This window comes from Aythya fuligula, chromosome 8 (genome assembly GCF_009819795.1).
Source record: "Aythya fuligula isolate bAytFul2 chromosome 8, bAytFul2.pri, whole genome shotgun sequence".
NCBI lineage: Eukaryota > Metazoa > Chordata > Aves > Anseriformes > Anatidae > Aythya > Aythya fuligula.
In genome coordinates this window covers 12,580,940-12,725,118 of record NC_045566.1, presented here as the reverse complement: position 1 = coordinate 12,725,118, position 144,179 = coordinate 12,580,940, and the positions used below count along the sequence as shown (strand labels likewise).

General features: G+C 37.7%; 1 protein-coding gene across 3 annotated transcripts; it reads left to right on the top strand.

Annotated features, from left to right (window-relative positions):
* Positions 1 to 42,917: 42,917 nt before the first annotated feature.
* On the top strand, positions 42,918 to 118,093 carry ADGRL4 (adhesion G protein-coupled receptor L4). 3 transcript variants are annotated; one of them, XM_032192597.1, is made up of 16 exons: positions 42,918 to 43,597; positions 45,157 to 45,306; positions 80,892 to 81,044; positions 87,422 to 87,577; positions 88,103 to 88,173; positions 90,025 to 90,198; positions 90,288 to 90,471; positions 92,788 to 92,904; positions 94,062 to 94,255; positions 95,568 to 95,738; positions 97,288 to 97,491; positions 99,023 to 99,243; positions 99,343 to 99,409; positions 115,056 to 115,147; positions 116,776 to 116,944; positions 117,477 to 118,093. In XM_032192597.1, exons 1-16 carry the CDS (start codon positions 43,576 to 43,578, stop codon positions 117,537 to 117,539), a joined length of 2,208 nt encoding a protein of 735 aa, XP_032048488.1. In that variant the 5' UTR covers positions 42,918 to 43,575; the 3' UTR covers positions 117,540 to 118,093. The 3 variants fall into 3 exon arrangements, with proteins under 3 accessions (XP_032048488.1, XP_032048489.1, XP_032048490.1); XM_032192598.1 differs by lacking the exon at positions 87,422 to 87,577; XM_032192599.1 differs by lacking the exon at positions 97,288 to 97,491.
* The last annotated feature ends 26,086 nt before the right edge of the window (positions 118,094 to 144,179 follow it).

Below are 144,179 nucleotides of genomic sequence, written 5' to 3'. Positions count from 1 at the left end.
ATTAGGTAATATTTTTACCAATGCCTTATTTGATTATACTTCAGATGTAAGAATGTACTTCCAACAGTAGAAGAATGAAGAGCTGGATCACGAAGTCAGCATGCAGAGGTAAAATATGTTTCAGCTGACAAAAGAGTTGGTTTGCAGCGTTCCTATCCAAGTGATATAATGATGGCAATAATGACCTGTCACAACACATATCTTCAGAGTAATTTCCATCTATACTCACCCAGATGTCAGGAACCTAGCACAGAAAAGGAAGGTATGAACACAACAGTAGATGGCAGAATCACTTACACATCATAAGCTTTCTGACCCTCAGACTTCGTGCTGAACACTGTCCTCTTGTAGGCATTCTTTGAATTATTTTTTCATAAATAATGTTAGTTAGATGCCTACTGAATACTCAATTGTGTTTTCATAGCTACTGGACGGCAGTAAAGAATATTTTTTCTCCCAGGCAAGGCTGATAAAGAATGCAAAAAGGCAGCACATCTCAATTTTCTGTCACTGCTGGCTTCTTGAGCATGAGCTGACACATACCATGGACTTTGAAGATGCAATGATTGACTCAGTGCAGAGGGGAAGGAAAAGATGTTAGAATTCTATAATCTATCACTGTCCTTAGCAGTGACTAATATAGGACATTAAAATTCACCATGAGTGAGAAGTCATGGTTAAATGTGTTAAAGTTACTTTTATAAAATATGTTCTGTGGGGTTTTGTTTATACATTCTAGAATAGGGCATAAAACAATGTTTCAATCCAGTGTCACTGTACAGTGTGAAGTATAATTGAGGCAATGTGACAAAGAAGGCAAAAAGAAGGTCCAAGGAAAAATGTCTCACTAAGTTGACTAACAGGACAGCAAAAGACACAGAAAATAAAAGTAGAAACACTGCTTATGATAGATATTTTGTATATATTCAAATATGCTGCCATTTTTGTATTCTCAGTAAGTCCAACACACACAATATTTGCAAAAACATCTGTTTCTCCTATCCTTCAGCTCAGTATTCTTCATAGATATTTTCTTGTCCTCCATACAATCAGTACTTTTAATTATTTCCATTATCATGTACTCAGCTAAGAGTTTAGTTTCAGTAGATTAGATTGAATCCAGTTTGCTTTCATTATTTTCTATTTGTTCCACTTGGTGCAAATTGTTCTCTTTTGTTGTTATTATTTTCCATTAAGCTCTTTGAATTCTATGAATACTTTCTTGAAATACGCAATAATGCACATATTTAAACTAAGTCTCTTTTCACTACTTTTTCTATGTCCTTAGTTTTTATTAAAAAAAAAAAAAAAAGTCCAAATGACAACATGGTTTAATCCTTCTATTCTATAAATTAATATCCAGTAGCTATTTTCCTTAAACATCTGGGTTGCAAGAGGGAGTGAGGGTGGGGACAGTTGCCTACATTCCTCGTGCAACTATTGCACCATAATTTTTTTTTCTTCTCCTTTCCTAAAATACGACTTTTTAAAATTGGAGACTATGCCTTCTGTTTGACCCTCCTCATACAAAATTTGCATGTGCATTACTTACCTCTTGCTTACAATGTGTCCTGATCCTGAAGCAATTCATGTAGTTCCCTTAGCAGGGAAATATAGTCATGAGGTCGTGTGCCTTTTGGTGCATTAACCCTGTTAATGGTTAAGGATGGTTAAGGTAATGGTTAATGTTAATGGTTAAGGCAATACAAGTTCCTCAAGCAAAGCTCCCCTTTGAGCCCACGACATGACATGTCCAACAATGTAGAAACAGACAGGGATCTTCCATTTTTCCCCAGGCTTGTGAGATTCATAAACTGTGGCTATCATCTGTTGTGTGACTTTCTGACCAAAATGGCTATGTCATAGAATTGTAGAATCACGGAATGGGTTGGGTTGGAAGGGACCTTAAAGACCATCTAGTTAAAACCCCTCTGCCATGGACAGGGATGCCACCCACCAAACCAGGTTGCTCAAAGCCCCATCCAACCTGGCCTTGAGCACCTCCAGGGATAGGGCATCCACAGCTTCTTTGGGCAGCCTGTGCCAGGACCTCACCACCTTCTGAGTGAAGAATTTCTTCTTAACATTTAATCCATATCTCCCCTCTTATAGTTTAAAACCATTCCCCCCTATTCTATCACTGTCTACCCGTGTAAAATAAATGTCTATACAGTCTCTTCCATCTGCTGTTGAAATAATGGGCTTTTATGCACCTGCTGCCTACTTGCAAAACTCTTCATCTCAAAAAACCCTGATTTCCAGATCTTGATAAACTAGTGACCTTCCTGAACAAGTGTAATACAAGGCTCTTGGCATCCCACCTGCCTTGTAAAATGTAGCTCCAACTCAAGACCTCCTCAAGGAGGAGTCTTTTCTGGACAGCCTACATTTACATAAAAGTTGGTCCCTGAATCAGACATCTATGAAGAAATAACTAACTGTTGCAGCTCCCTTTCCAATCTTACAAAAGATCAAAATTCCTTGCTGACCTACCAGGATTTTTTCTTAGCATTAATGATTTTTTTTCAGTCTGTTTATCACAAGCTTTGCATCTACTATTTAAAACAGAATTTAAAATACACAGGTTATTTGCTTCTAAATGCATTCTACAAAGATGGATCCAGAGAGACTCTGGTGATAAACACTGGGTTATTGCTTATTCTCGTTCACCAAGCACTGAAAGTTTCTGCAAGGTAGTGTCCCTTGCCATAGCTGTTGTGACCTTCTGGAATGTTATATAACAATGATTTAAAATCTGCAGCAAGAAATAAGAAGAAAAGATGCATTGTATGTTTATTTAGTCAAAAGCTCCTCAGAAATGATTGGTTTAAGTGATTAAAGAAGTTGAAAGAGTACAGTAGAAATGCATATATAACTTTATCTTCCTTCAGAGCAGAAACAGCATTGACTGATTGGGGTTAACACAAGTCATATCAGGCAGATAAATAATGAATGCCACCATTAAAAATTATCTTGTGCGTCACAGTCAACAAAGTATGAATGGAAATTAAATGCAATAAAAATGGAGGAAAACAGATTCAAGAGCAGAGTGGCATTTCTGTGCAGATATGGCCAATGTTTTGATGTGAGGTCATTCAAACAACAAGTATCGGGTGTGCCAGTAAAGATTCAGATTAGTCCTGTCCCTATCACACTGCAAATTGAGTTCTTTGGAAGAAGGGAACAAAAATGACAAAACATCCCTGCAAATACCAGTAAATCCTGATTATGCTGCTGGCTCAAGGCACATTCAATCACGCAGCAGCATTTTGGTAATGCATAATTAGAGTAGACGACACATGATTTTATACCAGTTTGAAATATCTTAGCCTTGTATTGATATTCTGTAATTAACATTTGGAAGAATCTCTAAAATTTGGAGAGAAAAAAAAAATCTTTTATTCTTTTCAAAATACAATACTGTGCTTGTTCAAAAATACAGCTGACTTTTTTTTTTTTTATCTTATGCTTCCTCTTTGAAGGTCTGCTGTTACTATTTCATTGTCTTTTTAATCATCAGTATCTATGAGTTTAAGAGCTGAGTTTGTAAAAACTGTTCTTTAAGTGTATAATATCTAACTTCAAAATTCCTCCTAATTGCAATAGAACTATAACATAATCACAAAATAGTAGAAACTGCCAAATTTGCATTAATCAGATCAGGTCACTGCTATGCAGTTGTAAGCAAAACTGTCATGTAAGTTTGCATCATTCTCCCAGGAATTTATACTTTGTTGGCAGCAGGTTGCACACCACAAAAACCAAACAGTACGTTTGCTCTAGTGAGGCGTGCTATCACACTGCAATATAGTGTGCTGCTAGAGTGAAGTAGATGGGTCAGTGTTGTTTGAAGGACCAGACATAAACATTAACCTGCAAATTTTCTAAGTGAGTCAAAACAGCTTGTGATGGGCTAATTTACAAATGTGAGTTTCTGAACAAAGTGTTCAATTTATATTCCATAAACTGTGCGACTTGGCAAGAAGAGAAATAGATTAGAAAGGGCAGGAGGGAATGTTTAAGTTTCCATGTTTCTTTAAAGGGGAGGAAAGGGCAATCTAACTTTGAGAGTGTGCTAAGAGGGTTAATTCAGGAGAAGTTCTGCAATTTATTCTCGTTCTCTGTAATGTTGGACCTTAGGGCTTAATGTAATGGAATGTGATTTAGAGTTCTGAATGTGCTAATTTTGTAATTCAGGTGTCCTGTGGAGAGGCTGTGTTCATGCCAGCTATCTGAGGAATTAAATGCAGCTGATTTGTGTTGGGGAAAATGTGTGGTTTGCTTCAGGCCAAAACTGTTGTAAAATTTAAACCAATGTATTTTTCTCTCTCTTTAATTTAAAGTATGGGATACAGGTGGGCCTGAGGGGAATTGCTAAGGGTTCCTATATACTTCCTGGTGTTATGTATAGAAAATTCTCACATTGTTAAAATGTAGCATGTGATAACTAGGATAAACAAGTTTTATTTATAAAATTGTTGTATTTTCCCTTGGTTTTGCCCTGCTTTGGGGGTAGTGTCTTCATCAAGCACTAATTGCAGTAGGATTTTGATTCTTGTGCATTCTGCAAGCATGAGATGATGTTGATCCACTGTCTAATGTCTTCAGAAGAAACACTAATGTTAAGTAGTCATTTGATTTTCTTCAACAAGAGAAATTTGGGGTGGAGAAATGGTATCCATAATATTTGTGAGTAAAACTGAAGATTTATTAATATTGCTATGAAATTGTCAGCTAAGAGCACCTGCCTGCTCTAAGGGGTGAAGTGTTTGAGAGTTAGCTCAGCAAAGAGTGGAGTTTGCCAGGTGAATAACACAGCATTCAATTATTTATTTATTTCAGCCCATATCCTCAGGATATTATGAAATGTGGTTCTGAGAAATAAAGGACCATGTCTTCAGCTTATGTAAATCAGAGTTGCTCCATTTGCTTCAGTGAAACTGTGTTGATTTATGCCAGCTAAAGAGCTGGACCACTGTTCCTTAGGCTATAAAAATGCTTGTTGCTTTACAAATGACTCTGCATCTAAATGACATTATCACACCATAACACCTGACCTGAGAGGTGAAATTGGTTACTTTTATTGAAATCAAAACAATTATATTTCTATCTTCACTGGTTTCCTTCATCTGCCTTGGGAAAACATTTTAAGAAAGAAAGAAGATGAAGTTTTCTTTTTATGCATTCTTGCAAGAGTACTGCCTTTTTGAAATACAGTGAAGACCTCTTAAATAGAAATGCTCATGAACAGCAAATGAAAGGTGCCTGGTTTGTTTTTCTTTTAACTCCATCTTAGTCCCTTTACTTTATGGAGATAAGTATGGGTAATTTATTTCAGGTCTGTTAATATGAAAAACAAAATGCTGGGAGGACAGAAAACTCAAAAGATGTTAATAGCACAGTGCAGTGATTAAAAGCATTCACCAAAAAATATCTTTAAATTATGACAATTCAGACATTGAACATGAATCCTATGTCTATCATACACAACATTTTATCACCCATGGGTAGCATTATTCTGTCTTTGTTGATTTTGCTGGAGGTGAAAATCCAAAGGAAGCACTACACAGAAGTGATGTACGTGCTTCAAAGCAACATTAAAATGAATTTGTGTTATACACAGAATAGATACAAGATCACTTCATTTTATTCTGTTTAAATATGGCTTAAATTATTTTCTTCATGAAACCATTTTGAGAATGCCAGTATGCATGTGGTGTGAGAATGTGGGTATATTCTAATGCTCATCTAACAGATAAAATTTCTAAAAGGTCAGTGCCTGACAGTGACACAAATAGCTCATTTCAGAGTAGATAAAATTAAAGACAAAAGCTGCCCTTAATGGAAACCAAAATTGTTTAAAATTGTAAAATGATCTCTCTGACTCAACTATATTTCAAAGATGTTGACGTATTTACTCTTTGCCTTTATTATTATTACAAGTTAGAGAAGCTCATGATAATTCATCCACTTTTTCTATTGCTTGTGACTGGGGAACTTACCGTTAGTTTCAAGTAAGCTGGACTAGTCTCCTTGTTGCCTCGTTCTAGATAAATTATTCAGTTAATAGATAAAACAGGTAACTGTTGCAAGCCTTGATCATTCTCATCAGCACTTCTTACACAACCTGGAACTGTAGACTTTTCTATTTAGCTGAAGTTTTTTTCTTACAGAATTTCATATTCAACCCAAATGTTTGGAAAAAAAATTTTCATGTACAAAGAAAAGAATAATTCCAACAAAGCTGTATAGTTTTACTTTGACTTTAAAAATAAAATGTCAGTGTCCTGGAGGGGAAAATTTCTTTATTAATAAATAAATAAATAAATAAAAAATCAGAGTTATAAATGCCATTTCAATAGAAATAAAATGTTTTGTTCATCCTCTGACAATTTATTTGTCTTTTTTTTTCATCACAAATACATGTCATTGGACAATAAAATTAGGATTTCTGTTTTTTTGTTGTTTTTTATCAGTAATGAAAATCAGTTCTCTCCAGAGCTTTGTTACTGGCATAACCAAATTTTCTTCATACATCACATTTTAATGAACACCTTTCTTGTTTTTAAATTGTCATTGAAATACTACTGGATAAGAGCTATCTATACAATTACCAGAAAATTAATCTGAATTATCCATTAAAATAATGGAGCTAAATCACCTATTGTGGACACTTGTATTCAGAATTTTATTGACATTAATTTGATTTGATTTCCTTCACTTCACAATAAGATAACACTTTGTTATGCTACTTCTACTGTAATTCTATCAGGCCTTCTAAATGGGCCTAGAAATATGCTATTGGAATTGGTACTGGTTATTCAATGAACATCATTTCGGTATTTGGTTATCATTAAATTAAAGATACAGGAATGCATTCAGGATAATAAGCTATTGAATGTGAATCCTAATGTAAAATGTGAAATTGAGGTCCTGACCACTTTGCATAAAAGTAAGCATGTCTGGACTGTGTTTTCTAACTGCAATTTCTGTTTCCACTGGAAATAATCTTCCCACCGTTCACATTTAGTAGTGTGTTTCTGATTTTCACACCAGGCACAGCTTTATTTCAGTTTGGAATTTTCCATCTTCGTTTGTTTGAATAAATAAGATAATGACGTTAGGACATACTGGTGTTCTCAAAACAAGATAGCTACAGAAGTACAAACTCTTATCTTCTTCCAAGAAGGACAGAGAGTATTGTGACAAAACAATCTGATAACAGAAAAGATAGCTTATTTCTGCATGTGAGATCATCAGAATATAACTGTGTTAGATGTTTCATATGCAAATCAGATAATAGTTTTAATCCAAGACTTTTTGTAAGGGCTAACACATTTTGCCTTGAGTCAGAAATGTACTGTTGCTACCATTGGTTAACAAGGATTATTGATATTTGGCTTCAAGTTCAATTTTATTCAGTGACTGTAACAGAGATCAACCTTGTATCATCCCTTGCTTTTTCTATGGGGAAACTAATTCCAAATGATGCAGCTGGATTGAAGAACTAAGAATTTAAATTTATCTCCTCCGTTGGGTGAAGGAAGATGCATATTTATAACACAAACACCAAACTCTCTACAAGCTGGCCTCCCATGTTTTATTGCTTGCTATATGCTTTTTTTTATATGTTTGCTACTTCGTGCTCTCAGCAGCAACAGTTCCAAAGGTTGTCTTTTTCTTTTTTTTTTTTTAAGCTGTCATATTACTAGAGTTAATACTGCGGTCATGGAATTGATAAATGAATATTCCCTGCTTTTAAAATGAATTTAATAATTATTTAATTATTTTGATTTGTGCCATAAATGAGTGAGAGAAAAAAAAAAAAAAAGGCATATTTTCCATTATTTCTCTCTTTTATTCCTGGTTGTCCAAACTGTGTTCAGGCTTTTCAAGTGTAGTTCATGTACTGTTTCTTTGCTTTCTATGTATGTTAGATATTAATACTGATCTCCTTTGTAAATCTGTTTTGGAGTTATGAATAAATAATTACAACGATTAATATTAGGTGCAGTAATATTAACATAGCCTCATTTGGCCTGAAATATCAAGGTTAATTTTTTCAAGACTTGTATAACATCCCCTATCTGAGGACTTCCTCGTCTTGTGAGCTGCATGAATTTCCTTAGAGTTATTCTGATACCATATTTGCTTCTCTTTCATGTGTTTCTTCATGTATCCCCTAGTCCCTTATCAGACATACAGGGAGTATCACTTTCTTACTTTTATGGCACCTCTCCTACAAACACCACTTCTTGTTTTTGACCCTTCCTGGAAATATGCCCAGTGAGGGGAAAAAAATGTCTTCCCTTTGTTCTGAAGTTACTTGTTCCATCTAGACTTATATTTTCTTCCCCACAATGACTCCTGTGTTCAAAGTAGGATTAGCCATAAAGGTGTATAACTGAAATCAAAGCTCCCTACCACAACTAGAAGGGGTGCCTTGAGTATCTCCTGGGCCATGACAGTTCCGTACAGGTCTCCTACCCATGGATGGTGGTAGGTGTAGCTAGCAGAGAACATAATTCCTGTAAATTCATCTACCTGGAAACAGAAAGAAGAAAGCTGCCACCCTGGTGTGTGCTAGAAGTTGTTAAGGGGGTTATGTTTACCACCAACTCCCTTAGCGATCTCCCTTTTCTTTTGTCCTAAATTCAGCAAATGCAATGTTCCGTACTGTCCTGACACGCCATAATTAGCTGGGCCAGTAATCAATACTAGTAATGATTTTAGGGACAAAGTTGTTACTATTGATTAGAATACTTTCTGCCACCTTTCCTCTCCTGGCAGCATCATGGGGAGAATGTATTTATTTATTTATTTAGATGCCTTTTGACATTGCACTTCTACAAAACATTAAGGCATTTCCAACAATTAACCCCAATCATTCTGTTTGTCTGCATACAGGGTCGGTTTTGGTCAGATCTACAAAACATTTTAGAAATCTATAAAATTGATAGGACATTAAAGTGACATGTTTCCAACTTGTCTTTTTATTACTATGCTGTGTAAACCGTGGCCATGCCCACTGTGTTCAGCAAATCTGCCTTGATGATGATGTTTTTTCAAAAAGCATTTTGGATTTAGAATAATAACCACAATCTGCTACAAGACAAATGTTGATGAAAGGAGGATGCCAGCAACAGAAAATGTAACAAAGCTGGAATTTTTAACAGCAAAGCTGTGTTCAGCAGTGTTATTCACACGTCAAAATGCAATATTTTCAGATAGCTCTGCCTTCTGATATGCAATATGGGCCTGATCCAAAGCCCATTTAAGTCAGTGGACTGATTCCCAATGACTTTAATGGGCTTTGGATTTCACCCTAATTGCACTGATGTTCCCTTTACTAAAGCTCGTAGTTACAGTGAAGCTCAATAATGCTCTGTTTGTTTTTTCCTCTGTTCCAGGTGTTAATATTTTCTCTCTCTCCATCTCAGTGAAGCCGCAGTTATTAGGGAGGAGAGGAAAAAGACCAAATCTTTGACCAACTACGGTAAACTGCTGCACGTAGATCTCTAATGCTCAGTGCTGAGTCACAGTGAGCAAGATGATGATCATCATGTAAAGGCAGCTAATAAAAATAAAAGCGCAGTGGCATTTCAAGCCTGATTTGGCAATAAATGTCTCCATGCATGAATGGCCCACTCTAGTGAGAGAATAAAAAATACCTATGAAATAGGAAAGTATGGAATATCAAATGGGGGCAGAGTTCAGTGGGAGGAGAGGTCTTAAGAGAATCAGTGAAGGAATTTCTCTTTTGCTGTAAAAACTAAAAGAAAACAGTGCTCAGTTCACAAGGGCATTGGCAGTTTCTAGGACTGTTCTTTAAAAAGTATCAACAACAACAAACCTGCCCAGGTATGTCTTTGAGGAGGCCTTCCAACTGAGAAAAGAGCACTTCACCTCTCTGGCAGGCAGCTCCCATGGGGATATGACTATCTATCCATTTTCTATAAGCAAAAGTTAGATAGAATATCTTGTGCTTTTTATCACAATTCAAAGGAGGATTTCTGGCAAAATACCAACTTTTACATCACTAAATTCTCACCTCATCTGTTGAACAAAAATCAGCTTCCCACTAATCTGTGGCTGCCTTGGCATTTTTAGAAAGATGGGATACTCCTGTGACAGCTACTTGCTAACTAAGTGTATTGACAGAAGCTGTCTATAAATTAATTAGCTGCTTAAGCAAATTAAACAGATGGAAAATGGGGATTCGGCTATGAGAGAGGAATGGATGGACAGTTGGACACACACACATGATAACATATCCTTTTTCTCTGCAGTATTTCTCTGAATTTGTCTCCTTTTTTAAACAGAGAAAAGAGAGGATCCCAGTTTTTGTTCATTTGACAAACAGCATGGTCCCGGGCTTCAGCTGAAGTCAACAGAGCCCAGTGAAAGTCACTGGTCCTGTACTGTAGCATTAATTGTAGATTCTGAACCTAACTGATTACAATGTAAATTTCATAGTAAATGTAAAAATGCAGAAAAAGTATAAGACTAGGAAAGCTGAAAAATGAAAAACTTTTCCTTTATTTTTTTCTTTTGAGTAAGAAAAAATTACTTTTCTTTTATCCTCAGCAAAATATTCTGCTCTCCCTTCCAGGTTATTTAATCCATGCTTTATTTTAATTAGTTTCAAATGAAAAATGAACTTCAAAATAAAAATCCAGAGAGGTTTATTTAGAAAATGTCACAGTGAAAGCTTTTGGCATTTCCAAAATGAAACATTTCAGTTTCAAAAGATGTCAAAATTAAATGTGTCATTATTTGGCTAAAACTATTTGAATAATTCAGCCTGAATTTCCTAACAGGTTCTCTCCTCCTACTCAGGGAGGTTTTTGTTTTGTTTTGTTTTGTTTGTTGTTGTTTTTTTTTAGCAAATTTATTATACTTCTTTTCAACTCCAGATTTGATTCCATGTGTGTGACGTTTAGTATGGAAAATATTATTTTACTTAACAAGGTAAAACACACTATCAAGAGTTAGTAAGCTAACTCTTTCTGAAGAGTTTTCTGAAAAAGACAATAGGTGAGATAGGCTAAATGAATGTTTTGATTATCAAAGTATGAACAGAAACTTTTTTTTTAGTGCAATTTGCTGAAAAATCCCTAGGAGTTAAAATGTTTCATGAAGATTCACATCTTCAGAATATTCACAGGGAAAATGTTAGCAGTGAAATCCCAGTAGTTGAGGATCTCTCTGTGTGACTGTATGAACCACTAGTATTGTTTCATTATGAGTGTTGTTGTGGAAGAAGATGCAAAATCTAATGTTAAGTCCTCACTATTATCTTGTGAGTTCCACTTACCTGTTTTAGCTGTATGCAAATATCTGTATTTTAACTGACAGGGTGTTGGTTTTTTTTGGTTCAGTTTACAAATTGTGTAAGAGGCCAGGTTGCATGGGACTTTGAACAACCTGGTCTAGAGGAAGATGCCTCTCACCATGACAACAAGGCTGGAACTAGATGGTCTTTAAGGTCCTTTCCAGTCCAAACCATTCTATGTTTTTATATGATATTACATTGATTATTTCACAGAAACTATTTTCAGGTAACAGGTTAACACAATTGTTCTTGTAAACCAAACAAAATGCTTCATTATCAGTAGCATTGTGCAAGACTATGAAAAATGGTATCTGAAAATCTGGTTAGTTTTTTAGCACTGTAGAATAGCTGGGTGAACTATACACATCTCAGTGAAATGTTCTTCAGGCTGTAAAAATCCCACGTACAACTAGCCTTACCCTCTTAAGTTCATATTATTTCCTACCTAAAGGATGTATGCCACACCATTTATAGCCCTAATCCTTCAAATGTTAAGACAAGCATGCAACACATTCATTTTAGCTGTCTGTTTGTTATACAATACAGGATAGGAATTTAACTGTGAGCCTAAATAAAGGATTCAAGAAAAACCTACAGTACAGTTTTTGTTGCAAATGTAATAATTTTCAAATGTTTCCATTAAATAAAATTAAATTAAATTAAAATAAAAATAAAATAAAATAAATGCTTTTAATATATATATATATTTTTAATTACTGAAATATTTATTTACAGTCCTATGTCTAAATATTCACCGCTTCCATTGTCTATCACTTTGCCTATGCTATATCAGTCTCTTCTCTAAGAGTCACTAGCCTTCCCTTCCATGATCTGCAGCTCTTCATTGTCACTTGGACACAAATAACATGCACTGGTGGTGTCTCTTACATGGTTTGTTAAGGCTCCTGGATGGATAAGTATATCTCATTTGCTTTATGCTTGGCCTGGCAGCTTTTTTTAAATGCTATTATACCAGTGGAATCTGTAACGAAAAATCAAAGGCTTTGAAGACTAGAGATAACATATCTTAAAATTTCTATGTGATTTTAAAAGCACAAAAATGTTTAGTTTAGTTAACATTAATAAGTTATATTCCCAGTAACAGTGAAATGAATAAAGGTCTCTTGCTGAATCATATCCTTTTAGTATGTTTCTTCGCTTGATCTTGGTCATAGATATATTATTTTCTTCTGAAGTCTAAGTATAATTTATTAGTCAGGTTGAATGGTCAGAAAGAAAGTTGTTCATTGACCTGAAGAAATGTATGGTGTCTCCATGATGATGAAGAACATAAAAGAGCCTCCTTCTTGGGAAATATTACAGTTGATAGAGAGTGTTTGAAGGAGAACCTGTCAAAGAGACTGACAGCAACATGAACAAAAGGAGGAAGGGAAATAGAAGATGAGAGTCTGAATTTGTTCTCTTTGAGATTTCACGTTTAGGAATTTTAACAAAGAAAGGGTCATTATCTGGGCAGCATAACTTCCTGAACCCAGCTTTTATCTCCTCTTGTCCTTTTATGTAATTGAAAAAAAGGGTCTTTCACACAGAAGAACGCTAGAAGAACTACAGGAAATGCGATGGACACGGGAAAATCCTTCCAGTGTATAGCTTTTCAGTGCTTCTTCTCAGGGGGCAGGATGTGGCAACCTCTTCCTTGCACCCTGGGTTCACTGCTGTTTGGAGGCCGGCTGTCTCCCTCTGAAGTCAGGAACTGTTTGTTGTTCTCTTTAAATGTTCCTCTCTCATTTTTTGCTAGTTGCTACGCTTCTCAAGAACTGTGCTAAGTCTTTCCAGAAGCTCTTTGATCCTAGTCTATTCCTTTACTAATCCAGCTCTACTTAATCAAAGAGAAATTCCACTCTTCATTCATAATCCAATTATAGTATTATACATTAAGCCAAATATTTGCTATACTGTATAGAGTACACACACACACACACACGTATATATATCACCATGAATGGGGTTATTAGATTGTACATCCCACTAATGCAAGCTCTGAAAGGCAAATAAGCTTGGGAGTTACTTAATATTCTGCTGGCATTTTATTCATTTTTTCTCTTCCTGGCCTCATTCTTAACCCTCCCCACCTTTCTTAACCTAGCCTAACTCTTCTCACCTCTTGCCTGGCTTGAGCCTAGAGAATCTCTTCCAGCTTAGTACAAAGGAAACTCGACTCACATCACAGTGATGAAACCCAGTGGGCAGGAACTGTCCTGCAGTGGGGAATTTGCCCTTTAAAATAAAGAAAAAAAAAAAAAAGTGAAAGAGTTATGAAATTAACAACAGGTCTGCAAAAACAACTTCAGAACAGGAATGAAAGAACTACATAATTGACTCAGATTTTATCTAATTTTAGAACCAACTTTTACAGTCCTTGTGATCAGCTGTGGGCCAGTTCTCTTAATTCTGTCACCCTGATATGCATCTGTATAAGACACGTTATTTTCTTGTGACAGTTAGGATTGCTCCATTTTTATAGAACAAAGTAAGCAATCATAAAAATGCATGATGCATAACAACAAACTTTAATGCAAAAATAATATTATAAATGTGATGAGCTGCTCAGCTCCACACAGAAAATAAAAATTAAAAAAAAAAAAAACAGGCAAAACAAAAGTAGCAAAACCAGAGGATATAGGAATTATTTTTTACCAGAACAAGAGCAGGATGAAGGGTCTCCTGTAAGTACAGCTCCAGTAGGTTGCTTGGTTTAGCAAAACAGCTGTTCATACTCAGAATGGTCTATATAGACAGTAAGTTACAAGGTAAAAGAGACAATGAAGGGATGTATGCATAAATGCATCCGTGTATTTTTGTAGTTTGCTGGGCTTGAAGACTGTAAAGCCCAAGAAAACAAGACACAAAAGAAGAGCTGTTTCCTTTGCAAGTTTCCTTTGCAAATATTTAATAACTGTGTAGTAAATATTTACTAAAGAAAATAACAAGGAGAATTCTCATCCGCAGTTTGCTGTGTCAAATTTAGAGACTACTCAACCATTGAAGTATGAAACAAGGGGATTTCAGCCTTGATTTAAATGCAAATCTCAACCCAATCTTAATTCAGGAAACATTAGCAACACACCTTTAAAAAATAAACCATGCAGTGTATTTACAGGGCTTAGCTTTCCTACCGTTCTTCCTCCTGGAATGTGCCAGTCACCAGGAAGGAGAGCTTTCTATTTGATAAGGTGCTGGATAAGAGATGCTACTGGCCAAACCCCAGTATTACCATTTATTTCTAATAAATTCTTCTGTTTCCTCTGGTAGATATATTTTAACTGCTATGTATGTTTGAAAGCATAATTCATGCTGGCAAGTATATAGCAGTTGTATCTATTCTAGAACTTTAGAATTGCCAATATTTATGCAAAAAGTAATTCAGTTTTTGGTGTGAAATGCAAGCTGTATTTTCTTCAACACATAACAGTTTAAAAATGCTCAGGACAGTCAGATGCTTAACTCTTTCTTTTGTCTGAGTTTTTTTGCTACAGATTGCTTTAGGGCAGTATTTCATTGGTTAGTTGAATGTTTAAATTCAGCTCCACAGTGTTGAGGGATCCAGGCATTTTAAGTTCTACTTCAGGTAAACAAGACATGTGAGCATTCCTCTGACTTTCAGCACTGCACTTACAGATCTTTTTTTCTCGTCTTAGCTGATCAATGAAGTGCAAGTTCTTCTGATTGATTGCAAGTTTCTGTTTATACAATGGTGCATTATACCATTTCTTAGGGTCTTGACTATTGCTATAGGTCAGTCCAGGTGTAAAGCTAACCAGCACAAATTGAAGACTTTAAATGTAGATTTTTCAGTTTAATGCCCAATCAATTTCATATGACAGTCTAATGGACTCTGCTACAGTTTTTAGGGGATAGAGGAACAGTTCAAGAACTGCTCATGAAAAAAAAAAATAATCATAATAATGTTATGAGAGAAAGGAAGAGACTTAATCAGCCAGCCAAATATTCCAGACCTGATCTGATGTAAGTGAATGCTTGAAGGTCTCCCATGAAAATACCTTTGGGTCTTAATTCTGTCTTATATGGAGCTAAATATAGTACCAAAGGGGGATGGTCCCAGGCAAGACAGGTGTAAGCACTTAACATCATGCTCAGTTTAATTCCTGGGATTCAGCTCCTTTGAGTGCAAAAGTAATGTGAAACGCTGATGTGAGGTAATTCAGTTTCCCAGGCTACTGGGTTGAGGTTTGAATCTCAGTTAAGTTATTATAAGAGATACCACTACTGATATTTATCTCTCCATTATATATATATATATATATATATTTTTATATATATATATGCACATGTATAAGGGAAGAAGAATTAAAGGGGTTTGTCATTATTTCAGTAGTACTGAGAAAAGCCATTAGTTGAGTTAAATAGAAACTTAAGGTGAACTTCTGTGTTCCTGCACTGGAATGTAGATTTCAGCTTCTTTTGTAGTCAGATTCATTATCTGAGCATATTTATTCATTTTTAATCAGAGTGTTTCATTTTAAAATATCTTTATACTTTCCCTCCATGCCAACACTTTATACTTTATTTAAAAGTGAATGATAGAAGTGAATATCTGATTATGGAAACCCACTGCAAAACACTGCCTGCCTACTCATTGTAAAAACAATTCAAATATTCAAACATGATTTTTAATAAAAGTTTGAGATCAAAGGACAAAGTGGCTATGTTCTTTGCAAAACAGCAAAGAATCCTTGTTTTTATGTATTTGAATAGGGCAAGTGGCACTAGGAAATTATGTTACAGTAATACAACAAGGAATATAAGCAATAAAATACAGCTTGTTTGAACTTGCTGCTACAGTGAATGGTAGGTTTTGGTTTAAGAGCTCTGTCCTTGTCACTGTACTGTGATTAAAGACAAAAATTGCTTGGCACCTGCTCATAACTTATGACCTTTTCTTTTCAAATAAAGATCCTGTTTCTGAGATCCCAACCTTAGTTCCTGCAAGGAACCATCATACATCTGTCTTAGTTAACTCATATACAAGCTGCTGTGTACAGGAGGCTGCCTATCTAGCAAGGTTTCCAGGTACTAATGAGATAACAGCTGCTGGGTTCTTACTGGCTCCTCAATACATTCAAGGTTTGAATTTTGATCTGTAGAATTCCAGAGAGTTTTGAGTATTACTAACTATAGCTGTTAGGCTCCCTTCTCCATCACAGCCACCACCCTGATCAGTGGCAGTTCACCATCTGAATCCACAAAAGTCTAGGGAGAGAAGTCTGTGAGTGGGACAAAGCTTAAGAAAACTAACTAGAAGATGAAAACACCCCTGGGTCGGAAATAGCCTGAATGGTTGATCTTGACTTCTAGGGAAAGAACAGAAGATAGGATGGATTGTGTTTGCAGAGATATCAGCTTATTATGGGCTAGATTCATAATATGGAAGGAAATCATGTTCATTTTCTTGTAGGGAGAGCTCTGATGGGCAACTAAAGTAAAAGGCTACTTAATTATTTCTTATTGTCACTCTTGCCAACACTGAAGACTTTTTATGCTTTGGAGAGAGAACAGATCCAAATAATTACAGTAAATTACTGCTCTTTGGGGTTTGAGGAGGAACGGGTGAAAGGAATGTCAGGGTTTCATGTCATTTCAATAGCTGGAAATATTAATGCATTACACGTATAAAAAATTCACCCACATATGCAAGATAAAAATGTGCTACTAAAACAATGGGCTATAAAAATAAATAAATAAATACATAGAAATCAGTAAACTTACATTTGATAAAAATGAACTAAAGCCAGAAAAAATCTCACTTGATTCAAAGCCAAACACTTCTTTTCTTTGGATTTGGTTCCTAAATGAAGACAAAAATAAAACAGATGCTAGAAATGTCAATTAAACACATTTTTCAATCTGTTTTTGATAATCTCTAGCTCTTTATAAACAGGCAGTCTTCTGCTGTTCAAATCACTACTACTTATTTTTATATTTTTAGGCAAAGAATTATGTTGTTTCTATAGAGCATGACTTGGTGTATATATGGTTAGCATATTCCTATAAGCCTGTTTTGCATGCCATTTTCCAGCATTTAATAATTTGTTCAAAAGAACATCACAGTTATATTTTGCAAACATTACTATGATGGCTCATGCAAATTACTGCTACCTCTGCTGATCACCTACTTGCTTCTGTTTTATACATACAAATTATGGAGGCTGGCTCCATAATATCTGCTATGCAGACTTATTGTAAGATGAGAACCTGAGGAAATAATACCTAGGAGATTTCAAAAATGTCATTTACTTTTCAGTGTTTGTTCTGTGTATTTCTTGTCTTCTTGGGCTAAGCAATTTTGCCTGGGAAGTCTGGTTTGTGTTCACTTCTCTGTTACACCTTTCTTCTGAGAAAGTTTTCCCACAGTTTTCTCAAGAATTTATACATCAAAACCTAAGAAAATATATACAATTTGCTCTTTTGTTTTGAAAAATGGCTATTCAGGAACTGTATTTGATCTTTTCACTTGGCTCTTCCTTTAGTTAAAAGAAAAATTTTTTCTTTAGTAAAATGGCTTGAAATGTTTGACACTTGACATGTTTATGGTTTGACATATAGCCGTGTAAATATATAGCTGATTTCAGCACTTACCTGCCATGCAACAGGGACTGTTCATGGTCTGGGGTGCTAACTGGAGAGGAGGAGAGACTGCACCTCCCTCTTTCCACCTCTTCTGTTGAGGAAACTGGATTGTGGAGCCCCATAGTGATACACTCCAATATCTCATAGCTCTGGGGAAAATTGGCCTAGACCCTCCAGCTATTATTTGCAACTTAACTATTCACAGCTGGAATAGCTATGGGTTTATTATTTGTAAAACATCCATGAATTTCACTGCAGACCTTTCTAGCAATATTGAAGCATCTATGAATCAAACTGTTCCCCAGCTGTTCATTCACTACCTGCCATCTCCTCTAGCATCGCATCCCTATTAATGCTGATAGTTACACCGTGCTCCTGGTGTGCTCCTGCCACACCACTCCTCTCTTACAGACCTTAATTCCCAACAAGGAGATGAGTATTATTTCTTCAATAAAAACTTGGGATTCCTGCCAATGTTTCACTGGCAAGCATCCATGTTTAAATGTCAACCATATTTTTTTTTGTCTTCGCAAAGCAGTCAGAAACACTCAAGGTGATTTCCTACCTTTAATAAAATAAATAATGATAATAAAAAAGGGGATATTTGCATTAGGAAGGGCAAAAATGATTTAGAGGCTGTGGAAAATATAATGAATATCCAAATGTATTGTTCTGGAGCTTATCTTCAAAAGAAAAGAGCAAATCAACTCAGAAGTCCTTAATAAAAGACCTTATCAGACTTATTGCTTTTCTAGATTGGTGAAAACTGTTCAAACACTTGCTTCCTAGTTGGTTCTTTGTTGGATGAGGGCAATGGAAAAAGAGACCAAAGACTAATCTGTGTCCTCACATGTGGAGAGAATTCCTTGGCTTTTTTTTTTCTTTTTTCTTTTTTTTTTTTTCTCAAGTATACATAGTGTTATTTCCAACTAGCAATACATGATATCCAAAGATCATGATGCTCAGGTAGGAATTCAGAGTCTCAGGAGCTTTTCTAGATTTCACCTAAAGCTAAATCTTGTTGTAAAATGTCCATGATTATTGTATGCTTCATCCTGAAAGGCACAGGCAAGTTCTCGGTCTTATTTTAGAAAGCTTAATAAAAAATAATTGGTCTGTGCTGTTGATCAGGGAAATATATGGCCTTCCTCTATGTGACAGAGAAGTTCCAGTGCCTCTGTCCATTGGAGCAGAAACTTGCAATTTGATGAGTACTGCTGTGCCTGAAATGTAATGGGGTCGTATTGACTTTAATGGAAGTTTTGCATTCAGCCACAATGGAGTCGTCATTTTCTTTATTCTCAAGAGATCTGCAGATTTCTTTAAGAAAAGAATTCAGACCCTTTATTTTAATTCATGATTTTAAGCTACCTTAAACTTCTGAGGTAGCAGTGAAAGTGTAAAAGCAATTAGTGAATTGAAAGAAGGTGGAATTGCTTTTTCCTATATGTATATATTTTAATCCTGTTTTCTGTCAAAGTAATTTTCTCATGGGAGGTAGCAGCATCCTCTTGCTATTCATCTATATATCTGGGTGGGCAGAAAAAGCTGAGATGACACATACATCTTGTCTGATACATCTTTCAAAGAGAGCCATCAAACAATAGTGACATGCACCCTCTGGCAGCTGTAGTTGCCTAGAATTCTAAAGTGGAATTAGACTGGTACGTACACATATATTTTACAGAAGCTTAGCTGGGAATGATATTTTAGTTCTGTCTTATGGAGAAACCATGCCACTGATATAAGGAGTTAAAATTTTAAGATGAGTGATTTTTTTCTTTTTTGTATGGGACTACATCTGTATCCATACTATCATTACCACTACTACTACGGTTTTTACTAATACTTACTCTGGAGGTATAAGTTCACACAAATACTATGCCAACCAGTGAGCTTCAAGTTGTCATTAAGGGTACTCAATACATGTGGTCTTCACAGATCACCCTAAAATGTATTGGCTTTTTACTTCTTAAGATATGCCCCCAATTATTTTTATTATAAATATTTGATAACTTCAGGAAGCATTGTTACTTTAGGAAAAACAATATCCTCTGTGTTGCTTTTCTGGAACTCAATTCTCTCCACTTAGATCATCAAATGGATAAGTGGACCTTTAGTTAGTTTGAAGTAGTCATTTATTTCCTCTTCTATTCTTCGTGTTCTGATCTTCCACAACTAATGTTGGCATAGTATTGGTTTAGCTTAAGTTCTCCAAGAAAATTTTATATCATTTTTTGTATCAGAGGCAATACCTGTGAATTCTACTCACTTCACTTTTACTTCAGATTTTTAGTAAGTTAAATTTTATAGGCGTATAAAAAAAAAAAAATGGAATTAATTTGCTTTTTCCCCTCTGTAGCATTTCTGCTACACTGATATAATTGAAGATATGCTCTAAACAAGAGAAAATCTATGTATATATTTATACTTTTTCAGTCTCATTGTTTTTTGAAGGTACTTGACTTAAAAAAAAAAAAAAAAAAAAAAAAAAAAAAAAAAAAAAAGGAACAGAATAGCTAATTACATGGTAGCCACAATTTCTGCCATTAGCAAAGAATATTCATGCAGGTTTCATCCATGGCTGCCTGGCATCTCAGCTCTGATTCTGCACCCCATCCACAACCTGCTGTTGGAAAAGCTCTGATTGCTGCAGCCATCCATACATGCCCCAAAAACCCTTTCTGCGCTCAACTAACAAGTATTAATGGCTATGCTAAGCTGAGTGTCTGCAGTTCTTAAGATAGTATCTTGGAAAAGTTTTTCATTTTTCTCAATGAATTAGTGAGCATTTCTGTTCACTCCCTTTTGAAGCTGAAAATTAAGAGGAATATCATACTGCAGGTATTATTAGACAAAAACAATGGATATTAAGCCATTATTTGTTCATTAGCAAGTTTTCCCCAGGTAGGCTTTATCATTTCAAGACATTTTTTTTTTGTGTTGTTCTTCTTTTTTGTCTAATCACCTCTAAAATTATGAACACTCCAAGAATAAAGCATCCTGAATAGCAAAGCAGCTTGAAATATTCATAACTAAGAATGCAACTGGTAATGCTCATAAACAAAGTTGTTTGGAGACCCCTTTATTAATTTTTAATTTATTTTCAGTCAATTCCTTATTACTTCCAAATTCCTGTAGGGGATTCTGTTAATTAGTCATGTGTAAAATATTCATTAAAAACAGTTTCCTATTTTCTTCTTTTATTGCAAATTTACATTTCTAATCTTATAACCAAAATAAACGCCACTGGGTAGAGAGACCACATTAATTTTGATCAACCCCTTGAAATAGAAACCCAGAGAACAAAAGATATGGTAATAAAATTATAGTTACATTGTGATACCAACTAGCTAGAAATAGGTATGCATATTTCAAACCATTGTCTACTTCAGATATAAATATCAGAAATTTTTGTTTGTTTTATGAATTATTTTCAAGGGAAGAAGAAAAAAGAAAGAAAGAAAATTACAGTCTTCCATTGACACTTTCCATGCACATTTACCCTTCTGAATTTCATAGGTCTAGGTACAGAAAAAAATATACTACTTTCAAAAGTTGGCCCAAAATTGGAGGCAAAAAAAAATCTTTCCAAACAAATTGCAGTTAAGTTTTTCTCCATTCTCACTTTTATCTAATGATTAGAGGAAATGTGCTCTTGTGATTTAGTAGGATGACTGGGTCTCAGCCGTCTAATTCAATTTTACTTCTGATATATAGTCACTTCCTGGCAACTCACTTAATCCCTCTGGACCTCAGTTCTCTCTGTGCAAACCCTGACTCATATTTCTGGCCTTGTGAATTCATTGGACTTACACTCAACTTTAAATACGTGATGAGGCCAATGGAAAGGAGTGATCACTATTAGTAGAAGGAGTTGAATATGTGCACAAGTGCTTTTGGGGTCAAAATCTTTGGATTATCTGTCCTCAAAGGTAGGAGAAGGAGATGTTTCTGTCTTTCAGCTGTATCATAAAATGTGGAACATTACCATATTTTGGAACTTATTAACCATGACATAATGTATTCTCTTGTAACATCATGTTTATAATGCTACTCCATTTTTTACAGTGTATTATACTATAGGTCCCTTCTGTGTAGGTATGGATAAGCTAATGTTTCTTCCTCTTCTCAGCTGTCATGGTATTTGTGAGCAAAAGCATAGAGGAAATGTTCAGACAGATGTGTCAATAAAACTTCCATGAGCAAATCAGAAGCCAAGCCTGTAGCCTGGCAAAGATCTCCATAAAATCAGGGGCTATTCTTTTCTCTCAATGGGGTACATCTCCTACTGAAGTCAGGCATATGGTTAATTTTCTAAAATAAAGCCAACTTGGTTTCTTTCTCTTTTGTTGTCAGGATGGCAGATACTCCAAAATAAAATGTTGTTATTCCTTTTCATTCTCCTGGAGAAAAGACACTAAAGAGAACAGGGAGAAATACTCTGGAAATGGTGCCTACTGTTGAGCAGCAACCTCTGAGAATATAAGTCATGGCAAAATATTGGCCAAAGCCACACTGTTTACCCTTTAATCTCTTTTTACATTAAATACAGAGAGGTTGTTGTGGTTTCCTGCCATGCAGAGGAGACTGGAAGAAAAGTAAAACCATATCCTCTTAGAGGGATAGGAATATAAAATTCTGTATATACAAAGAAAAAAATCAAGGCAACATAAAACAAAAATTAGTATTCTAGTTCCAGCAAATCTGCACTGGAGCTGGAATGATTGAGATCTGTATGACCATATCAAGGCACATCAGCACGATTTTGCTCCTGACAGCATTTCTGGTTTTGAAGGGTTCTTCCCCCACCAAACTGATCCAATTGTAAGGCAGCAGGGCCAGTTATGAATATTCATATAATAATCGGTGACTCCTGTGAGCTGCTATCTGCTCCTCTGGGGGTACCCGGCACACCAGAACAGTGACCAGTATGGAAAAGGATGAGACCAACAGGCCAGAAAACTGTTCTTTACCTAGGGAGAAGCACCTGGAATCCACAGAAGCAGAGACAACAGCAGGGAATTGCAAAAGGCAATGTTGAACCTTCCCCCTATACAAGTGTAAATTAATAAATTGATTCTCCAATAAATTATACATTTTGGTCATTGTGAAATCCTAGCCTGGGCATTGCAATGGAGGATAAATTATATAGCTATGTGGAATGGTGTTGTTGGCAGGCACAGTAGAGCTTTTGTAGAGCGGCTGTGGAGAAGGAAGGCTTGATTCCATCTAGACTAGGGAAATCTACATTTTATGTTAAATTTGTGTTTCATGAAATGCTTCTCCTCTTGTGATGTCATTTACAAAAATTCCACTTGGACAAAATTCGTAGTCTGTGGTATTCTAAATATAATTGAGGCAATTCAGAACTGCTTTGAAGCTTCTCCCTTGATCAGGAATGCTGCTGATCTGATTCTCCCACTCCATATCACAAGCAGTCTGTCACACTCTGGAAAGTGTTTAGAAACTGCAGCTGCTCCTGCTTGGTAACATTTTGTACTGAGCTCACACAGGTATGAATTGCTATGCTATAAACATAAGATATGTCCCCATGTATTCTTCCCAGGAGAAAACTGACTTTTCAATGGCCTTTTTATGTGTAATCTTCCCCTGCTTTATCCACTGCTTTTCCCTCCATCACTATCTTTGCAATTATTTTCTAAATAACACTTTAAAATGGATTTGTAAATTGTTACTCACCACCCTTTTCTTCCATTCCTTGACATAAGAGCTTATAACGGCTGCTCAGTTCAGATCCAGAGTTCTCCTCAGAAGCATTTAATGTATATAACATCAACTCTAAGGAAATAATTACTTATTGCTCTTCCAATTCCAATGGCAGATTTGATCAAGGCCAAATTAATCACTGCCTTAAAATCATTAGAGATTATGTGTTACAGTGCTGGCTGAGCTGAACCATGACTCAACCTGATAATACTCTATCTGAAAACTAATCACCATCCAGCATATCATCATCTGGAGCCAGGAATTCATCTCCATTATCTCAGTGGCTTTCCTGATTGCAACTAGATCAAAACATCTTGCTGAAGTCCAGATTAATTTTACTTCATCCTTTTTTTCCCCAATTTAGTATGTGGAAAAAGTCAATTGGTAATGTTAGCCTGAACTCAGCAAAATCAAGCCAGCTCCAGTGAGATGTTTTCCACTCCATCAGTTCTCATAAATTAATTCTTCTGTGATCCTTTCGAGTTCTTCACCTTGAACAAATACCAGGTTAAAAGTTTATGTGTCCAGGTCACTCGTCCTTTCCTCATTGTTTGAACTGGAGCACTACATTTTTTTCAATATTTGGGCAGTGGATCTTTGTCCGTAAAATCTGCTAGATGCTCCTGCTAATATCTCTGATAGATCCTTTTCACAAGGATCACATCCCTTCTGATCCTGAAGTCTTTTGCTAACTTTCTTTAAGTATACATGTACATTATCTTTACTGAAGACAAGTTTTACATTTTCACTTTGTCGTTTGGGATTTTGTTCCCAGTACATCTCTGCCGATGATTCTTTCCTGATTCTTTCAACATGAGGGGATGAATTTACACAGGAATTTTGCCATGTCTAGTTTCTTGGTGATTATTTCCCCTTTCTGTTATTCAGAAATCTTACTTAGTCTTTTGGTTTGCTTCTCCCCTAGATATTTTTGAAGATTCTCTTATCTTTATTTATTTATTTATTTATTTTACTTCTTTACTACTACAACACACAGGAGCTCATTATATTTTAAAAAATCTCATTTTCTTCCCTCAGTTCTTTACTGCTAGCATATATTTCAGGTGTTAGGGATATTTTTAATCACACTCTCTCTTTCTTTAAATGTCTTCTGCAAATCTCTTCTGTACTTAATACACTTCTGTTCTGAAGAAGAATTTTATTGTTTTAGTTTAAATTCTTCAAATACAAAACCCACAATATTAAAATGTTAAAATTAAAAGTGTTTGTGACTTCACATTAGAGCAAAAGATTTAACAGGGGCCTTCCACCGTTTTCAAGGAAATAACTTAAAAACGGCCCATGAAATATATTATTCCTAAAACAAACTTACAAAGTATATCCATTCTGAGGCATTGTGTATGTATTGGTACAGGAACTGAGATAATTTCCAATTAAGTTTATATTTTGACTCTTTTGTATCATTGATCTAGTAGGCCTGTACAGGGACAATCCAGTAGGGATGAGTGTAGGAATGGCTACTTTCATTGTCTGATTGTGGGGTTTTTTTGGTGAATATTTTCCTTTTTTAATGCTTTCTACATAATTCCTTTTACCTACCTCCTTATTCATTACTGATTTATAGAAATACTAGGAGGATAATTGTGCTAGGAATTGCATGCAAAATGCATAGGGTTTTTGCTGTGTGTTTTTGTTTTTGTTTGTTTTGGTTTTGTTTTGTTGTTGTTTTCCAAGGGATACTCTGAATATGCTCTAGGCTATAATTGTTTTGGAAGATTTCACTGAATTAGAGTACTTAGATTCAAAATGACACAGTATCATGCCTTCTAGGACTCCCAAGATGTATATTTACATCCTGCATTGACAAAGGCTTCCTATGTAATTGTAGCCACTCCCCTTACCTCTCTGTTCTTCAGGTTTCCAGCTAACTCTGCCATGACAGAAATATTCCCCATCTTCCTTCTTTCTGGGGAGATTATAACATGCTATGTATTTCACTTGATTTTTCCCCAAAATGGCCACCTTGACGTCAGTGGGATAATTTCAGTGCATGAAAACTTTATCAAAGGCTTTTTTTTTTTTTCCTAACAATAGAACTCATCAGCTGTTTAAGATAAATATGAAGCTTTAAACAAAATAATTTTAATGCTATTTGAGTTGTGTTGTCTTCAAGAAGATGTCAAGCATGTTTTAACCAGTATGTCATAATCACAAAGCTGGAATTAAATGAAATTACGCTCTGAAAAGAAAACAATTTGATAATTTTCTTCTACTCTGTACCAAGGACATAAAATTTGAACTTTTCCCCTGTAAGCTTGATCCCTTTCATTTAGCCCCTAAGATCACTTCCCAGTTGTTTTCTTTCAAAAGTATATTTCCCTGTTATGAGAAGACAAGCTATTTTTATCTGAAGTGCTTAATATACCACACTGCTAAAACTTTCACAAAAGAGTCAATCTTCAGTCTTAAAGGTTATTTCACTTTGTTGTATTATATACCACAATTTCTGCTGCATTTGATTCATCTGAGCTGTGGAGCAGGTAATATTATATATAGTTTATACTGCACCAATATGTAATGTTTCACACATTAGCATTTAAAAATTGCCTTCACATCCCCTATATTGTTTTTTGTGGATCCCAACATACAGTACCATCAAGTGGCTTTGCCTTACCCTCTTGATGAAAAGATGACATAGGAATCCCAGTGGGAGCAAAGACAACCACAGATTTAAAAAAAAAAAAAAAAAAAAAAAAAAAGGCATCTAGTTGACCACTTTTCTTAAGCCTCATTGTAAGCTTTTTTTTCTTCTTTTTAAGATGGCATGCACAGTATAACTGCCTGAGGGCATGCTTATTATAGACTGTATTTTGAAGCTGATTAAAAATAAATTCTCCATGCCTGTCTGAAACTTATTCCGCAGAGAATCTTGTTTTATATCAGACGAGTAAAAGGATCTGTTGCTTAGTTAACTAGGTTCACCTTTTACCTCAGCACACATTTAAAAACTCATATCAGATTTCCATTACACTTCATTTATTATCCAGTCTTTCTGCTTTCATCAGAGAAAGCATTATAATGACTGTGACTTTGAAAAGTTTTATAACTAGTGTATGTGTGTGTGTATATATACATACATTTATACATTATTATATTTTATTTATACTCCATATAAAAATTAGGCTATCAAGTCTGACAGAAAGATCTCTGTACCATAATAAACAGACTTGTCTTCACAATCACTTTGCAGCACACAGGACTTGGCAAACTGTCAGACAGCAGAATGAAGAGGTAAAGCGCAGAATCTGCAAATTCTGGCCCTGCACGTGGGAATAGGTTTTGGGCTTTCCAAGAACTTGCAGAGAAAATGAAACTTGGCAGGATCCGTGCGGAAATTCATTTCATCTGTTTTCATTTTACACTGTCTGTCATCTAGTTTTTGATCACTAAATGAAAAAGAAAAATGAAATTCTGCCATATGCATTCTATAAATTTCAATTTAGCTATCAGGTGTCACACCTGCCACAACTTTGCTTTTTGCTGTGTTTCAGACAACAGACGTAATCATTTGTTTGTGTTGCTGATGTTGGTTTGGGAAAGTTTATTTATGGTAGCATTTGCAGTAATCTGCTAGTTTCCAACCATCACTGTATAAACCTATCACTTGAAATATAGGCAGTTATGTCAGCTTGTATAGGAAACATATTGTATAATGTTAATTAAATTGCAATATTTATACCCTCTGCTCCTCTGCTGAAATGCTCTGAGCCCTGAAACTGACTGCTCTGACATTTTGAACAAAGTCACACAATGCAAGCTTCAGGATGAGTTTCCCTAAGCAGGGAGGCACAGTTCATATGTCACATTTCTGTCTTGTTCATCCCCTCCAGGAGCACACTGCCCTGCCAGAAAGGGTGCAGCCAGCTCTGCTGCTGCTGCCTTCCCATGGGATTCACACCCACCCACCTTCCCGGCCATAGAGCGTTCCTCTAGGTGAGGTCAGGGATGGGCTGCATGGCTACTTGGTAATTTCATCTTGCTATGTTTGCTTTGGCCATTAAACTCTGGCTAGGATCAGACATTTCCTATGAAGGTTTCCCAAGAAGGCTTTGAGTTTTAGTCCCCCAGGCAACACCAGCACCTTCCCCACACCCACAAAACCTCAGTGTAACAGCATGGTAACAAGTCACTTTTTAGATATTCTCTCCAAACTTAACTGTTCATACCCTCAGAAGAAAGACTCAGTACAGGGCAGATTTACACTGTTATTATCTAGAAAGATTAACAGCAACAAACTAGCTCTCTGAGTTGCAAATAGACTTATCCTGGTACTTCTTCACAAATCTTTTTTTTTTATTATTTATTTATTTATTTATTTATTTATTAGAGGAAAAAAGAAAAAAGAAAAAAAAAAAGAAAAAAGAAAAGAAAAAGAAAAAAAAAACAAACAACATAAAAATAAACTTGAAAAATGAATGGGGAAATTAATTTCCTCAGAATCAGAAAGAAAATAAAACAAAAAAAGCTACAGGTAGATCAATTTTTGTTGGAAAACACAGATTTGGTGGCAAGAATTTTTCAATGGTTCCCTTGCAATTTTTCTGAATTGCTTGTAACAAGAATGGATGGATGGATGGAAATTAGAGTAAAATCTGAAACAGAAGTCAAAATGCTTTGCTCTGATGCAATATCTGGACATTTCAGTATGTGAAATATAAAGGATTTTTCTATTTGAATATTTTTTATTATTATTATTTTTATTTTGAAGATGATACATTCTGTTTTCAGTCCATTCATGCTTTCTCATTTTGACTCAAGTTTTTGGAACTTTTTCAGGCTTTTTGGAATTGCTGGAAAACCAGAAAAGCTTCATGTGGTTATACACAAAGTACAAACATAAGCCTATTGATTTACCTTTTCTTATTTCCTCTTTTCATATTCTCTTCTTTAATAAATAAATATCCAAGCTATAATGTGAGACCAGGTATGCAACAAAAAAATGCAAGGATAATCTATTTAATATTATTCCATTAATAAAACACAAATCATATTGCAGTTATATTAATGAATATGCATGATACCATGTATCATGCTACATACACAAGTTTTGTTATATTGGATTATGGGATAGTGAACTTTTTTTTTTCCTTTTTTCCCCTTTTTTTCTTTTTTATCCTTTTAGTGGAGGTAGAGGGAAGATTCACATTCTAGTTCTGCTTTAATTTATACCATAGTTTTTAATGTCACTTTGTTACAGGATTTTATACTTGCTCTTGGATAGTTAAGGATTTTACAGTCTTTCCATTAATTATAGTAATTTAGAAAAGTTCCAATTCATGCTCTGATAAATGTTGGTCCAGGATTTGAGGAAAATATAATCTATTTGGAGTAAAGCAGGGAAAGGATTCATAGGGTGAAAGTGAACATCTGTAGAGTGACTTACTGGATACGGTTTTTGAAAATAATCCACTTGGGTTATAACGAGAAAACAGCTGTGGGGGAATCTGTCATGTTGCATACTGATAAGCATTGTACAGATGGGCCAGTGTTCTCCCTGCACACATATACCCGTACACTCTGTCAGATCATCCAAAAGTGAGTGTATAACTCAGGACATGATTCATAAGTTTGCTAGCTTCCCAAAGCTGGGAAAAAATATCATTATATTAGTGCTCAAACTTATTTGGCAATGAAATTAAAACAACAATTACCTTAATGTATTTTTTCTGTCTTTCTCTTTGATTTTCTTGTATTGCACAAGCTTATAGTTTAATTGAAATATATGTTTTACTGATATATATATATATATATTTTTTTTTTTTTTTTTTTTTTGTGGAATAATATCAAACCTCTGTACTTCAATGACACTAAGCTGCTGCCAGTCCCACCTCTTTTAGTTGCATGCTTTTGTTGCCCCAGCAGTTGGGCTCATGGCTTCAATGCCAGCGTGCCATTGCCAGGCATGTACCAGTGCAGCTTATGGATCTCTGTCTTACTTGTGTGCCTTTCATAGGAAATCCACTTAAGTGTAAAAATATACAGTGTGTTATACTTGCATCACTCAGGAAGCCAAAGCCTATTAATAAAACTGTTGAGAGTCATGTATATCAGAGCAACTATCTCTTGCTTTTTTAGCATCTGACAGATTTAATCAATTAAACTCCCATGCTCTATTCATAGCTCAGGTTTTTTATGGTACAGAGATTTGCATTCCAATTACCACTCACATAGACAGTTTTCATGTTAACCTGATCAGTAGTATTTCCCCCTTCTTGGTGTCTGTCTTATTCCATTGAGACAGCAACAATGTGTCAGGAAGAGCATCTCTGTTACCTTCTGATTGAACAAAACTCTCTTAGGCTTCCTTTGAAATCTTGAGGGCTTGTCACTTGAGATGTTATTTTTTTAAGCATGAACAAATCTTGTCAGCCTAAGCTGAGAAATCAGCTGTATTTTATCAGCACTTTGGGATCAAACTTTACATTCAGTATTCCACACTGGGTGCTGTTTGTGAGACAAAACTGGAGGTTACAGTTTGCTTTAGGAGGACCATCTCTGGTGGAAAGGGATCAGTTTCTTACTGTCTACAGAATACATGCTTACAAAGAAATAGCTCAGATATTTCCATTTGTGTAATATATTAAGTGCTTAATATCTTGCAACACTTGCTTATTTATGTAGGCACATTATGTTGAATTAACTCCAGCTTCTTTGACTTAAAGTGCCTTGCATCTACACACAACTTTTTAAAGAGAATTAATTGGCATCATAGGTCTTTTGTAATTAATCCTCCTTAAGGCTGAGGTAATGCTGCTTTGCAGCAGGTCTATCGCTTACCCAATTACACGCTGGTTGCTGCTCTCCCTAGTCTTCCATCTGGACATCTGCAGAGCTCTGGGAATCAAAGAGATGGATGCTCAGTCCCATCTGGAGGACTGTCACAAATGCAAACATCTACAAGATGCCGCTGAAGAAAATAAAACTGAGATGGTAATTCCCTCTCCTACTCATGGTGCCATGTCAAAAGAAAAATGCTCTGTGATAGTGACTGAAGGTAGGGCAGTACAGATCCTCAGTCAATGCTCCCAACACCTCCCCATCTTCATGGGAAACGGAGTATTTTGGCAAGCTGTTCCACCAACACATGCATGCAGTGTGTTGGAAAGTTTTTCACAAATCGCTCTGACCTGACAGGCACCCAATAAAACATGTCAGGCTCCCATGGGACCATAAAGAATAAAAATACATCCTTCCTATGTACATGCTGATGTCTGTGCGGGAGGAGACTTTTAACAGCAATTAAAATTATGTGACCTAGCAGGCAGGCAGAAGCTCATTGTGCACAGGTTTTCCTGAGCCTGTGCCACAGAGAATGTAAAAGCAAGGAACAGGATCTGGATCTGTGTCCTGATAGTGATCTACACATCAGCACAGTGGGGCAGGGAGAGCACTAGGATAGAAACACTGCATGGTATCCACTGCCACTCTGCCATCCTGGTGGGTGCTATAGGAGTGTCCCTCTTCTCACTCAGAAGACATCTCCTGCTCTTCCCAACATGTCTGAGATGGGGCACATCACACAGTTACAGCAAAGCTCTTGTTTCCCTGCAGACCATGTTCAACGTGGCAGGCTGTCCTCCAGTATCACAATCCTCCAGTACCTCTGCTGCTCTGATTGAACAAAATCTTTCAACCTTAGATAAAGAAAGAAAAATCAGAGTGTGTAAATGTGGACGTTGATAGGTTAATGTTTAATTTAGTAACAATTCTTAACAAATTTTAATATTTTTTAAACATAGATTGCATTGTGGGTGCAAAGAGAGACCTGTAGTTGTAGATGTTGTGAAGGAGAGCTTATGGTAAAGTCAATGATTTGTCCTAGAATGCTCATTTTAAGACAGGGTTTATCCTTAGACTTGTCCTTCTAATCAGGTTTTCTTCCATTCCTGAGGGAGTCATTTCTCACCTGGTTGCAGGCTGAATTTTCTTAATGCCTTTAGGGAACATTCAAACTATCCAGTACATTCTCTGCTTGCTGCTTCTGCCTTTAAAGATTTTCATTTTTCAGTACTGTAGGCAAAAAGGATATTTCACTGCTTTAGGTTCTGGGGAGAAAAAGGGTCTTCATATGGATGTTCTGTCACTTCAAACGTGTGCCAAATGGCTTAGCAGGATTGTCACCTTCTCCAGCATTAAATTCTTCAGCACTGTCTTTCCTCCCAGGATTGTCTCCTACCAGGCACTCTCACTGCTCGCCAAGTTAACAAGCAATGATGCACTTTTTGAAAACATTTGCAGAGAAATGCCTCCAAGGGGAAAAAAAAAATAATAATAAAAAAATCCTTCATCCTCCAGATTTCCTTCTCCTGAAACCATAATGCTACTCCTCCAAAGCTACAAAGCCAAATCCATCTGACTGTGTGAGTGCCAATACAAGACATTATCCTGTTTATATTAAAGACTGCTGTAAGTGAGCAGTGTGTCTTCCAGGCTGTTCTCATGGCAGTTTAGAAATGAAGCTGGCAAAACACAGCTGAGTTATGGGAGAAGAATCGTGGCAGTTTAACACAGCAAGTCTCAGGCCTCCTGCCAGTTGTAGGAAGCATCTCATAAAGCACTGCGAGGAAAATCACAGAGCCAGCATGCAAAAGTTTGCACTGGTTTCCAGGCCAAAGTTGCTAACGCTAACTATGAAGTCAAATGGAATCTGCAAACTGAAATGGTTAACCATGGGAATTTCTGTACATCAGCATAAGAAAGCAGTGTGGAAGCACTTACTTCCATTTACATAGTCTAACATTCTTTTCCTCACTTTAAAACCCCATGTAGACAAGCCTAATATGGTTATAAAATATCAAGATACCTTAAAGTTGTAAAAGACTGTATTTTAAATCCAGAGTAGTTTTAAAATCAGTTTCTTTTGGCCTTTTATGTATTACATCAGACAGCAAGAAATATTAAGTGTTTCAAATTAATCTAGTCATCTTGAGCAAGCACACAAATATATATTTTACAGAAGTTCTTAAAACATCTTTTTTTCCCATACATAGAACCCATGTGAGAACCCTGAGAAAAGAATAAGTTGTAAGCATGCATAACAACCACGCATCAGTTTAAAAACAATCGCTAAGCATGAAGGGGAGAGTTAAGGGAATATATGTGGAAACAGTAACTCTAAAAATCTGTGTTATTCTAGGTTTAAGTCCCAACATTATCATTATTTTAATGGTGTTTTATATGCTTTTGAGTAATAGTTTGTCCACATCCTGGCTTTTATTGAAGGAACTGCTTTAGCAGCATTTTTCCTGGCAATAATCTCTACTACAGTTGTGGTCACTTAATTAAACAATTTGGAAGTTTACTTTAAGTGACATTTAAAATTGAAATTTCAAGTGCATTATTCTACAATGTTCTCTCTTGGTATTGTTCAGTAAAATGTTGTATTCAAGGAAATCCATGAAATTACAATTCAAAGACTGTGATAAGAATGGATTAGTTTTGTAGCATTTTTAGCTCTCATTACAATTTTTGTTGCAAGACTAAGTCTACAGATTGAGTGTAAAGTATATCAGGCTTTAAGTTCAGCGATAAGTCATTGTTAGGACAGAGAATTTTGTGATAACACAGGCAGAAGATTAATCCACTCTGATGACAGCCTTACAAGTCTATGAGGAACAGAACACAGAGCAAGATTTATCCACCACATTGACAAGGACAGTAAGGGGAATGGGAAATAGAACAAAAATGAGTCTATTTGCATGACAACTTAAGACTATAATCATATGGTTCCACTCAAATCCTACAGTAATAGACCATAAAGAAAAAGCATAAACAAGGCACATCATTTAAAACTATATTGTACTCATCAACCTTTCCTGTGTCTGCAGAAAACATAATCAGGGAAGAAAAATTAATTTCAGTCTGCTCAATTACACTGTAAATGCAGAGGGGATACAACAGAATTGTTCAAACAAAGTTATTCATGTGGCTTTCATAAGTTTGAATAAATTCATTCTGCTCTGTATTCACAAAGATGACACTATCAGACTAGATTCCTCAGCTTGCATAAAGCAGTGCAGTTCCCTTGACTTCAGTGAGCTCAAAATCTTCTCAAATCTCCAAGGAAACTCTCATCTTGATACTGAGGCTTTGAAAATACTGAAATAAAAGATAAATTCAGATACCTAGGGGAGAATTTTAAAGGATGGAGATTGCAAAACAATGGTGAAATATAGAAGAGCAAATTTACATGTGCATCTTCTACAACCTGTAGTTCCCCAAAACACACTGGAATGCACACATCTATTTGTGTGCCCAGATATTTCCAGGATCATGGCTGTAATGCTGTCAGGAAGGGATTTGTGATCTGAAATCCAGCATATCATCATTTGAATTAAAACAACTGTGATGAGGGTTTAGGTTGTAACATATATAGTATATTGTGCATATACTATAAATCTATAGCTGTTTTTTCATTAAGTAACTTAAACAACGTATACTAAGGACATAGGCACTGACTAAATATGATGTCATTATTGGAGAGCTCTTAACTGCTTTGTCTAAAGGTTGAATGCAGAATTACATTAATTTAATCATGAACCCTTGCACTTTCTCATCTAAACAATGGAAACCATTTTAATTTCCTTTTGCTTTTAAATACAAGCATTTCTGTGAAGGAAGTTGCATATGAATACCTGCACGTCTGCTTTCCTGAAACCTTATGAAAAAGTTGTGTCATATGGTATAATCAGCACTGACTATGCCACATGCATACAGCAGTGGGTTTTGGAAATAATATTTATTTAAAATAGTTTATCCAAAGACATTCAAATTACTAAGTGAAGACTCCAGTGTACAAGCTCAAGCAGTATATATATAGCTTCATTGTATTTCAGTTCTTTTAAAGAACAAGCCCTATAGCCATGCATAAGCAAAATTTCTGTTAGCTTTAGCTTGCAGGGAGGAATTCATTCAGTAACTGCCCTGGTATACATGGGCATTTACATACTGAACTATATATGACTGAAGCAAATCATATTTCTTGCTGCTTTTTGAGCATTGCAGACTGTATTCCATTCTGTTTTCATCATTATACTAATGTGAAGAACAGACCTTAAAACAATTTAGGCTAATCACCCGACAGGCTAAATGGTCCTCTGTGAGTGTGGGTGGGTGGATGAGGACTTTGGCACCATCTATAAGCAGAGCTTAATGTGGAGCACAGATATGAATTTGCAAGTCTTCTTGTCCTTATATGTGTACTTAACACAATATCAATTCTACTTAAAACAATAAGGAGTAAAGGATGAGGAGAATCAAACTTCTTACCAGCTACATCTGTTTAAACCTCTTCTTGGTTTACAGAAGTCAAATCAATTTAATCCCTCTGCTATAACAATGTTTCCCATGCACTGTGTCAGTGTTGCATATTCCCTTCCTTATTCACCAGCTTTGCTTCTGTTTTCCCTTTCTGGTATCTATATGGGTTTCAAAGATAACCTTGATCTAGGTTACTTCTGCTGTACAATGCATAACAGAACCAGTAACAGCAGCACCCATTTTTAACTGCTATTGTAAAATATCTCATTCATTTATGACCTTGATTTATGACACATCTGATGATGTTTTAGAACACACAGGGTCACATTTTAAAAGCTGCCGTGCTTCACATGAGCAGTGCAATATCTACTATTTGGGTAAGATCAGCAGGGCCCCCACAAAGCCCAGTTACCTCCCTGGGGCTTTGTCTGGCTGTGTAACTGCAGGAGACAGCAGAGATGCATCAACTGGCAGTCTGTACCAGGTAGTATCCATACAACCAAACCGGGCCGAGACCCCATAATCTTTTACCAGATGGGACTGAACCAGAATGCCAGGATGCATGGAATAGTCAAGTTATAAGTGAAAACAGTTGGAAATATGGGACTGGTCAGGAGCCAGTACAGACAGCAACAAAGGGCTGGTCAGGACTACAGGTCTTTACTTGGCACTGGGTGGATGCTGATACAGATGATGAATGGGATGTGTCAGAAATGCCATTCTCTGCTTACATGTCCTTGTGTTAGATTGCTTCTGCACGAGAAGGGTTCTTCCAAAACATACACTTAGTTTCTGAGACTCTACTCCCTATCTAGTGAAATCCCTTCTGTCCCTGAAATGTGAGATTTGCCTATAAACAAACACATTGAATTTTGTTTGGAGGGATTATTTGTATATGGATGTAAGGTGAATTTCTTGCATGCATTTGCACTAGTAAATCTTTAGCACTTAACCATTTGCACAAAGTGAACAAGGAGTAGTCACAAATGCTGTCAAAATGGAATTTGCTTTTAACTTCAAATGAATATTCATGATAATTTCCTCTGCTATTTGCTCACCACTCATATTTAATGGGAAAATGGGATGAATAACAAGGTGCTGAAATTTGCTGACAATACACAATTATTTAAGTTAATATAAACCAAGGTGCAAAAATAGGAATTTCAGGAGGAACTAATAAAACCTGAGTGACTGAGTAACAAGGTACCAGATTAAGCTCAGTGCAGACAAGTACAAGACAATGAACATTGGAAGAAATCATTTGACCTACTTGTATGTATTGATGGGGCATGATTAGCTCTAACCTCTCTGAGAGAGATCCTGGTGTTAGGATAGATGAACTGTCCAGCAGCAGCAAGGAAGGGATAAAAGGCTGCAATCTTCTCCTGGGGAAGGGTGAGTCCACATCAGAAGGATCCTTTTGGTCCTACTTCAGCAGGCCTAATTTCACACAGATAGTAGAGACCTCTAGACCTCTATGCAGGGATGTAACTGAGAAGAAAAATCACTGGATTTATTATTTATAATTACTCTCTCTTATTGAGGACTGAATTACACACAGTTAATCTAAAAGGCAGCTTTGAAAAGACACAGTACAAATAAAAACACCCAGAGAAAAGGCAAACACATGAAAAGTGGCCTGAAGGATACAATTAAGCAAACAGTTAACTTTCGAAGTCAAAAGAGAATCAGTGACATACAAAATAATACGCAAATCTGTGATGGGCATAATCTGAGTAATCTTCAACACATGCCACAGTCCAGTAGCTAGGATTAGAGAACAAACAGAAAGGTTTAGCAATTAATAATTATGTTAAATTCAGATGCTAAGCTTTTCATTGAAGCAACTGAAACAAATTGTTGCAGTGGTGGTCTCTAGACGAGGGTCAAACCAGTATATTGGCAGGCTTTAATTTTCAACTGCTTCAACAGGACTTGCCAGAGCTCCAACCATCAGTGTGGTACACTGCAGGAACATGAGTCTGTAGCCTGAAGAATTATATGAGAAAATGGCCATCATCACTGTCCCCATTGCAGCAACAAAGCGTAAACTTTTCTGCAAACTGCTACCAACTCACTGCTACATAGTAAGGGTCAAGAGACCCTTTCTAGAGCCAGTCCACATGAACATCACAGCTTGCCAGGTGACTTGGAGTGCTAGAAAAGCAATCACAAAAGTAATTACAGGGATACTTAAGGACCTGTCCCTTTCTTTCCTTCTGCTTTTCTCTCCACCAGACCATTGTCCACATTATCTTTGAGTGCAGTGACTTGTGCTCTACGGGGTGGTGCCAACTTTCCTTCTAACCTTGAAGCTTCCCAGTGAGCTACAACATTCCTGAAACCTGGAATGAAAGGGATGATATCACAGATTAAAAATATTACAAAATAAGTGGTGTCTTGGCCAATGCATCACAGAGAACTTTCTGCCTACAGAAAAAGTCAGCGATGGTAATTGTTTTTAACACATTTTTTTTTTGACTTATAGCACTCTTGGCAGTTCATAGGATGTACTCTAAGTCCTAAATGGTCATCCAATATTTTCCTCCTCTGAGTATTATTTTGTTTCCCAAATACAGTCCTCGTGCATTTTTCTTTCTGCAACGGTTCTCAGATAGGAAGTGCACAAATTCCTAAGGAGTGACTGAGAGGAAGGAAGAGGCTGGGGGGAGGTGGGTGAGGCGGGAATGGGGGCAAGGGGAAGAGGGCTCTGGCCACACAGAAAGGACACACAGAACACAAAAGCAGCAGACAGGTAGGGCTACCAGGAGATGTTAACTGAGACATTTGTAACTGTGAGGAGCTGAGAAGATGAAAAAGAGCATCTTTCATCGCAGAATTTTGCATACCTCATCTGACCACAGCCTTCTGAATCCCTGTGGCAATAACAAGCTGGCCACACCTCCTCCTCTGCTCCTTGTGGGCTTGCATCTCTGCAAGGTACAGGCCCAGGGCAGATGGAAGTTCCTGGGAAGTACTGGACCAAATCCCAATATCCTTGCTTAGGATCTATAGACACAGAAGTTAAGAGACACAGAAGTTAATTCAAGAAGGACTGAAATTTATAATAAAGTTTATAATTTAAACTTGTTTGGCAGTCTGTTGCCTGGCAAGTAGAAAGACTTGGTGTATTTATAGGATATTGGCCTGTGTGGAATATTGATCCAAATGTTGAAAGGGTATACACCTGGACAGGTTGACAATGACTGTCATTACTTCATGTCTAAGACTGCATGTTAGAATAACAAGAAGAGTCAAAACTCTTATCCCATGTAATGAGACAAAGAAGAGACACTTGTCCTCTAGGAGCTACTCTGGTTGTCTGGTGGTTAATATATTAGCACTTCTAATATAAAATGAGTGTGGATTGAAAGCAACTGGTAATCAGGCATTTCACTTGTGTAATTATTCATGGGTATCTCTCTATTGCTCCTGAAGAGATGTGACTATCATTAGATCTACCATAGAATGACCAGTCCCAGGAGAACATAAATAGACAAGAGAAACAAATTACTTTATCCCTTATAGCTGTGAAGATATTTTTACCCAATCTGTACATGTATATCTCTTCTGTATTATAGCAGATGTGGAAATGGAGCCCAGTTTCAGGGTAGTTGATATGGCTTTTAGAAACATTGCATTCAGTTTAAAATCCCTTATTTCATGACTTCACCCAAGGTAAAACAAAGAGCAGCAAGAAACTGGCTCTGAACACTGAAATATTTAATTTCTTTCAGACGGACATAGCTACGCAGCTTTAGAAGGATGTGTGCACGCATATGTTTGTGTGTTTATAGCTTCAGAGTTGCCTAGAGTTACATCTTCCCAAGAGATATATTCAGACCTGCATGCTCAGGTGGAATATGATGTTTGCACACAAAATAATAAGGATTCGTGAGGCACTCAGACAGGAAGGTGAGGTGAAGCTGTTATAAAGCAGATGCTAACACTGCTCTTTTGGCAGAGTCCTACCTGAGGTAGGATGCTCTGTAATAGGCTAGTCTGTGTCCTAAAGATGTTTTCCCTGGATTATTTTTTATTTGAATATAATTTTAACCAACCACAGAAATACGTTATTTGGAACTGACATCAAGTGCATTTTCAACTGTATCCAGTTTTTATTGACTAGAAACAAACTATAAGTGCTCTAGTGACTAGGATAAATGAAGCATATCTGAAGTAGCTTTAAAACCATTTAATTCTTGAAGTGATAGGATTTGGTTTGGAAACAATAAATTAATTCGATATATTTATAAAAAATAAAAATAAAGAAAGAAAAAAAGAAAAATAAAAATAATAAATAAATAATAATAATAAAAAAAAAAAAACAGCAAGAAAAAACAGCAAGTATCAGAGATAAAGATTTATCTAAGACATTTGGGCATCCTCAATCTGTTTTACATCTCATTTTCTTTTTGGCAGAAAACTAGGATATTCAAGTAAACAGTCATTTGCCAAAAATAATGTAAAGGCCAAAAGGAAAGATCAGGGTCATCTTTTTATTATTGGGATTAAGTATTCATCAGCCCAGTTCAGTAACAGATACATATATGTGCTTATGTGATAGAGATAAATACGTGAGTGCGTGCATGCAAGTGCTTGTGGCTGTTCTGCACGTACTGAGTGGATTATATTGAAGTATACTGCTGATGGGTTAGATACCAGAGGCTGAGAGTGCTGAATATATGTGGAGCTGAACAGCAAGGAGGCTGAAGATGTATGAACCTTACCTGGAGCTTTCAGGATCTCTCAGTGTGATACACACTCTCACCAACCCCTCTCAAAATAATTCATAGTGGTCTGAAAGTGGGGTCAGCAACCTATGGCAGATACATTTGTAAGATGCCCATCAGATGGCAGCTTTTGGCTCTTGCTAGGTATCCAGTGGCATACATACTTAACATGTAATTTGAGAAAGAAATATACTTCCTACACACTTGTTTATCCCCATTGTAATATAAAACTGTAAATGTGGTGAGACTCTTAGGTATATGCTCAGCTAAGCAGTCCAAATTTGATTGCTCCAAAGGCATAAATCTGTCTTTAATGCAGTAGATTGTGATTACGTTCATTTGAAGGAAATAATACAATACTAGTTTTGTTCAGTTTTTGTTCTTTTGTTGATGCTATAGGCAGCTTCAGTAATGAAAGGAGTTGCTCTATCTTTATCTTTTGTGACTAGGTTCTTGGAAGTGTTAACTTCCCTTCCTCATTAGCTGTGGGTGTTAGTTCCATAGCATTGTCTGCATAATCAGCATCCCAATTACCTTTAAAATCATTGAGAATACATTTCTACAGGATACAAAGCTAGCAAAATATCCAGTAATTTCTATGAGTGGGCTGATGTCTTCCTACCAGTTCACCAGTAAAAACCCAAATTGAGAAATCTACAGACAGACATAAGATATTGCAATCACAATGATCAGTAATCAAAAATGTGTGATTTGAAGTCAAGCATGTTAACGTGTGCATATTCACTTATTTATGCCCTCCTAACTCAGCCTTACAAAGACAAATTAGCCCATTTATAAAACGAATTGCACATTTAAGTATAGGATCAGGTCTCTGTTTCCACTGTGTAATAATGGAAAGGCGTTTTTTGGAGTGTTTCCACAAACCATTTATTTTTAATGCTTCTTTATTTTAAAGCAAACCGGGATGGATTCTTCTGTACTGATATTCAACATTCCTGTATACATTTTATTTAGTTTTGACATATTCTTCAGTTTTCCAGGAATATGCATGTTTGTGCATGTTTCTTCTCTCTGCCTGTAAAGACAGACACCCATCAATACTTCACTTCTGTCACATCTCAATATTTTTTTCTGAGCATATTTTGAAAAGTTTGACAGCACAAATTTGAAAGTGTCTGCTTTCTCATGTGTTCACCTGCTTGTTTAACTCCTTATCCCTATATGCCAGTAGATAGTATCAGTAAATCCTCCTGGTTTAATCTCCAAAATGTCTCAGAAATCTTCCCTTTCCTCTTCTTCTCCTCATAAAATCTTTGTCAAGTCCATCCTTCTCCACATCCATGCCTATTGCGACCTTGCTGTCTTCAGACTCTAACTGACACTCACATTAGCCAGTTTTTAAAGTAGTCTCATGCAAAAGTAATCCATTGCTCTCAGTGTTGAGATCTCATTAAGATATTCCTAAATCCCCCTTCTTTACTGTCTCCCTATTGCCTTCCAAATCTGATCAAAGCTCCTTTTATCACCCAAAGTTCCTCTTGACCTAACCTTCTTTGTTGTGTCCTTCTTGTGCTGTTCTTCCTCATCTTTCTTCTTTACTTGCTTCCTCCTCACCCATTGCCAGTTATAATGTAAACTGTTTGACAATTAGACCTGTGCACCTTCTTTCACTTTGTCCACTGTACCTGACAGTAGAGTTATTCAGCAATGCTGTTGCAGGTGGAAAGGGTCCTGACAAAAGGTTTGTACCTTGGACTATGAAAAAAGCAAGTTAGCATATACTTTTCTTGTAAAAATTAAAGATGTTTGCCTTCTTATACAGAGGTTTTGGTTTTGTCTGTCATCTACAATTTCTCCTATATGCCTAAGCCTTGAATCATAATATGAATTAAAATTCTTACTATAAATTTACTAACGCTATGATTCAAGAAACTGCTTTCCAACCTGTCTCTCTGAATACCCCTTGCAGAAAGGAGAAACTGAAACATTTGTCTCCGACTTTCCAAAAATGTGTTTTCAATGCTTAAGGTCTGAATTTTAGGTTGTAACGTATTGCTGTCTGTCTTACTCTTAAACATCTTGATTAGCTTGATTTGAGGGAATAAAAAGACACAGGACAAATAGATGTAATTGCAGTATTATAGGCTTTCCACACCAGACCTTTATGAGTCAACTGCAATTTGGCACCAGGATCTGCAAGTTAGTGCAGACAAGCCAAGCTCTCGATACAGCATGAAGGACAGGACAAGCAGATCAAAGCTTCTGTTGATTCATCTGACTTTCTGTTCCTCTGTGTCTTTGCACATTAGATTATGGGAAAGCTTAACAAGCTTCTTCCTTTCTTCCCCTTTAAGTCCTCCCCCCTACACACAAAGTCAAACAAGAGAAAAACAGCCTTCCTACACCCTGGACCCTTTGTTCATTATTCTGTGGTTCATCGAAAATTAACATCCGGTTACTGGAGCTTCCTCTCTCTTTGCCAAGGTGCTACATAAGTACTTTGTGCCAGCTAGACACCTACGTGCTGTTTCTACATGCCTCACTCCTCCCTGGCCTGAGCAGATGTTAACCCATTCAACTCTAGCCAGCAAAAATAATGACGCAGGAAAATAATAGTGAGCAAACAATTCATAACAGAGCTAGAAAAAAATGTTGCCAGATCCACATCCATGAATATTTTTTATAAGCAAGCTGATGCCTCCCCATCTGCTGCCTACCAAAATCTCAACTTGAAAAATTCATAGTCAGACGTGAGATATTTTAACCACAATTATGTTCTACAGCTTCATCCATTTTGTTTACTTAGAGAGATTCTCCAGTCTTCCAGGAGCATGTCTGTTCGTTCGTTTCCCTTTGCTTTGAATCTATGAAGACTGACATACATCAATTCTAAAGCTTTACAGCGTTTCAGTGCATAAGTTGTCATCCCCAGGAAGCTGGGAAATGATGGCATGCACATCATCCAAAACTACATTAGTATCGTTGTATCAAGTATCATTGATTAGGATGCTATAATTGCTTTCATGTTTAACAAAAAGACATGCCAAATGCTTTACCAAATTTGCTATATTTTTATACAACACCCCACTCCAGTTCCATGAATCTGCAGAAACTTTTTCTTCCTCCGCTCCTGAGATTCCCGGCCATACAATTGCTTTCCTGCCTCTTTCCTCCCTGCCAATATCTCTTTGTTTTCCTCACAAAGCAGAGTTCAGTGGATTTCCTGTACCTCCTTACAGGCCATTACCCTTAAAGCAACATTTCTTGGCTGCAGAAAGGATCTATCTCAAAACTGAAGAAAGCTCTAGGAAAATCACAGTCAGGCAGGATTGCCTAAAAAAAAAGGGTCTTGGGGCTTACCAGGAAAAGGTGGAAGGAAGCATGTAGCCCCTTACCTCTGAGTTTGTAAACCCTAGCTAGTTACTAATCTCTTCCACATCTTCCTCACCCTCCCTGATTTGTTTCACCATCCTTCTATTGCTCCTTCACTCGTTCTGACAGGAGGCTACCGTTCATCCCTTCCATTCTCTTCCTCCCTCTATCCTAAGAACTCTCCCAAAAACTTCCTCTAATCCATGCTCCTCTAACTTATTCACTCCTGCATCTTTTCTGACACCTCCTGTGAGACCCAGACTGCTGCTTCTTTTACTTTCTCATTTACTCCTTTCTCATTTATTCCCTACTGGTCAGAACACCAGGTTCTCAGCCCCTCCCAGCCCTCCATGTCCTGCTTGTGAGTCTCAGTATCTTTTGGGAACGCGAAGCTCAGGATAAAGGGCAGTGTCAGGGCAGCACTTGCACAAAGACATCATTTTCCTAATAGGCATGTGTGCATATTTTGCACATGGTGGTACATTTTAAGGCAGAGAGTTTTTTTCTGTGACACGGGGGCTCTGCACCAGGCGCCACGCAGCAACGGCAACACCAATGAAACTGCTTCCATTCCTAGGTAGGTGAAATCTCCTTCCCAAGGGACTGAGTGGCAAGTGGGAAGGGAGTGGGGTCTTGCAGGACAATCTATGGGGACAGCTGTGCTGGGGCTGGAGAGAAATGAGTGTGTTGGAGGTAATGGAAGGCTGCTTGTACAAGGACTCAAGGTCCACAGAGCTGTGACTTGTGCTGGTTGCTACAGGCTTCCGTAATCCCACTGTTATGGTTGTCCGAAAACCAAATCCCACAAATGCCAGTCTTTGTCTCATTGTTGGTTTTATTCTGTAAAAACAGAAATATTGTGGGTTTCAGTGTTTTTTGTTTGGCTGGTTTGTTGGTTTTGGTTTTATCTTAAATCCCTCTCTCACTCTCTGCTTGGGAGATTTTTAGATTTCACTTGTTATGAACACTAAAATGGCAACAGAATCCTACAGTTTTCTGTTTTAATCTTTGAGAGATTGTCTCCTCTTTCAAAAACAGAGAAGATGAAACTTAGTGATACATAAATTGATTTGGATTATATATAGTTGTTAAAAAAATGTGTGTGACTTTTAATCTTTTGAATTTTTCATGAAATTTTAATTTGTTCAAGAAAACAACACCTCAATGAGATTTCCTGAAGCAATGAAACCTATAACTGTAACACTAGGCTAGCAAATATCCAAAATAATATTTGGGTAGGGAAAAGCAGAACTGCAGGGGAAGACAGCAACTAAAATGGGCTTCATGTTCTGCAACTTTCATTATGTCTAGCTAACCATTTATAAAGAGCAAATTCAGAAACTTACTTTCCCTTCTGAGTTAACTGCCTCATTTCTAACCCATTATGGGGTGTGTATAATTATTCAGTGAGCTGTTAGTTTTCTCACAGGGAGAGGTTCCTTTCTTTTCTTTGTGTTGGAAACTATATGCATTCATACAATGAGAAAGTAGTTATATCATGTGGGAATTGTTCAGCGGATAGAAAAAAGAAGGCAGTACCTTTATAACATAGAAATGGTATTTTAAGAGACTACTTTTAAATAATTTGGAGACATTTTTAAACCCTAATGCCACAATGTTGTAAACACTGTGACATGTCAATTTAATCTCTCAGACCATGCATGTGTGTAAGCAACATATGTATGGAAATGCTTATAAAAGTTAAATGATCTTGGGAACCCTCTGTGATATTTTCACTTGATATGTGTAGGGCAGTTTGTATTACACTCCATATATAATTCAGAGTACAAATAAATGTCCGTGCTTTAGTGGAAAGTAATAAAAATATTTGAAAGCCTTTCAAACATTTTCCTCAGATCACTGAGTAACTTCTACATTGTTTACCAATTTAATACTAGCTGAACATATACGCAAGTTCTTATTCTCCCATGTCTGCTGTTGCTAGCCCGAGTAGTTTCACTAGAGACCACTGCTGTTGATGGCCATATCCCCATCCTGCAATACAGCTGACTCTGTGATGACATTACGTTTATAGAAATATCCCAATTTCATGGAAACCTTTTGCACAGATTTGATTTTAGAGGTCAGTATGAAGCTTTCAAATAAAGAAACAAATATGGTTTTCCTTTGTTCCAGTTCTGGTTTCCAGTCTGCTGGACTATGGCTACACTACTGCAAGCTGCAACATGACATGCCACAAAGATGCACGTTGTGAAGTTCAGGGTGGGACACAAGGTTGCTTTTGCGCCCAAGGATATACAGGAAATGGCATAACCTTCTGTTACGGTAAATAGATTTTGCCTATATGTATTTCTGTGATGTGCTTGCTTGAAAAGAATACTCAAGAGCCCATTAACTGAAGGATTAAACTTCATGGTACAACACCTTATGATAGCATGCTGTCAATGCCAAAAATTAAGGTTTTTGCAGTTTCTGAGAAATTCTACAGAAATTCTACAGCCTCAAGCTACTATTTTAACATGGCATAACATGCATCTCAGTTGTATACGACCTGTTTTCCAGCTTCAGTCTTGGTGCATTATGGTTCCATAGAGATGCTGATGTATCTTCTCTGATTTAGTTTCAGCAATTGCCCTTGTGACTTCAGACTTCTAAGGCTTGGGGTTGACACAACTGCTATTTTATAACCTGCACATCTCATCCATATACACACAGTAGTAGCTCACTCTTCCCAGCTGCTAATCATGATTAAAAAACTACTGTTCCTGAGCTATGATAGAAGACTGAGGAGGTGTGTGCACCATGGGGAAATGCCCACATGTGAAGCTAATATTCATTTTTCCACTTCGGCTGCTAGCAAGGGAAAAATGCCAGAAATCCTCCAGAGGGGTCTGCTTCTGGATGTGTTTGTCTTCCATCCAAATAAAATTATATTTTCCCCTTCTTCATTTTTGAGTTGTCCTCTATTATGTGTAGCTCTAATTCTTATTTCCACTGCTAAATGAATATTGTCAGTTTTTAGTGTCCTGAGAAATAGTTATGAATATTAACCAGCCATTTAGTTAGTTTTTGTGTTTCATGCATCTTGGGAGATTAAGCAGTAATGGGCACTTCAGTTTAGTATGAGCAGAGACAAGCTCCCCACCTTTAGTTTTTTGTTTGTTTGTTTGTTTGTTGTATGGATCATTCACTATGGTATATTTGGAAGCCTGTTTATTGGAAAATTTAGAATGCAAAGACATCCTCATAAGAAAGCTGACTAGCTTTTTATAAACTTGGAATATTTAGACAGAAGTTTTGCAGTCTAAAATAAAAAACAATAAGGAATCACAAAATTGTAGAATAATTTAGTTTGAAAGAGACCTCTAGAAGTCATCTGGTCCACTTCTCATTCAAAACAGAACCAACTTGGGGTTTCTTGGGGCTTCAGCCAAGTTTTGAGCATCTCCAAGGATGAAGATTGCACACATCTCTGGACTGGCTGTTCTACTGGCTGACTACCATAACTTTGAAAACATTTAACCGATCCTAGCTGGAGTCTTTCTTGTTGTAACTTCTGCTCTCAAATGCATTCATCCCTTACTAAATTTCCAAGAATAGCTTAGCTTCATCTTCTCTATGAACTCCGTGACCGCCCCCCATTAGGTACCTGTAGATGGCAATAAGATTTCTCCTTTTCCTGTTCTTAAGTCTGAACAAACCCTGTTTTCCTAGCTGCTTCTTTGCATCACATGCCATGTAGTCAATAAACATATTTCTTTAATACAATGCTAAACTTGCCATAAATATAGGTCAGTCTTGTATACACCACATTGTCAGTAATTTTCTAGAAAGTTGTGATTATGCGTCATCAACTTAAGTTACAAAAAACGTAACTGTTGTCCCTCATTGATATTATTAAACTCATAAATTATGTATGTCAAGTATGGCATTCTTAAATCTACACATGTAAGGATGTATTTATCTTGCCTTCCATGTTATTTGTCCTCATCCAGTATCTTTTTTTTACGTTCATTTTCTCTTTTATTTTCTTGGGGAAATATACATTAAAAATCAGAAGGACACTTATTGGTCATTTAAACAAAATTCAGTATGGTGAAATAGAAGTGTCAGTCACTCACAAAACTTGTAAATCGTCTAATTGTTTATTAAAAAAAGTACTAAATGTTTGGAAACTTAATCTTTTTATCAAATTTTCCAATATCTGTCCAAGCAAACCAGTTACTAGATTTGTATGTGCTGCTTTGCAGTTAAGAGTCAATGGTTTGAAGCAAGCCTCAGGTCAGGAGACCAACATTTTCTGTGGTAAAATAGCTCAACAACCACGAAAGTCACTTACCCTCAAGCTAAGTAGCAAAGCTTGTATCAGAAAAGTATGGCTGTTGTCCCTGAAAGAGAGCCTACATTTCTCTAGGGCAGCATATTATAGAGTGCGTTATTAATATTGTGCAGTAGTCCTATAATAGCATAAACAAGTAACCTGAATTTTAATTGGATAGGCTCTAAAAAGGATTAGAAATATAGGCTAAACCCTATCATAAACAGTTTAAAGCTATGAAAATGTAAAGCAAAGCCTCAGTCATTTAATGATGTATTAGATCTTGCTGTTCTGTATAGGGAATGCTGCAGGTGTATCTGCTCTTCTACAGATAGCTACCCATTTTTCTTCAGTTAATAATCTTAGGCTTTTACAATGATAGTCGAGTCACCTTCAAAGGAGATCATCAATTATGTGCTAATACAGGCATTTTCTAAAGAGTATATATGTTGTGTTATATTTGCGTGTTTGCCCTTTTTGTTATTTAGATGAGTTGTGAGAGTCATAATTACTGTCATCAACATTAATAATTCTGCATAGTGCAGAACCATCTTCAGTGCATTTACCTGGTAGGCAGTTAAACTGCAGCACTGGTTGTTCTGTGGTTTTCTTCTGAAACCAGTAACTCAAATTCCTTCTACTTGTAAAAACGTTGAACAAGAAAAACATACTAGTTTTCAGTTTAGTTCTATTAAGCTTATATAGCTGGAAAAGTGTCCCTTTTTATTTACAGAGACATTCTCAATGTATTTAGAGGATTCACTATTTTTTCTCTACTTTCACTTGCTTGTAACACCTCTTAAATACTTGTAAAAGTTATTTGTTTGCTAGCTCTGTCTTTTCAATGTGATACACTTAGACATTTTCCCTTGTGTTTACTGTGCTGCAAAAGGCAATAATGCCCTGTTACATTTATTTTCTAGCACCATTATTGATGAATCATGAATCACTGATGTCAGCATACCTTAGGAATGGGGTTTGTTAGTTTTTACTTTGCTCCCTTTGCCAGCTGGATAAGTGACTGTAGAGAGCTCAAGATTATTGGATTTGCTGTGTATAGATAAAGACATATAGATATGAATTTAATTTCCTGGTGTCAAAGTCATGGCTTTTAAAATAATTATCCTCTTACAATCTTTCCCATAAGATTTCAACCACTTTAAATTAGGTCATGTTTTGGACTTTGGCATACTTTGGCCAATCTAACAAAAAGCTAATTCTCTTCATAATCTCATTGTCCTCACTAAGAATATGTGCAGGAATGCACATAGTCAGGAGAATAACTGATTGTAGGATCTGGCCTCTTTTATATATTGGAATTATAACTTGCATCGCCATAAATTCCTTCTGTAGAATATCTTCTAGAAAAAGATAAATGAGTCACCTTGTCAAGCCTTACACCTCTGAGGTATGAAATAATATCCCATTCTTCTTTTGTATTTATATTTCTTGTTTTATATAATATAAAATGAGAGAGAATGGCCTCTGAAAACTGTTTTATTTTTAGGACTCTTTTTGGGCAGATGTGTACTCTGAATGTAATGTATGAGGCTTTAGCTTTACATTATCATATATGTAAATGAAGTTTCATAGCTAAAGCTCTTGGGGGGAAAAAAAAAAATATATATGTGTATATATAAAAATAAGACTGATTTATAGATAAATTAACTTCTTTTTGTCAAAAAAAAAAAAAAGGCCGTGGGTTTTGTACAGACAAATAGCATATATTTTCCACTTTTGTAATCTATTTCTTTATGTGAAAAATCAGCCATATAAACTATGTGCTGCTTATAATCCCAGTTTTCTTCTCAAAAAAAAAAAAAAAAAAATCAGATCCTTTAGAGAAGATTGGGGTGGAAGTAGTGGAAGTAAGACTTCAAAGAAGCTAATATTTTATTTTTAAAACAGAGGGAAAAATGAGTTGGCATCATTGATGCTTTCCCAAGCAGCTCTGCTGTTTCAATACTGGCTGCTTCTTGATTGCTGACTGCCAATTTGCTGCTTTGCTGGCACACTGTAGGAAATTAAAGTAAACAGTGTGATCACAGTGTTTACTTTAACTTTGTAAAATACAGAAGGAAAATGAAGCAGTGTTGTTTGTTCCAGGAGGGTAGGCAGGCAAGCAGGAAAAACCTTAACAAAATATCCCTTCCAGATATCCCTGCACATATTCCCTTATAAAAGTCACTTGCAAATTATACTGCAAAAATTAATCAGTCTTGCTTGTAAAATAGTTACAGCTCTTCCTGCAATAGTGAGCAGGGACTTAGGCTATCAGGGCGACTTTGCACTGTAACAGGACGCTGACGTTCTTTCTGAAGTCCAGTACAGTAGGATTTATCATTTTCCAGAGGCAAAAAATACATCAGTGAAAAGTGGTATTTTATATCAAAATATGGAATCCCTCTGAGAACACAGAGCAATTTATGTAAACTCAGCTGAATCAAAATGAAAGCCTACTCAAAATCTGAACATAAATATATTTTCTTATTTTACTGATGGTCATACTACCAACTCTCTGGCTTTTGCCAGCTCTTAGAAGGAGCTTTCCTGTGAGATTCCAACTTCTTGCTATAAGGTGATGTTGATGTGTCCCACAGTCAACTTCTATTGTATTCACTGAATTTGTTTTGATAAACCAGTGTCACCATTGTCATTCTATAGTACTCAATATAGCACAAAATATCAAGTAGTCTATAGTTTTATGGAAACTATATAGAGTTTGGAAATTTTACCTTTCAAATTAATTAGACCCTGTAAAAAACACTGTGTACAATCATTTCATTATATTCAGAAGTGTCTTTCGGTAGCAGATGATCTGATACAAATGGTGGTTCACCAGAGGAGAGTTTTCTGTTGTTACCAGCAGGCATACATCACTGGATGTCACTTCTTTGTTTACCAAATAGTCTGAAATCACTGATACGGAAGATCCAACCCACATACCTCCTAAATTCATTTCAGTGCTATCAGTTACCACAAGCTATAAAAAGGCAAATTGCAGCTGCTCTAGCATAACACAGCAGGAGAGAAATATGCCTTAGCCAAACACAAATGATGGCGCTCAACACAGTGGGTGACAGCTTGGAAAACTTGGGATATGCTACACAGCAAAGCAAAGCAGACCCCTGATTTTTTATACATTCCTCATAGCTTCTGGGCTTGTCTCACTTTTCATTACCCTTTCTCCTTTTTGCCCCTCTGTCTTCTAGACTGCTGTTCTACAGCCAAATTCTGCCATATCTTTTCCAGTTTCAGGGTGGTGCATGGTAAAACCAGAATTTGGGCTGTATGAAAGGGCAGAGGTCATCTTCATATTCAGAATTCATACTCTGTGTTTAGGTGTCTGACTTTTTTGGTGGTCCCAAGAACTGTTACAAGGCCCCATCGTGTTTGTTGTATATGTAGTTATTATATTTTTAATTAAGTCCATACATTCAGTGTTTCTCTTTGGGAAACAATAAATTTACTTCTTATCTACATCTGCATTGGTCATAACACAGGCGAACGTTTTTCACCTTTTCCTGAAACACAGGGACTGACTGCTGAGCTGTACATTGTTACCCAGCTGAGGTATCTTGCTCAACATTCATTATTAACCCTGTAGGCAGATTATGAAATAGGAAAACCTGGGCAAATTAGCCTGGAGGATTTTTTTATTCTCTATCCTGTGCATAATGGTCTACTTGCCTGGGAACAGCTGGACTTGCTAGGTTAATGTTTGGACTTGATGATCTTGGAGGTCTTTTCCAACCTAAGTGATTCTGTGACTCTAAGTTAGCATAGCAGGTTCTTGGCCATTTGGGGACCTACAGTTTTGGTGGCACTTCTTGTTTTGTGGATACTTTCTTTGTGTATGACTTTTGGCTGCTCATACATAAGTTACACTTTTGTGTAATTTTTGGTAAGGGTTTGATAGCTGTGGTGTGTGTAGGTTGCTGGGGACTAACCAGCAGTTGCATGATTGCCTTCCAGTTGCAAAGGACTGACATATGTTTATCTTCCTTAAAATAGACATACTCTTTGCTAAAAGTGTTAATCAAAACAGTATTTGTACAGTTGACTTTACTTTTTATAACTAACTGAAATTGCTTTTTGTAACAAGCTACTATTGAAAGTATATTTTACATGAAGCTTTTAAGAGTAGATCAGGAGTTTGAAAGGGAAGAGGGCATTACAGCAGTGCCTGGCTATGCATAAGAACATCAGTCAGATGGAAAGCGATGCAGGATATTTGAAGTACCAAAATGTTCATGCTGAATAAGACACAGTGGAGGCTATCCTACTCCAATTGTCTTACCTCCTAAAATGGCTGAGTCCATAAAAAGTCCATAAACATTTTATGCATTCAAAGTGCCAAATTCAGTTAGCTCACTTGTATGAAAAAATATCTTACAGTTTCTCACTTGAATGAGATAGAGAGAAATCTTCAGAGGGATAGCCCTGCTTCCTACTGGCAGAAAATACTGTATTCCTGGGCCAGAGATAGAGCTCACTATAATCATTTGTAAAATTGACCCTGACTTTAATAAGGCTTGGATCAAGCCCATATTAGACTTGTAACATTCACAGATCAAAACAAAACAAAACAAAATGTTCCATGTTTTCTGTTTACTTTTTTTTTTTTTTTTTTTTTTTTTTTTTTTTTTGAAATGCTACTTTGAGCATGGCTAAAACATAGTAACGGATTACTAAACTAAACTTCCTCTTGTTATATCTTTAATCGTATCCAGTCTCTTTTTTAAATTAGTCCTGTTTGCAACTAAAAGGTTTTTTTTTGAATGTGTGTAGATGATGTGGTAGTAGAAAAATAGTTCTCTCTCAAAATGTACCCAAACTTTTAAGCTGATCAGCTGCACATGGATAGTTTCTTATTTGTTTAATTCAAAATGTGCTTTAACCCTTGCCAAATAATGTTGACTTCCTTTCTTGAGAAAATAGTCTTTTCATCCTGATTTATAGTCCAAGGAATCAATCAATATGGTCCACGTTTAAAGGATGTAGGAAAAATTCATTTAAAGAACTTAAAACTTATAATCTCAAAGTCTGCTCACTTTGTGCCTACCAGAGACATAACTGACTTTCTATATCTCTTGCATCTACAATGCTACAATCCAAAAACATCCAGCAATAACAATACATTCTTCTTACTCACTGGTCCAAAGTAAAGGGATGGAAGATATTTCCAGAACTTCTGGATATACTTACATGTATATGACATGTACACAAATGTATACACACTGATCTATGTATATGTGAATAAAAAGCATATAGTAGAGCTCACTACACCTATCGGATTCTGCATCTGCCTTTGGGGCTATGAATTTAGTGTAAGTCACCTAACAAAGTATCATAAAGAATTACACACCTAAGAGAGAATGATGTCATCTTTATGTAGCTACACTGATATCCATATAATATCCCACCAGTCTGGCATACTCTTTTGTCTCTGTTGAATAAATCATAGTTTAATAATGGAAAAGTGTTCTCCATAGGATTGTTGTTGCTTTTCCCCCCCACCCCCTCCCCACCCCTTCCAACATAAACTGGCCAGGAGTGGTGAAGTTGTCTGTAACCTCATTTGAAATGTGTAATTTATCTAGGATGATATGCTGGTGCACAATTTTTCTGTGTATGACTGTGAAAAATTGCCGGCTGAGCTGTTGGCAGACAGAATATCACACCCTGCTCAACCCTGTACGTATCAAAGAGTTTAAGAAGGTAATTGACACTTTGGGCCTCTATTTGCCAAAGAAAGAGATAATGACGTTCTCCAAGAAGATTAGAATCTAACCAAACATTGTGTTCTAAATATAGAGCACAAAGCCAGGTGATGTTTGTGAAAATGCTGCTTGGCTGCAGGAGGAGGAGGGTGCTGAAGGACTACAATTTTGCACTGTATATATTTTAGGTACACAGATTTAATTTAGAGATTATGGCTTGAAAATGAAATTTACAGTATGTGTGTTTTGGGGTGATAAGAAATTGATTTTGTGACCTTGGTACACACTAATTGAAATATCTGGCACTGTGTTTTGCTGAGGTTAAAGGAAACCATATATGCCTGGAACTGTATTCTTCTTTCACCTTGAACTGTGCAGTTAATCACAACCATAATCACTGGCAGGAAGGAAGCTGCTGTTTAGCTGTTCTACAAGGAAGCTGAACAATCTCTGTTCTTTGTCTAATGGATAGGTTGTTGTGTGATTACTTCAGGCTAGGTTTAAGAGATTCAGATAACTTCAAAACGGAGACTTCTGGTGACATTAACCATTCAGTGAGCACCCGGGGCCACAGCTTCACCCAGTGCGGGGTAGAGGATGGCACGAGCAGGCAGGTCTTCACAGCTCTGTGGAGCTGCCAACCACCACTCTTATGGCTGTTTGCTGGGGCTAAGACAGCTCTGTCCTGTGCTCTCTGCCAGTGTGCACCAGGTGGTCCAGGGAAAAGCTTCCCCAAGCTGTATCAGAGAACAGTACATGAACTGTTCTGGCCTTGGACTGGTATTCCTGGGCATCCTAATGCCAGTTCTAGCATTAATAGGTCTTCTTTATTCAGCTGGGTTTCTGTCTTAGTTTAGATTTATACAACTGTGACAGTCTAGAGTTTTCTATAAAGTAGTGTGGCAGGGTGCCCCATTATTTTGCTTATTATTTAATGTTACACATTTGTTAGGTTGGCACAGGATCATGTTTTTCGAAAAGGAAAATGAAAGCTTCTGAAAAGCCTTGACAATAAATGGTTATTTGTTCAAAAACAGCCAAGTCCAATCTTTGTTTATGTTAGTTGGCTTCATGTAATGGTGTTGCAATAAAGAAAAATAGCTCTTCAGGATATGCATTGGCTTTTATGTTTTATTTGTAATGAAAGCTATGCACATAGGCAGCAATCTACATAAGTTACATTGAGGGAGAACATAAGCATAGATGGTGACTTGCGTGTTTATATATTTAGTATTTATTTGTGGCAGAGCATCTGGATCTCAGTTTTAAAGAATGTGAAATCAGGCTGAGGTACTGCAGTTTTCATTCCCAGAAAGTTACCAAAAGAAGACTAAGAGAAAAGGTGAATTTATCACCCACCCGGAGACTGCTGCTGCTCCTTCTCTCCTGCCCTATCACTGCAGAGGATCTGCAGGTCCATTCCCCTGACCTTATATTCTCCTATTCGATCCCAGCTTAGGAGAAAGTCCATGGTCTCCAAGGCTTATTATACTGTAATCCTCACTGCCCTCTTAACATAATGACAATTTTTGTGTATACCTAAAGTTCAAATGGGCTGAGGGTAGCACAGTTCCGTTTCACTGATTGCATCAGGATGTCATGGGAGCCAGGAGCTAGTGCCACAGTGATATCTACACTGCATGAAGATCTTCATCACTGTCTCTGTAACTTCAGAGGTCCTAAAAAAATGCCAGAGAAATTTTCCACTACAGTTCAGCTACCAGGTATATTGGTGTGAACTGAAAATTCAGTTAAGCTCTGTGGACCTAAATAGGAGCTCTGAGCTGCTCAAGCCTTGTATTAGTTCTTTGTGGTTATGGAACAAGAGTAGGTGGAAAGTCATATTACAGTGGAGGCTTTGCCTCACTTTTTGTCTTGAATAAATCATTTTGGTGGATAGCATTGATCCTGAGGAACCTCTGCCTTTTTAAAATCAGCTTGGAAAAAGTTCAGAAGGGAGATCAGTGGAAGCTGGAGGTACTCAGGCAAACAGTTCAGCCCTTTGTACCTATCCAAAATGTTTCATTATTCAGAGATATGATGAAGCATGCATCAATTCATAAATATGACCCACTGTGCAAAGTAAAAATGTCGATATTTCTGTCCCATTGTGCAAGGGATACCTGGTGCATACAGAAAGAATTTCATCTCTTTAACAACCACAGAGAAAATAGGAAAGGCAAATAACCTTCAAAAGAGTATTGACTTGAAAGCAGGGGTAGGTAGAAGTTTCTAAAACTTAACACAGCTTTTGAGCTGGGGTAATCAAAATAGAAATGACATTGGGTAACAGATTTAAATGGCGCAGAGCTGCAGTTTGGCTGCTTTTTTAGAGTAGTGATGCAAGTTGTGGTACATTGATTCCACCATACTCAGCTCTGTGGCTAAAATCTAGGAGCTTCTACATGAAACTGTTGTTAGAAGATAAGGTCACTTTAGGCATGCATCACACAGTACCACAGCTGTCACAGGAGAAGCTAGATATCATGGCCTAGGTGTGCTGGGACAGAGTAGTGGGCTACCCACTGTTGAGCTCAGTTTATATCATTTTGCACATGAGGTCTGAGAATTAGATGAATGTCAAAGGGGAGGCTGAGATAATATTTACACAGCTGTGGGCTGCAAATAAAAGAACTGTTAACTGAACTTTTTGTACATCATCTTGAATAAACAGGTAGTATGTTAATACCACCAAATGCTGGGGAGGGATGTGCTAAAAGGTCTCTGGGCTGTGTTCTCTGTTCTCAGAGAAAGTTATTGCAGCTTTTATCAGCTGTAAAGTGCTCTTGAATTATTGCTTAAGATTTGGCCTTAGAATTATCTAAATTCTAAAAACTTTTAAACTAACAATGGCACATTACCCCCAGGCAATGCCATGCAGACAGCAGCATTCACATTGGAGCTCAATATTCAAACTAGTGATGGGGCTGTGCTGTAATACGGATATCTGGTTTTGCATACCGCAGCAGAAACCCAAGTGCTGGACTACTGCTGCTTCTGCTGGCATCGTAGTAAAAATAGTCTCTTGAAATACCTGCTGCCTCTGTTCTCATTGCAACAAGCAATGTCAAGAGCACAGATGAGTATAATGATATGCTTTATTATAGTTTTCTGTAGAAAGGGTGATGTTGATGACTTTCCTCTGATAGAGAGGGGACTTGCAATTGACTTTTGCAAGCCACAAAAGTTGTAGGACACAAAGCCACAGTTAGGGGTGGATTTTCCAAGAAATATTTGTTGAGCACTTTTGAGCTGTCAGGCTCTATCCTAGGTGCCTAAAGGAGGACTGAGTTGTTTCAATCTTGTTATAATCTCAGTTGTGGGTGATGAACAATTGAAAATCTGTCTGTGAAATGCCTTTTTTTTTTTTTTTTACTATCATCTGTTGGCAGTTTGGGCTTTTGATTAGCTTTATTTTTAACTGTAAAGACCCTTTACTTAGGTGGGGAACTCTGAATGAGCTGGCGCTGCTGGTGGTAGTAGCTCCTTGCCATTGGAGATTCAGTAATTAAAGAAGTAGATAATATCCTCCTCACTGAGGAGATTTAGAAAATCATAAGGACTTTGCGTTATTACAGTGTTTAACATCAGCAAATGGAGGAAAAAAAAAATAAAAACATGATGGCAATTTTCATTAACTGCAATGCATGTGGAGGGCTCTTTTTCTTTCTTTGAACAGCCAAACACTAAACAATTCCTAAATCCCTCCTTGTTACTTATGTTTTCTTTTTGGTGGTTAAAAACTCCATAAAGCAGAAATTGAAGACTTGTTATTAAAATACTTGCTGACAGCTCCATTCAAAACATTCTTTCAAATAGTGCTATCACATCATGAGTCATCCACTATTCTGATATAGTTGCTTTAACAAGTACCTTCCTTCGTGGTTAAGGCCCATCTCTTTTCATTGGAAAATTCTTCCTTTAGACACGTATTGAATTACAGCTGTAAATATGTCTTTCTCTGGTATTGCACCGTTTGGGCTACAGAACACATGTAACCCACCCCCCACTGAAGGAAGGAAGGAAGGAAGGAAAGAAGGAAGGAAGGGAGGGAGGGAGGGAGGGAAAGAGATGGCCATTGGTCATGGCACAAGAAAACAAGAAAGAAACACTAACCTTTTTACCTTCTTACCAGGAGGATCTGGGTACAAATGCCTTGTGCCATTAGCATAAGTCAGAGTTCCTGGCTCAGTGCAATGACCTTGCATCCCTCTGCAAATAACACGTTTCTGCCGCTGAGCTGGCGTGCAGCCCCAGTACTTGTAGGCACTTCTGTGCACGGGCTCTCCTAGGGCCAGGTCTTCACCTGGCGTACAGCAGCACAGCTCTGCTGATGACAGCAGAGTTAAGCAGCTCCCACCACCTGAAGACTGAACCCAGGAACATCCCAGGGATTAAGTGGTCCCTGGTGAAACAGGGTGAGTTTCACTCTCTGAGCTTGAAGTTGGAATTATTTACAGTCACTTTAACGGGACAACAGCTGCTCTTTACCTAGAGATGTGCCAACAGCACTGAAAGAATTTGGATCTAAATTGCAGATGGATGGATTTCAATTTGATTCAAGTAGCTGGACTGCACGATGCTGTACTGTAAGCTCTCAAAGTCAGAGCTTGAGAGAAAAATCATTAAGTTGGAAGCTGATACTCTGAAAGACTTTTATAAAGCAATATATTTTCATAGCAGACACAGATCAATTTAAAAGTAGTAATCAAGGGCCATGTGCTACGTGTTCATGGACAGAAAATGTGGAGAATTCAGCCAGAGCCAGACACTTAAAATTCAGAGCATTCAGACTAGCATTGAGGATATTGCCTCTACGGAAAATAGTATGGTACAGAATTTAAGTATTGTGAATTTGTTAGATAATCACAATGCTGTACAGAGATAAAGAAGCTGCCAGATCACTGCCAGAAACAACCTCAACACAAGTTTTCTAGGCAAATTTGGGTTTATCTTCTGTACAAATTTTGGTGGAAGGAAAAGTCTCTACAAATATCCCACAAATAACATGTGCTGAAGTCGTGAGACAAAAGGGAAAAATATAATTCAATAGAATTTAGTATAATTCAGTATCTTTGATAGGCATTCTTTAAATTCAATGTAACTATACCTGTTATCATCAAATAAGATTCAGGCACGGGGATTATTCCCTTGCCAATCATAAGAATTTTATGAGATGTAACAATCCCTTCAAAAATAGCGCATCCACACAGTACTGTTTTATGTCATGCAAATGATAGCATTGTATAAACTCAAAATTTATATTTACTTGGATACTGCTACAACTAAAATCCTCCTGGATATTTTTAACCTTGCTCCCTTAGTAGTCTCTTTGGAAATACTTTTATGAAAGCATAGTGGCCACTGGCAGTGATAGATGATCCAAAAGGCTGAATCATTTCATCTTTCGCAGCAGTCATTGAGAGACTCTGCACAGTACCATGCTAAGTGCCTGAAATCAGATCTTCAAGCATTCAGGATTCATACTTGGATCCAGCCTTGGTTTTCAGTGCCTAGCTGAAGTCATCCTATGTCATAACTTGGAACAACTTGAAGACATCCATGTGTGAATCACTAACACTCTCACAGGTTGCTGGTTCTCCAGTTTTCCATATCAGTCCTTACCAGCCAGGGGGGAAGGTAGAGAGTAATAAAATCTTTAATGGGAGGCTTTATTTTAGCTGATATGATGAGGTTTTCTGCAGGAGTGACATTGAAATGTGGTCCTCCTCAGTACCCTTTAACTTTGTTGTCTTCCACTGAATCAGACAAGCAAATAAACAAACCAACCAAAAATAAATAAATAAATAAATAAATAATAAAAAGTTGAAAGTTTTCTTTAAATAACCTCATTTGGAAAGTTACACTGTGTACACTTTGAATTCACATTTACTAATGAATCTACATGGTAGCATAATTTTTCTTTGGATTGAATAATGAGAAAATGTGACCTTGAGCTTGCATTTCACTAGCCATCACAGTCAATACATTAAGATGTAAAATGGTAGGAAGCTATGTCTCAACATTTTCAGGTCCTTTGGAAAATTTTGTGTGCTAATAATTATATGTTTGCTGTTTTTATTGTTACTTCTCTGGTCCAGCCTTTGATAGACCAGATGCAAATTAATTTTGTCTGGTTTGTCTGTGGGCTCCTGCTAATATCAGTTGCAACAGAAAGCCCTTCATCACATATTTGTATAAGTAAATCTGGTCACTGACTCTTCCCATTTCCATCCTCTCTGCCTTCCCTCTATATAATATCTCTGTACTGATTATTATTAACAACATCTAGTAATTTAGCATCATCTGTGAATTTAATTCTCAGGCTGTTCATCTCTTTTTCCAGAGCATTAATAAATATGTAAAATAAAACTGGGCTTAACACCAATTCCTGTGGCAACCCAACTGGATACCTCTTCACAGCTCACTGCAGGGCTGTTTGTCATGACTCATTATCCTTTGTTTACATTCCTTCAGCCAGTTTTCAATCCACATGACAGCACTCTTATCCAAGACATTATAAATTATTTTTCTAATAAGATTTTGTGAGTCACTGTATCAAATGCTACAGCCCAGATATATTGCAGCCACCCTGTTCCTTCCATATACTAACCCAGAAAATGGTGGAGAAGCAATTACATTTGTCTGGCATGATCTTTCTTTGAAAATACAAACAATTTATTGGTCATGGTTCCCCTGTTGTTCTAGATGATTCTTATGCTCATAATATTTATTCCATTATTTTAAAGGAGAGTGATAACAATTGTACCAGGAGATAGTGGCAGGTTCACTCTGCCTCCCTTTCTCCTTTTCTTTAAAATCTTTCAGGAACTGCTGAGATTCACAGCTAGGAGTTTAAGGCAAAAGGGGAAATATATCCCAAATGCAATGGGGAGTCACACATGAGGAGTATTGCCAGACAGGTGTCTGAGAGCAGATTACAGCTGCTCCCATCTCTGTAGATGAGACATTAGTGAGGAAGGACAGAAAGACTGCAAGGAGGGAGGAGAGGATTGCCATAAATATCTGAAGAGAAGAAAGAAGCAGGGGAAGTCAGAGGGACTCTCAGAACTGGGAGTTGAGTTGATGGGGGAATCCTGGAGCTATCAGCTCTAGCGGAGGATCCCTAATCTGTCATAAATTCAGTAATTTTGTCTGTTCCTCTTCATCTGAGAGCTATGCCTTGCTCTGTTCCCTAGTAATCCTTGTGATTCTGTTTGCTTGATTGCATGCTACTTGGGCTTTTGGAAAATAATTAAAAAAATAACCCAGTTCTTCCATATGAATTCAGATAAAAGCATTTTATTTGTGCACTGTGTATTTTGTATTGCAGCCTATCTCTTCTCATTACATCTAGGCCATGTGGAATATTAGGGACAGGAACTTTGCTTTTGTAACCCCCGTGTTTGGGGTCTGAAATACATGGGCAGACTGCACTGGCTTTACCAAGAGCTGTTCTTGCCTGCAGTGTGGGATCACACCGAGGATCAAATCCTTTGTGGAAGGATTACATTTTCTGCCAAATATGTGACATGGTTCAGTTTCAAGCACATACAGAATAAATCTATGACAAGACAGACATTTAACAGTGGCTTAGTATCTAGGACTTTCATGGGAGACAGCTCTCAGTATCTGATCTAGTAAGATCTAGTAAGGTCAATGTGGGATCCACCCACATTTAAAAAAAAAAAAAAAAAAAGTGGGGATGGTGTCTAATGAAGTTTTAGGACAAATTTATATATACTGCACTAGTATGGATTAGTACAGCTAAATTATATGGGGAGATAACACCTGGGAAGCCACTTTTAAGGAAACTGGTTTTCTTTTCTACCAGATCTTGTCACTCCTCTGCAAATCTTCCCTATCTTCTTTGTGTCTCACCCACGCTTATCCTTGGACTTTAAAATGCATTCATCAGAGATAACAGGCTTCATTTTATATATAGATAAGGATTATCCCATGAAAACAATGCTACTGAAAACATGTGATGGCTGACTTGTAAGGAGTGTGTGGACACTGTACATATTTTGAAATTTTTGGTCCAGCTCCTGGAAACAAACAACATGAACTCACTCAGGAGATTCCTGTTTCTTGCTGTGCTGAATGCCATATGCTCCGATAGCTCCAGAAAGCCAAACTTCCTGTGCTGGGGACAATCAGAGAGACAAATGCTGTCACTTCCACCCTGGAAACTAACTGCCAATGAAGTTAGTTCATTAGGAGTGAATGAAGTTAGTTCTCAGACTGCTCACTTAGGAAAGTATGGGTAATAATGTAATTGGATTTCTCCTTATACAACTTTGTAAAAACAGAAGAAATGCGGGGAAAATTAAAAAAAATAATAATAATAAATAATAAAAAAAAAATAATAAAAAAAAAGAACATGATAAGTAAGTTTTAAAACAGATAAGACAGCCTAAAGACTTTGTAACCACCTTCCTCCTCTGTAATTAAAGAATGTTTAAAATAGAATAACTTGGGCTACATCATCATGACTATATGATCCCAGGATCCAACCCATACTTCAGGATTGAACCAACTGGAATAACGCTCTCATGAATAAAATAATGCAGGATAAAGTGTTGTTTATGATTTCTTTTCTCAGCAGATTAGCTACGTACCTCTTGTAATACAGGCTGGCTCTGTGGAATATCAAGCACGGCAAGAGACCTGTTAGAAGAAGAATTATATTATCCAGCCAAAGCAATATCAGAAATGTCTCAGAGTCTACACTATTTTAATGTTGATTTAAAATCATATATTCATATTACCTTTTTATGTCTAGTATAGCACTGTGATGGAGCCTTTCTTTTGCCAAAGTTGCATTATCCCATTTCTCTGAGTTAGGTAAACTGTAATGTGTCTGCTTTACAGATGGGTAAACTTAGCATAAAGAGTGGGAAGCCATCGTTTTCGGTCAAGAACATCTAAACGTAAGCATTTTCATCTATATTGGCCATCCATAGTGGTACTGACTCTGGAAATGAGCCTCTTTCCATTCATTTCTATGACAGATTATTTTACTTTAAACAATTCTTGGATAAAATACATTAGGCTTCCCTAGGGCAGGAACCTGAAATCAAGACTCCCACATGAAGATCCTTCCTGCCCAGCTGGAGAAATGTGCTCGTGGGCTCAGGATGATTGAATTGCCTTTTTCCAAGTGGCATAACTTCATCAGGAGAGATGGGTTGCATTTCTGCTTAGGTACTGCCTGTAGATAGGCAACTGGGGTGCTTTTCATGACAAGGGGAGAGCAGAATTATTTAGAACTACCTCAAACTCCAACATGCTAAAACTGCTTATGAAGAAGACATTGCCACTGCCTCCTTCTCTTTCTCTTTCTCCTTTTCTTCTTCCTGTCTTTGAATAAAAGTAGCTGCAGCTGTGCTGAGTGCAGAGCAGATCTCTCAGTGTGTTAGGTATATTATGTTTATAGGACCCTGTGCCAGTTTATAGCTGGCAGAGCCACAGGCTCTGACACAGGCTTTTACAAAAATCCTTTTGTCAAGTTGGGACTAAGGAAGAGTCTGTAGAGCAAGGCATTAAATGAGTATCCCTGTCAGCAGCCAGTCCTTTCTAGCCTGCATTTTGATCAATGTTGTATAAATCATAGTATAGTCTAAATTACAGGTATATAAATTATAACTTGTAGCATGGAATATTGGACCTGCTGTTGTTTTTAGCCTGCATACTGTGGCATAGCCAACATACTGTTTCTATCATTTTAATAACCTTTACGGAGCAGGTGGCTGTTGCAGTTAATGCTGCTATCATTTTTCTTTCTTCATGTGATTTGCTGTGATGACAGTTCCATCATTTCATTTTGAGTATTTAAAGCTATTAGGAAGCATTTTTAGACAATCATCTTGTATAGGCATTTTCAAGCATGCCTAAAGCATATAGGGAGTCACTCCCTTTTACACTGCATATTTCTAAATAAGCATATAATATGTTTCATGTTAATCTGTGGAAAAATTATGGAAAAGATCACCAGCTGGGATAAACTGCCTAATTTATAGTTATGTCCTTATATTCCAGATGGGGATCAAGTCCAACATCTTACAATTGCAAAGATTTCAAAGATGTGAAACATTTCGAAGAACATTGCTATATATATTTTGCATTTCAAAGATAAAATACAGAAACCAGTATGTCATCAAACCATTTAATTTTCTTCCAAGTTTGAGAGTAAATTGACAGGAGATCAGCAATTGGCAGGAGAACAGATGAAACATATTGAAAGAGCCAATTTGCTAGTATCAAGGGAGGCAGATGTGTCAGTTTTACATCTGCTGAAGCAGAGTCCTTGTTGCTGTTTTTTCCCCTCCTCTTTTTAAAACATATTTCATTACCTAAAGGTTTAATTATTAGATAATTGAATAATCCTTTAGAAGCGACCAAGGAGCACTCTGTTCATTGAAGAGCCCCTTACATCACTGTGCTCTGATTTTGGCAGTCACAGTTTGTTTGTGGAAGTTTCTGCTTTTTCACCAAAACTTGTCACACCAGACACACACCAGATTTCAATTGCAGCTGAATAGTTTCCTGGGACCCAATACTCCAAATGCCAATTTACTACCTCTTTCTTGAACTAGCTATTAAAAGAGAAGGAAAGTGGAAACAGAGCTGAGTTTTCCATTGATAGCCTACTTTGGGATGTAGGCAGAATTAACAGTGGAAGACTTAAGGAAGGAGGAGAAAAAAAATAAAAATAAAAAACACAGACTAGGGTAACTGCTTCTATGGTTTTCAACTCAGCCAGCAAGCTGGACCCATATGTAGTTACCTTCTTCCTGTGAAGCAGGTAGGCAGAAATGAGCTCATCATGCCAATGGGTGTTAGTCAGAACTGTAAGTCTGAGGTATTATAGCAGCTGTAGTTTGAGGGAACATACACAGATAATGAAATGAGTAATTCTGTGCCCTCGACTTTCATGGTTAGTAGTTGCCAGTGTCTATTCTCCTTTTCATTAGTTCAATGTGTTAGATTCTTATGAGAAGGATTTAAAAATACATCAACAAAATGAGGTAGCAGAGCTCTGTAATTCTTGATATTTTATTAACTTCCAAGAGTCTGATATGTGATGCATCCAGGATGTGTAAGTAAATTAGAAAACCAAAGAACTTTATGTGAGAAGTTGTAGTACCTCTGGATTTTCAGAGTCTTTGTTGACAAATGTTGTCTCTGTGAATCAATTCTCTCATATGCATGTACCCTGAAAACTAAGGAACTGGAAACAAACAAACAAAAATAACACTTTTTTTTTTTTTTCTTTTTTGGTAAGGAAAACAGACTTTCTCTGTTGCTAGGAGTTCAATAGATGTTTTCTCTTTTGCTTTTTTTCTTCTTGTATGAGGTTTGAGTATTAATATAGTTAATGTGACTTCAGGAGTTAAAGCCTTAAGAAAAAAACAGAAGCATTGTAGAAGTGTTCACTTCATATACTGAAGGCTTATTTGAAGCACTGAGCACTGTAGCCTTGAGGTACTCATTTATGCTTACAAATAACAACTATGCTCAAAATGTACTATTACAGCCTTTGAATGGCCACAATTTTTACCTTAAGTTCCACATTAGACAGTTTTTTCCAAAGCAGAAAAATAAATATATACTTAGGGAAGGTCTTGGTGGTCTTAGGAGAAGTGCACTACTCACTCACTGCAAGGAGGGCTGTTGACTGTGGGCTGGGGTACCACCGGGTGATCACCAGTTCTTAGCAATGGGAACAGCAGCACAGGTTTTAGAAATGAGTGCATGCAATGTGTCATTTTTCCAGGGTATTAAATGCTTGAGAGGTGGGCCCATGTGAGCTTTGTGAAGTTCAACAAGGCCAAGCACAAGGTCCTGTATCTGGGCCAGGGCAATCCCAAGCAGAAATACACACTGTGTGAAGACTGGATTCAAAGCTTCCCTGAGGAGAAGGACCTGGAGTGTTGGTTGATGAGAAGTTTGACATGAGCCAGCAATGTGTGCTTGCAGCCCTGAAAGTCAACCATGTCCTCAGCTGCATCTAAAGAAGTATGGCCAGCAGATTGTGGGAGGTGATTCTCCATGTCTGCTCTGCTCTCATGGGACTCCACCTGGAGTACTGCATTCTTTGGGGCCCCCAGCACAACAAGGACATGGACATGTTAGAATGAGTCCAGGGGAGGGCTGCAAAGATAATCAAAGGTCTGAAGCATCTCACATGTGAAGACAGGCTGAAGGAGTTGGGGTTGTTCATTTTCCAGAGCTACTGGACTTGTCACCCATCAAAATGCCTTGTGGTTTTTCAAAGGTGTATAGAATGTGTACAATTACAAAGCTCAACAATCAAAGAAGCCTGTACTTGGCAGCACAATGTATACTTGCCTATTTTGCCCTTTATCATCGGGGCAACCTCTTGCTGACCAGCCACCAAAGATGAGACATCCTGCTAGGCTGATGACCTCTAATTGTTCCCCATTACCATCTCAACATTGTCTCTCAGAAGAAATCAGTGTACTAGAGCACGGCTGAGATAAAAGGCGTGGACAGTATTCATCATGCAGTTCACTGGAGTCCACAGCCTCTCCCTGTGCTTAGTATAGATGGGAAGTGTTCAGTAGCAGCTGGCAAATGTTGAATTATTAAATTGTGTCTACAACACTTTATATAATTATTGCCCAAATGATAGAACAGTGAGATAAGCTTGATGTCGACAAGCAGACTTATCCACCTTCAGAGTTTGGTTAACAGACTTGCTGTTTTGGAATTCAAGAAAAGTCTACTCTGTCAGGAAGGATTTAAATAGAAAGGTAAATGGGTTTGCATATTGCTCTGCATGACAGGGTTTTTGTTAGCCTTCAAGGTCTGTATGATCTAACCAAGCATGTGGAAGTAAGATACATATTTCTGAGTGCTGTAATAGTTGTAGTTATTGTAGGGAATTGTTAAATATAAGCAGTTATGCTAAAATGTTATTTTAATCCACAGAATATTTAGTAGATTAAAATAATAATACTGTGTGTAGAGGCAGGAAACCTGGAATGGCTGTAATCATTTTGGGGTGGCTTCTCAATTGGTTGTCCAATCAGGGAATTCACTGTCTGATCTTCTTATCCTTGAGGAAGCAAATGTAGACAAGAGAGATGGCTTCACAATTATGTCTTGACAAGAAATAACTGCATCAGAAAGTCTGTTTGCTTTCCCCAATCTCTTTCTGAGAAAATGCAATTAGTACATTGCTTGCTTCTTTCCACAAGATGTTTGTAGGCAGTGTTATTGTGAAGGAACACAAGCTGCCACTGCAGCCGTTTTTAAACATGCAGTTGAAACAGACAGCTCTGCTATGGTGACAGAAAACATCAAAGCAACAAAACACAGTATTTTATCTGATGGGGGTAACAATATCTCAGCTAATAAAATGGCTGTCATCCCTGTCCATTGTATAGATAAGGAAGCTGAGGATGTTTGGTTGCTCTTTGTTGGCACGCCAAGTCACAATTATCTTATGACAGCGCTTTTATGGGATATGATTGATGAAGCATTTTGAGGGGGAAAGAGCTTCAATAAGCGAATTTCACTAGATTTCATTATGACATTGCTTGCACAATGGTTGGCAAAAACAAAAATGTTTTAAGCAAAACTAAGAAAACATGGCCTTGTTTAATCTGCCAGGGATGTCCTTGCCACGTTCACTTATTTGTATTGTATATTGGATGTAAACAGCTCTAATTCTGAATTTCTTGTGTTGACCTTTTCTGGCATTAAGATCAAAGTACTTTCTGCAATAAGGATAAGTCTTTAAAGGCTTCAGTGGCCTGTCAGAGGAGGGTATGTTTAAACAGAAAATAACACAACAGTGCACTCTTTGGCTAAAACAGGCACCAAATGAAGTTCTAAAGTTCATTGCTCCTCAAGAAAACCATCATTATCTTGCAGTTTAGCCTAAAAGTGGGCCAGCTTTAAAAATGTTTTCTTCTTCTCTGGACCTTAACTCACAGGGTGATTTTGCCACTTGCCTCTAACAGATGTAACACAGATGTCCAGTTGAGAGGAAAGGGTTGCCCTCTCCTTATTTTAATCCCTGGGTGGATATGAAGACAGCTAAAGCATTCCTCTGAGCAATAGCCTGTAAAATAGTTTTTCCAAACCATGATATTATCCTTTCCTTGATGCTGTATGCTGCTGTCTTATACCCAACATGCCTTTTTTCCCTGGCTCCAGCTGTCCCCTATCCCAGATCTTTCAGCGGGTCTCCAGAGGAGGTCCTGGAGGTTGACTTTACAGTGCCTGATTTGGAGCCAAGGCAGCTGGAGTAAGAATTTAACTCTAATCCAGTATTTTGATATTTCACAGCTTGACCATATGAAAATAAATCATTTAAACACTACTTTTCTCTGTGTATAGTATGCATTTACATTTGGAATGTAAACCTACCCCACTTTACAGAATAAATTATAGTAAGCATTAAACATTTCTCTAATATGAAGTTCACAACAAATCTGAGCACAGAAAAATCTTTCCCATCAAACTGTTGTGGAATCTCCAGTATCCTGACTGAACTGGGACTTTTGGAGCAAAACTAAGGATATCCTATAGAACTTTCTGTGCTGGTACATACAGAGACAGGAGCAGAGGACAAAAGGACATGACATTTTTAATGAACAAAACATTTGATATGTGATGTAATTGTTTATTTTTAATTCAGGGAAACTATCTTTGCTACCGTTTTTGCTGAACCAACCAGTTTCTTATTCAATGTTTCTTGGAAGAGAAACTTACAGTGCTTTTCTGAATATTTAATAAATGGCCCAGTTATCAGGATGTACCGAACATGCTACGTACATCTAACCCAATGTTTCTGGAAGTTTAGTGTATTTGATAATTAAGATGTTTATCAGTGTTTTAACTTAAATATAGGTGCTTACTTTTCAAGCTTTATTTTAATAAATGAAGGATAAATATTTTATTCTTGAGTGATTTGCAGGGGAAACAAGTCACTGCCATTTCCAGCTGAGAACTTTGCTCATGAGTAGCAATTTAATATACTGGTAGTGAGGCTTTCTGTGGTGCCTCCCTCTCTGACAGGTCCCCAGTGTGGTAGTCTGTAGAGATCTGTGTGTTTTACACTGCTTTATTCACTATGTTATAGTAATCCTCTTTTCCTGTGGCTTCTGTCTTCTTAGTATGTAAATTATACCCCTCATTTTAATTAGTGGCAGCACTGTTTTCTCTGTATTTTGTAACTGGGACTTTGTCTCCCAGAGTCTGCTGAAATGACACAATGCAGAACTGGTTAAGCCAGGTCACGTAGCAGCAAGCTGTGTTGCTGTGCAGCATGGTGCTACATGCAGGCTAAAAAAAAAAAAAAAAAAAAAAAATCGTTTAAATAGAGAGCAGCACTAATGTAGCACCTATGCTTGCAGTCCGGCCTAATTCTGAGCTCCATGCAGCTTTCCTGTGTGGTGCACAGGCCACAAGTTCACCAGTATGGTACACAGGATCCAGTTAACCAAAGATACACAGCTTTTATACAATACATATATACCCTCCCAGCTGTCAGTACTCCCAGGCAAATGCACTCAATACAACCTGCCATGTGAAGTGTTATTATGGTAGGTAAACTTGAACTGTTTTCACTTCTGTCTTGTGCCTCATTTCAGTGTTATTGCCTGTTAAAAGTACCACTTCTGTCCAACCTGAGGACTTTTTTCTTTACTTTTTATTTTAATAGAAGGAACTCCTATATTTTTTGCCTGCTAAATGTTTCACATCTTTGGTCTAAGAATGTCCTTATTTGCTGTGTGTACATATATTCAAGAGAAAATAAAGTTATGTAGACGATGTCAATCATAAACAAAATATTTCAAACTAGTACATAATAACTGTTGAAAAACAGAGCTGTTGGTGTAACCACCAAGGGAAAGTCACCTTAGTTTGAGTCAGGATCCTATAGTCCTCTCACAGTCAAAATTCATTAAGGGATCTCAGTGCATTAGCTTGTTATGCCATTTGAATTTTCTGGATTGTGAGCATTAGAAAGAAAGCTCTAAAAAGAACTATTAAGACTATGTGTCATGAGGAGACCACAGGCTCCATCACTCTAAAGCTGTAAGGTTCAGTAAGAAGGTCTGTAAGAAGAAATTCAAGCTTTGTGACATTAAGTTTAGGAAGATGTTGCTCCACAAAGGAAGCATCATACTTTTCAAATAAATTTCAGTTAGATATTTGATTATTATATGGGAATTTTTTTGTGACTATACAAAAATTTCCAACCCTTGAGACTGAGCAGTACAATAGACCTGGTTGTTGTATTTTCTAACCTATAATTCCACTTGCATTATTATATTTAGCCCTATTTGACAATAGAAGACAAGAAATGAAAGCTATATATTTTTATAGTGAATTTTGTTATCCACAATGAACTGCTGGGGTCAGTCTGTCAGAATATGACTGCCAGTAGTTAAGACATTCTCACTATGGAGTTAAACGCTTAAAGCATTGACAGTAGCAGGAAATACTTCAGTGGTTATTGTTGAAACTATTAGTCGAACTGAAGTAATGCTGGCATGTTTTCCCTTTGGGTAGAATTCCTCAGTCTAATTGTCTCCTCCTTGCCCGACCATATTTGATATCTTCAAGTTTGGAGACTGGATGTTTTCCAGTAATTAATGGTTTTTTTTCTCAGTTATAGTTTAAAATTATTTCTTTTTGTGGATTAGTCTATTATCCAGTAGTGAAGCTATTGAATTGCAGAACATTTAAATGGGATAAATTATGGAGATAATATTAAAAATTAAAAATTGAAAAGAAAAAAAAAAAACAGCTTCACCAGATCATGTGAAAGGTATGTGAGGCATTTTAGAGGATGCTTAGTTCACGTATAAATTTTGACAAGAATTAACAGGATATTAAAATACAGGGGGAGGGGAAGGAAGAGGGAGGCCATTGTCTGCTGTAGGGGTTATTTTCTTTTAATTACACAACACTGGTATTAACTTAAAGCAATATAGGTCTGTGCATCTCATAGACTAACGTTAGGTCACCTCCTGAATAGTACCAGCAATCAAATTTCATCAAGCTACTCTTGTCTTGAGCACTGTAACTTAGGTTTGACAAAAGTACATAATGAACTCAATGTCTCTGATGCCCAGACTAGACTCTATGTAAAGTACTTTGTCCACTCAGAGCATAATTAGCCTGTGGTTTCAGAAATCAATGAACACTGTTCCACAATGGGCGTGTTGGGGGGGGGGGGGAACTTGTAGTCACTGTTCTATGGCCTTCCTTACCATTTGAGCTATTACTTCTTTCTTTCAAAGCAATTTTACCACATCTTTTATTATATTTTGTTTTTTAAATCCGAAGTGGACAGTGATATAGATCTAAAAGCAAGAAGCATTTTTAATACTGTTTCCAATATGTTACAGCAAAATAATTTTCAAAGAACAAAATTTGTTGAAGATAATGGGGTAGAATCGCACCTGTACTTTATCACACATCACCTTATTTGTGAGTGAACAGAACATCACACTCATGTTTTGCTGAGGTGTGAGAGCTCTTTCCATAACCAGGCTTGACCTCAAGCTCCCTGATGTCAGAGGAGTGGCTCCCATTAACCTACATCTTTGCTTTTATAGAAGCAGAGTCTTGGGGGGAAAACCTGTAAAGAGCAGAAGTAAAGAATGAAAACCACATTGCTCTTCCCATCATCATAATTTTTTTAAGTAGCAGAATCAAAATCATGTGGGATTTCCAGATAAACACCTATGAACCCAGTTTTCCTTTCTACATATGGATCTGTTCTTGTTGCCCAAATAGACTTCCTACTAAAGCTCTTAAATCATGCTACTCCATGACTTAGCAAAACCATTTTGGTAGAGTTCACATTTCCTTTGCCATTCCAAAAATACTACTAAAGTGGTGAATGTAAGCTAACAGAGTTTATCTCCCCAAGACCAAGAAAAAAGTGTGGCCATGTGAGTCATGAAAACTTGCGTTCATCCTGACTTCCAGCCTTATGTTTCACTTGTTGTTAGATGGGGTGCTGTTGAAGAAGCCAGAGATCAAGACCTCTGAGTGATGGCCTGTGTGTAACTGGCAACATCCATCACAGAGTCATTGGGGATTAGATATGGAAAGAGTAATGCTAACATGGTTATACTGCCTGTTTAGATGCATTTAGCATCTGTTAGATACAGTTCAATGGATACCAAGATTTGGTGTGTGATGGTGTTCAACTGCTTTGCAGCTACTGGGGAACTATTTCTTCCAAAAGATGCCAGTTCAAAGTTTCTGTTGTGAAATGGAAAAGAAAGTTTGGATTTAGACCAATACCAAAATGTGTCATAGTGAGCTTATGTATTTTGGTCCAAAAAGTTCTGCACTTGGAGTTTTATGAAGTGAGTGTAAAAAATATCAAGAGCCAGGTACGCTACAAAGTGAACAACAAATTTGAGCCTTATTTCCCTGAGTGTAATTAGGCAGTGGCTACTGCAGTAGAGTGGTATAGGTGAGGATATGAGTATGCAGCAGTACTCAGCATTTATTTATATAAACTATGGAAAGTGTTAAGCAATGTAATCAAGATTTCAGCCTAACGTTCTGATGCATGTACTTTCATAATACTGGTACTGAATCAACACCATGGAAAATGTAATGGAAAGTCTGCAAGAAATTACAATGCATGTAATATCTAGCTATATGTTTGATATTATTATTTTTAATAAAATCTGATTCCATTTTCAGTGCTGAAACAGAACTTTTTCTTGGGCTGCATATTCAGTTCTACAGGGGCATGGTTATCTACCGATGAATCCCTGTCAATAGGGAACTGCTGTTCTGCTCAATCTGTTTTAAGCAAAACTATTCTCTGATTGTACATACGCTGTTTTACTTTCCAGTTAAAAGATGAGTTTTAGTGAAAACAAGTGAGTTAGGAAAAAAAAAAAAAAAAGAGAGAGAGAGAGAGAATGACATAATATAGTAACTGGGAAGTTTCTAAAATCCTTCTGTTGGTAGCACCAAGGAAAAACACTGACGCCTGCACACTGTTGGCAATTCTAATCCAGCATATTTGCATTTAGCTGCACTTCACCTTTTTTTTAATTCAGTGTTTCTGATGGAGGCAAATCAAGAAACTGATCATGTGTCTCAGTTACATTCTGTGTAATCCTGAAGAAGTAGGTTTGACACAGGGTGCCTGCCAGGGTGTTGAGGTTGGGTTCTGGTAATTAGATCTGTGTAGGGTGAGGATAGGAAGAGCAATGTGGTTTTCATTCTTTACTTCTGCTCTTTACAGGTTTTCCCCCCAAGACTCTGCTTCTATAAAAGCAAAGATGTAGGTTAATGGGAGCCACTCCTCTGACATCAGGGAGCTTGAGGTCAAGCCTGGTTATGGAAAGAGCTCTCACACCTCAGCAAAACATGAGTGTGATGTTCTGTTCACTCACAAATAAGCACAGAAACAACCCTGCAGTTTCAAAGTCCACTACAAGGAGGAGTGATGGAGCAGGTGAGCTGACAAACAGCTTTCTTCAGAATTGGGTGGAGATGAACCTGAACTCACCCTTTAATTCAAATAGCCATCTCTCCACAACTGGATTTTAATTTCTGGCTCCCAAGTCTATAATATAAACCACCCCCATATGAAATTACCATCAGTGATTTGCATAATTTCCAATTAAAAGTACCCTTAAGCACAAATCTATCTGGATATTTCCTCTATAAATCTTTACAGAGCTCCATATACTTTCCCTTCCATGTCTACCACCACATCCTGTCTGGGTAGTGGACTTGCATGCTTCACTGTATCACTGGTATTAAGTATTTGAAACTACTCTTCGTGCTCGGTGGAGGGCTCCCTGAGCAGAGTGGTGACAGTCCTCTGTGGACATCTGGGCACAGCTGGAACCCAGTGTTGCTGCCGCAATGTGGTGTTTTGGAAGACCCCGGAAATATTCCAGTTTTGTCTGACAAAAAACAGTATTATTTCTGATCAAAGCCTGTACTGCTAGCTTGTAGGGTGTTTGATAAAGCTCATTAGATAGTGCTTAATGTTCCTCTGCCTCATTCAAGCTGCATTATCACTAACTTACCCCCTTTTTCACATGTTGCTTTACACGTACCATAATGGCACAACAGTGGTTTGCATATGTAAGCTGTAATGTGGTGATGCATTTCCTGGCTGTGTTGTTCAGAATCTGGATAATTATCTTCCCTTTTTGCTCTGGAATTTGGAAAAGTGCTGCCTGGAAACATTTCCCCTTTATCAAATTGTTTGCTAAGCTGTTTTTCCTCATGCTTATCTTTCGCTTGAGACCAAAATGTTTAGATTTGAGTGGTGACATCTCACTTGTACACATCCTGTTGGATAGAAGCCTTGGGTTGTTTGAGTTCACAGTATAGCTAACCAGGACTTGCATATGACTGGTACTGAAGATGGGATTATTGTTTTATCCTACTTGGTGTCTATAACCCTGTTTTTCAGTGAATTAATCTGGTTGTCACTCCTTATATCCCAAACTAGGCTGAGAACTCCAGCACTTCATCCCTATTGTGGACACTGTCCCATTTACCTGTGACTCCTTGCTGTCTCTGACATTCCCTCACCACCATCTCTTCTCGTCTTTAGCTGTGCATTTTATCATCTCATCAGCCCCAGTGCTGAGCTGGTGAATTGATGTCAAGGGGAAGGCAGGAGGGGAACCGGAGTGCTGCATGTGCAAGGAGTTTGTGGTGTGCTTCCTTGAAGAGTGAGTGGCCACTCCTTGTACCTCGTGCCTGTACTGGGATGTTGTGGGTTGTACTCTGCACCCATACCCCTGACAGGTGCCCTAGCACCCTGCCCACCCCGTTAGCAGGGTGAACCAGACCAGCTCCAAATTTTACCTGTAATAGAAAGTGTGCATCTTCATAGGACTCACAGCCCTTCCCTTCTTGATCTTGTCAGGAAAGGGGTGCCATCCAGACACCAAATAACAAATCTGGGGTTTGTACACCCAACCTGAAGCTAACCACTTGCAGCAGTACAACTCTGAATCTCCATTAGTCGCTGCGGCTCTGAGGTCTCCTATGGGAAGAGTGGTGGGTCACGTTGCTGCTGTCTGCAAGGCACATGCCTGAAGACTCCTGCTCTCCAAAGGAGGAGGGGAGACAGTGCTGGGAAAAGGGTTTGACAGGGCCTCTCAAGAGCTATTTATCCCCATTTTCCCTTTGTTTCACTGATTTGAGCACCCTGTTCCTTTTTGTTCTCAAAATCCTACAGATGCTTGTATGGATATGTTTTTTTTTCCAGTCAATGACTAGCACTTCTAAAGACTTTTTTTTTCCTCCTCTTGTTCTTTACATATGAGTGATCACAAATTATAGATTTTTTTTTTTTTTTCTCCTCTTTTTTGATAGTTCACAAGCATTGAAAAAGCAGGTTGTTCTGTGTGGCTAAACAAGTGACAATCCCATCACTGGCACTTACCCAATAATAGTTTTTCATGTTTAATTTGTAATGTCTGAAAATACTAGCAAGAGATGAAGGAAGCAGCTTAAATAATATATTTACCTTGTCCCTTCTTTAAAACTCAACACAAGTGTATTTTGGTATGTAGGAACATGTCTTTGCTCCTTTTAGACTGTTTTGACCCATTCCTTAAAATGGGGCCATAAGATTTTATTTTTATTATTTATTTTTTTTTTTACTTTTTTTGTGAGGACTTGTAGTTCATCCAGACACACAAAAACTCTTTATCTGAAATCACCTCTATATATACACATAGTCTGTGAAGAGTGTGAAAGAAAGTGTGTTTGCTGATCCAAGGACTTCTAGGAGTACCAGCTAGCTGCAGAGCCATCAAGTTCAAACCAGTCAAAAACTCCTAATCAAGCTATTCAAATGTCCCAAGAAGGCATTGTGAAGGGCTCTTACAAGGAGGTAGAGAGCTATGAAATTCAAGCAAGATGGAGTTTTCTGTGGCAAGATTTCCTGTTCAGCAACTACATGGTCCCCTGCCCCGGGGTAGGACAAAGATGAATCGGGCCCATTATGAAAGCAATTCATATTTAAATGAGATTTTCAGCCCAGTTCTGCAGTCTCAAGTGGTTTTTCTAAGCATCTGCTCTTTCATGCTGATTTAGACCAAACTTGAATGCTGAATCTTTGGAGAATCATAAACAAATTGTGTTAAATTACCATTAATGGAAACACATCACAAGGAAGGCAAGGCAAGGCTGTTAATGGTATTGCTGTTCTTAACTCAGGCTGTGATGGCTGTAGACACACAGTCCTGCAGCACAGAAGTAATGTATGTAAGATCACCCACTGTTCTGAGACCTCCAGACAAGCTAAGCACAGCAGGGTGAGTAGCACTGGAATTTGTTTTACAGGAAGCCTTTCATTTCCTTGCTTTTGAGGGGTTAAGTGAGGCACTTCAAGTACTGTTTTCCCATGAGGGTTACACTAGGGAAGGGTAGTTTTAGTTTCCCCCAGGGGCTCCATAGCAGCTTTGGCAGCAGAGGCTGCTGTCGAAAGAGAACAGCCGAATGCAATGAATCAATGTATTCCCCAGCTGCTCCAGCTACATTTTCTTCCTACCCAGGGCTGTCCACTTTTCAGACTACTATATGCAGTACTGGTCCCCAGCCCTGTGCTGCCACTCCCAAGCTTGATGGACAGGTATCCCTGAAAGGCCTCTCACCCTGTTTTTAAACGGTCTGGATTGGATCAAAATTAGATGTTTTAATTGCTTATTTTTACATCACCTGGGGAATGCAAAGAATAGAGCAGCTTGTGAATGTATTATAGTATACTGTAATGGCCTTGGTATGAGCTGTTTATGGTCCTTAGTAACATCAAGTGTTCATTAAACTTTTGAAAATCACTCCTATGCTTGTTCAGGCATGGCTTTAGGAAACTCAGGATGCCAAACAAACTCAAGCTCTGGTCAGGAGTCTTTAATTCATTTAAATATTTCTTCAAAATGTCAAGAGTTCACCTGGAACAGCCAAGCTTCTGCTGCCTCAGGAAACACGTTCACTTTCTGGCCTTGCTATTGTAGTGGGTATACGTGGCAAGGTTTTGGTAGCAGAGGGCCATAGGGGTGGTTTCTGTGAGAAGGATCTAGAAGCTGCCCCATGTTTGGTAAGGGCCCCACTGCTGACCAGAGCTGAGCCAATAAACGATGTTGTTTTGTGCCTCTGTGAGAGCATATTTAAGACAGGGAAAAATATGCTGCACCACACAGCAGCTGGGAGAGTGAGAAGAGTGAGGAACAGCCTTGCAGGCACCAAGGTCAGTGAAGAAGGAGGGGGAGAGGCGCTCCAGGCGTCAGAGCAGAAGTCCCCTGTGGCCTATGGTGAGGACCATGGTGAAGCAGGATGTCCCCCTGCAGCCCATGGAGTACCACGGTGGAGCAGGTTTCCATGATGCAGCCCGTGGAGGAGACCACGGTGGAGCAGGTGGCCCTGCACCGACGGAGGCTGCCACCTGTGGAAGACCACTGCTGGGGCAGATTCCGGGCCGGACCTGTAGCCCGTGGAGAGGAGACCACACAGGAGCAGGTGACCTGGCAGGAGCTGCTGCCTGTGGGGGACCCAGGTTGGAGCAGTTTTCTCCTGAGGGATGGACCCCGTGGTACGGACCCATATCTGGAGCAGTTCTGGAAGAGCTGCTGCCTGTGGGAAGCCCACGCTGGATCAGTTCAGCAGGGACTGCATCCCGTGGGAGGGACCCCACAGCACAGGGGATGAGAGTGACCAAGAAGGAGTGGCAGAGAAGAAGTGCTGTAGACTGACCATAACCCCCATTCCCCCGTTCCCCTGTGCCGCTCAGGGGGAGGAGGTGGAAGAGGGTGGATGGGGGGGAAGGTGCTTTTGGTCTCTTTCCTTTGTTTCTCACTTCTCTAGCTTGTTAGTAATAAGCAATTAATCTTACTATCTTCTTATGCTGAGTCTGTTTTGCCCGTTACAATAATTACTGCGTGATCTTCTTGTCTTTATCTATTTGAGCCCTTTTCATTGTATTTTTTCCCCATTCCTCTTTGAGGAGGGGGAGTGAGAGAGTGGCTGTGGTGGAGCTCGGCTGCTCACTCGAGCGGAACCACCACAGCTATCCACGTTACAGCCTGCAAATCACCTTGTTACCAGCACTGATTACCCTGCATTGGGAACCAGGAATATGGCCTCTGCCAGAGAAGTAGTGCAGGACAGAGAGCCCTGAGAGCTCAACCTGTAGCCTAGCCAAGGCCCTAGTAGAATGCTTTGGGAGATGTAGGTCTAACTTTGATCTAAGATTTTTGAGAATTCCAGCTCCTGCAGAAGAGCCAGGAGCATTGATGTCAAGGGTTGTTCAGCTGCAGAGCTGGCTTTTCAATGTGATGGACTCCAAAGCTGCCTGCCATGAATGCTGGCACAAATACTACGTAGATATTATCTATTTGTCTATATAGAGAACTGGAAGATATTTGGTCATCATTGCCATTGTAAAATATTTTGTGTAAAGTCAGGTGGATTATTTAAAAACATCTGGTCAAACTGCATATGAAACTTGTTTCTTTTGGAAACCTTTCCCTTACTTGCCTTTCTCATTAGCCCAGTACTTTTCCACAGTGAGCACCACTTTGGGCCAAGTTACATCAGTGACTTTTATACCATTAATTTTGATGGAAGCAGGATGTGGTCCAGTAAATTATCCCCCAGCACAGTCTGCTCAGTATAACATTAGACCATTGGAATAGTGAAAAGAAAGTTCCTTCTGAATTTAACTCCTTAAAATATCCATTCTTGTGCTTGAAGTTTAAGTTAGTATTCTTCTCAGATGTTTTTGAGGTTTCTTAAATTGTCTGATAATAAACAAGAACACACGTCTTTAACAGTATGTACAGCTGGCTTCTGGGAATCATACCGTAGTAAAGATGTGCTGGACTTCATTTTCTATTATTTAAACATCTTATTTTCCACTTCTGAAAATGGAATAAAATTGCTGCTGTTTCTAAATGTGCCCAAATTTTCAGTCATTTTATACATCCCCATATTTCTTAATTATACCTTATTGCATTTGTCTACATATTCTAAATGTGACAGTTCATGGTATGATTTCTAATTGTTGTTCCTCCACAATGAGTATATTTAGTATGAAAAGGGGATAAATCCCTTAGCATGACAAGAAACTGTGATCCATGGTCATTAATAAGAGTACTACAGAATAAACTATCAAGCTCCTCCTCAAGTCTAAATCCTGCCAATTCTATGGTTTAAAGCCACTGAAGCAGGTAAAGAGGTGCTGAAATTTTACCTTGTGCAGACTCCATCCATCCTGTTTTATCTGGTACACATGTATGACTGGTATTTCCTTTGCTATTCCACCTCTTATATAAACTATTTAGGATTAAAAGATCATTTATAAAATACCCCAAATTATTGTTTTGTGGAACAGACTAATCAAGTATCCTGCTATTTGGTACTGATAACATGCATGTAGACAAGCTGGTCTTCTAAGTTAGCTGTAGAAGATACTTGTCTTCTCCTAGGAAAATAAGAAAAACCTTTTCCTTAAGGTTCTCTCAATAAGCCTTGTAAGACAATTTAGTCACCAATAAAATTCTTACAGGTATTCTTAATTTTAGAGAAAAAAATACCAATAATCCAGTAATTAATTAGGCAGAATTGTGAAGATTTTATTGATGATGACTGCATGAGTCATTTGATATTGTCTGTAAGTTCTTTGGGACACCTGGAAAGGTAATAGTGATGGGCTGAGGACCTTCATTCTTATATTTGAGCTCCTAGGAAACAAATCCAAAAGAAGAGTTCTTGAATGTATCCTGTAGCTTTTATCTCCTCAGCTCTATAGTTTTCCTGCTTTGAATGAAGCCACTGATCACTGTCCTTCCACTACTTGTCTTCCATGACTCCTATCGCAAGAGCTTTGCAAAGCCAGCAGGTATTGCTCTCTATGAACTTCCCAACATCATATGCCAGACTGGACTTATCGTATTCCCATGCTCAGTTTCTGAACTTAGATTAGTACCACTTTTTTCTTCCCTGTCTTACTTTCATTTAAAGAAATTTGGATTTACCTTGGCATTCTCTAAAATCCAAATTATATACCTTCTCTGCTGCATTCTTAGGAATATCAAAGCTGTAAAATAAATATTGATGGTATGTGTTGGCAGAGTGTTTTTTATACTTAGTGGATTTCTCATTAAATTACATGTATATTCAATTTTAGTTATAATGAGTATAATCTATTTAATATTGTTGACCCAAATTCTCCTGAGGAATGCTAACATTGTGAATTGATATTTGAGTCAACAGTGTAACATTCAAAATCATGTCAGACTTCAGTTCAGAAAAATGTCCTGTCCCAGGGTTACTCTGTGGGTTGAGACTAAGTTACATTGCAGGAATGTATTCCTGTAATGCTTTACAGTGTTTGATGTACTTTAATCTTACACCTTCCCTAACTTACAGGACACTATACTTATCTGTATCCTATCTCTGCAAACACCTTATAAGAACACTGGCCATCAGGAAGCAGAAGGCACCTTCCTGAAACTCATCCTTGGGTGTCTTTTCTGAAGTCATATTTCTCCCTGTCATGCTCCTTAATCGTTCTTCTTCTGCAATAAATTGTTATTTCTCTCCCTGTTAGAATTCTTTCCTGTCCTTCATCATGTTACAAGTACCTTTTGCTTGAGAACAGGAACAAAATCCCAGCAGAGTTCAGCAAACCTTTAACTCTTCCCTTTTCAGGATGCAGAAAATAGAGAACTCAGTGTCTTCTTGTTTGGGAGAGTTTGGTTTGTTTGCTTGCCTCAGAGTTTTGGGGGTGCTTTGGGAGAAACAGGCGATTTGAATGATGACATTATTGGTATTGAGTGTTATTCCTAGTTTGATAGCGTTTCTGGAGAAAGAAGCTTTTGAAATTTTCTCAAGTTTAGTCTGAAAATTATTTAATAGACAACAGGGACCTTGGAAAATTCTGGAGAGGAAACAGTTTTTATTGAGTCATTGCAGAAGATCAACTGTATGGTATAAAATATGTTTTTATGATTTCATTTGACCTTTGATCAAGCTAGTGGATCCCCATGTTCACAAAGATTGCATATGCAGAGACTCTGCAGAGGGGAAGTAGCCTTAAAACTCATGCATATGGCTCCTTTTTTCATGTATCATTACAGACCTGGGACTAGCCCTGTAAAATAGATCACGTAATTCTGTATGTACAAAATTGATGATTTACACAGTACTCACTAAGATGTAAAGACCAAGCCATGAATCGTGCTCATCCATTTAAGATCTTTGGGATACCTAAATATATATATATATATGAAGACTCAAGTCAGTAAGACAAATTTTAAGTAAGACAAATAATAAGTTTATTGTCTGGGATTGCTGAGAAATACCACAGAAAGTCTTCATGAAGTAACTGTCAAGTAAGCTACATTGATCCTGCTTTACTGTTAGGGAGTGAAGTGGGTTACTTCTTGATGTCCTTTTGATATCTGTTTTCTATGATTCTGAATTCCCAGATGCATCCTTAGTGTGATTTCCTACCTCTACATTTGTGAAGGCCATGCAGGTACCAAAAATGTTATCAAAATCAACCATGGCAGAATATGCATTTGCAATAATCCTTCATTCCAACTGAATATCCAATTAAGACATTCATTTCAGTATCCCGTCAGTTTTCTCATTTGTTGGCTCATGCAGGATGAAGGCAGAGAAGAGCTGCTGAACACCTGCTTACTTCCTTGGCAACGGGAAACCTGTACAGACAAACACCAAGAGTGCCAGCTCAGCATTCAAAACTTATATAAATAAAATTCTGGAGGCCAAATTAAGCGTTTACTTGGCTGTTTTCTTCAATCAGTAAATGCAAATATATTTCTCTGTAATTTATGTCTTGACAGATGATAATGAATGTGAAAATGCTACTCAGCCTTGTGGAGAACATGCCAATTGCACAAACACTGTGGGAAGTTATTTCTGCATGTGTGCACCTGGTTTCAGATCTAGCAATGGTCAACAAACTTTTGTACCTAATGATGGAACCTCCTGTGTGGGTAAGTTATTAATGTCTACCAGCTAGCTTTACATTGTCACTCTTCTCTTATTGCTTCTGTTAATTATAGAAAACTAGCAAAATACATTCAGATTTATGAAGTTTGGAGTCTGAATGTAAAATTCCCACAATTTAGACTGGTACAAATTTAAAATTCCAATTTTCAGGCACACTGATAACACAACAGCTGTGACTGTTTTCAGTAACACTTCAGACTTGACTCCACGTGAAATATTTTTAATACACTTGTCATAGTTTTAGAGAATGGATATATAATTAAGTTAACATAGAAATCCCCCATCCCCACCCATTTAAGCCATAGTTTCACTGATAGGTGGTCATATTCTTTAAAAAAAAAAAAAAAAAAAAAAAAAAAAGCAGAGTGACAAAGTATTCTTCATTCAAGTCACTCTCACTCTGGACCAACAAAACTCCCTATACATGTGACCTGCTTGCTCCCAATATTTTTTTGTTTGGGTCTTTTTTGGATATTTTCAGTAATTTTTCCAGTCTGACCAAAAGCAGTAAATAAATAAATAAATAAATAAATAAATCAGTAGTACTCCTTCCTCTTGTCCCATCCATCCATCAGCTTTTGTTTCTATAACAGTTGGATGGATCATGTTCAAGATTAAAGAGGAAGAAAAGTTCTCTGGAAAAATGTTATTTGTGAACATCTATGCAATCCTTTAGGATTTCCTTTGAATGGAAGAACTGTAACTATTTCTCTTTTTTTTCAAACTCCTGGTAATTTTCTCTATATGTTGCAACAGTCCTCAGGGAATGGGAAAATGGGAAATAAATCTATTGCCCTTTACACCTTTATGCTGACTGTCTCTCATTCGAGATATGTCTCCTGTGAGCCTGTGAGCGCTGACAACCTCTCTTCTTCTTACTGTTTTTAATATCAGCAGAATGGCTGCATATTAAGCCAGAAAGTGATCTAATCAACATTTCTGGCCCATTGCTCACATCCGTCTAAAAGAGCTCTGCTTTACCCAGTCGCTATGAATCGTTCATAAATTAGCTGAGATTGAGACTGTTAGCACATCGAGCTGTAAATATTCTCATGGTTTCTGGCCCACGCTTTGATTTTTACCAGTTATGACATTTCCTCAGCCTCAGAAGTTTTCAAAGTTATTTCTCTGACTGTTCTTGTGTTACATTAGCTTTTTACCATTAACTTGATTTTTCCTTTTTTTCTCCCCCTCTTTCCTTTACCAGACAGACTGATATTTTTAGACTGAGGGTTAATTTACCACATTTCTTCTGTGTTTTTTTTTTGTTTTTTTTTTTTTTGCAAATTTATATGGGAGGAGCTGAGAGCTTCCAAAATTCACACTGAAATAAAAAATTACCTGTGGGTACCTTTTCTTATTAAAAGAGTGTACCAATTACTTTACCAAGCAGTAAGTCCTAAAGACAACCTTTTGATCCACAATTAAGTTTCCACTTTATCAGTCAGGAAAACCATAATAAGATATTTAGTACCCAATGGATCTGCTGCTACAGGTAGTAGATATGACTTGCAGCTGCAAGAAGTGTATTCAGGCTGTTCTGAACACAGCTGAAGCAGATACCAAGGTTATAATTCTGACCACAGTACAAGTAACGCAGTACAAAGAAAACAACAAAGGTACCAGGTATCCATCCCACTCAAGTATTTTTAGATTCTTCAAAGTTTTAAGTTTTCTTTTTAATATTTGTGTGTGTGTGTGTGTGTACATACAGAGATATAGAATGTATATAGCAGTAACTTTAAAAATACAGTGATTCAATTTTGGAGAAAGCACCATTACGCAATCTATTTGTTTATAAACAAATGACATCAAGCCTGTCTGGAATTCCTAGTGGTACAAATGTGGTATATCATTTTGTGAGTCCATTTCAAAATCTGTGTGCATACGCATGTTCATTCCGCTACTCTTTGGTCATTATTACTAATCTTCCAACTACAAAGTGACAATAATCTCAAGGTAGCGGTTCAAAAGAGAATTTTGGGAAGTGTCAGTTCACCAGAACGTTAGGTTTTGCATTGAGCATCAGCCAGTATTTCAATATGTTATCAGGCAGAACTGGTAAAGAGATGACAATGAAAGACGTAGATAGAGGAGGAACTGGAGAGTAGGAAGGGAGTGAGAGGGGAAAAAAAAGGAGAAAGGAAATGAAGGGCTGGGGAGGTGGGGAGAAATGCAGATATATGATATTGCTGAAGATGACATTTTTCTGCTGTCTTAAATATGAGCTATTAAAATCTATTTGCTGTGTAAAATCCATGTTTTTTCTTAGACTTCACATTTTATTGAATGTTCAGCTGCAGTTAAAAAAAAGTGAAATATAAACCTACTTTTTTCACCTCAGTCATCAGAATAAAAATATGAAAATTGCCATCTTTAAAATGAACATGACATCCATGCCACTCTGCCTTTTCCAGGAACGTGCTATTAGTTTTCTTCAGCTTTTTATCAGCTTCTTCTGAGAGTACTGGGAAGGCAGCCATTCTCTATCACATCTTTTTCTGTGACAAGAGAGTTGTACAGTGGATAGGATATAGCATTACGCCACACTGCCAAGTTTTCTTTTACTTGTGCTGTTCTTAGGCTTTTTCATTTCTACTTTGTGTATGCTGCTACCGTCCACAGTATGGAGACATGGGGAGGGACATTTAGTGCTTTGCAACCAGACTTTTCAGTCGCTTGCAAGCTACTAATAAGCAGAAGGTATAATGTAGACATCAAGCTGTCTTGACTGACTGGTGAAGAATCAAAGCGATGTAGGTACAGTCCAGTAATTGGCAAGACTGAACATAATAACTGTTCTCAGTACTTTTAATTTAATTGGAATTTCCTTGCCTGCTGCAGTAAATGAGGAGTGACAAAGCCCAGAAATAAAATAAAAGGCTATAAATCTATTTTCACACTAGCCTAAGTGGTGTTGGTGATATCATTTTCTGATCAGAGCTATTATAAAAGCTTCAAAGTTCAGTTCCGGGATTTGTTTTGAATATTTACTAAAAGGCCAGGGCTTTGTGCAGAGCTATGGAAAATGCTCTTCTGTTTCAAAAGCTGCTATTCTTCAACCTTTGCTCAGGAATGTTGTCTGTGAAGACTGCTCGCACAAGCCTTGGCAGCCCAGTCCTGCTCCCATAGTAAATCAAGGAGGATGGTTTAAGATCCTAGCCTGAAAGCTCCAGTGAAATTGAATTGCTGAAAGCACTGACAAGCTGTTGTCCATGTGTGGTCCAACAATTGCATATTTCTTTAAAAAGGCATAGCTACAAAATATAAAGAAACAAAAAACTACAGCTACTGCACGGAATATTTCAAAGCAGGGACTTAAAAGCAGCATTCTTGCAACTGTCACAAATCATTGGCTGCCCCTGAAAATCTTATTGATTTAGAACGAATATGAAGCTGATTAGTGCCTTGCAAGATCAGGCATATTGCCTTTTAATTTTGTCATCCAGAAGATTTTTTCTCTGGGAAATAGTAATTTAGATAGGCAGGATATGGACTCATTCCATATGGACAACTCAACTGCAGAAAGTCTATTTGCATATACTCGACAGGGTGTCTCTATCTGACTTTAAATAGCCATCCTGTTGCTAGAGATGTGCCTTGGTGCTTGAGTTTCTCCTGTTATTTTGGATAATCCTGCTTTCTCATTAAAATCTCCATTACGCTTAATATGTGAAATAATTACAAAAATAAGGGTAATTTGTATGAATGCCCAATAATGACAAATAAATGATTTATCAAACTAAGCTCATGAAAAGCAAATTATCATTATAATTTTGAAATACTTGGAACATTAAATCACACAGAAACCTGATACCTAGCAATGGCAATCTGGAAAGTATCCAAATATTTGTATATTTGGAAGTCATTTTAAGTTTCAGCAAAGCTTGTTTTCATTTGCTGATGTTTTAGAACTGCGTTACATATGTACTGAATATTCTGTTCAGACCTATTGGTCTTCCTTCACGTAGCTGACAAGGCCAGAGAAATCTTAACATAAAGCTGATGTATTTCCTTGTTATGCAAACTGGTATCGTCATGTTTTTCACCCTTGGCACTTCAATTCACTCAAAGTTTGTCTGCTTCACACTGAGTCATGCAACAGGGCACTGAGAGGCAATTGTTTCAAAAGGAGCTTTATAATTTATTGATGTGAGAGGTTATTTAAATGCCAGGAGCAAGAACTGTAGCCTTTATCTTTAAATGGCAGCATTTAATTATGAGGTAGCCTGTGTCATAATTTTTTCCCCCTTTTCTTCACTTTTGCCAGATTCATTGAGGTATAACATGGTTAGCCCTGTGACTATGAGTACTGAGGCCACAGGAACCGTCCAGATATGTATAATAAAAAACTCAGCTCCTTGAAGTGAAACATAAGCAGCTGGGGTCATGGAAACAACTTATTATCCTAGTGCAGATAGTAATAATGTAGACTCATTCTGTAAGCTTCGTTCTTATGCCCACCCACTCAAGTACGCATTCCTTCGTGACTCTCCCAGAAGAGCAGAGGTGGTTTGCTGGGGAGGGAAATGTTCTTCCAGCCCTACCATGTTTCAATCTTCATTGCCCTTCCAGCTGCATCATGCTGGCATCTCAACAGCTTTTCAAGGGAAGCTTCTGAACCCCTGGTTGAAAATGCAGCATTTCAGGTGCAAAGGGGAGCTACCGTTTAGTGAGGAAAATAGAGATGTGAAAGTGAGGTGGGACCTCAGGCCATCTCCTTGAACCCCAGGGAGACATATATGGTTAAAAGCAGAAGACAGGGAGCTGGAAAAGTAAGCACAAAACAACAGGTTGTTGGGATATTCCACTAAAAGTTCAAACATAGTTTGCAGTTACCTCATATTAGGGGGGGGGAAATTAATCTGATTGTTTCTGGAGGCTCTCTTGCCATTAGTAAGAAATGTTATACAAACTTACCAAAAATGTTGTCCAAAAAAGCAGATGGCCCCCAGGTACCCTTCAGACATCTTTCTTCATTCCCTGGATACACCCACGGGCATGCAGTACATTTTTCTAGTCTCCCACAATTTCTGTTTCTCTAGCAACCTTATTTCACGTACATTATTGCTCTTTTTGTTTTGAAACATTTTGAACATTCATTTTGAAAACCACTGGCAATCTTGTACCAAGAGTATGAAAATAGTTCCTGTATGCAAATGGTGCGTTTCCAGCCCCCTGTATCTTCTGTTTTTTTGATCTTAAAAGCCATCTGGCTGCATAAAGGCCTCCTGTCAATTCATGTAGCTATTATCCTCCAATAATCAGCTTATCAGTTCTCCTTTTTTTTCCACCAATTTCTTACCCAAGATCATTGTCAATCCAGATCTTAATGTGGTTTGTCTTCCTCTCCAGTTCATCTGTTTGCCTCTCTACTTCTACCTTGTCTTGGTTCAGTTCTCAGCCTATTTTCCTCCCGGTCTGCTCCTTAAAATGTGTTCATCTGTCACTTCATTTTTCCACTCTTTTTGTCAGATATACCTGTCCCAACACTGTTCACTTTTTTCTCCTTTCCAGCACAGCATTTCACAGCCCATTACTTCACTCATCAGAATTATATGGTGCTGTTCCCAGTTTACTTTCTCCAGTGAATCCATTGAGTTATTTGATCTCTGTCATCAGCCAACCAAATAATGCAAAATAATCCCTACTGCAGCCAGTCAGTGCCCAGCCCTTCTAAACTGTTTGTGGATTCCCTTACCAGAATTCATGAGGTTTGCTCTTGGATGGTGCCTCACACAGTTAGTGAACATGTCTAGCAGCAAATTATTTAGAAGGGCAAAAGCCATTTTAGGCATATGCAATTAAATTAAATTAAAATTAAATGAAATTAAAAAAAAAAAAAGACATGGCAAGTGCTTTAAAGGGCACAGAGCTTAAATCTTAGATTAACGAGATGTATAGAGTGATCTTTTGTAGCATCTTTTTAAAGCTGTGACTTAAAAGAAAAGACAACTGTTTTCTTTCTCTTCACTAGCTGAATAGTAAGGCTGAGAAAATCTATTTAGTCTAATCTCTGGAAAATGGATTTCAGATGATTTGCATCATGCCGAGCATTTTGTTATGATAGAATTAACATTTAAACTTACAGTTTTAAAATATGAACAATACAGTATTTTATAGTAATAAATGTGGTAGTATAAAAATATGATCAATTATGATTTATCCTTCTAATCTGTAAGTATTATAATTGGCAGGTGTTTTGCCATTAAGTTTTCCTTTTTAGTTTTTGCTTTTTTTTTTCTTCCATGAAATTTTATTATGAAACCACTTGCAGTATGTAGGGCTATTATCAACAAAGCAGCAAGGTGTTAGTCTGTAAATACTTAATAAAAAAATCAATTTCTTATGATATTTGCAGATATAGATGAGTGCAGCAATGAAGGAACTGTTGCCTGTGGAGCTCATGCAAAATGTGAAAATGTGGATGGAGGGTTTAACTGCTCCTGTAAGGAAGGTTATCAACCATCCACAGGAAAATTGCAGTTTAAGCCAAGTGATGGCACTTCCTGCCAAGGTACATGATATTATAAAGGTTTATGTGTTATTATAGAGCTACATCTTCTGAGAAACCCACCAGTGTCTCTTTATCTTCTGTTAGATTAATCAGTGAGACACAAAAAAGAGGCAAGGCAGTCACATCTACATTTCCTGAGAATAGAATCATTTTATAAATGTATTTTTGTTAAACAGAGTGGTGAAATCCATTTGGAATAATGGATATCTCCTCACAGTCATCAAACCTGTATTCCTCTGTAAACCTGAGCTCTCTCTCATTTGTGGAAGTCCCAAAGAAAGGGGCCAAACTCTCCACCAGAGCAAAACAAAAGCTCAGGTTCCATCCCCATGTTCCTTTCTGTTGAACAAGTAGCACATGTGGCCAAGGCCAAGTCTTAGTGGTTAAATTTGAGAAAGGAGAGTATGTGCATGGATTCAGAATGCTGGTGGTTTGGGGAGTTGCTGAGACAACAGTTCTTACGATGAGTATATATTGAATATTAATTAAACTGCAATATATAATTAGTTTCTTTTTAACTTACAGAAAACCCGAAGGCCAAGTGTGAGTTATACAAAGATTGTATATCTGAACATATTAATAGAACCTTAGCTGGAGTAAGTAACATTGGTTTATAGATTAATTTGCAAATCCTTTAATTGTTTCTGTTTGAAACTGTTATTTCAATTATAGTAGTTCTTAAGGAGCATTTAACGAATGCTTGAAGCATACAATTGAACTTAAGCATGTTTACAGAAGTATTTTTAATAATTTCAAATTATTTGAACTGGGTTCCATGTTCAAATCATGGTAGTAACTTGCTCAGAATCTGTGTGTTCAGTTTCAAACAGAGTCATGATGCATGAAAAATTCAGAAGTGTGGTAATCACTCGACTCTTTCTGTAGTTTCTGAAGTTACACATTGCTGCATGTACTGATGTGCAATTATTTGCTTGTTCAGAGTGAAAGGCAGCAAGATAGCTTACAAAAGCAATGTCAACAAGTGACAAAATAGAATAACATTCTGGTATGCTACTATATTTCCTTCTCAAAGCATAGTATGTAAAGTGGCACAGACTTTATAGACTCAAAGACTCAGGATTCTAGATTCTTTCAACAGAAACTGAGATTTCCTGATGCAAATAAAATAAATAAATAAATAAATAAATAAAATAGTATTTATTAGTCTACAACTACAACTATAGTAATGTCTAATTTAAAATGATAAATGAAACATAAGCATAAATAAATTAAAACCAATTGCATAGGTTTGCATTTTATATTAGGCTGTTTGCCCAAGTTACCAGATTCAGAAAGATATTAAATTAAAAGCTTTTATTCGCCTATGTTTTCTTAAAATGTGTGTTAACCAACGATATAGTACATCATATTAATATGCATACTATATTTACTTGAAAAGACATGGTGAATGCCAACATCAGGATCATTAGAGTAAGACTTTTTTTAATGTGTGGTCAAACTGAAGTCAAATCAATGCAATAACTCAAAATACCTCAGTTTTATGTAAATAACTCTTCCAGATTTTACCCTGTTTTTTAGCCTGTGTTCTAGTTCTACTCAGATGCAACCGAAGACAAAGCAAAACCCACAAAAGCTACTCAGTAGCAGAGACTAGGTCTTAGCAAATCCTATGTTGAGAGTGTTTTTGGATCAATAACATCTCATTAGATTTCAGTATCAGGAAGTATGAATTCTTTTCTTGTTCATCTATGACACTGGAAACTGGAGTCTCAATCTACATCTCACCCTCTTTAGCCTATTACTTTTTAAACTAATCGTTTTATGTAAGTACATTTAGTAGCTCATAAATTTTAAATGGTGAGGGTGAAACAGGCAGTAGGGTTCTACTGAACTCAATGCTTTATGATCTGCATTTGAAAAAAAAAATGAAAAACAAAAAAAAATACAAACACTGCCCATCTGCTCCCAGCTCTTCAACTAAGTTTTAATAGAAAAGAGTCAACTGAGTTATCATATCATTGACATTTAATTATTTTTGCATAACAGTTACTAGTCCGTTTTGGAGCATTATGCTAAATAAAACTGAGCTGCTGTAGTGATAAAAAGAAAAAAAAAAAAAAAAAAAGTGTAACGATAGCACACAAGTTCTTTTTTTTTTTTTTACCATAGTTGCTTGTTAGGGTTATACTAGACATGTCTCTCTTTTTTCTTCTTCTTTTCCTTTTCCTTTTTTTTTTTCTTTTCCTTTTTCTTTTTCTTCCTTTTTCCTTTTCTTTTTCTTTTTTTTTCTTTTTTTTTCTTTTTCTTTTTCATTTTCTTTTTCTTTTTCAAATTTGTTAAACTCTTTTTTTAAATAGTGTTGTTTTTTTATGCACAATGCCTTCTGTTATTTTTAATTTTCAGAAATCAGTTATTTGTACAGGGCTTACTTTCACACACAGAGGCTTTACCTGTTTTATTAACATGTACGTTCCTGTATTTTTCAGATTAGTCATTTAAAAACACCCCTGGAAATGCTTCAAGAAATTAATAAGAATACTTTGGGACCACTGTTACCTGTAGATGTGATTTCATATGTTGAAGCATTATTTTATTCATCGCTGAATACCATGCATTACTCAGTTCCTGACAATGAAGTACTTCGTAATACAACCATTACTGTGAGTGGATCAAGCCTTAAAGATGTGCTTTTCTTTCCTTTACAAGTAGTGTATGACTCTTCCACTTAAAAATATTATTTTATTTACAGGTTTTGGTTAACACTGTGAATAATTTTTTACAAAAAGACAAAATCACAGTCTGGGAAGCCCTTCCTGTAGATAACCAAAGACAGAGCCTGACTAAGCTTCTGCATACTGCAGAACAAGCAGCACTTCTCATGTCACAGAACTTCAAAAAGACAACACAGCTAGATGCTAATACAAGTGACATAGGTAAGATAAAGAAAATTAATCTAAGGTATACTTTAGATGTGAATTACACTGAGGAGTTTTTCAGCACAATTATAAGATTAGAAATGGTGTTATGTGAAACACACAGGTGTTAATTTGTATAAATTTCATAACTAACACCTGACTTTCAGTTATAGGTATCATAATTTTCAAAGATTGAACATTTAAGCCCAGAAAAAAAAAAAAAACAAAACCTTGAGAGGCTGTGGGAAGTTGTCCTTTCAGATCGTCTTTCAATCTCTCATTATAGTCACACTGTTGTAAGTATGGATTCATCTTACATGCACAAAAGTATCCTGAACATAATATTCAGAGAAACTGCAGCAGAAGCTGGAATTGCTCTTTTAAAGCTTTTTGTCTCTTTTTGGTTCATTGAAAGAATTTTAAATAAACTTGGAATAAGAATGTGAGTCAGATCTTTTGTGGCCTTGTTTTCAAAGAAATTTCTAATTGTAAGAGAAATTTCAGAGGACAAGAATTGGGTATATTATACCTTAATATAATATATATATCTTGGGTTTATTTTATCTAACGGGTATATTATATCTACAATATCTTATCTGCACCATTTTGCTCTCTCCCTGTATGCTAATTTCTTCACACCAAATCTTACCAGTTTTCCTAGGATCCAGAATAAGGGTAATACCAGTCACTTTTGAAAACCATACTCTAAAAAAATGTTGTCAATTTCTTTGCCTATGATTACTCATTCAATTTTGTTTTTCTGAATGTGCCCAAACTGGATCTGACCTGATTTCATATTTTAGAATCAGTATAGTCCTTCACTGTCTCTTACTGGCTTGCCATATCATAAAATCATTTGAAGGGAAAGATCTGTCCTTTGTTCTAAGGCAGATCAAGACAACTGTTCTTCTCTCACCTTTCTGAAATTAAATTAGCGAAAATGATCCAGAAAAAAAAAAAATAGGGAGTGATTTGTTCTGTGGAATAAACTCTGTAGAAACAGAATTGTTTAAGTTCAGAATAGTTCTGGGTTTGCACTGCTGCAGATCCAGAACAGTGCCAGGAGCTCTTCTCGTCCTCTTCCACCCTGGCTGGAGGCACAGGCTCTCATGACCATGAGAGGTTCATGAAGGTGGAGAGGAGAGAGAAGTCAGGTTCCACTTCTAGTGGTAGCATAGATGGCACTTAGACCAAGGTGACAAAAATAAATAAATACATAAAGAAGAAGAAAATAAAAAAATAATAATGAGAACGGGAAAGAATCTCCAAGTCAAATTCTTGATCATTTTCTGGCTTATCTTGTTCCAAGAAATTCTATGAGCTCTTTTCCAAATTAGTCCCAAACACTAAAATTTTTTGCTATTGATTCTCAGCATTAATATGTTTTCTGTGGGGCTCATATATGTCCCACACATCTCTTTTGGGACAAGACTACAATGTTACCTCTCTCTCTCTCTGTCTCTCTCTCTCTCCATTACTTTTTATGGTGCAAGCACTTGAACTACAAGCTTTTCAAAACTCTAGCTGCAAAAAAAAATATTTCTTATGTCCTCGCAAACATTTTCTGACAGCTGGTCTATCGAATAGTTCATATTACTTTTGTGTGCTGTGCTATAAGCAATGCAGATGGTCTAGCTTAGTGATAGTCCTCCATCAGTCAAGTTTTAGATTTGTTTATTGTTATTTAATTTTGTTTTTTTAAAAAGACCTGATTGCCTTTTTTTTTTGTTCCTGTCCTGGGTGATTGAAACTCAGCACTATAATGAACCAAGTAAAGAGCTAGATGTCTTCTAATGTAGTTTTTGTCCTGAGGGGTGATGCTTGTTTGTTTGCTTTTTGACAAGACATATCATTATTTCATGGTGCAATGTGCATTTGGTATCATGGATAGATAACTATAAAATATATACATTTCAAAAATTGGCTTTTATCAAAAGTTACTATTCAGTAGAGAATTTTATGCTTTGCTTTTTATAATTGTGATTTGTGGTCCCTTTCAGAAATGCATTTTTAATAAAGCAATAGTTCTTCCTAAAGTAACTTACATTATTCTTTCCAGTGCCTAATTTAATGCAAGGTAAATAAAAGACTATATTTATCATGGAAAGAGTAAAAAGTATGAGACCAAAATGTATGCATGGAAATCACAAAATCTAGAGGTTTAAGCAAACATGCTATATTAATAGCATTTTTCTTGAAAAGTTTGGCACCATGATATATTCTTAAAATTCACAGTAATTATACAATGCAATAGCACATTTATTAACCCAACTGTAAATTATCTTAGACCATAATGTAGCTGTGATTTGTACAGGTTTTTTTTTTCTTTTGCAGCACTCAAGGTTTTCACTTTTGACTCACACCACATGAAACACATTCACCCTCATGTATACACGGGGGGAGATTATGTAAAAATCTCCCCAAAAAAGAGAGAGGAATCTCATCCTAATGGTAAGAAACAAAGATTAGAGAGATGTGAGGGGGGAGAGGGGGGGTAATAAATGTCTTGGATAGATTGTACCTACTACCCAAATGTGCAGTTTACCAAGACTGAGAAGCAGCCCTGTTGATTACAGTCAAGGCATTTTTATCACCATCTCACCTACCCCTTGTTTATCTCAACATTGCTATTTCTACTGTTATTTCCAGTGACACAATGAGTATCTCACAGGGATGACCCATTAGTTTTATAACTGGATATTGGTACCAGGGTTCTGAATTTTATCCTTTTCTTACCCAGGGATCTACTGTCTAACTTTGGACCAGCCCCTTCAACTCCCTGTGTCACGCCAAAAATTGGACCATCTTCTTTATTTAGAGAGTAGCTCATTAATACAAGAATGTGTTCCCCAGTATTAAAACCAAGAGGCTCAGATCTTGGCTTGGACCTCCAAGTACTGCAGAAATGGCTTATAGCTCATGATAGCCTATCACTAAAATAAAATGAATGTGTTTAAAAAGCTTCAGAATGAATGCACCTAAACCAATAAACACATAAACACCATATATATATATATATATATACACACACTTATATACACATATATATATTTTAACTCTTAATCTTCCAGATAATCCAAGCTTCTCTACCTATCAGCACCTAAAATTAAGGTTTATCTTGGTACAGGGAAGAGAAGCATGACATTTTCTCTGATCAGTATTGCACCCTAAAATAATTTTGCTTTCTGTTTCCTTGTGTCATCTTCTAGCTTGACTGTAATGGAAGTCAAAGCAAGCCATGTGCTTCAGAGGAGTCCAGGTCTGAGCCATTTTGGTTCATGAGACCTGATACCACGTGCGCATCGAATTGTTGTACAGCAGCAAGCATATATATTACTCGAGAAAAAAAAAAATGCATATATATCTAATTAGAATTTCCAGCATGAACACACATTTTTAATTCTAATGGTAGTTGCATTGTTTTAAGTAAAGCTATATTTCATTCTCTAAAACATTTTTATAAGTATTCTACAAAGATTCCATCTGTTTTGCATATTTTATGCAATAGCAGTAATAATGTCTATTGTTTATTGTTTCCTTAATGTCTTCAATTTTGTTCTTCTATAAAAAACCCACAAACTACTAAACATGGTCTGTTTGATTTATAGGCACTGTTGCAGTTGTCTTTCTGCGGTATAGCAATATTGGTTCTTTGCTTTCATCGCCTAAAAACCGCTCCTTGAAAGATAGTTCAGAACAGAGGCAGACAGTAAGCTCATCAGTTATAGCTGTTGCAATTAGCTCAAATCCACCTACACTCTATGAGCTCGAGAAAATAACATTTACCTTAAAGTATGCCAAGGTAAGTTTTTGTTTGGTTGGTTGTTTTTTATCAACTTCAAAACAAAACAACAGATAATTGTTGTGTGTTATGTAACCATACCTGCAGTGTATGATATATTGAGACATAATTCTGTCATTTGCTCTTGTGAGTTTAATCATATTAGAGAAATAATGATAATCTCAAATGCAGCATCCTAAGTGCAATATACTAAATACTATACTGCTGGAAGGTTCTATTAGACTAAAGCAAGGAGAACAATACCATCTTTGCTGGACTGCAGTATGAATAAAATGGAGTTGCCTGAAGCAGAGAATATTACAGGTTCCTCATTATTTAGGTCTTTTTTTTTTTTTTTTTTCCCCCTGAAAGTTTATCAGATAATTAAACATAATTGGGGAAAAAAAAAAAAAAAAAAAAAAGGAAAGAAGGAATGTTTCAAAACTAATTCAAAAAGCTATCTTGCACCTAGGAGGTAATAGCAAAACCAATAGTATAGCACCGTTGCAACTTCTGAAATCTGAATACATTATTCTAAAACTGGAAGTTTTACTTCCAGTATACAAAGATTTTGCAGGCTTTACTTGTATGTGAAGAACATTCTTACATGGAATGAAGATCTATCTCATACATAACAAGAAAGTGACTCTATGCGGGGAGGTGGACAGAAGGACAAAGTGTTAACCTTGATTGCCCAGCTTTTAGAGTTACTTGCCTTGTAATATTTGAGATAGTGATCACATTTCTATAAATGTGCATATATTTATATGGCATCTGTTACAGTGGGGACCTGATCTTTTATTAGTGTTAGTATGCACTATCAGTAATAAATAATATTAATGATCTTATTCATCCCTGTCATCACACCTGATACACCAGGTGTGATGTGAGCCTGGCTTTCTCCCAGATTCCTTTGTAAAATGCACAGAATAAGTCTCAATTTTTGAACTGCTCATTTGGAAGGGGCTACAAACAGGACAAGCATTGTGGCTGTAACCTTGCAGTTTAGTCCATGTTCAGCAGGTGCAGGAGTATACATGTATATAGTTTTCAGTAGGTAAAAATTCCAGCACCTTGGTAAGTGCCAGAATGGTTCAGTAATCTGATTAGCCTGCATGTTTGGTGGGATGTTAGCTGTGTGAATAAAATGCTTCCTTTCTGAGCCATATTTTAATTGCTTGGAATAGGCCTTCCTGAATGTGCTTTTTGTTTCCCAACCTTCCAATAGCAACATGCAATTTTTAATGAATTGTGCTGGGTAATGTAAGAAAGGTCTCTTGATGGGAAATATCCTGCCTTTTGCCATCAGTAAAACATCTTGTTTCTGTTCCAGACTGCAGATAAAGATATTAAATGTGCGTTTTGGAACTACTCAGCAGACACAATGAATGGCAACTGGGCTACAGAAGGCTGTGAGCTGACACATTCCAACTCCACTCATATCTCATGCAAATGTAATCATCTGACTCATTTTGCTGTTTTGATGTCCTCAGGTGGCTCTGTTGTAAGTGCTATTTTAATTTAGTGTTTTACCCGAAACTTTCTTCCATCTTCATTCATTATTTTTTATTGCAGTGCAATTTATGTACTCTTTCCCCTTTAGATTGTTTTTGTTTGTTTGTTTCTTTGTTTTTTGTTCAACAAACACACAATTTATTGTGCACAGGGCAAACAAAATTCCTCCCACATGTGTTTGAATTTCCGTACGTCCTCTCTGCAGGATTATAGAGCAGTGATGCAGAAATGGATCTTGTTCCAAATACACAGTCTGTTGTGCTTATTTTTGGTGCATTGCTTTTAATTTTAAATCCCACTTTAAGACTATCTTGGGATTTAACTGGCATTCATTGGTGGTCAGTAACCATATGGTCCACAATTTCTCTCGCACAAAACTTTGCCACCCATTTGTCTAACCTTGGCATCTATAAACTCCTTTAAATGCTCTCCGGAGAGTTTGCAATAGCATTATCAGAAGAGCATAATCAACAGTAAAAGGAATGAATTTTATGACCATTAAACATGGGCACTCATGACTAACAATTTGTGAGAATGAGTACTCAGTTTCTGACCATTGTACTTTAAGAGGCCCCATAGATTTCCAAGGTGTATGTGGGGATCTGCAGGAGCTTAGGTCCTGCCTCAGGAGGCAGCTTTATAAGTTATCAGAACTGACTGCAAGCAGAATATTAGCATGAATGCACTATATTGAGACAGTTCTCTCATGCTGTGAATTTCATGCTGATAGAGGCTGTTTCCTGCTTTCTAAATAGCATCCTAAGTCTTCAGTTCAAATTTAAGACCTTTTCAGGTACTTATATAGTTATTTGGAAAAGGAAGGATGGGAGGAGGATAATCTCTGGTCCTTTATTTAGGAAAAAAAATACTTAGATATATTTTGGGATGGCTGAATGCTATCCTTATGCTGATGAACAGTCATGTATTTCAGAGATTCTTTGTGCAAATACCAAGCAGCAAATGTAACTGTGTTTCTATACAGAAAATACATCCAATATTAAAATAGCCTGTGTTTGTTTATAGAACATTCATGTTACATATCTTCAAACAAGCATTTGTTTGAAGTGATTGTTATTTCGGAGTCTTGTTTTGATCATGTTGTAAATTCAGTAAGACGATTATTCAATTTTGTTTATCTAAGTCACTGCTGTGATAAGTCTTTTTATATTAGAAAATGTTCATGTCATATTAATATATGTCCTACTGCCAGCATGTTTGTCATTCACTAAAATGATCTGATTTTAAAATCATATTAGGAGATACTGATGTTAATAAGGTTTTGGTAGAAAATATCAGAAAATGCAAGAACAGTAACGTCTATAGTTCATTACTAATTTGCCCTACAGTAATATCTACCTCACAAAAAAAAAATAAAAAAATTAGATTATCCAAAATGTGCATTTACGATGAAGCTCTACAAACATTTTTGATTAATATTTTGTGCAAAAAGAAGAAAAAAATCTGTATTATAGAATATGGTCTTTCTTGAGAATGTACAAAGCTATTCTTTTAAATATTATATTATAATTTTCCCCCAGGGTGTTACAAATTATAACATTCTTACAAGAATCACTCAGCTAGGAATAATTATTTCATTGATTTGCCTCTCCATGTGCATTTTTACATTCTGGTTCTTCAGTGAAATTCAAAGCACTAGAACAACAATTCACAAAAACCTCTGCTGCAGCCTCTTCCTGGCGGAACTTATTTTTCTGATTGGAATTAATATGAACAATAATAAGGTGGGTATTTTTCACTCATTGTGGCTTGACTTAATGCTGGAAAGTAAATATACTGTATGAGATACCATCTTCCACCTATTTCCAGTTCCTTCTAGTATCAATATGAATATTCTAGTGACACTGGCTTCTTAAGTCTAGTAACAGGAAATATAAAACAGTCACCTGAGCATGCTGTTATCTGGAGTAGAGCTGTCATCTGAGCTGATGTAAATTGACTTTGCTCCATGGGTTTCATTTAAACTTTGTCACTTTAACCGAGACTGTGGACTCAATGTGTTTGGCATTTTCCCATCTGTTTAAGTGCTGTATAAACCAATGATAGTGGCTGTCTGGATGATAGTTTTCCCTAAAAGCCAGGCCAGAGCTGCAGTCTCAAGGTAGACTTTGAAACATTGCACTGTTGGATGAGGAACTTTTGCTTTCTAAATGTAAGGTTGAATCGTTGTCACTTTACATACAAGTAGAATTTTTAATTCTTCCATCTCAGATTAGTTTTAGGAAATTTAATTATACATAAGTTATCAAAAAATAATAAAAATGAATAAAAATGAAAATAAAAAACTTGTGAAGCCTATTTGTGTTACTGTCAAAATCATCAAAATAAGCTTTGTCTAGATCAGCAAAGCATGTAGACTACTAAGGTGTAACTGTGGAATCAACCTTGTGTGGTGGTTTTACTCAGGTGGGCAGCTGAGCTCCACCACAACTGCTCTCTCACTCCCCCTCTCCTCAAAAAGGGGGAGAAAATACAACACAGAGAACTAGAGGTTTGAGATGAGAAAGGTTTAATTAAAGGGAAAGGGAATGGGGAGAAGAAAAGAAACAAAAGAAACAATAAGTCCGCGCGGAAGCACAGAGAGAGGGAAAAAAAAATTATTCTCTACTTCCCATCAACGAGCGATGTTGGGCCACATCCTGGGAAGCAGGGCCTCAAACCGTGTAGTGGTTGTTCAGGAGGAACAGCCCCCTCCCCCACGAGAGCCCCCCTTTTTATTGCTGAGTGTGACATCAGGTGTTATGGAATATCCCTTTGGTTGGTTTAGGTCAGCTGCCCCGGCAATGTCCCCTCCCCATCACTTGCCCACCCCCAGCCTGCTGGCTCTTGGGGGCTTGGAAGGAGTCCTGATGCTGTGCCAGCACTGTGCAGCAATAGACAACACTGGAGTGATATCAGTGCTGTTCCAGCTATGAGTGCAGAGCACAGCACCGTGTGGGCTGCTGCAGGGAAAAGGTGACTCCAGCTCAGACAGACCCAACACACCTTGTCAGTTTATTTACACAGTTTTTCTGGGGAGGCATTCTTCCATTTTAAAAGTTGAATGTTATCCTCTTATTTTAGTATTTACTACAGTAAAAACACTAACGAACAAGTGTTCTTGAGGGTACAGGTCAAGATTCTTGTCAATCAGCTTTACATCTGTGTTGTTGGGCCACCACTTGAGCATTGCTACGTTGCTGTGCTTATGCTGTAATATTAAGAGAGACATACTAATAGAATTATGACTCTTGCTTTCTCTGGTTGAATTTCTAGCTCTTCTGTTCAATTACTGCTGGATTACTCCATTATTTCCTTCTAGCTGCTTTTGCATGGATGTGCATTGAAGGCATTCACCTCTACCTTATAGTTGTGGGAGTCATCTACAACAAGGGTTTCTTGCACAAGAATTTTTATGTTTTTGGCTATGTCAGTCCAGCTGTGGTTGTTGGGATCTCTGCTGCACTGGGATACAAGTACTATGGCACCACAGAAGTGTAAGTTGCTGTTTTTGATTTCAAATCAGCGTACGTGAGAAGGCAATAGTCACAACAGCCTTGCACATTTCAAGATGCTTTGTGCTGTTTATTTTTCAGATGTTGGCTCAGCACAAAGAATAACTTTATATGGAGTTTTATAGGACCAGCATGTCTAATAATTCTTGTAAGTATAATTTTCATTTTTTATTGTAGTACATAAAACCAATAATAAAAGGTGTTTAATAATCACCCACCCATTGCCAGCATAGCTGTGAGTGCTAATTATAGGGCAGAATTGGCTAATTTAGACCCTTTTATAGTGTCTCTAAATTGTTTATATGCTGTACATCTTAAATACTTCACTAGCCTGAAAAAATGAATGTTTGACAAAAAAAAAAAAAAAAAAAAAAAAAAGCTTAATATAAGATCAGAGCTTTTTTTCCTCACTTGCTTTCTCTTTTTTTCAGTCTAGTGGTTTGAGAAAAGCATTTCTAGTTTTTAAGTAGTATCTTTGTGTGTCATTGGCATCTCAGCGTGGCTCGGCAGGAGGTGTACACAGACACTGTACTAGCAGACAGATAATCTGGTTTTTCAAATGTTGTATGACTTAATCTCTTATCAGTGATCGGTCATCTTTGTAAGATTAGACTGTCATCTTTATGGTTTTATCACTCGCATGTACCCTGTCATCATCAAAGCTATTTTAAACTAAATTGCAACGTCAGAGAAAAGAACCCACTATTTCACATGGGCAGACAAGTCAAGTATTGATAGCCCTATTTCAGCTGTGAAGAAGGTCTTTTTAATTCTTATTGGAAGTGGTTTCAAACCTGCAAATTTGGCAGGTATTATATGTTCCATTCTGAATCAAGACATTTTTGGTGCCTCAAGAGCATTTCTAAGTGCTATAAAGTTTAACAAACCATTCGAACTGTAATGGGGCATTATTTTGTATGACTAGGTTGACAGTGATTGGGCAATAGCTGGAGCTAACAGAAGGAGAAGGTACAATGGTGAAGCCTTATAAAATCTATGGTCAAGTCAATAATAACCCTTCCTTTTTAAGCTGATGGTGATAAATGTGAGGATTTGTATAAGGAAGAAGTGACAGGGCCCAAAACACACAAGATGATAGTAAAACAGTTTTATTTCGGTGCATTAGATGTTTCAAAGATAAATAAAGTATCAGGTATAACTCTGGTCCAATTTCATCTCAAGCTTCTACTGTAGGCTGGGGGTAGGCTGGGAGCAACCTGCCAGATGCAACCAGAAGGTGATGATTCCCCACTTCACCCTGCTGGTGAGCACAGCAGAATTACAGAGAGGCAAGGTGCTGCAACCTCCCTCCGCTTTGTGCTTCTGGGGTCAGATGGCACTGACAGGTTAATATGGGGAAAGACCAGCATTTTCTGAAAATTCTTACAGTTCTTAAGTTTAAGTTGGCAATTTCCTTTTACATCTTTGGACCTTATCTCTTTCTTCCATGAAGTCAGCTTGCAGGGTTGAGATGTTTTCTTGTTGCTTTCCTTCCTATACCTCATCTGGCTTCAGGTGAAGATTTATGATCACTGACACATAACTGCACTGCTAGTGCAAGAAAGCTATGCTATCAAATCATTAAAAATGGCCAAAATGTATGCATCTGCAACCTTGTTTTCAGCTCCAGATGAGCTGTGTGTGCTATGGGACCCTAGGTACACAGTACAGAGGCAGAGCAGGTCTGTGTTGGCTCTGAGATAAGTCTAGCTGGCTGCAGAGGCACATCCTGCAAGCTGGGCTTTGAGGTCCATAGCCTTTCTCTGAGGCTACAGACAACTTAACTTCTGTTATGAAGTAACAGAAGTAGGTACAGGTCCTATGTACAGATGAACTCTTCCTATGGAAGAGAATAGCAGACAACTGGTGTCTTTTTCTTTTTCTGGTTTCCTTGCCTAAGTTAAGCCACATAAAGGGGCTGTAGCTGGACTGGGAACAGCCCTTCAGTTGTTTTTCTATGTTTGGCTTTGTTATGGAAGCATTTTGTGAATACTTGTTTTCATAGTATTACTTCTCTTCATAACCATATACATGTGCATTACTACACTGGGGAGGAAACACACCACATTTTCAGTGAGCTGCTTAGCCTGCTGTGTGGTTGTTTTTTTCTGAGGGAGATTTGAGTACTTGTTTTTAAGGGGCAATAGCAACTGGAAGCTTGATCTGCAAGAGGGAAGTTTTCAAAGAGGGCAGAGAGCTACCTCAGTCCTATCCAAGTTATTCTCTGTGGAAAATACAGAAAACCTTATGAAAATAGATATTAACTTTAGAAGATGAAGTTGGTGTTAAATGTCTGCTCTGTGGAATGCGCGCTGGTGACACTATTTCTGTTTCCATTGTCCAGCCTTCCTGTTGAGTGCACTGCATGTGCGCTGTGACAAAGACTAAACTCTTTCCAAGGTAGTGTCAGTCAGGAAGGCCTTTTAATTACAGACGCCTATCTTTCTAAGATTCCCAACTTGTCCATAGCTAATTAAAGAGAAAGAAGGGAAAAAAAAAAAAAAGAAAAAAAAAAATAGAAAAAAAAAGACTAATTAAGACTAATTCCTTTGGAAAGGAATGTTATTTTTATTCTGTGATAACCAGATAGAGGACCTCAAGTAGAAAACCATGAACTCCAGCAGCTTCAAGTTCACCTTTATTTCTGAGATTCATCTGCTAATGGCATTGATTCTACAGGTTTTCCAAGACAGCCTGGAGAGTTTGGATAGAAAAACTGGAGAGCCACTCACGGCAAAGCTGATTCTTGCACAAAAAACATTAAAATCATTGTCAGCACAAAAGCCCACATACTCAAATGGTGCTTTCAGTTTCTGTGATTGGGGCCCCAGGAGATTTGTGGTTTGGATTGTACTGGAATATGCTGTTGAAACAGCATGTAAATGATGAAGAACAGAACTGGTTCTGAACCAGTGGATTCTCTGTCTCCAGGCACGTTGTTTCAAATACATGCTTGGGCTTTAAATCTGCAGTAATAATAGCAAAGCATAAGGAGCTCAAGTGTTTATCAGGAGTACAAACTAAGTTCTCCTCTGATTGCTAAGCAGTAAGACTACTTTTGAAGGTGTTTGCTTATTAATATTATGGTCCTATTAGAATTCTTAAGTGTAAAGCAATGGCCTTATTGATCCCATCTAAAAATTATTATTAGGTTGGTGACTGTACATGAAAAAGAGTGGGTCAGAAACTCTTTAGCAAAGAAAGGGCATTTTAAACCTTTGTAAAGCAAGCTGCAAGCTGAAGATAATTTCCACAACTTATTTATTTCTCCTAATACTTGTAATCTTTAGAACCACATCCATTTTAGCTAAAACTATGCAATAGATTAGATCAAAGCATACAAGTGTGGTGAAATTATTTATAACAAGTATTTAAAATTTTAATAGAAAAGTGAATTTATCACAAGCTTTAAGGGACAAACACACACCAAAACCTATGCCTGATTGAGGCAAATATAAATATAAGCTCCAGAGATAAAAGGTAGGAAAGAGAAAAAAAAATCCCTAGAACATTTTCTTTTCTTTTGCAGTACACTCTTAAAATAATAATCTCCCTGCAATAGGAAATGTCTAGAATGGAAATAACCATTTTTTTGCAGGGTAATGCAGCTGCAGTTTTGATGAGCATGTAATGTAAGCCAAAAAGAGACTCCTTCCCATTGTACAGGCCTTCTGCAAGGCTTTTCCCACCTCTCATGACTGCATACACTGCATTGAGTGCAAGCAGACACATGTAAGGGCTTTCATCCACATCACTGACATTTGTAGGAACTTTGTCTTTCAAACACCTTGGATATGTACCTCCATTCATAACTACTGTGAGGAACAGCTATATGGTAGATGTCCAACCAGTGGCAGAAATTATGCTGTTTGGAAAGGCTGGACAAAGACTATTAAGCTGTACTTACCCAAAGTCTATGAGTGTTGTGGTTCTGCTCAAGTGGGCAGCTGAGCTCCACCACAGCCGCTCTCTCACTCCCCCTCCTCAAAGAGGAACGGGGAGAAAATACGATGAAAAAGGCTCAAAGGTTGAGACAAGAAGATCATGCAGTAATTATTGTAACGGGCAGAAAACAGACTCTGCATAGGGAGATAGTAAGATTAATTGCTTATTACTAACAAGCAAGAGAAGTGAGAAAAAAAGGAAGAAACCAAAAGCACCTTCCCCCCATTCACCCTCTTCCACTTCCTCCCCCTGAGCGGCACAGAGGAATGAGGGTTATGGTCAGTCTACAGCGCTTCTTCTCTGCCGCTCCTTCTTGGTCGCTCTCGTCCCTCCCACGGGATGCAGTCCTTGATGAACTGATCCGGCGTGGGCTTCCCACAGGCAGCAGCTCTTCCAGAACTGCTCCAGATATGGGTCCGTACCACGGGGTCCATCACTCAGGAGAAAACTGCTCCAACCTGGCTCCCCCACAGGCAGCAGCTCCTGCCAGGTCACCTGCTCCTGCGTGGTCTCCTCTCCACAGGCTACAGGTCTGGCCCGGAATCTGCCCCAGCAGGGGTCTTCCACAGGCGGCAGCCTCCATCAGTGCAGGGCCACCTGCTCCACCGTGGTCTCCTCCACGGGCTGCATCATGGAAACCTGCTCCACCGTGGTACTCCATGGGCTGCAGGGGGACATCCTGCTTCACCATGGTCCTCACCACAGGCCACAGGGGACTTCTGCTCTGGCGCCTGGAGCGCCTCTCCCCCTCCTTCTTCACTGACCTTGGTGCCTGCAAGGCTGTTCCTCACTCTTCTCACTCTCCCAGCTGCTGTGTGGCGCAGCATATTTTTCTGTCTTAAATATGCTCTCACAGAGGCACAAAACAACATCGCTTATTGGCTCAGCTCTGGTCAGCAGTGGGGCCCTTACCAAACATGGGGCAGCTTCTAGATCCTTCTCACAGAAACCACCCCTATGGCCCCCTGCTACCAAAACCTTGCCATGTAAACCCACTACAATGAGCCATTAACAGGAAAATTTGGAAGAGAATCACTGCTACTCTATCTGTAATGATAGAGGACCCTTTTAATATGCCTCTTTCTGACAACATTATCTCAAAAACTGTTTTGTTGAGCTTTGTGCAAAAATTTCAAAGGGACACATGATAACTTGATATTCACTTTTGCAGTATTGACAGAGATGTGCAGGCTTGACTGTTCCACCCACTATCACTGCCACAATAAATTGTCATACCCCTGTGAGGAACCATGACTCAGAAGTTTGACATGTAACATTAACAGGTGTAATTTGCCATTTAACAGTATAAATCTATCAGTATAGATTTTTTTTTTTGTTGAGACCACCTCTGTAATGACAAAATACAGACTTGTTCTTTGAGGTTGGAACATCCAAAATTGCACACCATCCAAATAATCCTGTATGTAGCTTTTATCCAAACATCCTAGCACTGTGCAGGATGGCTTATAAATGGACTCTGCAATTCGCAGAGCATTCTTGTAAACTTGACTTGGAACATACAAGCCAAGAGTATTTGTTGGGAGAGGTGTCCTCAGAAAAGCCAGGTTCTTTTTATTAAGCATTCCTATATGCAATAAATGTAATGAATAATCAACTTTCAAGCAAAAATATTCTAAGAATTGCAGTGATTGATTAACCAGACTGTTCTGAACTTCCCACCTATAAAGGAATGGGTAAATGAATAAAATATACAGATTGCAGTTGCAAAATATAAAAAAGAAGTGACATATGAGTGATGAAAGCAGGTTAACAGTAGAGTAATGCTTTTCATTAAGGAACTGCCTGCATATTCATTAGAGCTAGTCAATTACTTAAAAAATACATTCATCAGATAATTTATTTGATTAATTTTACCATTATTTGTAAAATAATTTATTCAACACCAACAAAAAAAAAAAGGTAAAATTAATGGAATAGTGCATTCATCAAATCTTATTGGGCAGCTCTAATACTTATTCAGTTCTGTACATTTAGGTTGATTCAGGATTAGCAATACTGCTGCAATCAATGCAGAAAAATTTCCTGGCAAATCCATTAGTCTGCTGTTTTCCCATATAATCACAGTTTTCATGTACTTAATACTCTAATCTAGGCCATTCAAAATGAACATCTTTCTTGTAGAGAAGTAAATATTCAAAGAGTTTGTTTTGTTTTCTCACACTTCAATATTTAGCATGATCTGACAGTCCATTGCTCCCTTTTAAATTAATTAATTAATTTAAAAAAAAAAAAAAAAAAACAGCCCCCCAAAGCCAATAATCCCACATGAATGCAATCAGGTACTGTCTCCTTAGGCTTCTTCACATTATTATTCCTGTTCTCAGTGAAGCAGGTCATGTTCATTACTCTTGATATGTCTTGATATTCTAAGGACTACTATGGAAAAAGTTGTTTGACCTCTGGCCTCTGTTATAATAAATCATACCACCATCTCATACTTTTTACTGAATATTTATTATTTGGGAAATTCTGTATAGCCTTTTTTTTTTGTTGTTGTTGTTGTTTTCTTTTCTGTTTTATTATTATTAATACTAATATTAATATTTGTTTGTTTTGTTTTGTTTTTCCTAAGGGTTACTTGTAACAAATGCCTCATTATGTTTCTGAGCTAGATGAGGAAAATATATTCTGTACTGTTTAGTGTATGAGTTTTAGAAAATAGCTATTTTAAACACTTTTTATATCTACTCTTGTTCCTCAGTCTGCCTTTTTAGTGAAAATAAATTTCCTACTGGGACTAGCAATGGCTTTATTATTCTTTATGAAAAAATAATAGTCCTTTTTCATTAGCCCCTCTGTGGCTTCAGTTAAAGGTGTCTCCATGGCATTTCTTATGACATTGTGGATAAAGTGGAAATAATTAATTACACAGTGGTAATGCCACTGAGTCTGCAACTTTGCTTGAAACAAATTATTTCAAACCGCAATGTTGTTCAGCAAACAGCAATACCTGCTAAACAGTCACTGAGTCTGAAAGTACTGGTCCTGTTCTGTTGACAGGATCAGCTTTAGTCTCTAAACCACAGTCTCCACACTGCCATACCAATGGATGCAGTTTGTCAGCAAGGCCAGGACCTTCAGAGGAAAGAGGTTTTTCCTTCTTTCCCTTTGACCTTCAAAACCATCATTAAAGTCCCTGATCTAAGGTCCCTGGAAATACCTGAAAAAAGTCTGTGAGCATTAGTCCACAAAATGAAAATTGCTTTCTCTTATGTCATTACGTAGGAACAAACTCATCCCACTATTTTAATGTATCCATGTATCTTCAGCCTCAGTGGATTTTTGCAAGAATGCCACAATTTTCTGAACTGTCATATGTTGTTGTTGTTGTTATTATTATTATTATTATTATTATTATTATTATGTTCCTTAATATGCTTTCAGTGATTCTTTGTTGCCTTGATATAAATACAATTACCATAAATCATACACTTACCCTAAATTTTTCATTGAGAGGACTCAAAATTTGCTATAGATAATTAACAGACTGATGTTTTCTGTACTTACTTAATAATTACATACTGACTATATCCACACTGCATATTTTCTCACTCAAATCACATTTTCTTTCACTCTTCTACTGCCCCTTTGGTTCATCATTTGCAGGCATTTAGAAAAGTAAATTCATATTCACAGTAGTAATTTTATCTGAATATTCATTTTGGAAGAAAGTGGTCATTGAAAGAGCTTTTTGTGACTTTGAGTACAACCATAAGCCACAGCAGGCAATTTTGTGACCATATCCACAACAGAATCATAAATACTTCTAAAAGGCAAAGGGCCAACTCCTTCTCAGGATCTGGTTGGCTGTGGAAGGCATGGACAGCTTTCTGCCCACTATTCATAGCTCAAAAATGGCAAAAGTAGCCTGTTGTCAGACCCAATATCTCAGTCACACTCCTCTTGCTGTATACATTCTGGTAGCTCTTCCATTCACTGGAGCTGCTTGTGCTAAAAGATAAAATACAACTATTTCAGTCCTTTTCAACTCTAAAAAACGCTTCTGCAGTGCTCCTGCATAAGGCTTCAGATAGAGTGTAAGACAGGTTTACATTTGTACATGGGAGAGGTCTAAGATGTAGTCTGAATCTTTGATGCACCTGGAATGAGTGCATCAAACAGCCTGATTTATTTAATTACCAACTCCCAAGTAAGTACACCTTCTCAGTGTTTCTTGGAAAAGGAGAAAAGCATATCTAATTATAATTATACTGAGAGCAAGACAGATCCCTGTCCTACCACTGTATCTACTTGGGCTAACATTTATGGCCAAGGTCAGACACAGTTCTCTGTTGGCTCATCTCTCCTGCTCTTGGCTGCAGAACTGAGGTTAAATTAAAATATTTAGGTCGGTATGTGTTTAGCTTTGCAATCCAATAAGAAAAAGTACAGAATCCAGAAGACTGGGAGAAGCTGTTTACTCTGATGAAAAATATAAACTCCCATCTACTTATTTATTTATTTAGAGCTTTCTATAAGTGTTCTAAAAATATAAAGAAAACTACTTAGTTATTAAATTGAGTCTAAATCTACAGCTTGAGGTATGTAAAAGAACAACTTTGAAATATTCATGTATTCATATATAAAGAGTAAGTCTATGTGAAAACTATGTATTTTCTGAGACAGGGTCTGAAATAAACGAATTTAGCTGTGTTTTCACTTTTAAACAAGTGAAAGTATTAAAATCTTAGAATCATAAAAATCTAATCCTGCATTGCTGAAAATATTTCCCCAAAATACAGCCTGGAGGGGTTTTGTTAATGTTTTTGTTACATTTTCTATTCCCAAATAAGGCTGCTGTTGTATACCTAAAGCATTCGAGAAGGTATATTCACTGGGGACATGATAATGAGATAAATCAGTGAGGAGACAAACCCAGACTGTTTGACTGCCAGCTTGTGTCCAATTTTATGCAATTAATATGGCATACATTTTCATTTTGAAGCTTAAGCTGTTGTATTGTTAATAGCTTAATTCTGTTCTCCCCTGACTGAAATAACGATGACCCACTGAATGTTGTCATTTTATCCAGCCATTAGCCAGACAGACAGAGAGACAGAAATGTATTGCTCTCTGTGGCAGAATTCAGAGCATCACAAGCTCATTAATTCAAACACTCATAATGAGGGTCATTGTAAAGACTGATACAGATACAGCTGCTCTGAACTTCAGACATTTTTTGAAAGAGACAAATTCAATATGATATATGTAAAAAATTCAAGTATATGCCTAAGAGAGCAGCAGGAGAAATTTTCTCATTCTTTTTTTGTGAGATCTGACATCAGCATATAGATGGTTTCATCAATTATTGAGACAGGGACTAAGAAAGGAAAAGGGAATGATTTGGGGGCTTCATTTTTTGAAGTTTGAATGTAAAGTGCTCAGACTGAATCAGAACTAGTATATCTGAATCTTTAGAATTAGCTGCCTCTTTCTTATACTGGCCTTTCTTTGTAACACTGGAGAGCCTTAAAAGGCTGCTGTTTAAAGTGTTTTAATAACTTTTGAAAGGCTGGAGTGTATCTTTTACACAAGAATATTGTACATGAAATTACATGAAATTCCTTGGTCTCGTATTAAACAATTACTCCATTGTTAAAACAAGAATTGTCTTTAGATAGTCCTGGCTGGGAAACTGCAGGCTGAGGGAGATCCAGGTCTCCCTGCTCCAGCAAATATTTAATTATTTATATGGCATGGAATGGATCCAGCAGGGCTAATGGAGTGATAGTGGTGAATAGCTGGTACAGAGGCTATAGGAATGAAGGATCATATTGTAGTCTGAATATTAAGTACAACAGAAAATTGTGCCCATGTCTCCTACATCCTGGATAAATGTCCTATCCACAGGAATTTTTCGTTGTTCAGAAGTGACTGTCCTTTCTGGTTTAAATCAGAAAAGCTATGCTGGTCAGAAAGCCTATTCTGGTGAAAATGTAATCTAAACCAATAAATATCTTACTGCTGATGAACTGACATTTTTCAACAAAAAACTGTTGGACAAAATTTTCTTGAATACCTCATCCTGATCTATTTCAGTTTGCAAGATGTCCAGGTGCTAAGTGAGCTACCTCCATTAAAGATGGACCATTTCCCTCTGAGCACTCAAGTGCTCTTTAGTTCTTTAGTCTTGCTGAAAAAAAAAAAAAAAAAAAAAAAAAAAAGAGAGAGAGAGAGAAGAAGGAAGGAAGGAAGGGAAAAAAAAATTCTCTGTTGCAAAACTTGACAGCTGTCAGCTACCTTGATGGGGCAAAATGATGATATATCACTTCACTCAGTATCTTACAATTTAATTGTAATTAATTATGAAAGAAACTACAACTCTTCAACATGAGTGCAAATATTTTTATTTGCAGGCAGATGTTTTGCATGCTTTATTAAATTTTGTGTATCTCATACCATTCAGTGCTCAACTAAAAATAGCTATCATTCCGTACCTACACAGAAAGTGTTTCATGCAGTGTGAAACACTAACATCATATTTATTTGAGGATAGAACATTATGCTACTCTTCCAGTATGTAAAATATGTACATTTAACAGTGGAATTAAGGATCTATTTTAAATATAGCAGTTGCTAAGCAATGTGCTATTAGCAGAACTCCAACAGCTTGGAACATTTAACATTTTAGGACCTATGTGCTCATTTTTATATTATGACTTAGTTTGCAAAATACAGTTTGTAATCAACGGGGAAGTTTGTAATTTGCTCAGACAATAGACAAGATTGTTTCTCAGTGCTTTTCTGGATCCTCATCTTTGGAAAGAGACCCTAATAAATATTATGTTTTGGTATCTATAAAACTCTAGTATTTCCTTCTGCAAATTGTAGATGGGTGAAATTCTAGTGTGGTGGTCCCAGAACTGTAGAAGCCAAAGCAGCAGCATCTTTCTCTACCTGTGCCCACTGTTGAGCAGTTTTCCTTCATTACAGAAGCTTAGGCAGAAGTTCTCTGTCCAATTAGCTGTGGTAATATCCAGACAGAGGCAGGAAGGCATCAGCAAAGAAATGTACAGAGCTATCCTATCTCTGGGTAGAGGTAGCTAACATCACACAGATTTTTTCATCCAATCCTAAAATATATGTGGCTGATTGATTGAACAGAGCTGCCCAGACTAATTCCTTTGGCAAAACCTCCTTGCTGTTGACAAGGTTATTAGGAAAGCACTGGGAAATTTCTTTGAATTTGCAATTGCTTTTTCTGTCCTGTGAATTTCTTTACAAAAGGAAATTATCCAGACTGATGCTGTCTGACTTGTGGCTGTGAGTCAGATCAGATCTTAGGACCTGTACCACTTCAGACAGCTGTGCACTCTTCCTTACATGCCTGCTTTGTGGTACCCACCACCACCACAGTACTGAATATGCAAACAGAACCATGCAGAACCCCAAAACACTACTGCACGAAAATTTAACTGTTTTGATCTACACCAGTGTGCATCCATGGTAAATGCAAATGCTAGTGAAACCCATGACAGTGCTTGCTGTTGCCTACAGATCCCTTGGGACTACCACTCTCTGTGAACTGTAGAGGAAAAGGCTTGACAACATGGGAGGCAATGAGAGTTTTGCCATTAAACAGTTTCATCATTTGTGAAATGGGGCCAGAAGTCCCTCCAAAGTCTTAAATCTTCACGATCCCTCACAAAGATTATCTGAAAAGAGGTGTACTGAGTACTTACCATCCTCCATTTAAACATGGTCACAGGCATACAAGAAACCCTAGCTTGTCCAGATGTGTGGGGCTCTGGAAATTATTCTGGGTGAAATAGATACATAAATGTTGTTGCCCATATGTACAAAATCCTGATTCCATGGGATCCTAAGAATTGCCCCATTCAATGTCTATTTCACATAAACATATTTTAAGTTTCCTACCATTTGCTCATAAATGTACCACAACATTTCTAGAATTTAAGAAAGCTAAAAACGCTTTACAAATATCTTTAAGGAGAAATGATTCCCTCAAGATGTTTAGAATGGAGGTTGCTCCTATATCAACCCTTGTCTTTGATTAACCACTTAGAAAAAAAGGAATAGATTAATTATTGAAATTAGTCTTGTAGTGCACCTGAGCACTGAGTGAAATCTGATTTCCATCGATATCTCAGGGAGAAGAGGAGCAAGGGGAGGGCTGAGGATGCTCAGCACCCCACAGGACTGGGCTTGCAATGACCAAGTCTGAGATTTGTGAAATAATAAGGACTGGATGCAGTGTTTACTCATTAGCAGTTTGAGGTGGTTTGTTAAAAAAAAAAAAAAAAAAAAAAAAAAAAAAAAAAAAAAAAGAGAATTCAGTTCTGGGCTTGGAATCACTGCAATCCCCTTTTAGTCTATTACACTTGCCCAGGAGTCCCTCTCAGGACATGCAGCAGTCTCTCTGACTGCTCAGCCATGTAATAACTCTGAAAACAAAGGCACGAGAATTTGCCCTGTCATGCTGTAACATCGTTATTCACTTGATACAACTGTGGCCATGCTGCAACACTTCACACTTTGGGTTTGCCCAAAGCTGCAGAGTGGCTCTGCTCATTATGCAGGTAACTTCTCCCCAAAGTCAGCCTGTGGCAGCAGCAGTCCCCAGGCTGGCCCTTGCCAGGCCCGTGCAATGCTTGCCCTAGTTCGGTGTCACAGCTGCCTGCACACGTTGCGACATTCCAGCCTGCTGCTTCTGGGCCTGCCATTTTATTCCCATTCACCGTGCCTGTCACCTCAAGGCAGCCTTAATTATAATGTCATCAAAGTCTTAGGCAACAGCACCTGAAGATTGTGCTTTAACTGCAAAAAGTGAACATGCACAATTGCAACCGAAGTAAGCAAAAAGCATGATATTTGGCTAAAAGTAGCAGCTGGAGGCTTTTTTAGATGCATCAGTGTCTCTAATCCTCACTTTATTCCAGACAGAAAATTTGGAGATCCAGGATTTCTTGGGCCTATTTGTATTTTGGATGCCCTTTGTAGCCATCTACTTCCATTTATTTTCACTTGAAGGTCACTTTTCAATATAAATGCAATATGTCTTAAGCGGTCATATCTTGGGTCAGACATTTGGGGTGTTTCAACTTCCTGGCCCAGCTGTTGAATGGGTCTTTGAGGATATCAGTTATATGAAGGCCATTTCCCTTTTAGCACTATTCAGTCCAACCATCCAATTTTTGAGGTTACTGGTTTGCTCATGGTAAAGAGCATGCAGGGTCTCAGGCTGAAGCAGAGCATGTTGAACTTCTTGACTTCTTGGCTTCTAGTCTTCTCCAAAGACTAGACCTAACACATTATTAACATTTTTTTTTTTTTTCTGATAGCTTTACCCATGATTTCATGTTATTCTTTCCCCTAAGTGTTGCTGGATTTTTTGCACTTCAGGACTGTTACAACAACTTTATTGTTACCTAACCGAGGTCCTCCAAAGGACAAAATGCAGTGCCAGAGGGCTCTAATTTAGGTTGAAAATAAAAGGGGAAAAAAAAAAAAAAAAGTTGTCTAAAAGCTACCGTTTTGAGACACTGATCATTGTATAAAACAGTCTATGCACTTTGCTATAGATATTTTTTATTAATGGAGTGCTTCTAAATGGGGCAAAAACCTACTTAAGGCTTTAATAAATCTTGGAAATGAGTGGGTATTTCAGAAGTTAAGCTCACCTTCATTACCCTGTAACACTACCTCCTGTGAGGCTACCTGAGACTTATTGCACCATGACTGCGTTCTGGCAGCTGACTCCGAGAACCGGTGTTAACCTCTTTCGTTCCCCTGAAATGTACAGATTATTCCCATCAGAATGAATTGATGAATGAAAAGATCATAGTTAATGGGTATTACTTCAATGCAGAGGGCAAAATCCTATTATCCTGTGCAACAGACAGTGTAAATAGTATTTGTGTAAAGGAGCCCCACTGGGATAAAGAGAAATGGAGTCCTCTACTGCAAGGCCCTACATCTGCCCCTTGCCAGCCCAGTCCTCACTCAGAAAAATCTCTCCGGTTCTGCAGCTGTTTTCTGTGGCCAAAGGATAATGGACTTTGGCCCACAGAGCTTCATAAAGAGCCTATTAACAGCAATAGGAAGGCTCTCATTGACATTAGTGATCTCGGTGACGGGCCGGCAGGGAGGAAGGTTGGCTATGTGGTTCATGCTGCGGTCTTGCTGACAGCTTCTGAAGAAGTAGCAGGGTGTATTCTCTGTGCCCATGGTGCTTTGATCACATTTCACCCTACCTTTTCCAGATTATTTTAATATGTACATTAGCTGGGTTACACAGATTATAATGTGCGCACCATGTTATTTAATATATTGTTCACCAACAAATATAAGATAAAAAGTAAGTCTGTATGTAATTACCCACAACTGCTGACTGACTTATAATTAACTTTGAAAACTTGCTGGTTTAGGAGATATTATAGATTACAATTTTAAATACAAGGAGCTTCAGAATAGCTCTCACGATCAGTGCAAGTACAAGGTATTCAGTGAAGGATTAATTCCCTAAACTGCTAATCAGCTCTATCTCCTGTCTTATCAAATTGTAAATACATTATGCCATATTAAAGTATGAGCATGCAGCTAATTAAAGCAGAGCATGAATTGAATATCAGATACTCCCCCTCAACACAACAAAAGCGTTCTAAGGACATACATAACAAGTGTTAACAAAAGAAAGTGATTCTTTTTAAAGAGATGCTGTGCTCCTATAGCAGGCTTTTGTTTTCATTTTGGTGGTGCTTTTTTTTTTTTTGCTTTTTTTTTTTTTAATAATAAAAAAGAAGGAGGGAGGAAAACCACACAGTCTTTCTGAAGAAACAAGTTGGGGAAGGTATTAATTCTATTCATTCTATGGATGTAAACCCACAGGAACCAACCAAGGAATTACAACCAAGGATCTACAAATAGTATCTGGATGACATCCAGATAAAATTTGGTTCAATTATTAACATTGTAAATAGGTTTTAATGTTAAATGCTGTGAACCAAAATAAGTTTGTTTTTGTTTTTGTTTTTTTAAGCAAGAGAGCAAACCCATTCACATTGTTAAAGGAATGCAGTAGAAATTTAAGTGAATGACCAATGAATCCTATCCAAGCAAAGGTTCAGAACCATAATTGAGCATCATTTACGAAACTGCTTTCTTAGTTGCTTTTTTGCATTTCAAACTCAAATAAAACAATGCCATTATAAAGGAGGCAGAAAACAAGCACACATACACACGTCAATATTATTCATGAAGGAAACAAACATAAAATGGAGGAGAGAATACTGAGCAAAGAATATTTCAACCAAAATTAGTTTCTTTTTTTTTTTTTGGTGTAACCTCAAAGTTTTTTGTGTCACTTAAAAATTTTCAGACCCAAAAAATCTCCAAACTTATGATGTTATTAATGTGATTCAGAAACAAAAGATATGCATTTTGTCAAATCTAAACAGTACAATGGAAAGGGGGCGGGGGGCTCTTTTATTTTTTTCTCATTTTTTCTCATTATTTCTTCTCATTTCTTCTCTTTGCTTAAACATCTCTACTTACAAAAAAAAAATCTCAGCAGGAAATCAAAGAACTTTACCAATAAAATCAATAAACATTTGCAGACTGCTGGTAGTGATACTGTTGAGATAAGGTAGAGTTACAGCCCTGTTTGATCAATCTTTATTAAAGGGCTCATATTTTTTTAATAGACGTGGATCAGAAAAGGATTTTTTTCCCTTCTGGCACTGGATTCTCTAGGTTTCATGTATACAGAAACTATATCTGACTTGTTTCATTTAAATGTGTAACAGTTACTGAAATTCAAAAGCACCCTGGTTTGAACTAAAAAAAGTTCTTTTCTTTCCTCCCCCCAGGTTAATTTGCTGGCTTTCGGAGTGATTATTTATAAAGTATTTCGACACACTGCAATGTTAAAGCCAGAAGTTAGTTGTTATGAAAATATAAGGTAAGTTTACCATTTAATACAAATTCTACCTTCTGTAAGTTTAAATATAGATGGAGACAAAAGTAAGGATTCAAAAATTACAATTTAATTTTCTGGAAGACTTGTGGGGAAAAAAAAAAAAAAAGACACCTTTTTTTTTCTTTCTGTTATTCCCTCATAGATTTAAAGGTAGATTTTGCAATCTTTATTCCTTCTGAGCAGTGCTTCATGCTGTAACACTGGGCTTGTGGGAGATGTTTGAGGAACACAATGAGTGGCCTGTGTCAACTGAAGGGTAAAGGCTGATGGAAAGGTTAAAGTAATAATTTCCTTTTTTTTTTTTTTTTTTCTTAAATACTTCCTACAGCCTCTGTAAAAGTCAAAACAGATTTCAAAATTTATGCTTGAATTGGGACCAAAATATTTGCCTTGAAGTAAGAAGGCATGTAAAAATCCAGTGATAACAGAATCAGGGCGTTCATATTTTTTGTAAAAAAAAAAAAAAAAAATCTACAATAGGACATTATGCTTCTACGGTGTTGGGGTGTGTGTGGGTGTTTCTCTCCAGGATTTTTACTTTGCCTGCTGCTATGATTTTTCCATCAACTCACTCTCTTTAAAACTGATTTATAGGGACCTTGAAAACCATTTGTGCAGGAAAAGCTGAAGTGTACTACAGGGAACATTGAAAACAACTTACTGTTTGTGTTGCTTAGGAACGCTTCTGCAGTCTCAATGCATTGCACTAGATTTATAGTTAGGATTTAGCAATTGTTTGATTGATTACTTTCTCTTATTCCTCACCCTTCGTAGCTTCATGTTGTGAGCTGGTTTTAATGAAGTTGAAAATTATTCATTTTCAGAGGAACGGGGGTAAAAATGTCTGTTGTTCAAAGGAAGTCCTGCGATGACTGAGCTGAGAAAGAATAAGAAAGTAATCAGTGGTTTCATTTCCAAGACAACATGCTGCAATTTGCACAAGTCTGTGAGCTGGGCTCTACAGCATGTTGGAAAAAAACAAACAAACAAACAAAAAAAACATAGCCAATCAGCTCCTATAATTTTAAAGTATCAGTACACTGACCCAGGAAACATTTGAGAGTATTTGTGTTCTAAAAACAAAAAATATATTTTTAAAAAGAGAAAAATGGAAAGAAAGTCTAGTTTTACAACTTGCACTGTCTTCTGCAGTGAACCTGAGAGGCAGCCTGGGAACCCTTTGATGTCACGCAATTGTACTGACCTAAGAGCATTCTGTACATTTTTCTGGGTTATTTTTTGAGGACGATGAGAGGGGGGAGGAAAAGTGGGGTAATGCTTCATAACAGACATATGTTTTTCCTTGGGGAATTACACTAACAGTAGATTTAAATAAAATCATATGGTGCTGCAGTACACCAGAGAAAACATATTGGAAGATTAAAGAAGCCAGTGTGTTAAGGGCCTCCAGTTTTACTCTTTTACTCTTCTGCAGTGATTGTGTGAGCTTATTCATGGCACAGTTCTACAGCACACCCTAAAGAGCAGCCCATGCATTTGCACTTAGGCCGTGGCAGCTGAAACCAATTGTCTAGGCATTATTCCCCTTTTCAAGCAGGGAAGTGGGGGAAACAGCATGTGCCTGCATGTTGTCTGCAATGTTTCCCCAGGTCCTGTGCCCGAGGTGCTCTTGCTCTCCTGTTCCTTCTTGGGGCTACCTGGATCTTTGGCGTCCTTCATGTCGTACAGGGATCTGTGGTGACTGCGTATCTGTTTACAATCTTCAATGCATTTCAGGGGATGTTCATCTTCATATTTCTTTGTGTGTTGTCTAGAAAGGTAAGTGTCCCCTTCCTTGGGGGAAGTCACGTATAACCATGCAGGCACATATTCAGCCTTGAAGCCAAGTTGTGGTGCAAACACTTTATTAGAGTAAGGCAGGAATTCCTTGTGCCCTTAATGAGGGTGGGAAAGGAAGAGGGAAATATACTGCTGTTGCCTTTGGTAGAGGCAGAACCACTGTCCAATTCTTGCCTTCACACAAATTTTCTCCCTTTTTTTTTAAAATATGAAACATGGAAAAATGCTTTTTAAAAATGTAGAACTCATCATTAACCAGATGAAGTAATATAATGGGTTCAGCAAAGCTCAATTCCAGTCTTTGCAGCTAGTAGCAGGATTCATATTACCCACGCAATTTTGAGATTATCCTTTTTCAGTGTCCTGCCCTAAAGTTAAAAAAAATAAAAATAAAAATAAAACAGCTCCACCTTGAAACATCTAACAAAGGGATCAGTGCACAATTAGTTAAAACACATATAGACCTATTAATATATCTGTTTCATGTTCCAATTCTTTATTTTCATTTCAGATTCAGGAAGAGTATTATAGGTTATTCAAAAATGTCCCTTGCTGTTTTGGCTGCTTAAGGTAAACAGAAGAAAAACCTGCATGAGCATCATGGTGTTAAAAGGGAGCTACCTAGATGACGTCATTGTGGATATTACAGGAAAAAACGGTATTGTTAAAGTATGAAATGACCCAGTGAACACTTAACTAAATTACTGACTGGTTTTGTACATACCTGTGCATTCATGCAAAGCATTTATTTTGTGCTGTATACAAAGAGTATACAAAACAAACTGGATTATTGCAGAACATGTATTAATGAAGACCAGGGAAAGAAGCAAGTTTCTAAAGGAGCTCAGGACTTTTCATGACTTATATTTTCTTTCTGATATTAAAAAATATCTGAGGTTCTTGAACAAGAGATACCAGAAAGCAACTGGCACAGCAGATTTTTTGAATCACTTGCTAGTAGAAACTTGCTCACTGTCTTTTCATAGTAATTAGTTTCTTACATTAAGTTCTGTATGGCCATCTGCAGGGAATGAGTTCCATTCAGGAGTCAATAGATAAAGATCTGCTGCAGTCCAGACTTTTGAAAACTTTTCCTTTAATTTAAAGTAGAATTAAAATAAATAAATAAATAGATATTATTCTCTTATCACTCTGAAATATATATTTGTATATTAATCTTTTTTATTATTATTTTTGTAACTGTTAAAGAACTGTTTAGATCTAAAGAACTGGGATCAGATCTGATAGAAGAATGGTGGAACAGCCATTCTGTAAGTGAAAGATTATTTTGTGAATACTTTGAAAAATATCTGGTTCTTGTTTTAATTTAATTTAATTGCCAAAAAGACTGAGATCTGCTAAACTGGCACTATGATTTGGGAGGCTGTGGGAAAGAGATGTTTTCACAAGTTTGACATGATAGAGATAGTTAGAATTCAGACCTTGTAGGATCAAATGAAAAGTAAAGAGGTAGAAATCACCCATGGAGAAGAATACAGATTTAAATTTGTATGTCCATATTGTGCAAAATTTGTACAGCAGTTTTCTCTATTTGTAGCATCTTTGTTTCAAGCAGTTGTCTTCCTCCAAGGCTCCTGAGTTTGGAACACTTATCCTGTGTTTAACTTTAGGAGCATACACAAATCTGCTGATATCAAAGAGAGAACTTGTTGTGATGCAAGTTTTGCTGCATCAGGACATGAACGTGTTACATCAGCAGTTCTGATTTTGCCATTGTGTTCATTTTTAAAAGTATGCTTTAATTTCATCATTTTAGCACATAACTTATGTGAAGTGCTGAGCAATCCTTAGCCCATGTGGCCTTCTCAGGAAGTGTCTAGGATCTCAAATGGAGCCCAGTATATTTACCAGTCAAACACTGTAAATACGTAGTTGTTAATAAATCCCACTGTTGTTTTGTCTGTTAAAATAAAGGATTATTCTGAATTTTATTTATATTAAATGGAACCATATTTTACTAATGGTCAGTTTGTTTGGATTTTACCTGTATACACAAGGTTTTCACTGTACGTACTGCAATGACATATTTCATTAAGTATATTCCATGTCTCTGTCAAAATTTTGGAAACCACAAGAGGATTTTTTTTTTCTGAAAAAAAAAAAAAGACATATTTTGGTTGGTCCTTTGAATGTAAAATATGTGAATAAACTGAAGTGCTTAACTTTCACATCTCAACATACTTCCTTTGATTTAAATAAATACAATGGAAAAGTTCTCATGGTTATATATTATTCATCCTGAATTATTTGTTATATTTCCTTTGATGTTCTATATGTTCTTCCAGGTTTGCAAAAATGTAGTTATATGTTACTTAAAGGAGTATTTTTAGATTGATATCTACCAATGCATCATTTTTAATCTCCTGCAGAAAAGTAACCTATAGTAAAGCTGTCTGGACAAAGAATCATCCCTATATAATGAGTTCAGCGTGCTCAGTGAGATTGACAAAGTTCTTTGGAAAGAAAATACATCATGAAGTGTTTAGGTGACAATAGTCTTTTTAATAAAAGAACATCTTTTATAGGAAGACTTTGCTCTCCAGTCTGTGGGTCAGATCTTCATTGAAACTGTTTTCCTTACATGCAAAGATTAGTTTTTCATGTTTTAATACAGTACATAAGGAGCAAATAAAGCTTGCTTAGATTCATCACCTTAGAGTCTAAAGGATAGTGTAACTGTCCTTCCTAATGCACAGAGAAATACTGGTGAGAAATAAAAAGGTTTATTTGTCACAGTCCTTAGTAACACAAGCCCCTAGCAGAAAGGAGACACAATGGACATAAACTAAAGGGGAAAAAAAAAAAAAAAAAAAAAAGAGGTTTCAACAAGATATCAGGAAAATCTTTTTCACTGTGAGGATAGTCAAACATTGGAAACAGTTGTCTAGAGAGCTTGAACAGTTGTATTGAAGCCTTTGGAGATTTTTAGGACTGGAGGACTGGATAAAACATCAAGTTTTACCTGATCTCTGCTTTGAGCTGGAAGGTGGATGAGATGACCTTCTGAGGTCCCTTCCATCCTGAATTATTCTATGAGACTAGGATATGAAATATCGAATTGGTAAAATAACAGCTGGGCATTAGTAATGAACAAGTTAAGGAAACATGTTCAAGTGCCATGCGTCAGCTGATGGAAAAACAGTTTATTTTTCTGTGACCTGTTTGTCATATTGACTGTTAAGTAGTTGTCTGGTTTAAAAAATAAAAACTGCTCAGCATCTTTTCAGATTGCATTCTTTTGAGAGGTATATGACACCTCCAGGTGGCGACAGCAAGAAAAAATATACCAGTGATTGACAAGACAGATAAAAGTAAAATGTTAAGGTTTCACCGTGAAAGCAAGTGCTTGCTGAAGAGAGAAATTGTTTCCATTAAACCAATCAAAGAGAAATTTGTGCTCAGTGTTGCATTTCAAGGTGTGCTTCAGAATATAATAAATAATGTCTGGATTAAAAATGACTACTTTATTCTGAAATAATTATTTCCTCAAAGAATTAAAAGTGTATTTCAAAGAAATTGCAACATTTAAGAGTTAATTATCATCACAGACTGGGAGCACTCTTTACTGGCTGGGATGAAATACATAGGCATCAACACCAACACTGTCCAAATTGGTTTCAGACTTTTGTTTCACAGTACTTCAGCTCAGAAAATGGTGGTGCCTTGAAGCTGGGAATTTGCAAGCTCATGCATCTTTCTGAGTAGCCTTAAGAGGCCATGTTGCACATGGTGACATTAGGCAAAATGAGCAAATATTCACAGGGCTGGTTCCACCAGTTGCTGCACCTCCACACTTTTCATTTTTCTCACCAATAATGCCACTTTTACACCTTTGTCATGATAGTCCCATACAGCCCCGTTCAGAACCATACCCTCGGCAGATGCCTGTTAGACACGGAAGTCCTGCCTTGTTCTTTGAGAACTTCAGATATAAGATAAAAAAGCCAAAACTTAACTCATGATGAAAGTTAAAATTTTGTTTCCATTAGTAAAAGAGCTAGCAGGAGGAGGAGGAGGAAGGACTCCTTGCCAACATGTGTCTCCAGCCTGTATTACTCTTTTCCCTCTGTTCTCTTATATTCAGGACACGCAACATATAAGAGAATATATAGAATGCTGTGAGATTACAGAAGTGAAGATGTTACCTCACCAAAGTCATCCCCCAAAGCTATTTTTATATTAAATTAAGCCTTTAAGATGGATGCAGACTTGAAAACAGCTGGTCATCAATGCAGTGATACTCCATTTAACCACAACCAAAATGTCAAGTACAAACGTGCTAAAGCATTTTCACAGGTTGCCTGGCTCACTGCCAGCTCAGCTTTCATGGCCATTGCTGTGGGCAGCCTGTCCACATAGACTGCAGCAGAGCAAAAGACCGTGCTGCCTTTTTCAGACTCTCAATCTCCATGACAACCCTCTGAACAAAACCATACAGAGAACCAAGAGCCCTTGCACTATCCATACTTTGCCAGGAGTCAGATACGTGGCTACAAGTGGTACCCGAGGTCCTGGAACTGCTGCCTCAGAACAAGCCACAAGATGTGACTAACTAAAGGCACCATAATTCTGTCAACTTTACTCTTACACAGCAAAAGTAACAGCAGCAATTTTACTGGCTGAAAGAAAAAAAAAAAAAAAAAAAAAAAGAAAAAAAAAAGGAAAATAAATAAAGTATCAATCAAAAATACTGCTGAGAATATACTAATATTTTGCAATCTAAAACCAAATGAAAAGCTAAAAAAATGCACAGAAATTATCATGAAACATAAATGTGATTTCTGAATAATTCTATTTATGATAATAAGACCTTAATTTTTTTTTGTGGAGGCTTTATTTTTACATCTCCACAATGTAGGGTTGCACTTTTCCCAGCATTCCTTCTCTAGAGCTATCCCTTTAAACCTGGCAGAAGCTTTGCTTTTATAGAAGTTGGTTTTACAGTTCTCTGTTTTTTCTCATCCAGCTGGTAAGTACTCAAATTTTATTGTGTTTATTCTTCTGGATTTCCAGGGAAACAGCATATTTTCATCAGGTTCCATAACATAAGAGAGTTCTTATGTTTTCTGAAGCATCGCTGGATGTTCTAATTAAAACTAGGTCTAAGATTAGCCATTAGTCTTCATTGCAGTGCAATAGGCAGTTCCCTCCAACGTAAGCCTTTGTATTTATCATAACTATTTATATAAATGCTGCAGTCAGCTCTGAATCCATGTAAACCTAACGCTATTTAAATTAATTTCAGAACACTTTTGTGAGACACTGCTGAATAACTTAGTCAAATCCAAGTTGATTATAACCAGTTCTTCTTTACAATAACTAAGTTAGAAATCTCATACAAAAGGGTTTTTGTTGTTTTCAGGAGGCAATTCAGTTTATCTTGTAAAACATTGTGGGAAATACTTTATGCTGATACCTATAAAGCAGTTATATTTTAAACAGGGTAGGGATGTATTCCTTTCGAGTTCGACCTCCCCCTATTATTGGGACTAATGGATTGAGTTAAAGGTAGCAAACTTAAATCCCTCTCCTCTCTCTTTAACTGTTTCTGCACTAAGTAGGCTTCTGGTACCACCTTGGCTTCTGTTGGGTTTCAGAAATAATTGTTGATGATACAGTAAATTTGTTTTCCCTCCCTTGTGTTTAAATCCCAGCCTTACAAACACTCGTGCATTTGCTCGGTTTTATGCACGACTAAATCTCTAGCGTTAATGAGACTGCTCATGTGCATAAAGTTAAGCATATGTGCAAGTGTTGCATGATCAGGGTCTTAGGATGCCAATTTGCAGTAATAACAAATTTGCATAAACTCATGATCCCAGGCACTGGGCTCCCTGCTCATTATCAATAGTGATATTCGTTTATCTGTTTCTCATTCACAGATGTTATGAGCTTCTTTTTTTTGTTGTTTTGTTTTGTTTTGTTTTTAAGATGGTTAAACCAACTTAAAGTTAGTTTTATTGCTACTGAGCCATTACTGATTTCATCCTTATTTTCCTTAATATATGTGGGGGGAGCTCTCCATCATCACATTTATAAGTTCTTCCTGTGGGCTTGTAAATGCCCACCTTCCCCATGTTGTTATCAGCTCACTTATGCTAGTGATGAAATATCAGGTCATACTTCTTAAGCTGAAAATATGTTCTTTGCTGTATATGAGTGCTGCAGAAATACCATGTGCAAATACCCAGCTAGGACTCATCAGACTCCTGTGCACAAGTCATGGCTTCTGTCATTGAGGGGCTAGGCCCTAAATGAAATTAGTAGCAACTGTAACCTATTGTGCCAGCTAAGGGAGGCAGCTTGTATAGCTTTTAAGCAAGTGTCTTACATGGAATCAGAGAAAAGCAAAGTATATCCTTAGTGAAATTATAGTGCATGTCCTACTGGATAGATAACCTTCCTTCTTATGTTCAGTTCTGGTTCGTCTTTGTTATGATCAGCACTTAATTCTTATATTGTAACTCCAAAACATCTCAGTGTGCAACTCCTTTTTCTCAGAAGTAGTGGTGCCTACAGACTCTCTCTAAATGGTTGGGTCAGGTACCACAGAGAATCTACATAGTTTTCCACAGCCCCTCAACTCCCCAGGGAATCCAGGATGCACAATTCATGTGCAGTTGGTTTCCAGCCCCCAGCTGAACCTGAGCAGACTGGAGTAGAACATTTGACTTTGCAGTGAGGAAGTAATCTCAGTGATGCTTAATAGAAAATAAACATTCCTTTGTTTTGTCACCTAACTCAAGTATGTAAATTTTCCAAGGTGTGGGGAAGAGTAATTCTGGAACAAAATAACCACCAGAGAGTAATCATCTAGAGGACTACACAATTCCCTGTCTGAACAACCAAACTTGATAAAAGGCAAATAGTAACAGGGAAGAGAAGGCAGTGTCAATTTAAAGGAGGGAGAAAAATATGTGGATTATTGAGAAAATAAGAGAAGTATCACATGGTAACAGTTTGCAAGGATGTCTCCCCTGAAGCTAAACAAAATTCAAAAGTCATCAACTGAATCTTAGAGAAAACCTCAATGATATTCTATATGCTACTTTTCTAATTAATGATTTGTATGCAACACTTCCAGGCTACAAATGTTACAGGCTAGTGAATCAGATGGCATTATCTTGCAGAAACTGCAGGAAAAAGTTCACAATAAGAGAGGAAGAGGAAAAGATCCAGTGGTTCTGCTCAGCTTCCATGAAACCAAGGAAGCCTATGGGATTTACTTATCTTATCACACGGCCTGAATGTGATATTCTTGTGATATCCTTCTCTTTTAAAACTATTATTTTCTTCATACAGAAGTTGTGTATGTGGAATACATATTCTGTAAGCCATAAATTAATAGCTTCCATCTGGATCTGACAACTTAAGGGTGCATCCATCTCAGCACATGCAGAGAATGTATCTATGTGCACTGAGAAGGATGATCAGAAATATACTTTGTGGTAATTCATAAATTCATAGTCTACAATAATAACATAAAACTTTTTTTTTTTTTTTTTTTTTTTTTTTTTTTTTTAAGCCATCCTTTCAAGTGGTCAGTGTCATCCTAACTACTCAAATGACCAAAGAGTTATATCTCTCAGCTATGTACTGCCTACTTCAAGCCCATTCAGAAATGATTACAAGCTGCATGGTTATTTTAGGCCTTCTTTCTCAGATGAAAGTTCAAGCAATACTAATGGAGGACGTAACAAGTGACAGTTGTACTGCATCTCATTCTGCACACAGGAGGTGCTGGTGAAGGGCTTCATCTAATGACAGTGAAGCAATAGTATCTTCTCCACAGCTCCTATAGTGCCAACACAAGATGACCTTAGAGGCTTTACCTGTCTGGTGCTGCAGATGAGTGTTACTGGCTGGTTGCCAAAGCAAACATCCTCTCCAGGACAGTGGCCAAATTTCAGAGCTCCTCTTTCTATAGCAGGAAGACTGGGAAGGAGTTAGTAACGGAAGCACGCTCAGGCTGTGGTTCCCAAATGTGCTGCATGGAGGTAATGAAAAAATCTGCCCACTGTAGTGACAAAAGCAATGGCTGGAGTTATTTCAGGTACTTGTTGAAGTAAATTTACTGCAACTGGCTGATAGCAGTACAGAATTAGTGTTTGGCTCCAGCTGTGCAAGGAAGTGAGCACCTCTGGAGGCAGGAGGCTGCTGCTGTGCTGATGGAAGGTGTGCAGGGCTCGGCCCTGGCAGAGAACCCTGCAGGCTGGCTACCAGCATGCCCACCACAGCAAGCCACCAGCTGTGAGGACCTGGGGCTGCTGCTGTTGGAGAACAGCAAAAAACAAAGCAGGAGGCTCTCAGGAAGACTGCACAGGAAGTCCGAGATAAAGTGGAGGGGGAAAGAAAAGTAATGTTGTTGGTAATAAAGTCTCTTGTTCAGCACTACATGAAAACATGTTTTCTCTGATCTGTACCACTGGCGCATTTAAGAGTGCTTCTGTGGGTTCCTGGGATTTCACAATGCTTTACTTTAGTGAACCTAAATTTCAAATTATAACTCCCACATCTGTCACTAATGAGGGCAGCAAAACTTTAGAGATTTCTGAAAGCCATCTGGAGCCACAGAGAGCAAAATCTCTGGAGGCCAGCCAGAGGAAGGTATTAACCCTCTCAGTGTTGGTGCAAAAGCAGGAATGCCAGCTACTATTACTAGATAAATGAGTCTGTGTATACCTCAAGGTCTTACTGCAATTATTTTTAGTATAACACAGTTTCCTTACCAGCCCAGGGCCCTTCAAAGTATAATCATTAGGGAAGCACACAAAGAGGCTGCATTGTCCCTTAGCATGCAGCAGAGACCCATCGTGTCCTCCTTTTGAACAGCAGGGTCTCCTGTTTCTCTGACAGCTGTTCCCTGCATCTGGTTGTTGTAGCACCCATGCCCTGGCTTGACTCCTGCAAAGTAGGCGCTTGTGACAGAGGAGCCTGCTCTGTTACCACTTATTTGTTTAAATGGGTTCAAAAGTTCTCAGCTTCCTGACAACATTTTTCCCCCTTTTGCTTTATACCAATCAGTTAATTTGCTAACATCACCCTCCCTGTCTCCTGATCTTAGGCAAGCTGGGTTTACTGATGTCTTCATTGAGCACTCCAGCTATGAGGAATGCAGGTCGGAGGGAAACCAGGAGGGACAGCTTTTCTGAAATGGGGAGGAACAAGGTCAGGGCAGTGGGGCAGACAGCAAGGGTGGAAGTGAAGAGATGGGATGTACTTTAAAAACAAACTCATGCTGCACTAATCCTACTGCTGCTCAGCTTTATCTTGCTCCACTTATACATTATTAGAAATCTCTTTTTGTCTTCCTTTTTTTTTTTTTTTTTTTTTTCCTTTGTCTTGTTCTGCCTGTTATAAACTTCAGGGCAGAACCCTATTATTCTTACATGCTTTATAAAGTGCTCTGTGTATTTCACGTGACATGGTTTCATTAACTTCCGATCAAGGAGTCTGTTTCAGAAGAAAACATTAGAACTGCCTGGAATTGGGAACATTTTTCAGAAAAGGTGATAGTTTTTTGGTTTGAGGCTGCTTTACTTTTTATGCAGAATTTCTGTCCTAACCAACTACAGAGCTTTTTGAGCTCTCTTCCAGTAGGCTTATAGTAAATCCAGATTTACAGAATTGTAATGAAAACTGAATGCAACTTCTGTCTTTATTAAAAAAAGGACAGAGACTTCAAAGAGACTTCAATATTTATTGAGCAGGTCTATTAGAATTTGATGTTTTGTTTTGTTTTGTTTTGTTTTTCCACTGCTCTGCATGTCCTAGGTGAGCAGGATAGGCCTGCTTTATCTCTCATAATGTTCTTCCATATCATGGTTGAGCACAGAGGCATGACCATAAGGAAACTTACCTTTACTTCTGCCAGCCATATACCAGTCGATAAAGAGAAATCCATTTTCTTTCTTTCTATCAAGCACTGAAAAAAGAAAAAAAGGGGCTGTCGCATGTGTGTGTCAAAGCAAACAAAAGTTTAAAGTAAACTCTTTCAACTAACTCTTTTTCCTAGCAGAACTTTCTCTGCCTTCTGCTGGCTGAAGGGCATTGTAACTCACGCAATAAAAGGGGAAAAGATCTGCTGGTAGAGACTGTTTACTTCAAACTTCTGTATGTTTTGCCTCCCCTCTAGGAGAGAATGCCATATTTCTATGAAGCCCTGTAATTTTTTATTTTTTTTCTTTCCCTTTGACTGACTTGAGCACTGGCAAAAGCACCTGATTGACAAACAGGAAGCTGAAGGGCTTCCAGTCCCTGCAGGACAAGTGGCATGAACTGCTGCACTGCAAGCTGCTCTCAGACGATCCTCTCTGAGTGAACGGCTGGTACCTGCTAATAAGCCATGTACTTAGGCCAAAAATTTTCAAACCACAGACACCTAAGCTCAAACACTGGCACTGAAATGAATGACATTCACGAGTTACTAAGCCACTTCAGCCACTAATTTTAGAAAAGAGTAAGGTACATAAATGCCAAGGTTTAGTCCACTTGTAACAACTCTTGAAAATACTGGAACTAAGCAGCTCCTACACTGAAGGGCCATGTTTCGGGTCCAGTTTGCATACCACTGGAGCCGCACTGACAGCCTAGGCAAGTGCTGTGACCAGCGCCCAGATCTGCACACAAGTCAGGGCCCAAGGAGGTGACAGCCCTGTGGCTGCTGCAGGCCAGGAACATCAGTTTGTGGCACCTTGCTGATTTGCAGGCTGCTGCTCATGAACTGCCCACCCTAAAGCAGCTGGAAACTGAGTTTTCAATTGTTCCTTTGTCACCTGCTGTGGACTCTGTGTGTGTCTGAGTGTGTGTGTGTGTGTGCTTTTGCCCTTACTGAAGGAGAATGAAAATGAGAACTTGCAAAGGGTCATTTGGATGGAATGCTTGGTGCAGAGCAATGCTTTTCAGGGTGACGTGGTATCTGATGTTTTATACTCATTTCCCATATATAAGAGCAAGGTCAAAAACCAAGGATAGTCTGTCCTTTCAGCACAGAGGTGATTGCCAGGAAGGCAATTGCCATCGTAATTCTGGATCCAGTGTTTCTAGGAGATGTGCCTCACATCCATTTTTTTATTATCAGAGCAAGGGCTGTTTTCCCCTTTTGCTTCTTTTTTGTTGTTGATTGAGTTCTGTTGTTGTTGTTTGCATTTATATTGTCCAGCCACTAGGGATGAGTAGGAAGAGTAAGAGAACAGAAATAACACTGAAATGAAAGACAAGAAGTTGGAAATCTTCCCTTCCCCTATCCCAGCTGCACAGCTCTGCAGCCAGAGTCAAGTGCCCTGGCTTTCTTCTTTGCAACTCTTTTCTTCTCCCCTCTATCCCCCTCTAGTTATTTCAGGAGAGTAAGGTTAACACAATGGCATTTGAGGCAATCTGACCTGATGGCCGTAGGTTTTTGCTGGCCTCCCTCTTTGCAGAGGCCTTGAACATCACTTGGGCTCTGCATCCCTGCAGACCCTGACATAACGGCTGCACTCTGCACAGGGGCACCAGCAGAGCTCTGGGTCAGGCAGGGAGATAGATATCTAGTCTTGTGACAAAGATGTTGAGAAGGTTTTGGAGTCCAGATTTTTGTCGTGGGCATTTAAAGAGCTCTTTGTGCCTCAGGCTCCTGTAAGAGCTGACCCTAAATACTGATCTGGAAAATGGTAGATTTACTTCAGCAATATGAGCTCCATTTCCCAGGATGTTCGGGAACATAGATCTTTGGAGCCAGAAGGGATTAAAAACTTCACCTACTGTGTAGTGAAAAACTAAGAACCATGTCCAAAAACATCTGTCTTGAGCTCCTAGCTAGTAATGAGATATAGAAAGTCTCTTAAAATTCCAGGGACAAGAGAACTCTTGTCCATTCAGTCCCTTTTCCTTTCTCATGTCTGCTGCAGCTCTTGAATAAAAACCTCCCAAAAATATATATGTAAATGTGGGGCATTTTACAACATTCTTGCGAGGCAGGCAAATGGGTTAGGCCTTTGAGGAAGCATGAATAGGTTAGGATTATAATTCATTGTAATTTCATGGCAAGCTGCAATTTCAAAGGCATAAGTCCTCCATTTTGTAGCCAATAAAAAATTTAAAGGGACAAAAAAAAACAATTTGCTTTATAATCAATAAAATGTACAACTTTTTTATCTTATTAGAAGAAGTTGTCGGTTGCAGACAACCATTGTCAACAGGCCGTTTGATCTATCAGTGAAACAAATCATTACCAAGAACACAGAGCTGCTGCTGTGGCTTTTGTGGTGTTTTTAATGAGGACTGGAAATACTTCTGTTCCATTACAGGACTCGAAAGTGAATTTGTTGGAGTCACACCCAGGCTCAGAGTAGGAGATAGGGATTTAAAATAATTAACTGCATGATTCCAAGGAACTCAATAGATTAAGGACTCATTCAGAATAAAACAGTTCACCGTCTCTGTGAATGGTATTTGAAGATAGGCTGGTGGTGCTGCTTCAGCCTAACCTTGGGACTGCGCAGGATTAAGGGGCACACATGGCTGCTCTAAGGGTCTAGACAAGGAGAACAGAGAGCCTGAGCACTGGTATGAAAAGAGACAGAAAGTTAAAGAAAATGTGATGCTGTGGGAGGGGGTGAGGGGCTGTTTGGCATGTGTTTCCCACCATCACTGTGGCAGTCCCTGTACTCAGTGGCCCTGAAACTCTTGCTGCTGCATCAGTAGCACTGGTTCTCCATGTCTTCTATGCTTGCATGTTCCTTAAGGTATAGCACATATAATAATGTGCTGAAGGTGACATAGGACGGACTGAGGCTAGAGATGTGGTTTCTTTGGGCATGTTTCCCCATTAGGAGCCCCCAGGCCTGAGGGCATCCCCCCTGCAGCACCATGACTGCTTGCCCTGTGGAGCTGCTGGCACCCAGGGGCAGGGCAGGGCTTGCCCTTCTCCCAGCCCCATGGCAATGGGGTGTCCTGAGATTGAATGTGAGCTGAGATGGGAAACCCAGGACAACAGCTTCTGTGAAAAGCATCATCCTAATTGAAAAGTGATGTTAATGGAAGACATACCCTTAGGTCACATAACTCCTGAAATAAACCACAAAGTAGCCTAGTAAGTCAAGGAGAACAGATTTGTGGCAGCTCCTCCACCTCAGACTTTGTCTTTGGCGCATAGTTCATAACAAAAAAAAAAATCCCCTCCACTTGGCGAACAGCAGCACCTCCCTGGAGCACCTTCCCCCCCTCCCCCCCCCCCCCCCCCGCTGGCAGGGGGCTGCGTGGCAGAACACGTAACACTGCCCTAGGAAATCGTTGGGCTGCCCCGGGAGGTGTCTGCAGGCAAGCAGCCCTGCCCCGGCTTCCCACGGTGCTGGCTTTGGGAGCCTGCTCTGTGGCCTTTGGAGCCGCTTCAGAAGCTGCTTGAAGCTGGATGGGACCCAGAATTGTCAACAATCTGAGTAGTCTCTTGCAGTCCTGCTGTGAACTGATTATCACATCTAACAAAATAATTTGCTGGAACAAATAACACTTCAGGCTCTGTTGTTTCAGGTGAAACTTAGTCCTAGTAAGTATAAATTTATAATACCAGCCACAGCATTATGAGTTTCCCAACAGTCAGGCTTAATTCAAATGTATATTTCAGGCCCTTATGGGGACACTCTCCTCTTTGTACACTGGGATCTGGGGATTTACACGCATAATTCCCTTTAATAGGAGTTACAGTATGCACATATATTCCCCTCTTGTTGTAGAGATTCCCCCGTGAGGATAATAAAGACGTTTTAAATTCTGGTTCCATGACGGTTTGCTGTTATATTACACGTGCTCAGTCACTGGCCCCGGTTCTTTCCGGGGGGGTGGGGATACGGACGGGCTGCACCTCGCAGCCCCCGCCGTCCCTGCTGCGCACCCGGCAGAAGTGATTTCGGGACAGTACGGCTGCGCTCACACCGGCTGCTGCCTGTGATTTAAGCACGAAAAGCCCCGTCCGCCTCTATCCCAGGGAAGGAATCTGTGCTTGCAAGCAAACGCCCGTCCTTTGCTTGCCAGCCCGGTGCCCCGCAGCCTGCGGGGGCCGGCGGCAGAGCCTGAGTGCCACCTGCCGGGGACGCGACTCCAGCTGTGGGCTCGCTGCCGAAGCGGCACTGTGGAGGGGGAACAGCTGGGCACAGCTGGACGCGGCAGCGGCTGGCTGGAGACCCGAGCCCGAGGTGCACGGGGAGGCGGAGTGGGCAGCGTGAGGCTGGAGCATGGTGCCGCCGTATAAATAAACGGTAGTGGTGGTGTGACACTGGGGGCTGCGCTGCTTGGTGGGGGAAGGAAATAAATATTTCCTTCTGAGTCCACATAGAATTCATCTAAGCAGCTGACAGAGGAAAAAAAAAAAAAAATGTGAGAGCAGTGTTTCTTAGGATGGTTAGCTGAAAAAGAGAAAGAAAATGAGAACTGACTTCGTTCCGTTTCCTGACATTTTTTTTGCAGCCATTAAGAGCACTGCTGAAAAACTTCTATAAGGCACTTCACTTAAACAGGATTTAACCTGATGTTTAAATGAGCTGCCCAATCAAGACCTGGAGGGTACTAGAATATCCTCACTGGAAGTGTACTCATTATACTCTGCTGCATTTGCAATGTTTTGCAAATGCCTGCTTGTCTAACAAGATATACTCACATAAAATGCATTTGTAGCATAACTGTAGTGGGGAAAAAATGCCATCAATTTTGTACCATGCCTAACCAAAACCTACTCGTTGTGTCCAGTTCCTTTTTTTTGTGAGAGTGAAGTTGACCCTGTTGAAACTAATGGCTTGATACATAACAAAACATGTGACAGATAAAGAGATTATGTAGACTGAAAAAGCAGTTGCTTTTGAGATGGATTTGGGGGGTTGCTTGGTTGTTGTTTATTTTGTGGTTTTGTTTTTGTTTTTCATCCAGGTATCTTTGATGATATGTGATTTACTGGTAGATGTGGTAGTCTTCTGACAGACCCACTGTGTTAGACAGATTTGGAGCTGGCTTGTCCCCAGCTTGCATGGTATAGAAAAGCCAAGGCCAGAGTCTCTCTGACCAGGACAGCCCTGTGCTGCATGTAAAGCTGAGCTGCTAAGGTACCCCCCACACATCTCTGGCTGCTAAACTAGTCCTAGCCACACTTCTTCCACAACCTCAGAACTGCAGTTTGGTCATGTGGATGGATTGCTAGTAAGAATTTGCCATCACGCTGTATGTAAAAGGCAGGACCTAAACTTATTTACAGGCACCAGACTATGGAATGCCCAAATCACTTTTTCTCGGAGTTGTGTTTCAGTCTAATCTGGACTGTAAAGCCACAACCACTTTGTCAGGCTTTTCAGCACCTCCCAAGATTTATCTTGAAAGAATGAAAGTGGTAATGGAAGCAGTGTGTCCTCATGCATGCTCACACATCAGAGGTTCATCTCCTCTCTGTACATTGGGCTTCAATGCTTCATGCAAGCTAAGAATTTGGCCTTCTGTGTATTTCTCTATCTGCAAACAGAAAATCTGTGTTAATAAATCTCTTCTATGTGCTGTGAGTTGTTGGAGGATCTGCCAGCTTATTGCAATTATGTGTATTTTAGATCAGAGAGGTGATGGCTTATACTTGGAGGCTCTGCACAGAGTGTTGCATGTTATGCTAGTGACACAGCTTTGGCTTCAAGCCCTGATCCAAAGCCAGTTGCAATCAAACAGTCAAAGGGCATGTCAGCACAGCATAAAGAAAGCGTAATTGTAGCTTGTCCTAGAATTACCCTTGTTAGTTTAATCCAGCTAGCATGAGAAATAATAACACAAGCAAATGTATAGTCAAGTGCTACCAGTACACAGGGTTCTCTGAAGTGGGTTGGTGATGCCTCCTGGAACCCCTCTCCATGCACAGGCAGAAACAGACCTTGTCCATGTCACTTCTGTGGCCAGCATTGGGCCACAAGTATGCCCTGACATCTCAGTTCGTTCTTGGCAGTCCTAGCTGGGGGAGCAGCAGAACCTCTGGCCACCACCTCACCCCACGAAACACTGTGGCCACGGCTCCCACAGCAGTCCCCCATGAATGACACAAGACCGTGAGTGCCAGAACAAGCATCCCAGCTGCCCCTTGTCCCCAGAGCAGGATAAGGCAGATCACATACCAGCTAAAAAAGGCTGGCTGCTGGAAAGCAGGGATTTTAGCATGATGCCAGGTGCCATGAGAGGGGAGAAAAGCCTAATCTTCATAGCTGGGGGAGGAGGGAAAAGATTAAGAACATGAATGGAGTTTCAGAAAAAGAGGTCTGAGGTACTTGAGAAGAATAAGAATATATATATTATTAATAATATATATATATATATATAAACCTCTTTTATATAAATTAGTATGTATACATATCTGTATACATGTGTGGTTAAAAACACATGTATAAATTAATATTTTTATACATATCTGTATACAGATATGCATAAAGATGTACATGCAATATATTTAGTAGTATATAAAAATATTTTGCAATATTTTCATGATTTTTTTTAAGCTACCCTCCCTGTTGTAGGACTCTGGATTATTTCAAAGCATGGGTCTTGTTTCAAAAGCTGTGGAGCTCTCCATGAAATAATGAAATAATAAGAAGCATAAATTAATAGCCGGTGAACTGGGCTTCTCCCACTCAAGTGTCCAAACTTTCTGTCTTGGAGAAAGGTACTTAGTGCCATCGCTCTAAGTTACAGTTAAGAGCATATTTATGGTCTTATATATATAATACATAATGACAATGGCCTTTTATATCATTATGCAATATCAGGAGGATCTTATGTTTAAAAAAAATACTGCAAAGATAATACATTTCTGCAATACCTGTCTTAGAAAGGAAATGGCTTTGCTATGAACAAATCCACTGATTATTTAGCTCAATATCTGCAAAAGCTGTTGGGTCACCCTGAAATTTGGGGGGAAACTAAAGGAAAGAAAACAAAGAGGAATAAAAGAAAAGAGAAAAAAGCTTTACATTGCTGACCTTTCTTGAAGGCAGACTTTGAGCAGATCACTTTGACCTGTCTCCTGTCTAACTGTCAAAATGATTATTTGTTCTTTTACAGTGCCTAGAACAATTGCAGGGCAAGGGTTTGTTTATTCTTTTTGCATCGTATTGAAATCATTTACTTTTATAATTGTGGAAAGCTCGAAAAGGACAGTTAATGAAAAAGATAGAAGCAACAATGAAGAAAACAGTAAAGATGAAGGACTTTAAGACAGGGTACCAACCAGTTTTAAGGCTTCAGATCACATAACAAGTTCTTATTGAACACTAAAGTCTACCACATAATTCTGTTGCTGGAAAGTAAATTACTGTTTTAATTAAATGTCTGTTCCTCCCTAAAACAGTAATAACCATGAGCAGATATGTTAATCTTTTATCCACACTTGTGTCAAAATCAAAAGCTGGGAGAATGGAAATGGTTAATAACAACTGTTAGACAAGTTTACGTTTAGTAAACATCTGCATATGTCATTTAAAATGCTCTAGTCTCTGCTTTTAGTTGTTTCATCTGTTTGGTCCTATGTACACCATGGCAAAGCAAAACATAATGCTGATATTTAAAGTGAACAAGAGCTCTTTTGCAAAATCTCCTCTCCCCTTCCCAGGTTTTTCTTCAAGCCACTGTTTTGTCTTCTAAGTACACCACTGTTGTTTTTCATCTTGTTGCATTGTTTTTTTAGCAGAAGAATGTTTCAAGAACACTAACAAAATCTTTAAGAATAGTAACTCCTCTGCCTAATGTAGGCACTATGATTATTACTCACAAAGCCACATGTCCTTTCTGTGAATATAAATAATAGAGAATACCTAAGAATGAGCTTAAGAAAATAAGCAGCTTATATGATATTTTCTCATTGCTGCCACCAGAGGCATTGGGTCTTCTGTGATTCAGGTGTGGTAGCTCTGTATTAGCCTTAATGGCCATTTGTTTCAGAAATTTTCCAATTGCTTTTTGTTGTGATGTAAATTTTCAATAGCCACCCACACCCTGTGAAAAGGATCACCAGAGCTTAATGACATGTTCAGTAAAGTGTCCTTTTCTTTTGAAACTGCTACTTACACCTTCATTTGATTTCCCCATTTTCTTATTAGAAGAGACAGCGAACAATTGTTTCTATAAATTGTTTCTATTTTCGATCTAATCTTTCCATAATTAAAAAGCAATCAGTTTGGTTTATCATTGTTCTGTTTATAGGAAAAATAGAATTCCCCCATAATATAGTTACAAGTATTTTGTTCAAAGAATTTTTTTCACAAATTCCTATGCAAATATGGGTATAGCTGGGATACACTTATACTTGAACACCTGTTTTTAATGCTCTTTTAATTTAATCAGAAATGCATGTTCACTAGGAGTCCAGCATCAAAGCACAATATTAACATATGCCAAATGAATCTCTAAAGATTATTATTTTTTTTTAGCATTCTTTTAATTTTTGATTGATTTTCAGATTGCTCTAACAATACACAGAAGGGAGGATTTTGCAGTTCATGCACATGCAATGCTGCTCGTCAGTAGCCCCCTCCTTCAAGCTCCTGACATTCCAATTTCTGGTCAGGCCCTTCAAAACGAATCACAAAAGTCTGCGCAAATATTTCATTTACCTTATTCACAGAGCAGGTATATGAGAACACTAAAGCTCTGTGCCCTTATTGATTGGGTTTTAGTGAAATCAGAGTAAAAATTCATGTACCAGATGATTTTCAGGCAGCTGCTACCACAGAACATTTCACTGATGGATGTCAAAAAGCAGGAGGTCACACCACAGCATATGCACTCGCTTGTGCTGTGGAGTGACTTCATTTGTATGCAGCAAGGATGGTGAAGCATGGGGCTGCCTCTGGAGGGAACAGTCAATCCTGCAAACATTTATGACACCGCAGACTAGTCTGGGGAAGTTTACCTTGCCCTTGTCCATGTAAAATGTTTTGTCAATCAAGGTTATCTGGTCAGAGCTTTCCTGGAGTCTCAGCACTACCAGTTTATGGAATAAAGGGGTAGAAGGACAGGGGAGAGAGTTTTATAGTGTCTTGTGGAATATTTGTCAGAAAAGCAACTGAACCTGGACTTGGGATTTCTGACCTCAGTTTCCAGGGATTGCTTTGGACAAATGAGAAACCTTTAGCCTTTCTATATCTTTGCTACAGCTTATAAACAGGATGCAGATCTCTTTCCTTCATGTGGAGCAAGGTCATATCTTTAATGCTGTCTAGCATACATAAGACCCTGATCTCAGCTGGGATCTATAGACATTATTTTGTAACACGTTAAATAATGAACATGTAATCAAAATCTTGTTTAGTGTTTGTCTGAATAAATGACATGAGAATAAGAAAGGAGAGCTAAATTAATATCTGTGCTACAGCCTCAGTAGAGGTGAAATTGGTTTTCCAAATGTCAGGCTTTGGTCCTGCTCCATTTTGTGAAAGGCACCATAATTACTTGTTCTTCTTGTTCCTCAATTTTGTAAGTGACTTCCTAAGTCACTGTGAATCAAGCCTTTTGTTTTCAAGTTCTTATTTTATTTTTCAAAGTCTCAGAGAATGCCTCAAATCAAAGTTAAAAAACAGCTCATATAAAAATGAAATGTTTTTATTTAACCCTAAGCAATTTTTGTTTCAGTTTGGATAATTCTGAGAAAAAAATAAAATAATAATAATAAATAAATAAAAGATCGGATTCAGGTGAATGTCAAATTACTTGGGGATTTTTAAGAAATGTCAGTGGTAAATCAGAAAAAAAAAAAATCAATTATTTCCATGGGTCTTTTCTTAGCTCTTTAGTCATATAACCTGCACGTCCGTCACTCCTTTCTCTGCCGCTTTCATTTTTGTTCTTCTCTTGTACCTTCCCCTCTTCTCCCAAGATCATTTGTAAGAAGAGTCATCTCAGGTTTATATTTTCAGCTGTACTGCTTGTTATCTTACAGTCTGCAAACAAATAAGCATCTTTTATATCTCCTCTATCCCAAGGAGGTCAAATGCTTCAGAACTGAAGCCACGGCAGCTTCTCTTAAATATAGTTTCAATGGTTGGGGGGGGGGGGGGGGGGGGGGGGAAGAGATACTTGTTTGCTTCTTCATTTGTCGTTTTCATGAGAAAATAAAGTAACAGTTCATTGAGTTGTATTGGGTATCAGACGCACAAAAAATGTTATTTCTAATGAAAGTAATTAAGTTTTTTTGGTTGTTGTTATAAACCAGTGGATTTTTTGGGGGGGAAGGAGTGTTCTTGTTGCTGTACAGTGATATAATCAGCCATATCAAGTGGCATGATGAAACTGAACTAGAAAAATTGTGCGAAGAGTTAGCAGCGTATACAGGGAAATAGAACAGTCTGAACAAGTATAGGTAGTGTGCGCATGTTTGTGTTTCTCTTTTTTAAGACCTGCAGTAAATCACAGTTCTAGTACAAATCTGATACAAATGAGTGGAAAATCAGCCCCAGATCTTAGGAGTGACCTCTTGTGTGGTAACACTAGTAATGTTTTTCTGGGGTTACTGCCTGTTCTAGCACAGCCTGGGGTGTGCAAACCAGCCAAGTTCCAGGGCAGAATCAGGACATGGGTGTGTGGGTATGGGCTGAAACATACAGAGACTACAAACTTGGATGAAGGGAAGAAAAAGGCACATGTCCAGACATGTTTGTGTGGAGACGGAGCCAGAAAAGTTGGTAAAAGAGGAAAATGTGCCTGAGGACAGGTCACCTTCAAAAAAGGAGGTGGCAGCAATGAGGAGAGGGACATGCTAGACATGAGATTTAACACCATTTTGATTAGTTTATCTCCACAACAGCTCTTACTTCACAAGGTGTGCTGAAGACTGCAAACATGGATTCCATTTTCTACATATGTGTTTTGTAGGAACACAGCTACACTAAGTCTGGGCATTTGGATGTCTGCCTGCCCAGTGTTGTGTACTTATTTCTCATTTGGGAACAGAAGCACTGATTTTACTCACGGAAAGAACTGAATGAACTCATTTGCAGGTGCAATCATAATGTATTCTTAAACTGCTGGCTTTTTTGCCTTTTCCAGTTCCGTTTTATAGTGTTCAGTGGTTTCTTGGTGTTGTTGTTTTGTTTTGTTTTAAGCAGTCCAAAATGTCCTTTAACTAAGATCTCCTTCATGCAGAATCTTTTCGAGCTTAAGTGGACTCCACCAACATTTAACAAAGGCAGGGAGAAAGGAAATGCAGAGACCAAAGGTGTACAAGGATCATTTGACCATTGGCATTTGATTCTGAACCACAGAGTAAATATCTATATTCTTTGTTCTTTCTAGTAATGTAACTTTCCAATCATGTAAATCAACAATCATGTGTAAAGCACAGCATGCCAGGAAAAAGGAAAAAAAAAAAAAAAAAAAAAAAAAAAAAACACTTTATAACAGTTAATTCATTTTTGTGCAGTTCCCAGATGCCAGAAGTCAAGGGAGCAAACGAGAACATAGTGTAAGCCACAGTTCATATGGCTACTCTGCAGACCACAAAGACTGCTGATTGATGCAGTGTGAGTTTACCCTCCAAGACACAGCTGAGGTTATTGGTGGGACAAGGAACTGAAGACTGTGTTGCAGATATTGGCTTCATTCATGAATTGTTAATGTAGAAGAATAAAAGAATTCACTCAAGGCAATCAATTCCTCTTTAAAAATACAACAATTTACCCCCAAAAAAGTGAAAGAAGGCTTAAGTGATAAATTGCAGGAATATTGCTTTCACATTTGACACCCATTAGCCCTGTTTTATATTGGGAAAATAGTATCATTAGCAAAGTAGACAGTGCTTTGCAACTATTAGCTTATGAAAAGATTCAGCTACTACATAAAGATAACTGTTATTAAATAAGAATGCTTTGCAAAGCATTTAAAGGATAAGAAGCAAGAAAAGTTGTCTTTGGTGGTACAGGTCTTTTTCTACATGCTTTCACAAAAAAAAAAAAAAAAAGTATCACATCTTTAAGACAGAACAATCAGAGCTATTTGAGTTGAGAGGCACTTAATGGGAAGCTAGAGTCCCTTAGCAATAAATGCATATGTCTGTATCAACTGAAGGAAGTTGCTGTCCTCCTCCAAAAGCAGGGGGGTGCAGTGATTACTGTGTGCTGAATTCCCATGTTGAGATGGTAGCACCTATTGTTCTGTCCTGCACAGAGCCACCAAAGCAGGGTGGTCAGCATGCTCCAAGGTTAAAGGCAAGGCTAAATAGTGACTCCTTCATCCTTGCCAGCCTTTTCAGCCATAATCTGAAACTGCTTTTGCCAGCAACCTTCATCCCATAGTCTTTTTCCAGTACAGATCATAAACACTTACTCAGTCTTAACATACACTATCTTGTAAGCTGTTAAACAAAAAGTATGTGACCAAGTTTCGAAACCTCTGCCAAACAAACCTTCCTAATGCCCAGAAACTGCTCTCTCTATCTCCATGTCTAATTACAGGCAGATAAAAACAACTTCTCACCATACTTTATCCATCTGTTACATGTCTTCCCACCACATTATGCCCCAAAGTCACTTAGAGAAGGGAGAGAACAGGGCTGCTAGAGAGGGGTCAGTTCTTTCTGTAACCTATGCCCTCTCCATTCTGAACAAAAAGCATCTACATCTGTTGAAACCATTAGCCCCCATCCTGTGTGACAGAGACACTGTAAAGAACAGCAGTGTTGCAGATACAGGGATTTGTGAAAGGAAAAGATGAGAAAGGTAGGATGGTGAGGGCTGCATGAAGCATCAAGTACAGGCCACAAGAAGAGAACTCAGAGCAGGGATTAGTTTTAGCATGGAGTACTGGCTAGGAAAAAAAAAAAAAAAATCTCATCTTTGCTGATTCTTATGCTTTGTACCCTGTTTATGAATTGTGGATATTTGTCTCCATAATATTTTTTTTTCCCTTAACCATTACACCCCATATTTGGTATATTTTTGAGGTGAAAACAACATGTTTCACCTGACAAAATTGTGTTCTAGGTAGTGCTAGACTATGAGGTGGAAGTTGTTTGGGATAAGCACTGATTCTTACTGACACTAAGCAAAAAAGACCTGAAAAGTCTTTGTTCCTGGCTTGCAAATGCAGACAAGGAAATGCCTTTCAGACAGCACATGTGAATCACATGAGCCTCTGCCTCTATTTTGCCAGCACTTTGTCTTCTGCTTCAGTAGAACTTTTCCAACCGTCACTTGCCCAAATATCTTCCCTTGTCTCACTGGAGATCTTCAGGAGCAACTGCTCTTCATCAGCAGACCAGTAGAATATCTTCACCAGATCATTTGCTTCCATCAGTTTCTCCTTTTTCTTGTGTTTTCTTACCTCTCTGCTTCATTTTATTATTTTTTTTCCAGACTTTCTCTTCTTCAGCAAGCAAGAGTTGTCTGCCCCAAACCTTACAAAAAAAAAGTTATGTGTAGATCTGTGTTCCCAATTACATCTGAGTTAAGAACCAGCAACCAGGGGAGGTTGGAGAGTATTTGTTTTTGTTGTTGATCAATATTTCTAATATAGGAATACCTCAGCCTCTCAGTCAAAATAGATATTTCTTTGAAGTAGATTCTGAGTCTTCACCTAGTGAGAGATTTTCCCTGCCTTAAAACTTTTATAGTCCAATAGGCATGACATACTATTTACATTTTGTATTGAGTGATTTGCTCCAAGAACAACATGGAACCATAAATTGAAACCGGTTCTTCTCAGGGTATATCCATTGCCTCAACCACAGAACCAAGTTTTCTGACTCCTTCAAGCTATTTAGCAATTGGAACTCTGAAATATTTCAGTTTCTTCTTCTTAGTACCTATAAATCACGTCTTACTGAAGCTGAAAGGTTTGTTCCATTCTATTGATATTTGTAACTTTGTTGTGTTTTGTCATGTTTGAATTCAAGCTTACACACCTCTAAGCAGCTTTTCTGTTAAATAAGAATGCACTTTTTCCTCTATATCATCCCATTTAAAATGTTCAGAAATTCAAATCCAGAAGTCAGTTCACTCCTCCTTAAACTGTACTATACCAGGTAACTCCAAAACACATTGCTTGTCTCCTTTTCATATCTACATCAGAAAAATTACTGTTCTGTATATTATGACTGCTAACAGATATTGTTCAAGCATGTCACTGTTTTGTATGAAGCTTTGTATTAGACCTTCTTAGTAATCATGAAAGGTGCTACTTGGACTTTCAGATGCCTATCATATGCATATCTTAGTGAGTCAAATTGTATCTCTGTATGTTACAATTATGCTCCATATCACCATTCCACCCCAAATACTTCAGTCTGGACACTTATCAAGTGAATGAGCAGCACATTTTCCCCAGCCAAGCCTTCATGCAGCTATACTGTAAAATCAACCTTTTACCCATCTCATTTTCTCCTATACCTTTCCCAAGTATTATTCAAGTTATCCATAGATCTGTTCTTCCCAGATCAAGGGCATATATTATATTTGCAGTTTCCATTTGATTGGCAGCAGGGATACTATTAGGTGCTAAACAATCTGAAAAGTAGGTCACATACATTTGCAGAGTTTAGTTTGCTGAATAACTGCACAGATTTACATATAGCACAACGTATGAATCTCTTTGGAGCATCCTTTGACCATGTTGTGCTTTAGAATGATGCAGTGGATGGGAATGTTCTTCTAGCAAAACACCTTTCATACTTTCAAGAGGACTATCTTGATGCCCAATCTAAACCACCTTGAAATTTGAACATGAGCTGGGAAGTGAGCATAAATGGGAGAAAATTACTTCAATGCCATGAATATATATATATATATTCATGGAAATATATATATATTCATGGAAAATATATATATTCGTGGAAATATATATCAGAGGTGTAGAGAGAAAGAAGTGATTTCAGATCTGGTGTTAAGGACTTCCATAGTCCTCACAGTGCATCAGTGTGAGCAACACACAAGACCAAATTAAGGTCTAGCCTTACACTGCTGATATAACTCCAATATCAGGTTTGATTGAAGCAACATTTTGCAATAATCTATAGCCTGTGTTACTGAGGCCCCTGGTTCAGAAACCATAATGGTCTCTTTTGGCCTGTGAACCTTTGAAACGATCATTCTGCTTTTTAAAGAAGACTCTTAAGCATCTTGAGGTCTTTGCATTGGGTTACAATTGCAGCTATAAAAATGACCAATAACAAACCAAACACATTTCTTTTCTCTTTTCTGAAACTTGCTTCTTATGTTGCAGACACTGCTTCTCTCACTCATTATAGTGAGATCCCTTATTGCCCAGTATTGTACTAACTCTGTCTGGTCTATTGTATTGTGATAACACTCCTTTGCCCATTGTATTAGGTTAGCACCTCCTTGGCTATAATAAGTATGAAAAAAAATTCAAGGTTTAACTTGTCAAATGGAACTTTTCAGTCACTTATTAAAAGAACCCCTGCGGTATTACAAAATGCAGGTTTTCTGTCATCTAGCTAAAAGATCCCTTTAGAAACCTTCATTTTTTATGTGTGTAAAGACAATTTCTTCTACTGAAACTCTTTGATTCTTCCCTGAATGAAATCAAGTGTTTTAAAACTTTTTGAGGTGCCCCAAAGGCTCACTTCTACACTATGGAATGTGAAAGACTATGAACCTCTCACATAATCGTCACATAGACACTTTGCAGTGTGCTCCTGGCAGCAATCGTTCATTACATACTGCAGGCTTTCATAAGGGGAAAAAAAAATCAAGGAAGAGAAAACTGTGAACTGTGTCTTTCTTGATCATGAACATTTGGGGGAAGTGAAGCTGGAGAGAAAGCAGTTGTCAGAGACTGTTAATGAGGTTAAGGTAAACTGTTGCTGGAGAGTTCTTACCTAATGAAATAGAGAATGAAACAGAAATGTGGAGAGAGATAGCTTCCCTGTTAACCTCCTTCAAGCAGATATACCTTAAGTGTTGCTGTCTCTTGTACTTCACAAACAAACAGCAACATTTATTTGTAAGACTGAAGCACTTGGAGCACAGAAGTCAGCATTCTTTCCTCTTCCTTTGCATCCCTGTTTGGAGCTCCTTCCTCCCAACACAGCATATGAATTACTGCCAGCAACATTGCTGCAAGGGAATCAGGTGCTTGGACTGCTGTCTCATGTGTTTGCGGTTTCTCCCTCTCTCTCAATCCCTTGTTTTGTAGTGATGAGGTGAAGCTAGGCTTTTTCCCTTTCAGAGTCCCTGTGGGACAATACAGCATATTTCTAGTGATGAACATTTACATTTTGCAATGGAGCCATTAACATACATGGTAATCAGCATACCATACACGCAAAGAAGGAATAGAATATTTTATACAAATGACTGCAACTTTTGTTGTGCTTTTTTTTTCTTGTTTGTTTATTACCAATGCCCACCATAAACACAATAACAGTTTTGGGAGAGGTTTGGGAAGACGGTGCCTCCCACACCTTTATGTATGTAAAGCAGGGGTGGGAATGGACAAGGTTGCAGTCTGATTTTGTGACAGTGGCATAGTCAGGGCACCACAGGAGGATGCAGTACACCTAAAGGATGGCTTAAATGCAGCTCCCTTTCCACTCTCTGGACTGCTAAGCAGAGTACTCAGTTTTATTCAGTCTTCTTCGTTGTTAGTAGAGTCTAAGTCCCCATGAAGCAATGTAAATTACTGAGAGGTTTAGAGAACTACAGCATGGGCTGTTTGAGAGATCAAGGAACCATCTGAGGGGTATTGTTGTAGTGGGCTTCTCATTCAGCTTTGAGTTTGGGATACAGAGTAACTGTGTCTGTAATGCCACAAAGCAAGAGAGAGGCTGAAAACGGTAAGAGACATTAGAATAACTTTTCCAGATAAGAGAGAAAACCCAACTGGGAAAAGCAGAATATACGAAATTCAGGCGTCTTCCAGAAGTGCAAGATTAAGAAGAAGAAAATACCTGAAGCTCTCTTATATTGTTCTGAAGGACCCAGGGAAGGATCAAATGGAGAAAAGTTTATTCTTGGTTCCTTTTTTTCTGCATTGTACACTTGCTCCTGGCTTCAGATAAGAGACTAGAGTAGACACCTTTTCCAGCCTGCTCATCTGAAGAATTTTAAATGTTTTTTTTAAATGGGTTTCAAAAGGGAAAAATAGCATTTTCTAGATATATCTTTTCTTTTTATTGTGTAGCTTCAAATTATTCTCATTTGTTTCCAGAGTAGTGTATTTATTAAAATTGTCTAAAATATCTCCCTATTCTTTT

Bases quoted from the DNA above. Each gene is read 5' to 3' on its own strand.
- ADGRL4 (XM_032192597.1), top strand. From the start codon at position 43,576: ATGAAACTGCTTCCATTCCTAG. The intron at 88,174-90,024 runs GTAAGTAACATT...TGTATTTTTCAG, and splicing joins TTAATAGAACCTTAGCTGGA to ATTAGTCATTTAAAAACACC. The intron at 115,148-116,775 runs GTAAGTTTACCA...ATGTTTCCCCAG, and splicing joins AGTTGTTATGAAAATATAAG to GTCCTGTGCCCGAGGTGCTC.